Source organism: Cervus canadensis, chromosome 32 (genome assembly GCF_019320065.1).
Source record: "Cervus canadensis isolate Bull #8, Minnesota chromosome 32, ASM1932006v1, whole genome shotgun sequence".
Classification (NCBI taxonomy): domain Eukaryota; kingdom Metazoa; phylum Chordata; class Mammalia; order Artiodactyla; family Cervidae; genus Cervus; species Cervus canadensis.
In genome coordinates, this window is record NC_057417.1 from 35,256,457 (window position 1) to 35,381,657 (window position 125,201).

The 125,201-nt window shown below is 58.4% G+C and overlaps 3 protein-coding genes and 1 long non-coding RNA gene across 4 annotated transcripts; 2 read left to right on the plus strand and 2 right to left on the minus strand.

Moving 5' to 3' along the window:
• The first annotated feature begins 9,040 nt into the window (after window positions 1-9,040).
• LOC122432755 lies at window positions 9,041-10,471 on the plus strand. Its single transcript, XR_006266953.1, has 2 exons — window positions 9,041-9,166; window positions 9,289-10,471. It is a non-coding gene; the product is annotated as an uncharacterized LOC122432755 (long non-coding RNA).
• A 3,492-nt stretch (window positions 10,472-13,963) lies between these two features.
• Window positions 13,964-37,481, minus strand: DNAAF5 (dynein axonemal assembly factor 5). Its single transcript, XM_043454855.1, has 13 exons — window positions 36,828-37,481; window positions 36,015-36,199; window positions 31,814-31,938; window positions 31,344-31,462; window positions 28,263-28,495; window positions 27,506-27,718; window positions 25,772-25,915; window positions 24,377-24,545; window positions 23,192-23,339; window positions 20,563-20,713; window positions 19,565-19,721; window positions 17,993-18,184; window positions 13,964-15,017 (listed from the first exon to the last, which is right to left on the minus strand). The coding sequence occupies exons 1-13, from the start codon at window positions 37,444-37,446 to the stop codon at window positions 14,881-14,883; spliced, it is 2,592 nt and encodes an 863-aa protein (XP_043310790.1). The 5' UTR covers window positions 37,447-37,481; the 3' UTR covers window positions 13,964-14,880.
• Window positions 37,482-42,177: 4,696 nt separating this feature from the next.
• On the minus strand, window positions 42,178-45,969 carry LOC122432905 (wiskott-Aldrich syndrome protein homolog 1-like). The gene is made up of 5 exons (XM_043455204.1): window positions 45,545-45,969; window positions 45,303-45,421; window positions 45,091-45,158; window positions 44,225-44,347; window positions 42,178-42,318 (listed from the first exon to the last, which is right to left on the minus strand). Exons 1-5 carry the CDS (start codon window positions 45,967-45,969, stop codon window positions 42,178-42,180), a joined length of 876 nt encoding a protein of 291 aa, XP_043311139.1.
• On the plus strand, window positions 45,571-114,283 carry PRKAR1B (protein kinase cAMP-dependent type I regulatory subunit beta). The gene is made up of 11 exons (XM_043455605.1): window positions 45,571-45,722; window positions 46,370-46,564; window positions 58,055-58,225; window positions 60,648-60,739; window positions 83,315-83,376; window positions 84,062-84,108; window positions 92,018-92,176; window positions 96,714-96,774; window positions 101,793-101,914; window positions 112,862-112,943; window positions 113,126-114,283. The coding sequence occupies exons 2-11, from the start codon at window positions 46,388-46,390 to the stop codon at window positions 113,296-113,298; spliced, it is 1,146 nt and encodes a 381-aa protein (XP_043311540.1). The 5' UTR covers window positions 45,571-45,722; window positions 46,370-46,387; the 3' UTR covers window positions 113,299-114,283.
• The last annotated feature ends 10,918 nt before the right edge of the window (window positions 114,284-125,201 follow it).

Below are 125,201 nucleotides of genomic sequence, written 5' to 3' on the forward strand. Positions count from 1 at the left end.
TCAAATTGCCAACATCCATTGGATCATCAAAAAAGCAAGAGAATTCCAGAAAAACACCTGCTTTATTGATTACACCAAAGCCTTTGACTGTGTGGATCACAACAAAATCTGGAAAATTGTTCAAGAGATGGGGCTACCAGGCCACCTTACCTGCCTCCTGAGAAATCTGTCTGCAGGTTAGGAAGCAACAGTTAGAATTGTACATGGAACAACAGACTGGTTCCAAATCGGGAAAGGAGTACGTCAAGGCTGTGTATTGTCACCCTGCTTATTTAACTTATATGCAGAGTACATCATGTGAAATGCCAGGCTGGATGAAGCACAAGCTGGAATCAAGATTGCCGGGAGAAATATCAATAACCTCAGATATGCAGATGACACCAGCCTTATGGCAGAAAGTGAAGAACTACTAAAGAGCCTCTTGATGAAAGTGAAAGAGGAAACTGAAAAAGTTGGCTTAAAACTTAACATTCAGAAAACTAAGATCATGGCATCTGGTCCCATCACTTCATGGCAAATAGATGGGGAAACAATAGAAACAGTGACAGACTTTATTTTTTTGAGCTCCAAAATCATTGTAGATGTTGACTGTAGCCATGAAATTAAAAGACGCTTGCTCCTCAGAAGAAAAGCTATGACCAACCTAGACAGCATATTAAAAAGCAGAGACATTACTTTGCTGACAAAGGTCCATCTAGTCAAAGCTATGGTTTTTCCAGAAGTCACATATGGATGTGAGAGTTGGACCATAAAGAAAGCTGAGCACCAAAGAATTGACACTTTTGAACTGTGGTGTTGGAGAAGACACTTGAGAGTCCCTTGGACTGCGAGGAGATCCAACCAGTCCATCCTAAAGGAAATCTGTCCTGAATATTCATTGGAAGGACTGATGCTGAAGCTGAAACTCCAATACTTTGGCCAACTGATGCGAAGAACTGACTCCTTTGATGCTGGGAAAGATTGAAGGCAGGAGGAGAAAGTGACGACAGAGGATGAGATGGTTGGATGGCATCACCAACTCGATGGACATGAGTTCGAACAAGCTCTGGGAGTTGGTGATGGACAGGGAAACCTGGCATGCTTCAGTCCATGGGGTCGCAGGTTTGGACACAACTGAGTGACTGAACTGAACTGAACTGAACTGAACTGAAAAAAGCAAAACGGGTGGAAACACTGGTTTCTAGATGGGGGGGGGGGCCTTCATTTCTGTGAGGGCTTTTCTCTAGTTGCGGTGTGAGGGCTTCTTATTGTGGCTTCCCTCGTTGCAGAGCACGGGCTCTAAGGAGCACGGGCTTCAGTAGTTGCAGCTTCTGCTCCAGAGCAGAGGCTCACTGGTTGTGGTGCTTGGGCTCAGTTGCATGTGGGAGCTTCCTGGATCAGGGGTTGAACTCGTGTTTCCTGCACTGTCAGGCAGATTCTTTACCACTAAGCCACCAAGGAAGGCCCTGACGTCTTACAGTTAAATTAAGGGAGGGAAGAGACAGCTCCAAGAACAAAGCCAGTTCTCCTTGAAAAAGAAAACAGTGCTCACACTGTCATATCTGTGCAGAGACCAGGGTGTGAAATGTGCTCAGGAAATTATAAGCTGTTAACTGAAAAAGGTAGCTTCTCTGATTCCATGTGTGTGTAGACACACACACACACACACACACACACACACACAGGGCACAGAAAAATGTTGCCAGTGATTCTATCCAAGTAGGGGCATCGTAGATTGTTTTCCTTTTCTTACTTGAGTTTACCTGTATTTTGCACAAAATACTGAGAAATTTTTAGAAGTTTTAAAAGTTTCTAAATGTTAACATTTCTAAATGTTAAACTATGGAAAAAGTACAGACTTGTACTGTACTTTAGGATAACGACTTGTACTTTAATGACTCCATTATTCTAAATTAACAACTATGAATATTTTGCCATCCTTCCTCATTGAAATTTTATTTTTAAAGAAAAAATTTTAAAAGAAATAAAACTAGATTCCAGATGAGTGACAACCTGAGAAGGAACACGACTGACATTGAAAGAGACTGAAGGAAGCTGTTTCCCGGTGGGGGGTGGGGGGCAGCATTTCTTAAACCTCCAAAGCACAAAGCTTATGGCGAAACATTGATGGATCTGACTCCATCAAAGTGAAAGACGTCTGTTCAGCAAAAGATACCGTGAACAAGTAATCAGACAGATAACAGGTCAGAAGATATCTGCTGTCTTTAAAACAGACCAGGATGACTGGTTAGAATATACAAGAACCTCCTGCAACTCAACAAAGAAAAGAGAAAGGCAACAGGAAAATGGGCAGAAACAGAAACGTCAGTGCATGACAAGAACATGAAGAGTCGCTTTAGCAACCAGCGAAATGCAGATTCAGGGAACTGCACGCCACTCTACCCCATCACATGGCAACAGTCAGAATGGACAACGTGAGTACCGGCGGGCATGCTCAGGGGAGGGGCCCCGGAGCAGTCAGGGTCCCAGAGACAGGAAGGAGGAGGCTGGGCACCTGGGACTGAGGGAGGGGGGTGGGGTTAGTATTTAATGGAGACGGGGTCTCAGTTTGGGAAGGCGAGAAAGTTCTGTCCATCACCACAGACAGTGGTGATGGTTGCACAACAGCGTGAATATTCTAGACACCTCTGAACTGGACACTGAGAAGTGGTTGAGATGGCAAATGTTATGTGAACTTTAGTACAATTTTGTGGCATCTGGAAAGCAGCCCTGTCGAGGTACTTCCCATGGAAGAAATCCTCCCACTGACTATAAAATTCATCTGCTTGGGGGCTTCGACCTTCCTGAGGGGGAAGGGCAGCTTGAAAGTAGTGCCCCGGGAAGCCGGAGGGGCAAGAATGAAGGCCGCTCCAAGCGTGCGCACAGTCGTCAGGCGTCCAGGTGTCCAGGCATCCAGGCTTGGGTGCCCAGGCATAAAGGTGCTGGGAGGCTTCAGCTTCCCAAGGGTCTCTCCTGTGCCTTCTGCAGCCCCCGCCCCCCTTTCTGCCCCTTGTACCTGGCCCCTGGAAGCCACTAGCATGCCCTCTTTTTCCAAAATTCCATCATTTGAAAAATGTTGTTTAAATGGTATCCTATGGTGTGTCACCTTTTCAGGTTGGCTCTTTAAGCCCGGCAAAATTCCCTGGAGATTCACCCAAGTTGGTGCGTTTATCAGTATTTGTATCCTTTTTAATGTAAAGGAGGCTGCACACACAGCAGGACTAATCGAGGCGAAAACGCGAGTCCCCCTGTCCTGGTGAGCAGGAGGCCTTCCCTCCTCCTGTCCCTCCCTAACAACACTTGTCTGGACTCTGAGGACGCCCTTCTTTCTTGCAGCAGGAAACCGGATACAGATGAACATACACTTCACGCTGAGCAGCAGTTCTGTTCTTCTGAAGCCGTGACACTGCGACTCCCAGCCTCACTCGCGTGATGACGACATCCCTGTGGCACCAGGGTTAGGACTTGTGGAGGGCTGTTCCCAGTCTCAGAAAGCACCCACCTGCCTGGTAGCTGCAGGCATGTGCCGGTGACTGGCTGTTTAGCGTCAGGCCCTTTGCATATGTGAGTTTATCACACATGCTCCCATGTCCAAATGTCCATTCTTCAACACCCGAAGCGTACTGGAAGTCATTGTGAGGGGACCCGCTCCTTCTCGGGGGCGTGGTTGTAGAGCACAGAGGGGACTGGGATGGGAAGCCACGGCGGGCTCTTCTGAGCGCCGCAGCGGTTCTGTCGTACAGCGTCTGTTCCTGAGTCACTGTCAGCAGCTACAAGGAACACCGCTCAGCCAGGTGCAGCCAGCTCATCCACTTGTGGTCTCTCCAAAGAGCCTTCAGAGGCTGGAGAAAAGCACATAAAGCTCTGTCTTTGGGCAGGCTGTCTCTCCGTTCTCATCCCTGATGAATTTCCAGACCAGAGGCATTCCTCCGTCTGCGCTGAGAGAGAAGCTTCGACGGCAGACCAGGATGCGAACGTCTTTTCTCTGAATGCAACAAGGACACATTTCTTTTTTTTTTTTATACCTTTTTTTTTTTAAATTTAAAACATTTTTTTTATTAGTTGGAGGCTAATTACTTCGCAACATTTCAGTGGGTTTTGTCATACATTGATATGAATCAGCCATAGATTTACACGTAAGGACACGTTTCTTGAGGGGAGTATCTAAGAGGCTTCCACTTTCATTTCTGTAAAGTCAGAAATCTCCTTGTTACTGCACATTCTGAGGAAAGTGAAAGGTGACCCAACCTTCACTATGAAAAGCCCAGTATCAGGTCAGCAGGGCTCACCTTTATCCGCAGGGTTGTGTACGAGGGCTTAAAGGGCATTTAGCAGCTATGATCTGTTCGTTTCCTTGGTAGGAGGATCACTGACTGATGGAGTTTGCCAGAAGCTACCTTTGCACTGGCAACAAGCACGTAGATGGAAAGCACAGTTGAGTCTGTCTGCGGACAAGATATCAACAGTCTTTGTTCTGTGTATTCTGCAGTCTCGTCAAACTCTTCCCAGACATCAAGAGGGTGATCTGGGACCTCCCTGGTGGTCCAGTGGTTAAGAATCTGCCTTCCAATGCTGGGGATGCCGGGGATGCCAGCTTGACCCCTGGCGAGGGAACTAAGACCCCATGTCCCGCAGGGGAACTAGAGAGATGCCTGTGCACCACAATGAAGAGCCTGCACAGCACTTCTAAGACCCGATGCACACAAAAAGAAACAGATTTAGAAAATAAAGAATAATTTTAAATAAAATAGGACTTCCCTGGTGACCTAGTGGTTAAGAATCTGCCTTACAATGCAAGGGACACTGGTTCGATCCCTGGCCTGGGAAGATCCCACATGCCACGGAGCAACTAAGCCCCTGTACCATGACGGAGCCCACGTGCCTAGAGCCTGTCTCCACCACAAGAGAAGCCCCCGCAAAGAGAAATCCACGCACCGCGACAGCCTCCACTTGCCAGAACCAGAGAAAAGCCAGTGCAGCAATGAAGACCTAGCACAGGCTAAAATAATAAAATAAATCTTGAAAAAGATGATTTGAAATTCCTTACTTCCAATCAAAGTAGCCAAGAGCTGAAAGAACAGTGTTTTGGTGCCAAATTGTGCGGGTCTTAGGGAGCCCGTGGAAAGTCTCCTTGGGGTGAGAGGTGAAGGGTCAGCTCTCCTCTGTCAGGGCAGGAGGCACATTTCTTAGCACAGTCTTACTTCTGATCTCAGAATGTGGAAATGTCACTTTACTCAGCTCCATAGAGCATGAAGGGACAACGTGTCCCTGAGCTCACACAGTGGCCCCAGACTGTCTGTGGTCTTGGGGAGACAATGAAGTTGTGGCTGGTTTACAAGAACTTTCCTGTCACACCCGGGACTTGAGGTCAGTCCCCACCTGTGCCCTCCTTCCTGTCCATCTGAAAATCCAGATCAGATCCATGTGACCCTCCCCTTCAGACACTACACAAACTGCCACACTCACGACCACAGTTTAGAAAACGTGTGTTTAAAAAATTTTAAAAACCCATAGATCACTTTAACCCCATCACCCAGAGATAACTCTTACAAACATTTTTATGTCTATCCTGTCACTTTCTGTGAACATATGCGTATATTTGGAGAAGGCAATGGCAACCCACTCCAGTACTCTTGCCTGGAAAATCCCATGGACAGAGGAGCCTGGTAGGCTGCAGTCCATGGGGTCATTAGGAGTCGGACACGACTGAGCGACTTCACTTTCACTTTTCACTTTCAGGCATTGGAGAAGGAAATGACAACCCACTCCAGTGTTCCTGCCTGAAGAATCCCAGGGACGGGGGAGCCTGCCGTCTATGGGGTCGCACAGAGTCGGACACGACTGAAGTGACTTAGCAGTAGCGTGCGTATATTTTTATTAACATAAAATACATGCCCCATATATGCCATTTTGCAGTCTGCTTCTCCACCTCAGCATGCCCTCATCTCTGCCCACAGAGGTCTCAGTGCAGAGAACTGAGTACAACCTGTCTCTCTTCTCCCTGAAGGCTTCTTCACGGAAAGGCTTGGCAGCGACGCACAGAAAGGCAGTGGGTGGGCACGGGAGGTGTCTGCAGACGGGGGCATCCAACAAATTTGGGGAAGTGTGGGCAGAGGGAGCAGCATCCCAGAATAGGAGCGCTGCGCGGAGGCAGGGGCTTGTCTGTCCTGGTCTCAGAGGCTCAGGGTAGGTGGGGCTGGCACTGGGGATTAACCAGAGGTCTGGGGATGAACAACTGCTCCCTCACAAACCCAGGCCACAGAGCAGCTGGCAGCTGGCCTGGTGCCCTGGTCCCAAGGCCAGGCTTCTCTTCTCCAGAGAAACCAAGCAAACTGCTTTTAGAGTGGGGTGGGGCTCCCCAAGGAATTCCTCCCTTGGCCTGGCATACCTGATAGCACTGACCCTTGGAAAGGACACTCCCCTCAACCTTTCTATTTAGGAGACAGGCCTGTCAAGGACACTAAGTTACCTGGAGTGACTAAGTAAGTTCTGACCCCACTTAGTGATGAGAAAGATTCGGAGGCAATGGAACGCTTGTGCATTTCTGGTGGGCCCGTCAAGTGGTACAACTACTTTGGGAATGAGATCAGCAGTTTATTATAGAGTTAAACATACACTTAACATGCCATCCAGCGATTCCACCCTTTAGTATTTGCTCAGGCAATATACAGATGTATGTTCACACAGAGACTTGTAAATGAATGTCTTTAGCTATTATTCAAAACTGAACTGGATAAACTGAAATGTCCTTCCGCTGATGAACAGATAAAAAGCTATGATACAATGGAATATGACTCAGCAATAAAAATGGAATGAACAACTGATACATGTAAAAACGTGGGTAAGTCTCAAAAACACATGCTGAGCATGACAATAAAGAAATGATACTGTAATCTGCAATGACAGAAATCTGATCAGTGACTACCCAGGACCTGGATGTGGAGTGGGGTTTGACTGGGAAGGGGACCAAGAAAACTTGGGGGAAATGTTCTATACCTTGATTGTGATGTGATTACACAGTTGTATATATTTGTCAAAACTCATCAAAATATACACTTAAAAATGGGACCATTTCATTGTATATAAATTAAGCCTCAATAAAGTTCATTTATAGAAAAAGACTTAAAAGGTAAATGGTAAAAAATAAAAAGATCAATAAAATACTTAGAAAATAAAGTAAAAAAAAAATGATCTTAGGACATAGAAGAAATGACCCAAAAAGAAAAAGAAGAGGAAGAGGAGAAAAAATAGTTAAGAAATGATGGAGTCGTGGAGGATGTGTCCAGGTTATTTAACTTCACGTACACAGACGTTCCAGAAGAAGAGAATAGAGTAAACGGAAAGAAAGTTCTTAAATACAAACAAAAAATTGTAGAAAATGGAAGGTCCCCTCGAGAACAGAGAAGGGTGAATGAATAAAAAGATCCCCATTTAGACCTGTTCTTGTGAAATGTCAGAGTATTAGGGATAGAGGTTTCAGAAGCATCTGAAGATAAAACTCGTGACTCCTCCAAAGGGATGACTATCAAATTGTCAACTGTGAGATAATGACAGAGCTGGGCCTTCAAAATGCTGAGGAGAAATTTGGGATCTAGAAACCGATGCCAAGTTATGAGTGCAAATTAAAAGCCTTTTTAGATACATAAAGACATCCCCTTCTGAGGACATGCTTAAAATGTACTTCAGCATATGAAGCTGGAACCAAGTACAGAGAAAGCGAGGGTCTGGTGGGCCACGTGTGACGTCCGCAGTGACAGCCAGGCAGCAGGTCTGGACAGAGACCGGGGCTCGGAGACAGACAACTCCAGGGGAAAAGACAGGCTTTGGGAGCTTCTACAATCTATAAGCAAAGCATGAAAAAGCATTTTCAACCCATTCAAACTGTAAAGACTAATCTTGACAATACTCAAGCAAAAGTTTGGGTGATGGAAGGTGGGTGGAAGTGGGAGAGGCAGAGGAAAGGACAGGACCCCTTTCTTCCGTTGGGGGGAAAGAACACCATGCCATCCAAAGCTTGTGGGACAAGATACAGAGGTCTAAGGATTGGTTATGTTTAATGCCACACAGGTACTCAGGGAAAACATACAAGAATAACAGAATTATAATAAAAAGGACGTGGGAGGAGACATGAAGGGGTAGGGGAGAATATGTTCTCTACCCTCACCTGCTGTGGTCCTGATGGTCTGACCCATGCTGTATGTCTGATCTCACCTCTTACTGTCCTCCTCTCACTCATCTGTAAGCTCCTGTCCTGCCTCCTTGCTGTTCCTCCAAATTGCCAAGTTTGTCCCTGTTCACGGCATCCATAACTGCCAATACAGTAGAGACAGGCTGGGCAGCAGAGATTCCACAGAAGCCCATCCACCCGAGCCGCTCTGAGACACAAGGGTTAGCCCCAGTTCTGAAGGTTCCTTGCTCACCTTGCCCATGAGAGCAGTGAATTCATCTTCACTCCCTTGTATTTTGTAAAAATGGTATGGAGTTCCCATGTACTCTGTCTCATTTCTCAGTGTCAACAATGTTATCTCTTATACCTTCATCACTTGGTTAAGGTGTTTTGGTCAAGTTTCTCCACCATGAAGTTACTATTAATCCCTTAGTAATTAAAAAATATCTTGGGGGACATATTTGAGTAATAAGCTGTCTCAAAACTTTTGGCCACTAATCTTAGAAATCATCAGTAGATCTTGTTTGGGACAAGTATTATTGAGGTGTTTGCCTAATGTTGATTTTCTATTTCTCTCATTCCTACTATATCTATTGGAATATTTTTGTACGCAAGGCCTATCCTTCCTGCCTCACTTATTCTTTTTTCTTTTTGGCCGCACCGCATGGCTTGTGGGATCTTAGTTCCCCAACCAGGGATTGAGACCAGGCCCTCTGCAGTGAGAGTGTGGAGTTCTAGCCACTGGCCCACCAGGGAATTCTCGACTTATTTTTTTTTATATCACTAGGGACTCGTGGATATTTATTTTACATTATTCTGTAACTCACAACCCAACAGTTTTGTTACTAATTTTGCCAGGCACATAGTTCCAGTTTTGGCCACTAGGAGAACCTTCAGGTTGGCTCCTGAGTCCCCATCCTTTTTGCAGCCATTCCTTTCTGGCAATGCAGGACTTCCCAGGCTCACCTTGGACTTTCCCTGACCTAGCCCTGGAATCAGTCACTTCTTCAAGAAGCCCAGGTATGTGTGTGGGTGGACTTGCAGCGCTCTCTACCCTAGGCCCGAAGGAAGGAAAGAGGGTGTGGTGAGAAGGAAGGGCACTCCTGCCTCGCCCACTTCTCCCGCCCTATTCTTCCCTTCAGGAAGGATGTTGCTAACAGGTGCGGTGGGCTCCTCACGGACTGCGCCCCGCTGGGCCCGTCAGGACCCCCAGTTCTGTTTGAGGTATAGAGTTTGTACTCGGAAGGGCAATGGCTGGGTCTCAGAGCGTCACCAGAAAGGGATACCTGCCAACTGACAAAGGTATCTGTGAGCAGCACCCCCGCCCCTGTCCCTTCCAAATCTCTGGGGGCTGGAGGATGGTGGGGGGGAGCCCAGTCGGAGGAATGGGAGTACAGTCCCGGTCGGCTCGAAGACGTTCTTAGTGAGTCACAAAACTAGGACATGAAAAATGAATTTTTTTCCAGGTCGTTCTGGTAGTATTTGTTTAAATTCTGACGTTTTATCGAGCAAGTATCAAAACGTGCAGCTCAAACTGGCTTAAGCTAAACAGGTTTCAGCGACTCAACCGAAAAGACGTGGTTGGACCGCAATGCAGTTTGCCGACGTTTCTGGCTCCATTTCTCCACAAGAAAGCAACAGCAACATCAACCCGCCCTGACTGGAAAACCGGCCACTCAACACTGTAGACGTCAGCGCGGTGCGCCGCTAATCTGCAGGGTCCGGGCGGGAGGGGGCGCGGCCGGGGTCGCCGGAACGCAATGCCGTAGGCGCCTCTGCGCCGCCGGCGCCCCCGATTGGCCGAGTCCGGGTCACGTGGCCGCGCCCTCGCCGCAAGGGCCGCTGGGAGAACCGCTGTCTGGGCTGGGGGTGTCTGAGTCGCGCGGTCGCGGGGGCGTTCGGTGCTGCAGGGCCGGGTGCAGACGTAGAGGTCGCGCGAGTCCGGGGGAGTGCGGCCGCCAGCCGGCGCGGATGCGGCGCCCGTCAGCGGCCGCGGTGTTGGTCGCACTTCTTTTTCAGGCGGCGGCGCGCACTTGCCTGACGCGGAGCTGCGGCCGGGAGGGGTGGCCGCGCAACCCTCGTGGGGACCGGGATCGCGGGTCCGAAGCTCGTCAGCTCCCGCAGCTGCTGGGCCCTGCGCACAGCTGCTGCGCGCCCCGGAGCCGGAGGCCGGCCGCCGGGACCTCTGGGCTAAGACGGAGCGGGCTGGAGAAACCTTGTCGCTGAGTTGTTGGGCGATACGGTTGTCCTGTAGGGATTGTATACGTCAAAGCGAAATTCCTAATTTTGGTTTCGCCATTAAATGTCATCAAGGATTTCAAGCCATGTGAAAAATTCACAGTAGTTTCTGAAAGGTTAATTCCATCTCGTTAATCACGGGAAGAGGTACAGGCTAAAGCACTTCCATGAGAGGCCATGAGAAGCGTTAGTTGCTAAAGGTGTTATCACACACGAAGACCAACGCCACCAGGAGGGTCGTTTCCATTGGGTTTGCCCGCAGCAGCCTTGGCCAACTGGAGCCAGGCGAGCAGCGAGACCGATGTGTGTGCGCTTGTGAAACCCCAGGTACACAGGGCCTCAGACAGTTGATCCGGAGGATGAAGACCCCAACTCAAACGCCTGTCACTGGGAGGCTGGAAAAGGGCCAGTGTTCTGCCCCAAACCCAGTCCCCCTACAGTAGTTGAAAAGGCCACTGTTGTCCCCATTTTTACATTTGCCAGTTTCACCACTTTTGTTCACTCTCAATCTTAGCCAAAACTGTCAACTCAGTTTTTCAAGAATAGAAATACAAAGGAACTAATGTAATCCTAGAAGATAGAAGCGCCATCAGTTAGGCAGGAAGAGAGCACCTAGACTTCTAAATGGACTCTCTTGTCTGTAGTTACCATGTGTTGTCAGCCAACCAGGGCACTGGTTGCCTCTTGAAATTATACTAAGACATTGAGAAAACTCCTAAGAACAACGGAGCTGGTGCTTTTGCGTTTGGGACCGGTTCCAGACCTGTATCCCAGCCAGCTTCTGAAGCCATCATTTGCTTATAGGAAGAGTCACAGAAAAGCAACTTACACCATTGAGGGTTCAGGGCCAAAGGAGAGGGCTGAGAGGGTAATGCTTGAATGGAGGCTACAGCCCCTGGCTGAGATACCAATTGTCATGTACTACAACCCTGCCATTAACATTATAAATGACTCAAGTCTGGAAAACAAAGAAAAAAAGTGTATCCAAAGCCGGTCACCCTAAGTATCACCCAGTAATTGTTCCTCTTGTCTGCATCACACAGGCAGTGCCTGGGTGTCTAGACATCATCGACTGTTTAGAGTCCTGGAAAATGGGGAAAAATCAGGAAGAAAGATTTATCTTTAGAGGGGATTTAATTTTCCAGGCTGGTTGTAAGGTAACTGGTAGTGGAGAGGCAAGCCTTTGGTAACGCAACACCATACTTGCTGTTCCTGCCTGGAGGAGGCAGCCTCTGAGACCACTTAATCTTAGCTTTTGACTTCCAAACTCAACCAATGATTGTTTCTAAAGTTTTGATACTTTCAGTTATGAAAAAATTCACACAAGATACACACACACACCAGTAGAGCAGACAGGAACAGGTACCTAAACATCCATCACTGATTCAGTGGTTAAGAGAGAACCGTTGAACGGCTTTGCCTGTTCTAGAAGTCCAGCAAAAGAGGCACTCTTCACACCTGGCTGGCTGCAGACTAGGGTCTGAGTGCACCACCGCCTGAGAGTGCTCGGTGCCCTGTGATTGCTGTCTTCTGTTGTGTGGACATACCACAGTTCATCCATTCACAACGTCAATGGACATTTGGGTGATTTCCAGTTGGGCTGGAATAAAGCAGCTATGAACACTTGGGTACAAGTCTTTGCGTTTTCGTTTCTCAACGAGACAAGTTATTGGTAAACATTTTGCTTCATCCTGAACGTCCTTCCCTGGACGTGTGCTGACAGGAGCCAAGATCATCACCCACAGTCAGTTTGGATTTCTGATTTGGCAGTTAAGTCTCAGTTGAGATGTGCTTACAACTAATGAACACGTGCATAAGAAAAGTAAATGAAAAGGTATCAAAAGGCACAGACCCAACTTCCACTCCAGTCCCTCAGCCCTACAGGTGCCCTCCTCAGATGACACCAATTTGATGTCATCAAATGGTAAGATGACACCTTACCAATTTCTTTGTAACCTAGAAATGTCTTCTGCACATAAAGCACATATAGGCAGTTCCTTCTCTCCTTTCATGTATGGTGCATTTGTTTTTTTAAAAAAATACTTATCTGGCTGGCCCAGATCTTAGCTGTGGCTCCGAGATCTCTGATATTCATTGCAGCACATGGGACCTTTAGGTGTGGCATGTGATCTCTTGGTTGCAGCATGTGGGATCTAGTTCCCTGACCAGAGATTGAACCTGGGCTCTCTGCATTGGGAGTGCGGAGTCTTGGCCACTGGACCACCAGGGAAATCCCTACATGAGGTGCATTGCATACACAGTGAAGTGTTCCTTGCTTGTTACAATTTATTTTAGAAGTTTAATTCCATACTGGCACATATCCGGCTATCTCTGGCTACTAAAAGGTAAGTATTTCATCTTCAGCCAACCAACTCAGCCCTAGAAGGATGTCTTATTTTCATGTAGGTCCTGGAAAGGAGACTTTAAAAGGAAGTAAAACTTGTTTTTGAACCACAGCATGGGTTGAGGCAAATAGATAAATTGCCTTTAAGAAAATAACCTTTTGAGCTTCTTAAATTTAGGAAGTAAAACCTTGGGTTGAGCAAAAATTTCCCAGATAAAGCATCATGGCAAAATCCATAAAAAAACAAATTGAAAAATTAGACTTCTGGGAATTTCCTGGTGCTCTAGTAGTTAAGATGCGGCATGGTCACTGCAGAGGGCCCAGGTTCAATCCCTGGTTAGGGAACTAAGGTCCCACAAGCCATGGGGTGTGGTAAAAAAAAAAAAAAGATTACTACCCCTTTATAGGCTAAGATTGTGTTGGGTGTCCTGATTCACTGCCATGTTGCCTCTGCATAGTTCCCCGAATGATGCAGAGAAGCAAACGCACACTGCTAATGCCGCGATGGCAGCCAGGCCAGACAGCAGTGGGGGGCACCCAGCCCCGGCCATGTGGGAGGTGAGGGGTCAGGCATGTGTTGTCCTCCTAGCCAAGCTCTCTGCTGTTTATTTTTGGCTCCCATGACACCGGCTGACCAGAGGCAGAAGATGGGGCTTCTTGCTGGATGTGAAAACGCATGCTCTCGGGGCAGGAGTCCCCGGCCCATTGTCTCTGATTCGGTAGGTCTGGACCGAGGCCAGATAACATGCATCTCTGACAGGTTCCAGGTGGTGCTAAGGAAGGACACCCAGAGGCACCAGAGGGCAGCCGCAGAGCTGGGGGAAGACCATCTGAGGGCACCTGCCATCCCTGCAGCCATCAACCCTAATGGGGTTTGGAGAGGAGCTGCGCCCTCAGATCCTGGGAGGGCACAGAAGGGGGTGTCACCACGGCCAGGAATCGCACTGCCTGGGTGCAGCGACCCGGGTCTGTGCTACAGGCTCGGTTCTCAGTCCTTCTGCAGGCGGACCCCACTGGAGCGTATGCCCTTGGAAGTCTTGCTGACGCCCTTGTCTTAACTTGTTTGGAGCGCCTGCCACCTGGTGTCCACAGAGGGTACCTCAATGAGCTGTGAGAACCTCTCAGTCCAAAGGCCCAGGATTCTTAAGGCTGGGATCACCGTGAGGTTAACTGTGAGGAAGAAATGAATCTCAATTTCAGTTACCAAAACACACAAAGACAGGCGTGGAGAATAATTATAATAAATATTTTAAGTTATATTTTCAAATACCAAAGCATAAATGTTAATATTTGATTTTTGGAAAAAATAGAGCATTTTCTTGTGTTAACATAAATATTTGGCTTATGGAAATAATGCTTAAAATGAAATCTTTTAGGCACTTGGGGCTAGAAAGTGCAAGAAAATATAACACAGTTTTACTGTACTGCTACGTACAAGAGCAACCAAAATTATATTTGATTAAATATCCTATTTTCAACACTGTAAGCATTACTGATCTAAGAGAAAATACTGTGACCAAATACAACCCGCGTAACATTTTAAAAGGGGAAGATTTTGTTGATAATAGTTCTTAAAATTTCAAATCCTTTTCAGTTTCTTCACTGAGATATAAAGTTTCACTAGACAGAACCCAAAGAAGAAACATTTCTTCTTTTTTTATTTTAACAACACTTCTTTTTAATCACTTTGGCTTTTTTCTTTATATACACTCAAGAACTTTCTTGGTGGGCATTTAAGCAAGAAAGAACCAATAACCCATGAACCTAGTAGTGCATGTAGCCTAAAAACACACAGTGCGTGGATTAGGCTGCCAGTATGAGGAGCTGACATTTAATTTGAAGTTAGCTGTCGATTTCTGGCAGACCTCTTAATGAATGGTATGAGTAAAACATAAAAATACAGAAGCCACTCAGAGAAAGTTATTTCAAAAGCTGCTGGATGTGAAAAACTGTCCCAGGAGGCACTGGGCAGGGAGCTCAGGGAATACATTCTTCTTGCTGTCAAGGCTTGCTTGGGAGGGTCCTCCGCTGCTGGCTGACAGGTGCCCTGTGACGAGACTCGGAGGCCACGAGGTCCAGCCCGGCGAGGACGAGGGCTGCGTGTCTGCTCCCCACCAGCCGCTGTGCCGAGGCTCTGCCCCCAGGACTCCGGTCACGGGGCGGGCGGCAGGGCCCGCAGGTGCTGCAGCAGCTGCTCGCAGTGGGTGGGCGAGCGGTGCTTGTGGAGGGCGGCCTCCGTCTCTTTCACCAGGAGGTCGGGGAAGAGGACACTGCCTGCTTTGAGGGCCTCTGCAGAACAGGAAAACACTTTTATTATGCCAGAAATAAATACTAAGTCCACCTTAGCTTCATATTAAAGTTACAACAACAACAAAAAAATAAAGTTACAACAGCCATAAAGAGCAGGCTGCTGGGCAAGGGAAGTGATAGACGGTAAGAAGGGCGGCGCATAATGATTATGTCAGTTCTCAAGAAGACGTAACGATCTTTATGTATGAGCCCCGTAACAGAGTGTCACACTAGGCGAGGCAAAATGACAGCTGTGAGGAGAAGTAGATGAACCCACTATTGTGCGGGAGACTCCCACACACTCCTCTCAGAAATGGGAAGATCCAGCAGGCAGTCGGGTAAAGCAGAATCCAAGAGCACCAGCAATCAATTGAGTCTCTATAGACCGTCTCATCCAACCCCAGCAGAATATACATAACTCTCAGCTCCTATGGAACATGTACGAAAACAGACCACAGTCAGGGCTGTTAAGACACACCTTCACTATAATCTCTGCTCTCAGACCACAGTGGAATTACTGAAGTAAAAACTGAAGTCACTAACAAAGGGATAGCTGAAAAACTCCCAAATAGCTGGAGCTCACACAACACATCTCTGAACACCACAACGGTCAAAGAAGAAGTCTCGAGAGAAAACACATTTTTAACTAAATGAAAATGAAAATACAACTTATTTACAAATGATGCAGCCAACAAGGGACTAATTTCCAAAAGGTATATATAAACAACTCATACAACTCAACTGCAAAACAATGAAATAACCCAATCAAATGTGGGCAGACGTTCTAAATAGACATTTCTTACCAAGAAGCACATGAAAAAATGCTCAACATCACTGATTATCAGAGAAACACAAATCAAAACTACAATGAGGTACCACATCACACTGGTCAAAGAGCCATCATTAGAAAGTCTGCAAACAATAAGTGCTGGAGAGGGCGTGGAAAAAAGGGAGCCTTCCTATCCTGTTGTGTGTGTATGTGCTCAGTCATCTCCGACTCTCTGTGACCCCATGGACTATAGCCCGCCAGGCTCCTCTGTCCATGGGATTCTCCAGGCAAGAATACTGGAGTGGGTTGCCATTTCCTCCTCGAGGGGATCTTCCCGACCCAGGGACGGAACCCGCATCTTCTGCATTGGCAGGCGGATTCTTTATCACTTGCGCTACCTGGGAAGCCCACTATCCTGTTGGTGGGAATGTAAACTGTGCACCCATTACGGAGACCAATATGGAGATTCCTGAGAAACCTGAAAGCAGAACTACAATTTCATCCAGCAATGCCACTACTGGGTGTGTATCAGGAAAAAACTAATTTGAAAAGGTACATGCAACCCAATGTTCACAGCAGGACTGTGAACAATAGCCAAGACACAGAAACAATCTAAATGTCCATGGGGAGATGAGCGGATAAAGAAAATGTGATATAGACACACACGTGTGCATGCACACACAACGGAATATTATTCAGCCGTAAAAAGAATGAAATAGTGCCATATGCAGTGACATGGATGGACCTAGGGACTGTAATATTAAGTAAGTCAGACAGAGAAAGATATATGATATTGCTTACATGTGAAATCTAAAAAAAATTATACAAATGAACTTATTTACGAAACAGAAAGAGAGTATGGTCACTAGAAGGGAAGTGGGGGAGGGATAAATCGGGAGATTGGGATTGACGTGTACACAGTATAATAAAGTCTTAAAAAACAACCCAATTAAAAAATGCGACAAAGACCTTAACAGACACTTCACCAAAGAAGAGATATAGATGTAAGCATGTGAGAAGATGCTCCACATGGTGTCACCAGGGAGACGCAAATTAAAATAAGGAGCAATCTGTAGACACCTGTCAGAATGGCCAGAGCCAGTACGCCACCTGCTGGCAGAGTGTGGAACAACGGGGACTCTCACCTTGCTGGTGGCACTGCAAAATGGTGCAGCCACTTTGGCGATTTCTTAAAAATTAAACACATTCTCGGGCATCCCGGGAGGCTCAGCTGGTAAAGAATCTGCCTGCAGTGCAGGAGGCCTCGGTTTGATTCCTGAGTTGGGAAGATCCGCTGGAGAAGGGATAGGCTACCCACTCCAGTATTCTGGCCTGGAAAGGTCCACTGACTATACAGTCCATGGTGTCGCAGAGTCGGACAAAACTGAATGACTTTCACTTTTCACTTTCAAACCATACTCTAACCATATGAGCCAGCAATCACAATCTTTGATATTTATCCAAAGGAGCTGAAAACTTACATTTGCAAAAATCCTGCACACAGATGTTTAGAGCTTTGTACATTATCATCACAATCTGGAAACAATGAAGATGCCTGTGTAAAGTGATCAGTGAAGGTATAAATACACTGGTTCACTCAGACGAGGTATTAGAGCTAAAAAATGAGCCCTTACACCATGAAAAGGAGCCTAAAGTGCCTATTACCATGTGAAAGAAGTCAACATGGAAAGGCTTCATGCCACATGATTTCAAGAATATGATGTTCTGGAAAATGCAAACTACAGAGGCAGCGAAGCTGAGTGGCTGCTGAAGTCTAGGAGGGACAGGGAGACAGACGAATGGGGAAGCGCCAGGGCTTTCAGGGACTACGAGCGACACTGGACGTGGCAGGCACGTCCAGACCGACAGACCACAGCGCCCAGAGACCCCAAAGTAAACCAAAGACAGGGCGGCCGACGTGTCCCTGCAGGTTCGCTGACTGGAACACGTGCACTGCCAGGCGGGGGTGTTGGCCATGGCTGAGCGCATGTGTGCGAGGCGGTCTCTGCACCCCTGCCCATGGTGTGGGGTCTGCAGGAACCCCCTTGAGCACATGTGCTGGCTCCTGGTACAAAGCGAGACCACCCGTCCGTTCACAACTGCTGCTACTGTAAGCAGTTTCCAAGTCGCCTCCTGTTACCTTGAGAGCCGCAGTGCCAGCCAGTGGCCCCCGTGTGGCCAGCCCACACAGGGACAAGGCTCTTACCGAGAACCGCGTCCTGGACGGTGCGCTCCGGGTCATCGAGGTACACGAGGAGCTCGCGGTACAGGTGCTGGATGCTGCTCTCATAGCAGCACTTCGAGGCCTCCCGCTGGACGCGCTGCAGCCAGGTGACCAGGGCAGAGGTGGCTGCCAGCCTCACGTCGTTGGAAACGTCGTCCAGCCGCTTTAAGAGTTCTGGGGGCAGGGGTGGGGCAGGAGTGTGAGCAGAGGTTTCGGGGCAGGCTAAGCTCCCAGCACCCGTCCCGGGAAACCAACACGCGGGTGCTGGGGAAGGGGTGTCCTGGGACCCTTGGCTGCTCTGGCCCAGGGGTGGACTCCATGGACACCTAGTGGAGGCATGATTGGCCTGCCTGGGAGTCTGCGCTCTCTGACCAGTAGGGTGGCCTTGGGGTTCCCCCATCTCCGAGATGCTCAGGCTCAGTCATTCACAGGCGTTATGCCCTAGCCACCCCATTTTCCCCACCATGTAGACGGCAGGAAGGGCGTGTGCTGACTCTACTCTCTGCCCACAGTGGCTCTGAGGATGGAGGGGAGGGCTGGTGACATGACGGCCACCAGCCACGTCGGCTGTTTCTATTGAGCCTCCAGGACCGAACGTCCTGGGGGAGCAGTCCTTCCTGAGGGGCAGGAACACCTCCCATGAATGGGAGAGACTCTTATCAACAGGTGCTTTTCCCTCAGAGCCCACACGAGATGCCGGCCCCACCACTGGTGTCTTCTAGAGACTTAGCACCGTCCCCCCAGGTTCTCCCAGGGTTTCTGTGCTCCCATTTGCATTTTTCTCAACTTGTTTTTTTCACTTTCTATGAAAGTTCATTCTGAAATGTGCAGCAGGTTCCAAGACAACACTGGTTCTGAGTTGTCGGCAGGGAATCAGATGGTCACACGGCAGTGGATTCAGGGTTATCATGGCCCTGGGCACAGGGACAGTGGACTCCTCTTTCTGCGGGAACGCCTGTCCTCCTCGCCTGCCTCCTGGCACCTGCAGGCCAGACATGGTGGCGTCCAACACCCTTTCCACAGAGCCTGCAGCCAGAAGCGCTCAACTTGTTTTGAAGGCTGTTATCCTTGCAGCCTTCTGTGGCTCATGACCTCACTCAGAGAAGACGGCACACAGGGCCTGTAACTCCCTCCAGTGAGGGCGCACCCACGAGCCCCGAGGTCCTCAGCGGCAGGCCCGCCCCCAGCAAAGTGCTCTGCTTGGGCCGCACTGCACTTGTGCGTCTGGGACTCGCTGGTGCTCAGGCTCCAGGAGGCATTGACACAGGGTACGTGAGGCAGGGGCCCTCACTCCCAGGGTGCAGACCCTGCCCGTGGCAGGATGGCCCCTGGCTCCTGTGGGCATCTGAGCACCCACCCCTCAATTCTGGTCCACAAGGTGCCTGTCCTGTTTCTCCTGTTACGTTCCTTACTCAGTGATGTCAAACCCACCACAGCCATGTTTAGACTCAGCCAACCTGACCAGAAGTCAAAAGTAGCATTTCCTGTTCTTCCTCTGACAGAAACAACTGTCAAACACACACACACATGACCAGGGAAAGAAGCATGTCCTACCAGGATAAATCTTGATGAATTTGTCTGGATCAATCACACCATTAGAGGTCTTTAAAAACAAGTTAATGATCCGGCATGAAATCAATCGAGTCATCTGAGAATCTTCTTCCAGGGTGGTCAGAATTTGAGGCATCAATGTTTCCTGCACGTCCTGTATCTACAATAAGAAACCACATGAGCTGTGGGTCATGGCTGGACAGAGACCGCTATGCAGACACCGTGTGCATCACCTGTAATGGGAAAGACTTGGTTTTAATGCAACCATCACAGAGTCTGGAACGCTGTTCTGAAATTTTTACGTGAGAAGCAGACTTGAGTCTTGATTTTAAATCCAGATAATTTGAACACTGGTCAGCTGATCCTTAAAAAATCTGTTATTCAGAAAGTCTTAGGCATGGATCCTACACAGCCCACTACTTGCTAGCAGAACCGGGTGTCCTGTCCAGTCAAGTTTAGGGGACGTTTTTGTAAATGTTGTTACGAATTAATTTGGCTGTGCTAGCTGCAGCATGCAGGGTCTTCAGCTGTGGGATGCGATTCTTAGTTGCGGCAAGTGGGATCTAGTTCTCCCACCAGTGATCGAACCCGGGCCCCTGCATTGGGAGCGTGGAGTCTTAGCCACTGGACCACCAGGGAAGTCCCCAGGGGGACATTTTAACTTAAGTAACAGCCGTTCAGGCATCACACTGTTTCCCCTACTTCTACTATTTCCACAATTCCCCCTCTAAATGAGATGCAAATACAAATAACACTCAAGTTAGACTCCTTGATGAAGTTCTTTTCTCATAAAGGGTAACAATCACCAGAGAAAACCCCCAGGTGACCCAGGGAAACCCAGACTCTCCCCCAGACCTCTGCTTGCCCTTGAGCCCCACGGTCCAGACCTCGGTCTGCCTGGGACCACCTGCTGCGGCTGTCAGGACAGGAGACTCAGGCGAGCGAGCACTCTTCCAGGGCACATACCCCTCCCTCTTGGGCCTGGGACGCATGAGCCCTACCTGCCCGTCCGACAGGACCCCGCTGCTGACAAGCGCCCAGAGGCAGGACACGGCTGCCGTGCGGATGGCTGCGGCCGTCCTCCCGGCATGCCACTGCAGGTTGGGGACCAAGATGTCCTGGACCAGGGTGTCCAGGTAGCCGTGGAGCTGCCTGGAGTAGAAGAAGGAGAGAGCGGGTGAGGGGCATTCAGACTCCCTGAAGGCAGCGCTTCTGTCTGGGAAACGGACGGCGCTGAGGGAAAAGGCCAGAGGAAACAGCAGAAACCCTGGACGCTGAGCAAGAGCCCTGCCTCTCAGGGCCAGGGATTCAGAGGGGCGTGGGCTCTCCCATGGCTGCGCGGGGGCTCCGGCCACCTCTCCTGGGACTGGACCCCAGGGCTGCTGTATATTCCGGCCTCCCTCCCACTTTGCGACCGAGGGGCTGCCTTGTCCACCACCCCTCCTGGAGTATCACTGGGATGACAAGTCACTCCAAGGGCAGTGACCTCACAGAGACAGGCCTCACGGTCCCTGAGACGATGTGAAGTCCCTCTGACCACACCCACCACCTCAACAGGAGGGCAGGTTGGGGCTGTGCCCACGGCTCCACGTGCCAGGACAACAGGAGATGTGGACATTCCCGCCAACGCGGTAGGGGCCCTTCCTCTCAACACTCCGTCAGGACAAACCCAAAGCAAAATGAAACCAGGATCCCAGCCCAGAGCCCCACTGCCGGGCCTGGCCACCCTACACCGTGGAGCCACAGCTGAGGCCCCATCCAAAGCCCAGGGGAAAGCCTTGGCTCTTCTTACAACTCCACTACCCCACAGGCCTCTGCTGGTGGCGCAAAACCTATCCTGCTGAGCCCATGACCCATCGGTTGTGTCCCGAGGTCGTTCCGGAACAGGCTGCACAGGTGGCCCTGCCTCCAGGAGCCCCGTCAGTCTGACCAGCGCCAGGGCCCCAGGACCTCCAGCAGGGGGCGCTCCAGAGCCACCGCAGCCGCTGACCTCGAACCTGGAGCAGAGGGACTCACAGGCCTCCCAGGTTTTCAACCTGCTTGATTTTTAGCAAAGAGACGCTGTTTCCTGAAAAGTGATCCACCGGGGGTCTCTGGAGAGGTCAGTCTCGCGTCCCAGCTGAGGTGGCCCACACGGCGTGGCAACAAGGGCCTGGGGGCTGAGTGCTGGCCACGAGGGAGGCAGCGGCCCCCTGAGCTGCTTCTGGCTTCAGTGAGGTGCTGCGGGCAGAAAACGCAGCAGATTCCCAAAGGGTGAGTCCCACTGCACGCGGAGAACGCACACGCATCCGAAGCTGGGTCCCGAGACAAGGAAGCCCAGCCGGGGGGGCCCACAGTCTCCCCCAGAACCACCAGCACCCAGTCTCGCTCCGCGGGAGAGGAGTTACATAACATCCGCGTGAGGACATAGCTCGACGCGAGAGGACGACGTGAGCGGATCGCTCCGCGTGAGGGAATCGCTCCGTGTCGGGATGACGTGACGGGATCGCTCCGCGCGAGGGGACGGCTCCGTTGACGTCTTGGGCGCCCAGAGCAGGGAGCAACCCTCTAGCATCCGGGGATTCCTGCCCCAACCCTGGCGCCCCCGCCCGCTGTCCTCCGGCTGTGGGGTCCTTACAGGGTGGGGTGGGCAGTGGTGGGGACAGGGGTCCCTTGCTGTCTTAGGCTCCGTGATTTTAGAATCCCAAAGTTCAAAACCAAGCAGGTGTTGTTTCCCAAAGTCTTTCCTGCCTGTAAAAACAGCTAATACTTTCACTAAATAGTTGAAACTGAGCGACTTTCTTTTCACAAGAAGCCTCCGGGTGCAGTTTCTTGAGGGAGTTCAGTCCGGCACGGAGGCTTCTTTCCTGGGGATTCATTGTCCTCGCGGAGCAGGGGCCTGAGGGGCAGCAACTAGCCTGTGGGTTCTCTACTCACAGGATGGTGCCAGGGCCGGCTCTGTACCTTCTATGGTCTCTCCTAACCTCTGAAGCCTTTGCAGACAAGTAGGAAATAAAACTTCCTGCAATATGATGGGCTGGCTAGAGGCCCGACAGCAGATCAGAGTAACTTCCAGAGACTCGAGCTCTGAATGATGACCTGCTATTTCCCTGGGAAACTCCAGGACAGGCCGACGGCGGAGATCTGCTCTCTCAGATCCCAAACAACTCACTGCATCTCGCCGCCTGCTGCCATCCTGCCAAGGGCTCCGCTCCCCTCCCCTCCAAAGCCTCGAGTTGGAGGCCCGGTGTTTACTGCCTCCAGTCCCTCTGAAGAACATGCGTTTCCTGATCTCTGAACTCTGCGGTCATTCAACCAACTCTCTGAGGCTTGACAGGCACCAGAAGCCGTGCAGAGCTGAGCACAGTCATGTAAACCATCAGGAGTTACTGTTCCCTGAGACTTTTCATTCAGTGGAGTTTTAATGACCACGGACACAGCTTTGCTTCAGCGTCCGTGTGGTGCACTTGCGGCTGGCACTGCGCTGTTTCCCTGGGGCGCTGAGTCGGGGTGGGGCGAGGGAGCCGCAGGACAGCAGGGCCGAGAGCCTGGGGTCACCCCAGTTCCCACGAGACCTCAGTGTCGGGGCAGGTGGGGGATGGCCCAGCCCTAACTCAGTGTGGGGGCAGCGTGGCGGCAGAGCCGACCTACCCCTGTGAATCCACCGTCTCTGGGGCTCCCAGCAGCACGCCCGTCAGGGTGGAGAAGAGCTTCAGGCGCATGGCTGGGTCCCGGGCTGGCTGAAGGCAGCTCCTGAGGATGGGGACCAGCTGGGGCAGGGCTTCTCCGAGGGCAGGGCCTAGAAGACAGGCATGGCAGGAAGATGGGAAGGAGGAGCCCTGAGCCGCTCTGGCCGCGAGAGGAGGCATGCGGGGCGTGGCGGGCGGGACGCTCTCGGCATAGGACACCATGGGCCACCCCCCCCCCCCCCACCTCCGCCATGGCTCTGTTCACCATGTGAACTTTTTCTTCATACATCTCACCAAATTCGTAAACACACTGAAGTCAAGCAGTCTTTTAAAGACCAACCGAAATCAACTACTCAGAGTATAAAAACTGCTGGATGTGTGCCCCGAACCTGGCAGTCAATGACCTTCCTATGCCTGTCACCAGACGGAGCGGCGGTGCCCTGGCCCTGAGCCTGGCAGGATCCCAAATGCAGCGACGCTGCTCAGGGCCTGGGCCCGCCCGTGACGGGCTGACAGGGTCTCCGGGTCTGGATGCGAGTCACAAGCTGCCTTCCCCACCAGGCCCTGCGCTGACCTGGGTCGTGTGTGTCAGAAGAGACAACGGCCACCCTCAGGCCCTCTGGTTTACGCCCGGTCTGCTGATTCCGCACTCAGTCAGGACTTCAATCTATTCAGAGGCATCGCCTCAGAGCCCAGGGTCAGAGTGGAAAAAGTGTGGCCGGAGAAAGACTGCCCGCCCCTCCCGCCTCCCTGTCTCCCTTCCCCGAGCCCCGAACCCGCAGGGCAGGAAGCCAGCTGGGCAGAGAGAACAGCATGCAGACACCACGGCCTGAAGAGCACGGCCACACACACGGCACCACGCTGAGCCACGCGTTCAAGGTTCAGCATCAAAACGTGTGCCTGGGCAGGCCTTTAAGACCACGTTACATCGATTCTTCACTGTGACATTCTCAGCACTTTTTAAAATAAGGTTTTAAAATGGCCGATCTCCACAGGCGACAGTGATCATGACTGAATGAAGAACCAGGCCCCAGCGCACGGCCGACTGGGTGGTGCTGAGCAGCTCTGCCCATCTGCACTGGGGCTGCCCGAGCTGCCACGGCACCAGTGCCCTGACCCCAGCCCGGGGCACCTGTCCAGAGCTCACCTGAGTGGGTGAGCACCACGTCCAGCTGCAGAAGCTCCACGGAGTGGCCGGTCCAGTCCTGGTGCGAGGCAGCCAGCCACTCCAGGAGGGGGCTCACATGTGCTCGGAAGAGGTCCTGGCTGCTGTCCACGCCCTCCACTGCAGCCAGCTCAGCCAACGTCTCCTGAACCTGGGGGAGCAAGTCACCGGCTGGGACAGTCAACCTGAACGTGGGACTCACACACCCACTGGAGACCCTTACTACCTGAGGGACAGAGAGCCACTCGGGCACACGCCATGTGACCTGGGGTTCCCACATCCCTGGCCCTCCCGCCTGTACAACAAATGAAACGGACAAAGGTGCACTTACAGGAGGCTCAACATCCCCCACAGCCCCCATTTTGCACCACCCAGGGCAGGGCAGTCCTTGCAGGGCAGAGGGCTGGGGCAGCTGGACTCTGTCTGCAGAGAAGGGGACCAGGCAGCTTCAGGGACTGAGCTCAACAGACTTAAGCCGCGGTCAGCGAAGGTGGGTCCAAGGCCCCCTCTCTGAGCTCTGTACCTGACCAGATCAGCGGCAACAGTACGTCTGCTGCTTTGGGGGCAAAATGGGGAGGGCTGGCTGGACGGTGGAGCCAGGGCTGCCTGCCAGCCCCACACCCCGCCACCCCTGCCTCAGGCTTGAGGAACAGGATGCACCCGGCACTCTGCACGATGCCCGGGGCCCGAGTCTGGCCTGCAGACCCTCCGTGAGGACCCACTCAACTTTTCTAACATAATGTTTACGGCTCTGTGGTGACAAACCGCCAGCTCAGACACGGGCCCTCCAGAGAGGGGGATTTTAAAGAGACAAAAGAAAGTTTAGAAAGGCACTGAGGAAAGGGAGGGCAGTGTGTGGGTGCCTCCTGGACATGACGTGGGCAGAGAGGAGAAAAAACCAGGGGCAGAAGCCGAGCTCTCAGCTCAGGGAGAAGCGGCCAGAGACCTGTCTCCGCTTGGTCCTTACAGGGGTGGGGAGCTAGATGGCAGGAGGTTTAAAGTTAAATACAGAGCCAGGGGAGCGGAAGTGACTGGAAAGCTGGACTGTAACTAAATAGGGAAAATATGATAATATTTCCTCTCCTATATCTTTCAACCTCACTTAAACGCAGGTTTATTAATGACCAGAGAGGCCGCCTTTCTTTTGTTTCTCCAAGATTAAGCAGCATCTTTACTCTGAGACACTGAAGTCAACTTCAGTGGGAAGGAATCTAAAATCCTGAGTCCCCCTGAGGCCACACTGAAGATGACACACCCAAATGTTCCAGATTCCTTCGTCTTTGGTTGGGCAAGCTCAACACTTGGGAGTTTGAGAGCAGAGACTACGCAGAGAGTCACAGTCCAGGGGCTGCAGCGAAGCGGGAGGCTCCCCCTCACCTTGTCGCTGAGGCCCGTGGGCCCCCACAGCGCCAGGATGGTCACCAGCACCTCTAGGAGTGGCTCGCCGGCCCCTCGGCAGTCCTCCTGGCCCACGGACACCACGGCCTGCACACACTGCAGCAGGCGCTCACCATACAGGAGCTGAGGAGAGAGCGGCACCGTGAGCCACCCTGCGCCCGCCCGGCACTCAGACGAGGCCCCGCTGGCCAGGCCGCAGAACCACGGCGGACTGGGCCCGGGCTTCCGCACATGGAGAGGGCGTCCCTCTTCACAGCAGGGAAAGCGAACCCCTGCTGAGCCTGAGGATCATGGGTTCCGTGTGCAGTTCAGTGACACACACTGGAAGGGCAGGGGACCCTGGATGTGCTTCAAACGCCCCAGGCCTCCCCCCAAAGTCAAGCTGCAGCGGGAGGCCTCCCCCCAAAGTCAAGCTGCAGCGGGAGGCCTCCCCCCAAAGTCAAGCTGCAGCGGGAGGCCTCCCCCCAAAGTCAAGCTGCAGCGGGATGAGGCCGGGAAGGCATGGCAGGCACGAGGGGTGCACGCTTCTCCCCTCTGCTCTGTGTACTTCGGGGTTCCTGTAACACCCGGTGAACAAAAACAAATAAAATTCTATGACTCAGAAGATGCTTCCTGACTGACGGGAACATGGGGCCGCTCCTTGGGAGGGCCGAGCCCATCACCCACCTCCCAGGCTCCAGCCTCAGCAAGCAGGCAACGGGGCCAGGAGTGGGCGTGGGATGGCCCCCAGGGGAAGGACCTCAACACCCCTCCCACGCGTCTGCTTTGCTGTGTTTCACAGAGGACAGAAGATCAGGACGGGGGTCCTGTGTGTAGGTCATGTGTATGTGCCCAGCACGGTAGCTGGGACCTGCTCTGGTCCACCTCTGTGGGCATGGCCGCCCCTGTTGAGCGTTAGCTGATGCGGGGCCAGCTTCCCGTGGGCCTGCAGAGTGAGGGCAGATGCCCAGTGAGGCAAAGCCTTGTTGTTCCAGAGATAGACAGAAGCGCCACATCCCAATGCAAAGAGTCAAGGTTTAAGATCATCACAACCAAACAAAAACAAGGTCGTTATTTTTCCATCAATAGCAAATAATTACAAATTATTCCGAATGACTAAGTCTAACTACCTAGATTGTTTCAGCTTCAGATGTAATGGATTTACTGCTCAATTTAAGACAATAAATTTGTAACCAGCAAGCATAGCTCCCAGTAATGAGTGCCAAACCAGGCTGCCTGCTGGAAGCCCCGCTAGAAGCCAAATGACACGGTAAGGACAAGCTTGTCATGGAGACACGGTGTCCGAGAGGTGTGTGGGCCGACAGAGAGTGGGCAGACTTGCAGCTTCTGGGTGGAGGGCCCTCTGCCCAGGATCACCCACAGCAGTGCCATCCAAGGAACAGAACTGCCCTCGGTGATATAAGTGCTCCACCCTATGCTGTCCAGGGAGGCCGCCACAGGCTGTGAATACGTGAGCACAAATACTGGGCAGTTGAGTTGTGGCCAGTGTGACCTGTGCACCATGGTGGATGGAGCAGAACAGGCCAGGAAGTGCAGGGGTCCAAACAGAACATCGGTGACTGCACCCCAGCTAACTTGTCGGTTGGCTGTCCCCGAGGGGCCTGAGGGACGGGTGACTGTCACTGCCTATGCGTGGATGGCCCCAGCAGAGGACTGCGTCACCATGGAGACGGGCTGACTCTACGAACCCCACTCTCTCCCCAGCATGCTTACGTTTTCAGACCCTTGGCAGATGTGAGCCTGGGCCAGCTCCATGGCGATGAATTTCACGTGTGGCTGCAGAGCCTCCCTGGGGCAGCCTCGGATGAGGGAGGCGAGGACCAGGAGGCCGGAGGGCGAGGGTGACTTCCTCAGCGTCGACAAGATCAGCTTCAGAAACACCTCCGGGCTGACGAAGGTGCCGACCAGCTCTGCAGACCTCGCGCACTGGGGGGTGGGGGAGTGGGAGGGGGGCTGAGGCTGCTGGCCCTCTTCCTGTCACCCCAACACTGCTCGGCATCTGCCTCGCATGCTTTCACCCCCAGAAACAGCCCTGCGGGCACGTTTCCTCCTGGCAACTGCTCAAACGCTCACAAAAACAAGTGAGTCCTCCCGTGAGCTCAGAACTGCCAGGGAAAGGAAGTCACGCGTCTGGCTCGTGGGAGGGCTATCAGAGCGTCCTGAGGCCCGGTCACCTGAGCTGGACACTGGGGGCTGCTCTGTGCGTCTGCCTGCCCATGGTCCTTGCAAGCTGACCACCGCAGGGCCTGTGGGTGGACGCTGTTTTTTCACACGGACGTGGGGCCAGTCGCCCGCATGCACTCAAGGAGAGCCTTCATACGCCACTCCTCACAGGCCCAGGGCTGCGGGGGGCCATGGCACATCTACACCTTCACGCAGAGGTGACCGTGTGCCTGCTGAGGTCCGAGTTCACGGCCGGCAGAGCTGAGAAGGAAGGCCGGGGCCCCTCAGTCCCGCAGACGCCACTCACGCTGCAGACCACGGCCGCCTCCTCGTCGGCGCAGGCGCGGAGCAGGGCGCGCAGCACGGGCTCCAGGTGCTGCGTGACGTGGTCCTCCGCGTGCAGCAGAAGCACGGCCAGCAGCTGTGCCGACTTCACCCTGGTGCCCACCACCCAGTCAGCGATGTCGTGCCAGACGGCGGGGAGGATCCTGGAGAGGTTTCTGAAGACGAGCTCTCGGCAGCCCAGCCCCGGGCGGCTCCCTGCAGGTCGTGAAGGTGAAGGGAGATGGTGACATTCACACACACACACCTCACCGACGTGTGTGGGAAGGTCGCTTATGACACGTCCCTCATTTAAGGCAGACCTACAGGTTTATATTCTGAGGCCTTAAAGAACACAGCCCGACTCTGAAGACAGAAGGAAATGAGGCCACAGAGTGTCATTACTTACTTGGAAGTTTTCAGTAATGGTGAGGCGCGATACACGTTAAGCTACATGTTCAAAGTGCTAACAAATGGGTACACGGCTCTCCAGACAACACACGCATCGCCCAGAAGCGCCCTGTGCTCCCGACAGCCCCCACCGCCCACGCCTCCCTCAGGCAGCTCGGCCGGCTTCTGGTCACCGCGGAGGAGCTGCCTCTCCTACCTCCTGTGAGCACAGCGCACGGCCCCCTCCACGCGGAAAGGCATGCTGAGCCCCATCGCGTGGTGGGGCACATGAGGCCTTCTCACTGCTGAGCGTGCCACTGCACAGACAGACCACAGTTTGTCTGTCCATCCGTCCACTTGCTGATGGTTGCCTGAGCTGCTCTGGTGCAGACTGTCGCTAACAGGAGTTCTCTTGGGTGGGCACACCCAGGAGTGCCCGCGGGAGCACCCAGCAGGAAGGCACTTAACGGTTTAAGAAACAGGGATGGATTTTCAAAGCGGCCGTGCTGCCCTCCCTCTGCTCCGCGCCCACCCCTGCCGCTCCCTCCGCCACGCCCAGGACCTGTGGCTCCGCTGCCTCTACACCAGCAGCAGGGCAGGCTCAGGCCCAGCGGGCCGGTGTCTCCTTGCTGCTCCACTGTGCACTCCCCTTGGGACCCATGCATGACCTGGGACATCTTCTCAGGTGCTTACTTGACATCTGTGTGTCTTCAGGCAAGTGTCTTCTCAATCTTTTTTTACCCACTAAAGCTGGATTATTTCCGATGCTGAGTTTGCGCATTCTCTTTGTGCTCTGGAAACAAGCCCTATGCACACAATCTGCGAACATCTCCTCGGTCTGCACCTTCAGCTTCATTTTCTCAGCATGTTCCAAAGAGCAGACGTTTTCGTTTTGATGAGAACCAGTCCACCAGTCGTTCCTTTGTGGAGTGTGTGGGTCCTATCCTCAAGCGCACAGGCCACTGGGGCTCAGCCTCGTGCGACAGGAGGACGGGATCCAGGTCCAGGGGCGCCGTCTCCACTGCAGACGCCCTTTCTCCTGAGCTGTCTCTGCAGGTCATCCGAATCTAGAGGCCACCCGTGTATCTATCTGACTCTGCTCTGCCCACAGGCCTGTCTGTCTGATGCCGACCCCTCCACGCCCACTCACTCTGGCTTTACGTCTCTCTGTCTTTACGTCTTGAAGCCAGACGAGCTAGTCTTTCAACCTGGGTGTTCGTCTTCAAAGTTTTGGCTGCACTAGGTCCCTTGCGTTTCCTTGTGAATTTTAGGATAAATTTCTCAATTTCTATTAAAAAGCCTTCTAGGATTTTGATTACAAGATTTTCATCTTAAAGGTTCAAAACAACTCTAGAAATAGAAATGAGACTGTGACAAGTGAGAGTTTAAAGGGTGTTTTGGTAAGAAGAACAGCTTGACCCACGAAGCCCCACTTTGAATTTTTGCTCCTATTACTTTTCTGTCTCTATGGTCTACGAGAGACTTAGCTCCAGAGATTCAGATTCTGTCAGCTGTTTAAGTGAGCTTGTTATAATTCTGCAAAAGACAAAAAGCCTGATGACGCTGGTCCCTTGGGGCAAGTCTGGGGGATGAGGGGCCACATTAGGACAGTCTGGGCAGGGGTCCGCTGGCAGGCAGGCACGTGGCCTCACTCCGACAACCCCTCTGACCTCCGTTCCTGTATATGATATGGTGGACGTGGTAATTCAGAAGATGGTGCGTCCTCAAACTTCAGTAAGTCAGAAAAAGTCCCTGCTAGCAACTAATTTTTTGTACCTTTTCCAAAACGTGTGATTTCCCCTTATAGCAGCTGCGTGGTGTGGGAGGTGACGCTGCCTGAGTTGACAGGTAGACCAAAAAAAAGATGCAGGCCTCCCAGGTGCAGGGAGGGGCCTCCCCGTGGGCCTCACACTGAACAGCGCCAGGTGCCAACACCTGTCCTCAAGCTCATCACGCCCGCAGTCCCTCGAGGGGCCTGACTTCACTCGACAGGGGCCTGCAGGCCCCAGGCTCGGTGCCTCCCACGGCATCGCCCGTCTGACCTGGCGCACATTTACCAGGCTCTGTCCTGCCAGCGTCACCCCGTCACGGCTCCACTGTAAGAAAACACCTGCAGACAGCCTGCAGTGATGAAGGTGCCCCATCACGTTCACAGGGGACATCAGCCCCCGACAGAGTTTCCTCAACACAGGAAACTAGATGCATGCAAGGCCCTGGAGCAAGAAGGGGGGCTGGGGCCCGGTAGGCAGGGGCCTCCTTGGAAACGCAGCTTGGATCTGACTCAGGAGCTGAGGGGAAACATGGGTGCCCATGTGCGCACGGGTGTGCACACACACACACGCGTGTGAGCGGGCGCTCCCAGTCTGGCAGGAACCACAGCAAGGAGCAGGACGGGGATCCACCAATGGAAGCCTCTGTTCTGAGGAGGCATCACCCGAAATGCTAGGGCTGCGTCCCACTGTGGCCCGTGTCTCTCCTGCAGGTGAGGCTCACAGAAGAACTCTATGAGTTGACAAAGCACCCCGCTTTCAGAACTCCCCCAGCAGCCTCGCACTCCTCGGCCGGGTGTGCCCATGTACCCAGGGAGGCTGGCCTGGGACCACGAGGGCTTCTTCCAGTTGCCGGGCCACACCTCCAGGACACGCCCGCCTCATCAGCCCGAGCTGGCTGCACTCACCTGGCGAGGGGTGGTGGGCCGGGGGAGGGCTGGCAAAGTCCAGCTTGTCCTTGAGGTCTTCCTCATTCTCCGTCTGCCACTGCAGGCCGACCTGCTCCCAGAGGCTGGTCGCCTCGCACCTGCCACACACGACACAGTTGCAGGTCAGAGCGTGCCCAAGGGGACGGGGGGCTCTGGGGGGCTGGCCACGGGGGCCCCTGCCTAAGAGAACGTGCCAGTGGGTCTGCCAGCCCCCATCTCTGCCTGACAAATTCCTGTCTGTGAGCCAGGCAAGGGGCTGAAGGTGCAAAACTGCCCGGTCAAAACCCTGGGGCCGCTCAGTAGGCAAGAGGGGGCTGGTGCAGGGGGCTCTGGCCCAGAGAAGAAGCTGCCGCCACAGGAAATGACAACAGAGGAGAGGCCGCGCCTGGGAGGAGAGCGGGCAGGCCTGGGGCACCGGAGCCCGGCCACGGCCCCACATCGTCACTTACGCAATCTCAGGGATCTCGTCATGGAAGCCGCTCAGCAGGAGTGGGATGAGCTTGTGGAAGAAGGAGTAGCGGTCCCGCAGGCTCAGCAGCCAGCCCCCCACCACGCGCGTCACCGCCTGGCGCACCTACGGGCGGGAGACAGTCAGCAGCACCCCCAGGCGGGGACCTGGGCAGCCGGGCCCACCCCGCAGGCGCCGCAGGGCCCAGGGCCAGCTCGCTGCTCCAGCAGCTGTGCTGTCCGCATCTTGGGTCTGGGAGATCGCCAGGATGCCCAGTCTCGCTGGTTTGAGCCCATGTCCTCAGGCTCAGGCCGGACCCTCACTGACCACAGCAGGCTCCGTGGCCCAGTCTCAGCCCTGTGGAGCGTTCGCAGCCGTCTGCACGGGAACCTCCCGGGCATCCGCTGCCTGCGTCTGAGAAGGTGGTGTGCGTGCCTGTACACACCACGCCCACTGCAGCAAGGAAGCGAGCTTAACAACACATTTCTTTACACTAAAATGAAACATCAGAGAGAGAACGTAAAAAAAGAAAATCCTTTTTAAAAATTGCAACCAAAAAAGTTAAAATACTTAGGCATAAACCTGACCAAGGAGGTGAAAGACTTACATAGTGAGAATGAGAAAAATTAATAAAGGAGACCGAGGATGACGCAAAGCAGTGGAAAGACACCCACCTTGCTCCTGGGTTGACGAATACTGTTAAAACAGCTGCACCACCCAAAGTAAGCTACAGATTTCATTTAAGGCCTATCAAATTACCCATGACACTTTTCATAAAGTGAGAACAAACAATCCTAAAATTTATATGGAACCATAAAAGATCCAGAATTGCCAAAACAAACCTGAGGGAAAAGAACAAAGCTGAAAGCATAACTCTCCCAGACTTCAGACAATACTACAAAGCTGCAGTCATCAAAAGAGCATGGTGCTGGCAAAAAAAAACAGACACATGGGTCAGCGGAACAGACCAGAAAGCCCAGAAGTCATCCACACAGCTGCAGTCAATTAATCTCCAACAAAGGAGGCGAGAATATACAACAGGGGAAAGGGCAAGCGGTGCTGGGAAAGCTGGACAGCTGCATGGAAATCAATGAGGTTAGAACACACCCTCACACCAGACACACTAACAGACTCAAAGCGTCTTAAAGACCTAAACGTAAGACACGACACCATAAAACTCCTAGGAGACGGCATAGGCAGAACATTCTCTGACACAATCCGTACCAATGTTTTCTTAGGTCAGTCTCCCAACATAATAGAGATAAACCAATGGGATCTAATCAAACTCACAAGCTTTTGCCCCGCAAAGGAAACCATAAGCAAAACAAAAAGACAATCTGCAGACTGGGAGGAAATATTTACATGATGTGTGATTGACAGGGATTAATTCCCCAAATATACAAACAACTCATACAACTCAAGAACAATAAACCAAAAAACCCAATCAAAAAATGGGCAGAAGACCTTGATAGACATTTCTCCAAAGAAGACATACAGATGGCCAACAGGCACATGAAAAGACATTCCACATCAATAATTACTGAAGAAATGAAAATCAAAACAGCAATGAGATATTCACCTCACACCGGTCAGAATGGCTATCACTAAAAAGTCTCCAAATGGACTTCCCTGGTCTTCCAGTGGTTAAGAATTGCCTGCCAATGCAGGGGACACAGGTTTGACCCCTGGTCTGGGAAGATTCCACAGGCCGCCAGACAACTAAGCCCGCACGGGCTCGAGCGTGTGTCCACGCCAGGCGAGGGCACTGCAGCGGGAAGCCCAGTCACTGCAGTGAAGAGCAGCCTCCGCTCACCACAGCGGAGAAAATGAAGACCCAGTGCAGCAAAAAATTTTAAAATAAAATAAACAATAAAAAAAAATTCTTTTTGGAAAAGTCTACAAATAACAAATGCTGGAGAGGGTGTGGAGAGAAGGGAACCCTCCTACACTGTTGGTTGGAATATAAACTGATGCAGCCACTAAGGAGAACAGTATGGAGGTTCCTTAAAAAAACTAAAACTAGAGCTAACATATGATCCAGCAATCCAGCTCCTGGGCATATGTTTAAACATAATTCAAAAAGATACATGCACGCCAATGTTCACTGCAGCACTGTTTACAATAGCCAAGACATGGTAACAATCTAAACATCCATGGACAGATGAATGGATCAAGAAAATGTGGTACATTATATACAGTGGAATACTACTTACCCATAAAAAACCAAAATAATGCCATTTGCTGCAACATGGATGGACCTAAACATTATCATACTAAGTGAAGTAAATCAGAGAAAGGCAAATACCATATGATATCACTTATATTTGAAATCTAAAATATGACACAGCTGAACCTTCCTATGAAAGAGACAGACTCACAGACACAAAGAACAGACTTTGGGTTGCCGTTGTCAAGGGGGAGGGGAGTGGAGAGGGAAGGATTGGGAGTTTGGAGTTAGCAGATACAAATTAGTATACACGCATGAGTAAACAACAAGGTCCTCTTGCACAACACGAGGAACTATATTCAATATCCTGTGAGAAACCACAATGGAAAGGACTCTAGAAGACAGCACGCATGCATGTGTAACTGAATCCCTTTGTACAGCCAAAATTAACACAACATTGCAAATCAAGTACACACTTCAATTATAAAGAAGAAGAAAACAAACGACATGACCCAGTGTGGCTGTGGCTGGAGGCCAGCTGGGGTGCTGGGGAGCAGGCTTTGGGTCGACAGGCCCAGGCCTGGAGGCGGCCAGCTGGGGTGCTGGGGAGCAGGCTTTGGGGTCGACAGGCCCAGGCCTGGAGGAGGCCAGCTGGGGTGCTGGAGAGCAGGCTTTGGGGTCGACAGGCCCAGGCCTGGAGGAGGCCAGCTGGGGTGCTGGGGAGCAGGCTTTGGCGTCGACAGACCCAGGCCTGGAGGAGGCCAGCTGGGGTGCTGGGGAGCAGGCTTTGGGGTCGACAGACCCAGGCCTGGAGGAGGCCAGCTGGGGTGCTGGAGAGCAGGCTTTGGGGTCGAGCAGGCCAGGCTGGAAGGAGGCCAGCTTGGGGTGCTGGGGAGCAGGCTTTGGGTGAGGCCCAGGCCTGGAGGAGGCCAGCTGGGGTGCTGGGATGCAGGCTTTGGGGTCGACAGGCCCAGGCCTGGAGGAGGCCAGCTGGGGTGCTGGGGAGCAGGCTTTGGGGTCGACAGGCCCAGGCCTGGAGGAGGCCAGCTGGGGTGCTGGGGAGCAGGCTTTGGCGTCGACAGGCCCAGGCCTGGAGGAGGCCAGCTGGGGTGCTGGGGAGCAGGCTTTGGGGTCGACAGGCCCAGGCCTGGAGGAGGCCAGCTGGGGTGCTGGAGAGCAGGCTTTGGGTCGACAGGCCTGGAGGCGGCCAGCTGAGGTGCTGGGGAGCAGGCTTTGGGGTCGACAGGCCCAGGCCTGGAGGCGGCCAGCTCCAGCCGGGGCCCTGGCACTCATACCGGCCCCAGCCTCAGACGTGTAGGATCTCCGTGGGAAGGAACACGATGGCGTGTAAGTACTGACGGACAGGGCACGAGAAGGCTGGCGTTCCCTCTGCCAGGGGCACAGGGGCCACGTGTCCCCCACCCTGCAGGTGCCCCCCCAGCAACCACTGCTCCTCCTGCCCCAGGGACGGGAGCCCTTCCCCCACTCTCCCTTTGGGAGAGAGCCTGCCCTCATGGCCTTCACTCTGCCCCTCACAGCCTTAGATCCACGACTCTGAGCTGGCTTCTGCCGACAAAAGAGCTGCTTCTCTCACCTCCACCTGCCTGCCTGTCTTGTCTGTCTGTCTCCGCAGGCCCCAAAGCCAAGGGGAAGGAATTACCCAAATACACCAACCCTGGCTCCAATCCTCCTAGTTTGCCAATCTCTGTGGTTTTTCAATTAAATCACCTTGATGGATGGCATGTTACACATATTTCTACAAACCGTGGAAACACTCAGTTTAGAGTTTCTTCCTAAAAGCAAACAGTCCTCTTCCCCATTCTTTAGAATTAAGAATAACAAACATACCAAGACAAGTCAGTTCTCCTTCAGCTTCTCAAAAATGTGAAATAGGAACACCCTGTGACTGGGAATGATGGAAGGACATTTTGGGGTCACATATATCTTTAAAAAAGGACAAAAGTGAGTGACAAATAGCACACTGGCACGCTTCTGGTGGAGAAAAAGGACCGCCCGGAGGAGAAACTCCCCTTACCTGGGGAACGTCGTCAAAGAGCCGCTGAGCAAAGTGAGGAAGGACATCATCCACTGACTTGCCGCTGCCGAACTGGATCACCGTGCCCGTGGCCTCGATGACGGCCACCCGCACCTTCCAGTGCTGGTGGGAGATGGACTGCATCAGGGGGCCGATCAGGGACTCCGACTGCATGTGGAAGTGGTCTGTGGGGCGGGGAGGTGACCAGTCACCAGGGGAGCCTGGGGGCCTCCACTCTGGCCTGGTTCCGCTGGGAGCTTTGTACCCTCAGCACTGGAGAGGCGCAGGGACAGGACGAGCACCTCTCTCAGAGGCCTGGGGCTGGACCCCATGTCAGCTGAACAGGGCAGCTGGGAGGGGAGAGCCTGAAGCTGCCAATGGCTGCGACAGGTGCCCGGAGTGGGGAGAGACCGCATGTCCCCAGGTCCTGCCGAGCCAGACATGCAGCACTGCACAGGAAACCGCACCAGCACCGCCTCAGGCAAAGCCACCCCGCTTCTACGGGCCTCACAGAAAGTCAGGACCAGGGGGTCTTCGTGGGACCCAGGTGGACCCTCCGCTGCTTCAGACCTGTGTGAGGTCGCTATTTCAGTGGTACTTCCAGCGAGTTCTCTCAGCGCTCAGGTCCTCAGATCAAGGCAGGCTCTGGTTCACTGCTGCCCAGGGTGCGAGGGCCCAGAGGAGAGGCCCGGAGCGCAGGAGAGGCGCTGAGACCGGGAGATGTGGCAGACGTTGCGCTCGGGGTTGGGGTTGCCGCTGCAGCTGCAGCAGGGCGCGGGGAGGGGCCGCCGGGAGGGGACGGGGGGCTGGCACCTGGAGTGGCGCGTGCCAGGCCGACGGCGCACTCGCAGCTCTCGCGGCGCACGGCGGCGAAGGGGTCGAGCAGCGTGCAGCGCAGCGCGCGCACCGCGTCGTCCAGGTGGGGCGCAAACGCGGCGCCGGCAAGGCGCACGGCCAGGCCGAGCAGTTGCACGAGCGCCAGCCGCAGCTCCTCACAGGCCTCTGGCGGCGGGCGGCGCGCGGGCTCGGGGCTGGCCAACCGCGCGGCGAGCGCGGGCAGCAGGCGCGGGAGGGCGTCGCGGGGCCGCGCGGCGCGCCGCAGGCCCAGCCCCAGCAGGTGCACGGCCAGCGTGCGGCAGCCCTCGGCCGGGTCAGCCAGGCGGCGCAACAGGCGCGGCAGCAGCAGGTGCACCCACGGGCCCTGGAAGGCCGCAGCCGCGGCGTCGGGGTCAGCGTCGGGCGCCTCGGGCTGCGCCGCCTCCAGCGCCCGCTGCAGCGCCTCCAGAGCGCGCCGCCGGCCCAGCTTGCTGTCGGCCTCCAGCCCGGGCAGCAGGCGGCTCAGAGAGCGGCTCAGCTCCGCCTCCTCGGTCGTCTCCCCTGCTTCTGTCGGGCCCCGGGGGGCCGCGGCCTCAGGCGCTACCAGCGCCGCCATCTTCCCCGCGTTGCTAGTCACCAGGGGAGACCGGCGCTTTTACGACGGCCGCGGTGCGGATTACGGCACGTTTTCCGGTCAGCTCCGAGAGCAACTTTATTGGCAGCTCGGGCGCGGACAGGACACGGCCGGGGGCGTGGCGGGGCCTTGGATAACTGAAGGGACGCTGGCCAGGGCCGGGGGCCGGGGGCCGGCTGGGTCCCGATCTGTTGGCTCCTGCGAACCTGTGTTCGGTGAGGCGTGTGGTCGTGCCCTTTCGTGTCCTCGAGTGGCTTCTGTGACCCTAACGTCTCCTGCAGGCCCGGGTCGGGCCAGTCTGGTCTTGCCGGCTTGGGTCTTGGTCTACTGGGTGGCAGGTTAATCAGCATGAGGGATGAAGGCCAAGGAACTTGGTGTAGACTGGGAAGGCTTCCTGGTGTGACGGCTGTGGTGGTATATAAAGGGTGAGTAATAGTTAACTCTCATAAAAGTTAACTTCCCTGGTGGCTCAGATGGTAAAGAATCCACCTGCTGTGGCAGAAACCTGGGTTCCATCCCTGGGTGGGGAAGATCCCCTGGAGAAGGGCATGGCGATTCTCTCCAGTGTTCTTGCCTGGGGAGTCCCATGGACAGAGGAGCCTGGCGGACCACAGTCCACGGGGAGAAAGTTGGACACGACTGGGCGGCTGAGCACACAGCACAGGGCAGTTAACTGGGGGGCGGACAGCACGCACAGAGGCCTGCGATGGCAGTGTGGCCGCTCACTTGTGCTGTGCCCCCCAGAGTTCACGTGGTGGAGTCCTGACCCTCCCTCCCCGCCCTGGGCCTCAAAAGGGGATGTTACTTAGCGATAGGGCCATAGAGACTCATCAAGTTAGGGTATCTTTAGGGTGGGCCCTAATCCGTTTGACTGTGTCCTCATGAAAAGGGGAGACTGGAGACAGACAAGCACACAGGGAGAAGCACGTGAAGGTGGGGTGTCTGCAGGCTCAGGAGAGTGGCCTGGGACAGACTTCCTCACAGCTCGCAGGGGAACCAGGCTCCGACACTGTGATCTCGGACTTCTGGCTTCCAGAACGTCCAGAATTTCTCTTGTTTAAGCTGCCAGGCTTATAGCACTGTCTTTCCGCAGCCACAGGAACAGATACAGGGAGGGGGCCTGACACCGTTCCACCCCTCGGCTGAAGCCAGGGCATCCAGGGGGAGCAGGGTCCTCTGGGTCCCGGTGGGGGACACAAGGGAGGGTTTGAGGTGGGAGGGTTTCACTAGGAGGTTTGTGTTTGTAGGAGACTACTCTGGCTGTCAGAGAATGGGTTGGAAGGGAGCCAGGCAGACGCCACGTGAGGCTGCTGGGAAGGCCTTGGCTGTGGTCGAGATGAGAGCATCAGCACTGAAGTGAGGGTGCTGGGATCCTCTGCTTCAGAGGTGGGGCAGACTCACTTTCCCGGCTACCCCCCCGCCCAGTTACAACTGAACACCTTGCAGCTAGTTCAGCGGACAACGGGGGAGGATCTGAGCTGGAGAGAAGGGGGCAAACTGACTGGGGACTCCACACTGGAGGAGCAGCTGTGGGGCGACCCAGGGGTTTCTCTTCTGGCCTCTAGTTTCCTGGAACAGGCGCTAGAGGGGGCTGTAACCCAGACCTGCCGGCAGGCCATGGGGGCTGTAGCTTGGCCACTGCCAGAGGACAGATGGCTGCCTCAGCATCTGTTCTCAGTGGCCGGGTGCCTGCGGGGCCTTGAACTGGCAGGAGCCTTTGCAATGCGTGCCCTAGATGACAGCCCACAGAGTCACCAGCAAACTGAAGTTCCCAGTGTGACCCCCCCCACCCAGCGCCAAATGAAGATTACAGAACTGGAAGATACAGTAGCCATAATAGTGTAATAGACACGGTGACCACTGCCCACTATGGATGGACGTGATAACAAAGTGGGGATGAAGGAGAGAATCAGGAGATTCACAGATAAAGCAGTAGAGTCTGCTCGATCTAAGCAGCAGAGAATAGACTGAAAAAGAAGAGACACACAGCCTCAGTCACCAGAGACCCGGAGCAAGAGGAGGGAGCATGTGGGCTGCAAAGCGCTGCAAGGAATAACGGCCAGAAACTTCCTGAATTTGGCGAAAGACAAACCCATAGACACAACAGACTGACTGAGGCCTATGTAGGCCGGCGTGTAGTGTTCGTCGCTCAGTCGTGTCCGACTCTGTGTCACCGTGGCTGTAGCCCCCAGGCTCCTCTGTCCATGGACTTCTCCAGGCAGGAATACTGGAGTGGGTAGCTCTTCCCTTCTCCAGGGGATCTTGCCCACCCAGGGATGGAACCCGAGTCTCCTGCATTGGAGGAGGATTCTTTACCATCTGAGCCACCAGGGAAGAGCTAAGCCCTCTAAAAACCCTTATCAAGACACATCGTAATTAAATCTCTGAAAACAAATGACAGAAAAAAAATGTGAAAACAGAGAGAGATGCTGTTTTGCCTCCAGAGGGACGTGAGTATGAACGAGAGATTTCTTGCTGGAAATCACAGTGGCCAGAAGGAAGTGGCACGTTTTTTAACATCTGATGGTCGCAGCAAACCAGGGTACTCTGTGTGAGAGAAGTGAGAGCAGTGGAGGGAGGATTCTGCACCACACGACGTGGAGGAACGTCAGTGCCCCTGGACTGATGACTGCATGCGCACACGGGAGTGTGTAGAGCGCCGCTCACAGACGTCGACAGCGATGCACTCAGCACGCCATCCAGTGGAATTCTGACGGATACCCAGGTACCCCACACTGGCACGAGAGAGGACAAGCGCCACTTGAGCACTGATTATCAGCAGTTACTGCAGATGTGAATGGCGTGTACACACCAGTGAGAAGACACACAGATTCGCAGGAGGAATAAAACCTGTGACCCAACTTGACGTTGTCTGTCACACGCTGAAACTCTCTTCAACTGTGATAACATGGGGAGGCGGAAAGAAAAAGAATGGGAAAAGATCTATCATGTAAACATTCTTTTTGAAAAAGTAGAATGATGACCGTCAGCCAAGGTAGACATCAGAGCAAGGGGAATTTCCAGGGGAAAAACTGGTCGATTGTATAACAATAAAAGGATCAGCCCAGCAGGCAGGTACATAGCAATCGCAATGTTTACGACCCAAGCAGATCTTTAACATACACAGAGCAAACACTGGTGGAGCTGCAGTGAGAGAGACAAACCCCCCAGTTTCAGGTGGGGCCTCGGCTCCCACTCCTCACCGCTGCTGGGACGACTGGGCATTCGGAAAGGACACAGAACACTGTCGATCGGAGGGATCAGTGGACACTCATGGAGCCCTCCAGCCAATAGGCACGTAGTGCACGCTGTTCACAGTGCCCGGAGACGTGCCGGAGTAGACCGTGTGGATCCTGGGCCATAAAACAGACCTTGACAAACGTGAAGGAAGTGAAGTCAGAGCATAAAAATCAGTAACAGACTCTACATGTGGACGTTAACTCAGTTCTACTCAGAAACAAAGAGGAAGGACTGTTGATACAGGCAGAGACGCGGGTGCACCTCTGAGTGCACTCAGCGGGTGTGATGAGTAAAAGACAGTCACGACGAGACACTGACTGCCTGAGTCCCTGTAAACAGTCCTGAGATGACAGTTGCGGGAGTGGAGGCCCCGGGAGTGGTCTCCGGGGCTGGGGCATGGGCTGGGTGTGACCGCACCAGTGTGGCGAGGGAGCTTCTTATAGTGATGGTGCCTGAGCCTCCTGACTGAGGTGGTGGCTCTGTGAGCGCTCAGGGGAGTCCAGCCTCCTGTCCCGTCCCCAGATGTCCTTCCAGACTGAATAAACAGGGGCAGTAGGACAGAGGGGCCAGTACTTAGACAGACCGTGCCTAGAAAGGCGAGAAAACATGAAACAGGAACAGGAAGCTACATAAGAGAGAGACGTGGATGGCAGAAGCAGAAATGCTCAAATCAGGTGAGTAGACATTTGGAAGAATGTGGAGAAATTAGGACCCTGAGCCTCAGTGGTGGGAATGTAAGCTAGTGCAGCCACCGAGGAACCCTGTGGTTCCTAAAAAAATTAAACAGGATTAGCAAGTGACCTGCCAATTCTACACGCGGGTGCAGAAGGGAAATCGGGGCGGGGGGGCAGGGGACGGAGGGGAGGGGCGGGCTCTCGGGTCTGCCCCCGTTGTTCACAGCGGCCAGAGGGTGAGCCTGGGACGGGTGGGTACACACCACCCGAGGCGTGTGCGTGCGCATCCATGTGGTGAGAGCCGCCTCCACACGGGGCCGTGAATCTGCGTCCCGCTTCCCTGAGGCAGTGAGGCTGGTGCGGTGGCTGGGGTCTGGGCATCCTAGCTGCCAGAGGCTGTCCCGATGCAATAGGCGGCGAAGCCCAGTTGGCAAGTTTGTGGTGGGGTGGCCGCTCAAGGGAGAGGAAGAACGCAAACTTCTCCTTTTTCCCAGTCTGGTCCCTGGCCTTGGCCCGGCTGGATGAGGGAAAACACTTTAAATCAGGTTGCAGTTTTGACCATTTCATAGCACTGGACACTTGAAGTGACTGAGTTGACACTGGGTATGTACCTTGACATGATGGTAGAACTTTGAAATTCTCTACGTTTGAGCCGAAATGTGATGGAACTGCCCCAACTGTATAGGCAGGAGTCGGGAGGGAACCTTCTCCTCCGAATGGATTTTAAAGACCCGGTCAGGGCAGGAAGGAGTGACTTCAGGTCTGTTCCAGGAGCCCCCGTTCAGTGTCCTGGACTGTGTCATTTCACCAGCACAATAAACCGCTGCGAGCCAGCGTGCTTGGTCGGTCTGTTCATTAGCTCCTCCGGCCGGTTCTTGTGGGACGCTCGGGGTCCCGGCGTCCACAGCAGACCCTCCTCACAAAGCTGAGGGCAGGAAACCTGTGGACGGCGGGGATGAAGAGGAAGGACCTCACCAGGCACAGATGAGGGGGCCAGGGCCTGGGGCACTGGGGACAGGAGACCTTTGCCGCCCGCGGGTGTCCCTGCTTTTGTCCTCTGCAGATGTTGTGGAAGTCACCACAAACGTAGGGCCTCACACTCCTGATCATCTTGCGTCAGTGGGTCAGGAGTCCAGCAGGGCTCGGGTGTGTCCCCTGAAAGCAACCCTGGAGGCCTGGGCTTGTCCTTCCCTGGGGGCCCGCGCCTTGGGTGGCCTGCGCCTCTCGGACCCCTACCCCGAGCTCCAGGACGGGTCCCTCCCCTCAGGCTCCTGCTTGGGCTCCTCTTCTGCACCCGCACAGGCCTGACGGCTCTGCTCTGTGCAGGGGGCTGAGCTTGCCACCATCCCCCCAGCCCCACCAGGAGGGACGTGGCTGGACGAGCTGTAACTGGTAGCCTTGCGGTCACTGGACTGATCACCTGCTTCTTGCTCATCCCAGTGGGTCCCTTTGGTTCCCCGTCAGCAGGTGCTGGCAGCCACGCCCACCTCCACGCCCACAGGCGGGAGACTGGAGGGTCTTCCAGGTGAAGCCCCCGACGGCCCCCACGCTGTTGCTGGTGAGGAAGCAGGACCCACCTAGAAGTCTGCCTGCCAAGCCCAGCTCAGCACCCCCGGGCCGGGGACGTACTGAGACCTCCCTCGCCTGGGCAGGTACCCACGTCTGTCTCCTTGCCCCTTAGGGCCTAAAGGACAAGATGCGCAGCGTCCACACTCCCTGGGGTGCTCGGCACAGCAGGGGCCAGAGAAGGGGGCAGGTTCAGCAATCAGCCTCCGGCTCGCTTGGCACAGAGCCAGGGCTGCAGGGAGACCCCGGCGGCACCCCCAAGGGCTCAAGCTGGCCTGCAGGTGTGAGGGCCCCAGGCAGGGAGAGTTCCTCACAGAAGCAATGTCCCTGTTGAATCTTGGCAGGTGAACTGGACTTGTCACCACCAGGAGTCTGGGGCGGGGGAGCAGGTGGTTGGAAAATAAGGTGGTTTTGAAGCTGGACCTTTGCAAGACGTGGAGACTCAGGCTCCAGGGCGGGGTGAGGACCCCGAGCTGCGGCACGAGCAGCCCTTCTGTGGGGAAAGCAGGAGGGCTGGAGGGGACACACAGGCCAGCACAGCTTGTGGGGACGTTTGCCGACGACATGATCCCCGCCTCACGTCTTCAGGACGCCCAGTCAACCAGGGCTTGTCACTGTCCAGCCCAGCGAGGTAAGGACCTTGACCCAGCTGTGCGTGGCGACACTGGTCCACTCAGCTCCCTGACCCTGCTCCAGGCGGGGCATCCCTGCTGTCCCCACGCGAGGGCACTGGCCACCCGCGGTCTAGTCGGCTTCCCTAATGGGCCCTGTGCTCACCCCCCATCTCACGGGAAGGGGCGTGGGTCGTGTAGTTCAGGGTGGAGGCACCTGGATCAGCTGCGAGGAACCACTGTGCCATCACTGGGAACATGAGCTGGGCTGCCTTGGCGGCTCAGCAGTAGTGCAGGAGACGTGGGCTCTGTGCCCGGGTCAGGAAGATCCCCTGAGGGGCAAGTGGCAGCCCACTCCGTATTCTTGCCTGGAGAATCCCACGGACAGAGGGGCCTGGGGCTACAGCTCATGTGGTCGCAAGAGTCGGACACGATTCAGCCTCTCAACAGCAGCAACAACCAGTCAGTGCCACCCGGTTCTGGACATGGGGAGGCCGGGCCTGGTTTGAGGGCCCCTGGCTCCCTGCCTCAAAGCGGTGAGTGCCTGGATGAATGGGAAGTGTTTCCCTTCCACCCAAGTGACCGGTGAAGGGGGTTGGGGCCCCAGGAGAAATGAGGGGGCTTTCCAGCAGGTTGGACTGCTGGGGCAGGGCTCTTAGGGCGGCCCACCTGCAGGCCCTGGATGTGGGGGCCCCTGAGATAGGCCCCCAAGGGGCCTGGAAGGGTCTGAGGGGAGAGGCTGGTGGGGGCTGCCCCCGTGGTGGCGGGAGCATGGGGCTCATTCAGTCCCAGCTGAGAGGGGCCGGGGAGCAAGGTTCTGGGGGGCCGGGCACCCAGCTGCCTGCCAGCCACTGCACCTGGTCTGCCAGCCGCGGTCCGGGGGCTCTCTGCCCGGGCAAAGCATCCAGCTAAGGGTGTGTGTGTGTGGTGGGGGGGGTGCTGGGGTCCAAAGGCCATCCTCAGAGAGGGTCCCCCTCCCGCGGACCATGCGGGGGAGGGCCCCACACAGATCTCGGGAGCACCCAGGAGGCCCTGAGAACAGAAGCCTGCCCTGGAGCGTACGCCTCCCACAGAAGTCTGTCATGTGAAACCTGGCCCCCGGTTTTGTCACCCTCCCCACCAGGCCACCTTCCTCCATCCGTGGGATTCTCCAGGCAAGAATACTGAAGTGGACTGCGTGCCCTCCTCCAGGGGATCTTGCTGACCCAGGGATTGGACCAGCATCTGTTAGATCTCCTGCATTGACAGGAGGGTTCTTTACCACTAGCACCGTCTGGGAAGCCTCCAGGCAAAGGGTGGGGACCCCCAACTGCCTGAAATGACATTTCTGCCACTACCCAGGCAGAACGGGGGCAAAACGTGATGGTGGTGGTGGTGGTTTAGTTGCTAAGTCACGTCCGACTTTTGCGACCCTCTGGCAGGACTCACCCCAGGCCCCTCCACCATGGGATTCTCCAGGCAAGAACACTGGAGTGGGTCGCTATTTCCTTCTCCAAAACGAGCTGTTAGGCAACTGGAAAACACAGGCGACTGACTCCCATTGCTGCCAGCCTGGCTGGAGGCTTAGGGGCTGTGCTGGCCTCTGACTTCTGGGACCCCTGGGCTGGGGGAAGAATTTAGAGTGACCCTGTGATGACCCCCCCCCCCAATCTGGGTGAAGCTGGTGCCCCTAATCAGGGGCCACCAGTGCAGGCCCTGTGACCCAGAGGTGACACCCAGGTGTGAAGGTTGGGGGGGGGGTGCTCACCATCACCCCCAAGGCCCCAGGGGGCTGCCACCAGCCAGATGGGCAAGCTGGGTAATCGAGCCTCCATTGGGGGGGTGAAGGTGTGAGGCAGGCGCGTGGGGGCGGTCGTGGTGGTCCTCCTGGCAGCGCAGCAGCACACTGATATGTGTCGGTCTGTCAAATGTGGGGCTTGTCAGCCTGCATGTCTGGGGTGAGGGTGAGGAGGCGGGACGGGAGGGGGAGCGGGGGCAGGGGTAGTTTGCCCAGGCGGGAGATCTGGGCGGCAGGGAGAGGGGGTTGGGGGTGGGCCGGTAGGAGGGTGGACCGCGCGGCGCGGCGCGGGGGCGGGCGGAAGGCGGCGCCGCTGCAGTGCGGGACCGCTCGCCCGCCGTGCCCGCGTCCCCGCGCAGCCACCTCCGGCCTTGGGCGCCGCGCATCCAGGTACGCGGGGCTGGGGAGGGTCAGCGCTGGAGCCCTCGGCCGTCCGGAGGCACCGGGAAGCGTGGGCCCTGGGGGAGCCCCCGCCTCTTAGCCCGACCCGGGCCATGGTGCCGCGGTGGTCTGAGCGCGGGGACAGGGGGCGCGGGGGCCGGGGTCGCCGAGTTGCGTGCAGCGCGGGCCGGCAGGCCGGGTTCCGAGCTGTCATTGTGACCTGGCCGAGCGCGGGCCGGACGCGCGGCCCTGCCATTGTTCTCCGGGTTCGTCTTCCCGGGAGGCCCGGCTCCTGGCTTCGTTCCTTTCCCGTTTCCCTTCCTTTTGCTGCGGACCGTGTAACCGCGCCCCCCGCCCCCATCATCTCCCCGGGAGCTCGCGGGAGGCCCTCTAGCCAGGAAGGTCCGGGGAGGGGAGGGATGGTCGCACGTGAGACCCCTTACTGGCCGGCTGCGCGCACAGGCCGGCCGCCCCGCTTCCCCGCTTCCCCACCGGCCCTGGCGGGCCCCCACGCGCCCCCGCGAGCATCTGCCTAGAGGTGAGCTTTGCCTCGAGGACGAGGGGCCTCTGGCAGGGCAAACGCCCCGGTCGCCAGGCCGGGTCAGGCCCGGGCGCTTGCTGGAGGCGCGCGGCCTGCGGACTCGCCTCTCCCGCAGGACGCGCCGCGCGTCGCCATGGCCGCGCCGGGGGCGCAGCAGCTGGACGAAGACGACGGCCTGCGGGCCTGTGAGCTCTACGTGCAGAGGCGCGGCATCCAGCAGGTGCTCAAGGACTGCATCGTGCAGCTTTGCTTGGCCAAGCCCGAGCGCCCCATGCGGTTCCTGCGCGAGCACTTCGAGAGGCTGGAGAAGGTCAGTGGCTGCGGGCCTGGTCCCCGCGGGCGGGGTGTCGGGCGGCGGGCTCCCCCGGCCTCCCTCCCACCCCTACGTGCTCAGCACGCGCCGGAGCCGCGCTCTGCAGCCCCTAGGAGGCCCGGCGGCTTCACGCCCCCACAGGACCCCATCTTCTCTCGCGGCTCAGGCTCTCAGGGGGGCCCCCGGAAGGCTTGGGATCGTTTGGGAAGTGGTGGTTGTGACTGTTGCTTGTGGGGTCACCAGCAGTTCTCAACTCAGGGGCCGTCAGAGATGCGCTCTGCGCTCAGGGTGAAAGCTAACGGGCCACCGAGGAACGCGGTGGAGCTGCAGAGGTCAGCCTGACGAGGGTCCTCAGTCCTGAGACCAGGCGTGCGGGCCCCTCAGACCCGCGGCTGCCCACCCCGCTCCCTCCTGCCTGGATGACCCCCTTCACTCCTCCTGGTTCCTGGTGTGGGCGGGGGCTGGGAGCAGGAGATGGGCAGGAGCCCCAGAGGACCCTCGAGCAGCTTCCCTCACCCCTCATCCCCCCCACCTTCCCCCTCATCCCCTGTCTCTTCCCCCTCATCCCCCACCCCAGGCACTCTCTCTGGGGTCACCCCAGGCTCCTCCCAGGTCCTTGTGTCAGGACCTGTCTGACACTGCCCGCCCCTCCTGGGGACTGAACGGGATCCCAGTTGGGGCCCAGCTCTGTTTTAATCACGTCTGTGTCCCCGAGCCCCGCAGTGTTTTACTTCTGATGGGGGCCCCTGTAGACAGAGAGCCTTAACCCAGAGGAATGGATTTATTTCTTCCCTTTGAAACAACTCGTTAAAGCACATTTTTATGTAATACATGCCTTTTAAAGAAAATTTGGAAAGTTCAGAAGTGGAAAGAAGTAGAAATCACCTGGAGTTCTTCCCACCTGTCCATACCCCCTGCTCATCGTGGTTTTGAAACAAAGTTGGAATCATGTTATGGATGCAGTTTTATGTTGTGCATTTATTACACATTCCTCATAGTCCTCACTATAAATGATTGTGTAGTTTGTGTGGAGAAGATTCACCAAAGTTTTCTCAACATTTTCCTCACGATTGGACAGTTGTTTCCAATTAAAAAAAATTTTTTTTCATTTTGGAAAGTAATGTCATATGAACATATTCATACATAGATTTTTTTCTCTTTCTGCATGTAGCATTGTTTAGAGGTGGAATTACTGAAATTCAAGATGGACTTACTGGGTTTCAGAGATCTTGTTGGTGTGGTCAGGGTCTCTCCAAAGGGAGCATCAATTTAAGACCCACCAACAGATGGTGTGGCTGTGGCCACCCACCCTAGCCAGCTTTAGCTGTGCTTGCCTGTGGGCGCAGCGCGCGAGCAGAGTTGCTTAGTTGTGTCTGACTCTTTTTGACCCCACAGACTCTAGCCTGCCAGGCTTCTCTGTCCAAGGGATTCGCCAGGCAAGAATACTGGAGTTGGGTTGCCATGCCCTTCTCCATGGCTTTGGCTGATTTAGTGTGAAAAGCTGTTTTTCAGTTGGTGGCTGAACATGGTCATGTGGCTTTCATCTGTTTTTCTTCGGTTCCTCGCTGTGTAGGAGAGGTGTGGGCGCCCAGAGGGCAGGGGCGGGGGCGTGCTATTTTCCGGCACGTGTGAGGGGGAGAGTCAGGCGCTGACAGTGCCTCTTGACTCGACTTGTTCACTACGACCCCAGCCAGGTGACGTGTCCCATGGGATGTGAGCTCTCAGCAGGATGGAGGCAGGCAGCCTGCTTGGAGGCCAGAGGCAGGGTCCGGCCAGACCTGAGGCCTCAGAATGAGACCTGAGCAGAGGGTCCCAGTGGGAGGGATCCTCTTGCCCCCAGGGGCATCTGCAGTGGCCAGAGACGCTTGGTGTTGTTACACCTGGCGGGAGAGGGGGTGCTTCTGTCCCCTGGGGGGAGTGGATGTGGAATGAGAGGCTCGGGGGGCCTTCCTGGTCCTGCTGGGGGATGGGGGTAGGGTGAGGAGCAAGGCCTGGACCGTGACTCCTAGGACTGGCCTGAGTCCCGAGTGAAGGGGTGCCTCTTGCCAAGAAGGGGGCCGTGGGGAGAGGCAGGGTTGGACAGAAAGATAAGAGAAATGCCTTGGAGGGTCTGAGTCATCAAAGAGGCTGTGGGTCTGGAGCCTGCGGGGGAGAGGCCTGGCGGGCACAGAGGTTTAGGAGGATTGACTGACAGTTCTCGCCTGGAGGGGCAGTTTCCAGCCTGCATTCAACAGGTGAGGACTGAGGTTTGGAGAAGGGTGACCTGAAGGCCTGAAGGTTCCAGGCTCCAGGCTGACTGGGTGGAGTCTCTGAAATTGCCTGCGAGTTTTTACAAGCGGGTACATTTTACTGGGGAGAGTCCCTGGGATTTGCAGTGGGTGCTCAGATGGACCCGAGATCCCCAAACGCGAAGTGCCCTGAGGTGTCCTCAAACCCACGGGCGTCTCACTGCCTGCTGCACCTGTGGACCAGGGTGACCACGGTCGGAGAGGCTCTTGCTGTGGGGCCTGGTCCCGGGCCCCTCTCCGCAGGAGGCCGGCAGGCCAGAAGCCTGGGAAGGGACGAGTTTCTCCCCTTGTGTGGCGAGGGGGAAGCATATGTCCGTGGCCTTGATAAGCGCGGAGGCTGCAGCTGCCCACACAGGCCGGCGGGGATGGCCTGGCTCCTGGGGTGCTGCCCTGGCTGGGGTGCGGTGCCCGGCGCCCAGGCCTCAGTGAGGGAGCCGGCGAGGAGGCGGGTTTGTTCTCAGGTGGAAGCTTGAGGGGGCAGAATAGTCTATATCCCCTTGCAAAGCACAGCCTTGGAGCCGCTCTGGGATTTGGTGGGTTTAAATGGAGCAGGAGCGATGGTGGAGTCGCACCCGTGTGCCACCCCTACGTTTCCCCCAGGAGTTTCCTTGCTTGCAGGACGCGCTTACACACAGATGTGGATAATCGTGTATGTGTGCATTTTTTGTTAGATATTTCTTTTTTATTCAAACTTATCATTTATTTATTTCCGGCTGTGCCGAGTCTTTGTTTTGTGTGTAGGCTTCCTGCGGGGGCGGCGGGCAGGCTGCCCTCTAGCGCGGTGCGCTGGGTCCGGGGCGTCTCTGGCAGCGTGGCTGTGCAGGCCTCAGTGGCTGGCGCGCTGGCGTCGTCACCCCGCAGCACATAGACTCTTTCCGGGTCAGGGATCGAACTCACATCCCCCGCACCGGCAGGAGGACCCCTCAGCACCGGCCACCACGGAAGCCCTGATGTTTTTCTTCCTAATAGCATTTTTTATGGTAAAACATACATGACATAGAATTCAGCATTCTGGCCGCTTTTCAGCGTGCATCTCAGTGGCCTTAGGGGCACTCCTGTGGCCCTGTGTCCACATGAGCAGCGTTTCCGTGGCTTCTCGTGGCTGTTCCGTTTTTCCATCCTGTGGATGTGTCATAGTTCTACTTTCTTTCCATCATTTTGTGTTTGATGGCTTTCAGTTTTTTTTTTTTTCCTCCAGAAAGCACCTTTATGCCGAGGAGATGATTTCAGAGAAATAAGCGGGTTTGTAGCAGGCTTATCAGGAAGGACTCGGGGCTGAGCGTCTGCATGTGTCCCTGCTGCCCGTCTGCTCCCGGAGGGCCGGGTCAGCCCGTGGTCTGCTCCCAGAGGGCCGGGTCAGCCCGTGGTCAGGCTGCACCCTCTCCCGCGCCCTCGCTGATGCTGCTCTGCGCTGCCTTGTGGCCCTGCGCCTCGTCCGGCGGCCCTGTCTCCTGATCCTGGGGCGGTGGTGGCTTCCCTCTGGTCCGTTGGTCAAACGCCTGCTGACCCAGGCTCGCTCTGTGCCTTTGATGAGACCGCAGTCACGCTGGGTCTCCCTTGTGATGGGCGGGCAGGGCTTCGGGAGAGCCGGCGGTGGCTTCCATGGAGGTGCACCCTGTCGGGGCACAGAAGGCTGCTCCTGAGACGAGGGCCGTGGTCTGTGCTGGGCGTCCAAGGCGTCTGGTGACTCTGTGTGGAGGGTCACCCTGTGTTTGCTGGTGGCCGGTGCTGCCTGTGGCGGACAGAGGTGTCCATCCGCTGGTCTGGCGTTGACCTCCTCTTGGAAGGGCCATCCACCCCCTGGCACATCGATAGTCTAGGCCCTCCCTTGCAGGGGGCCACCGGGGAAGCCAAGGTGGGGGGTGCGTCCACGTGCAGCCCGGGGGCCGACAGTGGGCTGCATCCGGTTGGGGGCGGCCGGGGCTGTTGTGGGGCAGCACGCTCTCCGTTCTGCAGGGCGGGGGCGGGGGCTGTGTGTGCATGGGGACCAGAGGCAGCTGGGAGTCTCTGTGCCTCCCTGCGATGTTTGATGTGAACCTGTGACTGCTTAAAAAAGACAAACTCTCTGAAATTAAAAAGAAAAAGTGGGGCCCTCATATCTTTGGCCCTAATGATTTCTCCCCTGCTCTGCTGAGACGTCCACTTAGCTGCGTGGAGGGGTTCGGGAGAGGCAGACGTCAGCGGGCTGAGAAGATGGAATAAAGAGGGTGTGGAGACCAGTTAGAGGTGGGGGAGAGGGGCTGGGCCGGGTCTCCAGGCTTATGGGTGGGCGTGGGAGGGTCCTGGGCCCTGTTAGCACTGGACAGCTGGCCCCAAGGTCTGGGGGAAGGCGGTGGAGACAGTGGGCTTTGGGGGAAGCTGAGGTTGGGGTGTAGGTGTGTCTGGCAGCACAGTGGGTAGCCATGTGCCCGGGCTGAGACGGGCCTCAGAGCACCAGTGGATCAAGGGAGTGACCAGCAGCCCTGCTCCATTATTACTGACCAGCGCCCACAGTTCACCTGAAGCTTCCCTCATGGTGCACATTCTCTGGGTTTAGACAAGCACGTGGAGTGTCTCCATCATCACAGCGTCATGCAGAGTCGCCGCGGCCCTAAAAACCCCTGTGCTCCACCTGTTCACCACTCCCTCCCCCAAGCCTGGCGGCCGGTCCTTTCCCGGCCTCCGCGGTTTCCGGAAGGTCACAGCACGTAGTTGTTTCAGACTGGCTTCTTTCCCTTAGTGATTCGCACCGAAGCGTTCTCTGGGTCTTCTCATGACTTAATAGCTCATTTCTTTTTATTATCTAATGATATTCTGTTGTCGGGATGAACCCCAGTTTATTTATTCATCACCGGCTGAATGACTGGCTGTTTCCAAGTTTTAGCAATTGGGACGAAAGCTGCTATAAACGTCTCTGTGTGGGATTTTATGTGATGTAGGTTTATCTCGTTTGATAAACACCAGGAGTGCAGTTGCCGTGTTGCATGGAGACAGACACCAGAGTGTCTTCCAGAGCGGCTGCCCCGTTTTGCATCCAGGCATTTTGCGGCCATGGGTGAGGGTTCCTGTCGTCTGTGTCCTGGATTCTGGTCATCCCCGCAGGCCTGCAGGTAGCTCATTGTTGCTTTAGTTTGTGTTTCTCAGATGACACGTGAGGAGAAGCAGCTTTCCCATGCTTGGTTGCCATCTGCAGATCTTCCTTACGAGGAAAATCTGTTCAGATCTTTGGCCTGTTTTCCATTCAGGTTTGTTTTCTTACTGTTGAGTTTTAAGAGCTTCCTAGGTGGCGCTAGTGGTAAAGAACTGGCCAGCCAATGCCAGAGTCTTCCCTGGGTCGGGAGGATCCCCTGGGGGAGGAAATGGCAACCCACTCCAGTCTTCTTGCCTGGAGAATCCCACGGACAGAGGAGCCTGGTGGGCTGCAGTCCATGGGGTCACAAAGAGTTGGACACGACTGAAGCGACTTGGCACGCACACACAGAGCTTTTTGTACATTTTGCACACGAATCCTGTCTTAGATATATCTGTTTTGCAGATATTTTCTCCTAGTCCATGTCTTGTCTTTTCATTCTCTTGATTATATACAATTTTTTTTCTTTGGCCTCGCATGTGACTTGCAGGATCTTAGCCCCCCGACCAGGGGCAGAGTCCAGGCTCCGCTGTGAAAGCACACAGCCCTAACCTCTGCACCACCATGGAATTCCCTGGCTGTGCGTAATTCTGAATCCTGCTTTTCGGTGTCTTAAACCAAACTTTACACAGTTACTAAATTTATTAAAAGTATGATTTAAAGGTGCAGTGTATTTTATTATATAGATATCTCTAACTTGATTTAAGCAATCTCTTATTGTTGTTGGTTGAAGTAAAAAATTTTTAAGCCCTGCAAGGACATTCTGCTACAGATACCTTGTTGACGCCTCTCACTGTTTCCTTAGGATGTGTTTTAAGACAGAATTACGAAGCTCAGAAGTACCCACTGATAATAAAGCCACTTCTCCTAAAAGGTTTCACTCGTTCATTCATTCATCCCGCCAGTTTTTATTGAACACCTCCACGTGCCGGCACTGTCCCAGGTGCCGAGGACGTGCTGGTGAGCCCCCGGGGAAGCCCCCTGGGAAGCAATGACTCCACGCGGGCCATGACTCAGGGAGCACACGGTGCCTGCCTCATTGTCACTGAGCTGGTTTCCTTTTCCCGTCTCTGTCTCCTGAGATCACGATCGGGTTACATCAGAGACCCTACCCTAGCAAGATGTGTGTGAATCAGAACTTTAGAGTTTGAGAATGAAGTACCCAGTGTGACTTGTTATCTCAAGGGACGCCAGGACGGGTTTGTCTTTTTCTCACTCAGAAACCAAATTCTTTTACTGCAATCCAATCAAGTTACAAATTATTAATAAAAAGCCAGAAAAAAGAGAAGGAGCCAGAAGCCTCTACGTATGTTTGGAAATCAGTAACGAGCTTTTGTCTGTGCATCAGCAGAAGAAGACTGTCGTGGTAAAAAGTTATGAGATATTTAGGTTGAGCACCAGTAGCAGCATTACGTATCAAAGCTGTGAGACTAGCAACATTGGTGCCTAGAGGGGAATGTGTGGCCTCATTAGGAAACAAGATAAATAAAAATAAGATGAGAAATTAACGAGCTGTGTGTTTTAGTTTCCTCGGGTGCCATAGCAAATTGACAAGAAAGTGGGCAGCTTAGAACAGGTATTTATTACCTCAGTTGTGCAACCCAGAAACCCCAAATCAAGGCTTTGGCAAAGGTAGTTACTTCTGGGGGCTCTGATGGGGGTCCATCCCAGGTCTCCCCTGCTTCTCGGGGGTCTGACGGGGGTCCACCCTTGGCCCCCCAGTTTCCGGGGGCTGCCCTTGACTGGCAGACCCTTCACCAGACAGTCCCATGTTCATCCCTGTGTGTCTGTGTCAAGACTGCCTCCTAAAAGGACGTGTGTCGCTAGATTAGGGTCACTCCGATGCAGCATGACCTCATCTTAACTTGATTGTTCCTGCAAAGAGTTATTTCCCAGTTAAGCCACACTCGGAAGTTCTTCATGGATATGAAGTTTTGAGGGACCATTTTCAACCCATTGCCAGATGCCACCTGAGAAAATAGGAGGAGAGAAAGCAAGCAAGACAGAAACATGGAAAATAAGGATAAAAGCTGAAGCTAATCTAGCAGAAATCGAAGAAATAGCAGCAGACAATAAAATCAGAGTCTGACTCTGAAGAGACGGGCGAAGCAAACATCCCAGAGGGCTGCCACATTGTGAGATGTACACTAATTTGCCACACGTGGGGGAGGAGGGGGGTCGAGGAGGAGAGTGGGGAGGGTGGGGAGGGGTGGACTCAGATCTGCCCACGTTCCCTGGTTCAGCCCTGCTCATCTGGGTGGACTCAGAAGACACCTCCTCCAGGAAGCCCTCCTTGACTCCTTGCTGAGGATGGTCTAACAGCCTGCTATTGCTGGCACAGCCCCTTGTACATGGCTTTACAAGCCACGTGGTGGCTTTAGTGGTGCTCACCTGTCATCTTGCTGAGCCCTCTCACTGCCTCTGTCCTGTTCGAGCTCTGACAGTAACCTCCTTCATGACAGAACCACACCCTTTTCCCCTGTTGCATTTTGTGTATGAAGCCTTGTATACAGAAGGTGCCCAATAAATGATCGAAGCCCTGTGTTTCTCTTCTTGCCCTGCGGCTGGGTGACCAGGTGCCCTGGACACGCCCCTTACCCTGGGACTCTCCTGCAAGTGAGGGGGCAGGCGGTGTTCCCGCCCAGTGAGTGGGGGGCGGGGTGAGGGGTTCCGCGGTCCCAGGGTCCCAGGCGTGCAGGGTGTTGGGGGGTGAGCTCAGTCATGTAGCGTCTCCCTAGACCCCCCGTCATTGTCTCCCCTCGGGCTGGAAGCCTGCACTTCACCCCCTCGTGTGGGAAAAACCCGGTCAGAAGATGAGCTGCCCACACTGCGGCCCAGGCAGACCCTGGCCCCGGGGGCAGAACACGGTCCCTGGAGCTGCCTCTGCGTTAGGGGCAGATTCCGCAGCTTTCTGGGAAGGCCGTTCCCACACTCTGGTTATGAAGATGCCTTTGGCCTGGATTGCCTGTCCTGACCCTGAGTCCTCCACCATCCTGCAGCCCAGACAGCTCATCAGCCCGGATATGGGAGACAGGAAGGGGAGCTCCGAGAGCCAGACGGTTTCCTGGAATCTCCCGGGTCGGGGGGCGGGGGGTGTCATCCAGGAATAATGGTCTGGTGTGGAGGAGCCCTGGGGGGCCATGGCTCCTGGGAACCCCCGGGTCCTTTTAACCCCCCCGAAGGGGCTCCATGCTTTGAACCACCAGTGTCCTGCTTCATCTGACCCTTTGCTGCCAAAGATGGAAAATCATCTCTGTGCCCGGCCGGAGCTGCTCATGGGTCCAGGAAAGCAAGGGCTGGACCTCAGCTTCCTGGAAGAAAAGCGGCTTCTGGCGGCTTCCCTGGGGAGCCCCGGGTCCTCGCCATGACCGCGGGCCTGGGTCAGCCTCTGTCCACAGTGCTGTGGGCCACTCCCAAGGCCAGGTCTCTCCATTATCGTGAAGTCAGTGTGTCCCAAACCCACTCAGGTCAACCAGATCGAAACCAAACCAAAACACAGAAAGTGGCAAGGGTGCCTGGGGATTGCACTGCAGCTGGGAGCGTGGAACGGGGCGGCCAGTGGAGACAGCTCAGAGGTTCTTCACTGAGCTGAGCGTGATGCCCCGGGGTGTCCCCAGGAACGGCACACAGTGCTGAGACACGCGCCCGCACACTCAACACCCATGGCAGTCGAGGGGTGAACCCAGTCCCTGTCGACCAGCCATGAACGGGCCATTGAGATGTGATAGGATGGAGTTGGACTCAGCTATGGAAAGGAGGGGCGAGCTGGCACCTCAGCAACATGTGTACCTTGGAGACCATCAGAGAGGGAGGGCCCGGCATGGATGGACACGCACCGTGGGACTGCTCCCGTGAAACGTCCAGAAGGGGCATGTGCACAGACATGGCAGGTGGGCTAGTGAGTGCCAGGCCTGGGTGGAGGGTGCAGGGGTCTGGCAGGTGTTTGGTGGTGATGAGATACCTGGATCTCGGTGCTAGTGATGTTTGTATAACGTTAAGAATGCCCTGAAGGCCACAGAACTGCACACTTTTAAGACGATGGGCTGTTAATTTTATGTTGTGTGAGTTTCACTTCAATCGAAGCAAAGCCCCCTCATTTGCTCAATCACCTCTCGGGCCCCTCGCTTCTGCAGGAAGCCTGGGGTCATTTCCTCCTGACCTGCTCCCACCTCTCTGCCCCGGGTCACCACCACCATGGAGCCTGATCACTTCTGCATGGCGGGACTCTGTGGACGTCCTGCGGTGGCCGGGCACCTCTGCTGACTCCTCTCTTCTGGGTGCCGGCAGAGCCGGGAGTCACTCTAGGCAGTCCACACTGCACCCTGGGGGCCTTTACATGGTGTCGCTTCAGGGTCCCACCGACTCACTTCTGCCTGACTACTGTTTTTTCTTTTCGGCCACGTGGCTTGTGGGATCTTAGTTCCCCCGAACAGGGATCAAACCTGGGCCCTCAGCAGTGGTAGCGTGGGGTCCTAACCACTGGACCCCAGGGAATTCCCTTGTTCTGGTCTTTAATAATTTTTCTAAGAGCAAAGGCCCAGGGTGTCTCACTTGAGATGCAGCTGACATTTCTAGTCAAAATTCATGGTTTACAGGAGCAGTCGGTGACATTTGTGATGACTTCTGTAAACGCGGGACGGTCTTACCAACAGTTTCTAGTTCATTTCTGGCCGCTGCAGGTGGGCTTGCCCTGGTCGTGGCGTCAGGGGCTGCTCTCCAGCTGCAGCTTCTCGTTGCAGAGTGCGACCTCAGTAGTCGCGGTGCCCGGGTTTAGTTGCCCCAAGGCACGTGGGGTCATCCCGGACCAGGGATTGAACCCACGGCCCCTGCTTTGGCAGGTGGGTTCTTCACCACTGGACCACCAGGGAAGCCCTTACCCACAATCTTAATGTTGAGTAGAGCTAATGAAAATGATATTTCCCTGGTGGCTCCGTGGTAAAGAATCTGCCTGCCAATGCAGGAAACTTGGGTTTGATCCCTGGGTTGGAAAGATCCCCTGGAGAAGGAAATGGCAACCCACTCCAGTTTTCTTGCCTGGGACATCCTGTGGACAGAGGAGCCTGGCGGGTTGTGAGCGAGTTGCACATGACTTAGCGACGGAACAGCAGCGCATTGCTCGTGTGTTGGCATTCATCTCTCGCCCAGTAAACTGCAGTGGTGGCACATAACCCAGGGACTCCTGGCTCCGGGGAAATACTGATGCCAGTCTCAGGGAGGATGGGAAGGCTGTCGTCATGGTAACAGGAGAGCAGCAAGGCGTGACCTTGGAAGGCAGTTCTGGAGCAGTCGGTGGTGCTGGTGTGTCCAGGGCTGCCCTTCGGGGAAGCCCTCTCACCCACAAGGCACTGGGGCTGCTGCCCAGCCTTGCGGATGCTGGGTTTTGGATGAACACCATGTTCGGTGGCGTGAGTAAAGCATCTGTCCTCGGGGTCTCTGTAGATGCAGAGTTGTGTGGAGTCAGCCGTGCTGCTCAGCCTGTGCTGCTCTGACCGCCCCGGGCCATGTGCTGGGAAGCCCCGTCTCCATCTGGGGACCAGCTGGTCACCAGGTTGCTCTGGGGCTGTGGGGCTGTGGGGTCAGCCATGGGAGACCTCCACGTCCCTTTGCACGTTTTGGATTTGGGGGCCTCTGTGTGTAAACCTGGCTTTTAAAAAGCAGTAGCTTTTGGGTCTGTCTCCCTGTTATGCACCCAACTCCTGTCTCCTGCGCCTCAGCGGGCACCGCTGCCCTCAGGGTGAAGCCTGGGGCCTGGGGGCACCCCACGTGCTTGCTGGGGGCTTGGGTTGACTCGAATTTGGTTCCAGGACACGTTGCTCAAAGTGTGAATGAGCAGAAAGCCTCCTGGAGCCAGGGTGCTATGGCCAGCAGAGCTGTGGGCTGGGAGTCCTGGGGGGGGGGGGCGGGGGTCAGCACGGGGCACCCCTAGGGCGCTGGAGAGCGGGGGGTGGGGGTGGGGTCCGGGACAGGAGCCCGGCCAGGGTGCTCAGGGTCCCCTGCCTTCCCGGGACCCCACGGCCTCCTGGACGACTCTGGGGTTCTGCCACGACGGCCTCTCCTCTCACCCCTCCCTGTTGCCCCCCTGCTCCCCAGGAAGAAAACAGACAGATCCTGGCTCAGCAGAAGTCGGCCTCGCAGTCGGACTTGCAGGACGAGGATGTGTCTCCGTTGCCGCCCAATCCCGTGGTGAAGGCCCGGCACCGGCGCGGCGGCGTGAGCGCCGAGGTGTACACGGAGGAGGACGCGGTGTCCTACGTGCGGAAGGTGGGCCTGGACTGGCCCCCTGCGTGCTCCGCCCCGCCCACGCCCCGCCCACAGCCCGGAGCTGCGCCGATCTCCCTGGGTGGGGGGCGGAGGGGGCGGTCCTGTGGTCCCCGCTGAGCCTGAGCCTCGCCCCCGCACTTACCTGAGCTCCCGTGGGGCCCCTGCCGCCCATGGTTCTTGACGCCGATAGGCTGGGGATAGGGTGGGTCCACCCAGGTTGTGGGGTGTGGGGGAGGAGCCCCAGGTCTGTGGCCACGCTTTCCTGTCCTCCTGGCTTCATCCTGCAGGCTGGACCCCGACCTCGGAGCTGTCTGGAGGGAGCCCGCCACACCCTGGCCATCAAGCTCCCTTCCTCTCCCGCTGAGCAGGGCTCCCCTCTACCTTGTCAGGGGCCTGGCTGGTGAGACAGCGCTGGTGGCCACGTGGCCCCCAAGGCCCCCTTGGACCTGTCAGTCCCTCTTATGCATTTCTACAGCTAGCTTTGCTTTTTAAAATTTTTTAAAAAATAGTTTATGGCCATTAAAAATTTTGAAAAATTAGGAAAATGTGAGTAACATAAGGTTTACCACCTGTGTTTGTTCCTGCCGCCATGACAAGAGGCTGGGGGCTTACACAGAAGACATATACTGTCACAACTTGGGGGCTCAGGGTCCCAGACCAAGGTGCCGGCAGGGTGGGTTCCTGGTGAGGACCCTCTTCCCGGGTCCCCAGACAGTCGTCACCTTTGCACGTGTTTTCAGGTCGAGTTGGGGGGCCGTGTGTGGAGCAAGCTCTCAGGGTCTCGACTTACAAGGGCACCGATCACATCCTGGGGACACCGCCCCCACAACCTCCCCCGATGCCATCCCCCTCCCGAAGCCCCATCACCGAACCCTGTAACCTGGGGACCCTCCCTAGGCCGTGGTCCTTGGGCTTCGACATAGGGATCTGGGGACAGAGTGGCCACGGCACTTCAGCCACTGTCATGCCACGGTCATCACTGTCATCTCCAGGATGCTTTCATCTCACAAAACTGAACCTCTGTCTGCATGTGACCACACCTACCCCCAGCCCTCCCAATTATCAGGGAATAAAACCAGCGAAAGTACAGTTGAGAAGCCCACCAGGACACTTCACTCCTGTGGCCTTTCTCCTGAAACCCAGGACTCATGTCTAACGCGGAGTTCCCCAGACACACCCAGAGGGAGGGACGCTCTGCAGAGTAACTGGCCGGCCCTCCTCCGAGGACCTGTCCCCGACCAGAGGGGCTGAGGAGTGGTCGCCTGTGTGTGGCCCGGGTGGGGGCTGAGGAGGGGGGACGGATGTGTGGGTTTAGTCCCTGGGAAGCTGGTGGGGGTGCTCCGGGGCAACCCTGGGTGTGGCAGGAGGGCGGGGTGCCTTCAGTATTGCAGGTCTGACCTGCTATACAGTGGTTGGACCTGAGGCGGCTTTTCAGGAGGCTCCGTCCTGGCCCCCAGGGGTCTCCTTTTACAAGGGTTCCGTGGTTTCAGACATAGTGCGCCCACCTGGGGGGTCCTGACGTCCCCCCTACCCCAGCCTGGAAGAGAGTGAGGGGCAGCTGAGCATGAGGCGGGGCCGTGTCACGGCACAGTCAGCCTCCCCCTTGGTGTCCTTTTTTAAGACAACGTTTCTTTATTGAGCTGCCTCAGGTCTTAGCTGCCACGCACGGACAGCAGCTGCTCCAGGATTCAGCTGCTCCTTGGCATGTGGGACGTTAATCTCCTGACCAGGGATCAAACCCACGTCCCCCGCATTGTGAGGCGGGTTCTTAAGCTTTGGGCCACGGGGGAAGTTCCTCTTGGTGTCTTTTAAGGGAAGAACCTTGGAGTTGGAGATGCTGGTGCTGGTCACCAACGGAGCACATCGTGAGTGCCGCGGGCTGGTCCCGGTGGGCATGGGGATGGCTTTTTACCCACATTTTGGCCAACTGGGTCCAGACCCCTACCCGCCCCCTCCATCACCAGCTAGGAGTGTGGAGCCAGCCTTGGGTCACGTTATCTTTTGTTCCCCCAGTTTTCAAGTACTTCAGTAAGTACTTACTACCTGAAGAAAAGCCAAAGAAAGAAAGAAGATTTTAAAAGGCATGGTAATCCAGGGGCCAAGAGGTCCGTAGTGTCTTTTAGAAGCTCTGGCGGCCCCCAGCGCCTGTCCACCAAGACCCTGAGTTCACGGTGACACTTAGGCCAGCTCTGGGTCACTCTCAGCTCCTTCTCTATTCTTTACTTTTTAAATTTAAAAAAGTTGTGACGCTCAGCTAGCATTTCAAGTTTTCTGTCTACCATCACTGGTAGACACATCTTGCAGGCTGGGCAGCAACATTTCTTGGGGTCTAGCAGGTACCCAGAGAGGCTGGTACCCGGAGAGGCTGGCAGGTTCAGGCCCTGGGATGTCGCAGGTCTGACTTCGCCTGGCCTCCCCGCAGGTCATCCCCAAGGACTACAAGACCATGACGGCGCTGGCCAAGGCCATCTCCAAGAACGTGCTCTTCTCTCACCTGGACGACAATGAGCGGAGGTAGGAGTTGGGGGCTGGCGGGACGCCCGCTCCACGGCACGTGGGTCGGCTTTGGGAGCACAGGCTCGGGGTGGGGGTGGCCTCCGGAAATGAAGCGCTGTGTGCACCTGGGCTGCCTCCCAAATCTGGGTCAGGATCGGAAGTGCCTGTAGGCCGGCCTTGTCACAGAAAGACACCTCGTCTGCTTGCAGAGGGCCGAACGCGCTGCCTTCTGGGGGCGCGCGTGGAAGCACGTCTGTGCACTCAGCACGGGGTCCTGAAGGAGGGTGACTGAGCTGGGTGATGGGCAGCACTGGCTGGAAGGGGCGGACGTGGGGCGAGGGTGCGGGTTACCGCAGGGGGTGGACATGGGGCGAGGGTGTGGGTTACCCCGGGGGTGGACGTGGGGCGAGGGTGTGGGTTACCCCGGGGGTGGACGTGGGGTGAGGGTGCGGGTTACCCCGGGGGTGGACGTGGGGCGAGGGTGCGGGTTACCCTGGGGGTGGACGTGGGGCGAGGGTGTGGGTTACCCTAGGGGGTGGACGTGGGGTGTAGGTTACCCCAGAGGGTGGACGTGGGGCAAGGGTGCAGGTTACCACAGGGGGTGGACGTGGGGAGGGGGGTGCAGGTTACCTCAGAGGGTGGACGTGGGGTGTAGGTTACCCCAGAGGGTGGACGTGGGGTGTAGGTTTCCCCAGGGGGTGGATGGAGGGTGGGGGTGTGGGTTACCCCAGGAGGTGCATGTGGGGTGGGGATGCAGGTTACTTCAGGGAGTGGTCCAGGTCTGAAGGCGCTGGGGTGCTTTGCCTGAGAATTGAGACCATGTGAGTAATAGGGAAAGCTGGAATGTTTTGTGCCCCGCCGCCCAGGTGAGAGGGCCCTTGGGGCACTGGGTGCAGTCCTTCAGGGCTGACTCTGTGCCACAGCTGAACCTGGGCGGAGCGGGAGGACGCCCCGGTGGAGCCTCACGCCCATGAGGAGCACAGCATCTGCCCTGCATGCTCCGGGCCGTGTCACGAGGCTGCTTTCCTTCCCTGGCTCCTGCGTTTTTCAGGACACGCAGCGTTTGGATGACATGCCTGTCCTCAGAGGCTCGTTGAAAGTATTTGCCTGTTTAAGATAAACTTCTCAATGTGGATCAAAGAGTAAATGATGTCTAGAAATTTGGTTTTTCTAAAAAAATTCATTTTCCCCCCATTCTCAGCAAACTGATTCATTAGCCTCATTGAGCACATTTTGAGAACAGTCCATGTAGGATGTACACATGGCGAACAGAATGAAGGGAGAAGAACTCTTTGTTTTTTCACAATGGCAGCTTTTTTGAAAAGCTGATTTTATTTATTCATCTGTGGTTGCACTGGGTCTTTGTGCTGCGTACAGGTTTTCCCCTAGTTGCACCGAGAGGGGTCTTCGTGGCTGAGCATTCGGGCTTCTCACTGCTGTGGCTTCGCCCTGGTGCGGAGCTCAGGATCTTGGTCCACGGGTCAGTTGTCCGTGGAACGTGGACTCTTCCCGGACCAAGCATCGGCAGGCAGAAGCTTACCCACTGTGGCACCAGGAAAATCCTGAGAAGGCCTCTTTGCGACCCCCTCCCCACAGTGACCACCTGCTGCAGTCTGGGGTGGTCCCTGCAGGCTGCTGTCTGTGAGCGTGTTGTGTGGAGCCGGATGGGACACACGCATCTTCTGAGGCCTGGGGGCCTCCCCTGTGACCCCTGTCTGGTGGTTGTGGGCCTGTCGCTCTACTGAGGGGTGGTCGGTTTGTCCACCAGTGCCCTTACCAAGGCCGCTGGGACGTCTCTCCTGTGTTAGGGGCCTCGGAGGAGACCGAGGTCGCTGGGACGTCTCTCCTGCGTTAGGGGTGGAGACTGAGGAGTGGTCTTCTGCAGGGCCGGCTCCCGGAGCAGTGTGGCGGCACTGGGCAGGTGCCAGGTTGGGTTTTCAGGTTTGTGGTACATTGTGCTGGCCAGTCACCCAGGAAGGCCGTAGGCATGTCCAGGAGACCTGAGGTTGGGGTTGGCCCCTCCTGGCCCCCAGCATGGGGACGAGGCTGCTTCCTGGGGCGGGCGGGAGGTTGGCGTTGGAGAGGCTTCGTCTGCAGAAGCCCGTGGGGTGGGCGGGGCTGGAGGGCCAGTGCTCCTCTCCAGGACCGCCCGCGCTCAGTCCTCCCTGGTGTCCTGGACTGCCCTCTCACTCTGCTCTGCAGTTCCTCGCAGACCCATGGAAGGTGGACGTGGGGGACACCTCACAGTCACCCCCCGACCCCCTCTCCCTCCGCTGAGTAGCCTTCCTGGTGCTGGGCACCCCAGTTGCGATGGCCTGATACCACATTTGAGATGAGAGGGCGTCATTTCTCTGAAAACTGCTGACACCTGGGCGCAGCTCACTGGCTTCCCTGGAAGCTGCTGAGCAGGTCTGCGGCCTGGACTCTTATGCCCAGAACAGAAGGGTTTGGGCTCAGAATTGCAAGGCTTCTCAGCAGGTCCTGCCCTTTCACGGCCCTGCCAGCCCCAGGCAGTGGCTGATGGAGCGAGGTCTTAGCTTAGGGCCAAGGCAGCTGAGCAGGACTCCCTCTCCGGGCAGTTTCTGGCAGCATGTGTCCAGGAAGCATCTGGGGGGGTCCTTTGCCCTTGACCCTAAGTTTCCAGAGCCACGAGGCTCCCTCTGCCTCTGACTCTTCTGCATCCGAGAGCAGGTGGACAAGAAGTGGAGGAAGCAGATGGTTGGATTAAAATTCCTCTTTGCGAGGCTGGCGTGGAAAGAAAGCTTTCCACAGGGCGTGTCTGCTTCAGATCTTTTGTTTTGCTCAGAGGAAAACTCACTTTACAGATCGGAGCCCGCATGCCCCCGTTTCTGGCCACAGCGGCCTCGAGGAGACCAGTCGACAGCTCAGGAAGCAGGTCCAGGGGGTGCAGGTGGAGAGGGCTGTCTCCTGACCTTCCTCATGCTGGCTCCTCGTGTGGCGCCCAGCATCTTTGCTGTTCCCAGCTTGGTGGACGTGGGGCTTTGCGGCTCCGTCTGTGCTCGCCGCGGCCTGGTGCGTGCCGCCTGTACCCCCAAGCGTGTGGAGCGTCTGGCGAGCCCTGCTGCTCCCTCCGCCTCCTTGGGTGGAGAGCCCCCGCACGTCCCCGCAGACAGACCCCGGGGGAGCAGTGTGCTGCCCTGCAGCCCTCCTGCTGACCTCAGAGGTGACACAGGCCACCCCACGGTCGCGGGCCGGGCATCGTGGCTCCGCCAGCCAGTCTAGCTGGTCTGCAGGTCCACCGGCTGGGAGAGCGGGGGGCCGTGAGCAGTGTTCCCTCTAAGAGAAGGAGCGTGTCGTTTGGTCAAACCGCAGCACCCACCAGAGCTGGTCCCGGCCCCTTGGGGGCTCTGCAGCCTGCGTCCTGCCCCCTCCTGGGTGACAGTTCGCATGGTCACATGCCTGTGACGGGAGGAAGGTGGCGGCCCAGGTGCTGCCCCGCGATCAGGGGGCCCGCTGTCCTGGGGCCGTGGGGGTGCAGGGAGCTGGCCCTGCCCTGCTGGGTCTTGGGAGCACCAGAGGGGACCAGGGAGCCCCGTGTCCTCGCGCTGGGGGCAGGGGTCTGGCCGCGGCTCTGTGTCAGGCCCCAGGTGGGGGCCCCATAGTCCCCGGAGCCCCCAGACGGCCGGACGAGCCTCTGACCGGGGGGTGGCCGCACTCTCTGTAGCTCTCATCAAGGCCGGCCTCCGTCTGCGCTCCCGGCCACGCAGCTGTCTGTCTCCCGCCCACCTGCGTATCTCGCAGCCTGTTTGTCCGCAGACCGGCCCGGCCCCCAGGTGATGGGAAAAACACGCAGGCAGCTGCGTTGCCAGGCGGCGCAGCTCAGGGCAGGCTCTGCTTCTCTGCCCCCCGCCCCCTCCAGCCTGGCTCCAGCTCCGGCTTCGCGGCCTCCCAGTCAGGCGACGCTAAAAACCAAAACTGAGAAACAAGGCTGGTGTCTCGGAGGGGGCCGGACCTCGTCTGAGCAGCTGCTTGATGGCTTTAACACGTGAGGCCACTCTGGGCTGAGGACGCCTCCAGGCTAGTATGTCCGGGCCGCGTGGCCCAGCGCATGGGGGCCGCACTCCATGGGGGCTTTGGCCCGGGGCTCTGGCGCCCGCGTCCTGGAGTGCTCTGAGCCAGACTGCGGGTGGCAGGCCTCATGGGCGCGTCTTGTTAGGGCCGCGCCAGCAGCAAGATGGGCCCCGGGTAGGGTGAGCAGGCTGCCCACAGCCCCTGCGGCCTGGGAGAGGCGGGGATTCGGGCCACGGGTGCAGCAAGGCCACCTGGCTGACCTGCTTCCCGCCGTGACTGCACCGCTGGCCCCAGAACCTTCCGTTGGCCTCACCCGTGGTCTCCCCCATCCGGCGCCGTCGTGACTTAAAGCTGCTGCAGTCTGGCAGCGAGAGGTCCCCAGGACGCGGCGGAAAGGCCTTCGCACACCTGCTGGGTCACTGTTGACGTCTCCTGATGGTCGCCCCTAACGTGATTTGAGGTGCCTGCCGGCCACGGGTCACTAAGGTCCAGAGAGGTGGAGAGTGCGGTCTTCTGTCTGGAAAGGAGGGGCCCTGCGGAGTGCCCCTGCTGGGGAGCTGGCCCCGGCACCCCCACAGTGGCGACACGGGCCCTGGACCGAGGGACCCCAGGGTGCTGGCCCCACTCCTGAGCCCTGCTCACTGCAGAGGGAGGACCTGAGCCGAGTGTGGGATCACCGCCTGCCTGGGGCCTGTCCCGCCTCTGCAGACGCAGGCCGCCTGCCCCATTTGTCAGGTGGGGAGGCGGCTGCCTGGCCCCGTCCACGTGCCTAAGATGAGGGTCCCTGATCACATGAGGCCCTCTGAGGCCACGTCTGCCTGCCCCTGGAGGGGAGGGCAGCTCCCGTCCCCCCGGGCCCGGCTGACCCCCTGACCCCTGCTCCCCAGCCCTGCTGGCTCAGCCTTGCCACGTGCACGGACCCGGGTCCACAGTCGAGCCACAAGGAACCCAGGATGTTACCAGGGCAGAGAGACCCCAGGGCGCCAAAGAGTTAAAGCGCTCCATTTCCGACGGCATGAAAATCAGGGGCGAGCAGCTGATGGACACAGTGTGTCCTCCCCACAGCTGTTCCCGGAGTCAAAGCGCGTCTTTGTTTGCCCGACTCTTAGCAACTGTTGCTTTTTCTGAAGGACACGCGTGAACCAGCTGTCCCCTCCCAAGATGCAACCAGGCGAGGTAGCCTAGATCCTCAGCAGAGCAAGAGGAAAGCGCGGCTTGTGTGTGGGAGGGGGTGTCCCGGCTGTTCCCAGCCTCGCCCTTGAGCACCGTGAAGGGGTCCCACCCCTAAGGCGGCTGTTTGAGCACCGACTGCACACGGCCGGGCTTGTGGGCGGGACCCACGTCAGAACCAGAGCTGCACACGATGGCCGGAGAGCAGGCTTAGGGGTGACCCTGGGAGCACCCCCAGGGGACCGGCTGGGCCCCCAGCCCAGCCTCTCGAGGTGGGTGGGGAGCTGGGGCTGCGAGCCCCACGCCGGCACCTTCGTGTGGTGGGGCACCTCCTGCGAGGGCTCTCGAGGGGTCTCCTATGGGGGCGTTTGCGGGACCCCTGAGGGGCCCCCGGAGCCAAGGGCCGTTTTCTTCCAAAGGGTTTGGTGTTTCCGGTCCTCCTGCGGGGGATGCGGCTGGTGTTGACCCTGCGTCCGCCAGGGCTTCATCCCTGCCATCCTCTGGCACCTGACCCCCTGTCCGGGTCTCACGGTGACCCTGTGCGTGTTGGTTTCTGTACATTTTATAGGTGGGGAGGCCCAGGGCTCAGGGTGAAGCAGCCGGCACGTGGTCCTCACTTGGCCGGCCCACAGGGCTGTTCCCCGCTCCCCACTGGGGACCCCCAATGTGGCCGCATGCAAGTCCGGGGGGCGCTGGGGGAGGAGCCTAGGGAGGCAGCAGGGCCTGTGTGGGCTGTGAGCCTCGGCCTCTGAGCTTCTGGCCCAGACACGTGGTGACGTTCCGGGCTGTTTTGCCATCAGGAGGCGGCTAAGACCTCTGGTAGCGGGGGCGGGGAAAACGGCTGGGGCTCGGTGACCTTGGATTTCTCCTGGCCTTGCTGTTTGCTGGGTGCGTGACCTTGGCAAGTGACGTAACCTCTGGAGCTTCAGGAATGTTCTGCCTGCCCTTGAAGGCAGGAAAGCCTTGGTCCTGAGGCAGGAGCTCACTCCCACGCACCTGTCCGTCCAGCAGGTGTCCGGCGCTGCCCCAGGGCAGTGAGCAGGCGGCAGGGGAGAAGGGCGCTTGGGAGATGTGCCTGAGTGGGGTGGGAGAGGTCTCTGTGGGACGCAGAACCGGGGGCGGGGGCTCTTGGAGGAGGGAGGTGCTTTAACCCAGACCTGGAAAGTGCCAGGGGCAGAGGGACAGTCAGGGCCGTGGTCCCGGGTCTGCTGGCCCTCGTGCGAGCCTCCTGGGGCTGCCCAGACACGGTCTTGTCTCTGGCTTCGAGCTCTGGGACCGACCTGCCGGGGGGGCCAGCCTCTCCCCGTCCTCCTCAAGATCAACCTCTGTCATTGAGGGGCGGGGGACGCCTAGCTCTCACCCCGGCTTTCCCTTGACTGCACTGCCTCCCGGGGCCTTGGGCCACCGAACATCGGGACAAGTAGATTGCTTTTAATGAGGCACTGTGAACGAGCATCGTCCCAATATTCTAAATGCTGTGTTTCCGAAAGAGTTTTACCTTTTCAATGTAATATTTATCAGAATCTAATGTATTTATTTTTAACCAGCTCCGTGCCAATAATTTTTTAAAAACCTCAATCTTGAAGGAGGATTTTAATACTTCAGGTCTTCTAGTCACATGTTTCTCACAGAGCAGCACGTCAGGGAAGTCGATGAAACATATTTAAATGTAGATGTTTTTACACTAAGGTGAGTTCTAGAGAAAAGAGTAGAAATGTCCATTCAAGGAGAGCAGTAACAGTGCCACATTCCCAGCCAAGAGGCTTTTGACGCCCGTGTTTCTTGTTTAAAGAGCTGGGGGGTGTGCAGTCTTGTGGAGCACCAGGCTCCCCAGAGACGCAGGACCCGGAGGACACAGACACGTCTGAGGACGTTTAACGCGGGGGCCTCTTGGGGTCGGGGAGACTGGGGCACCCCGCATGCCGTTGTCTACCAGTGGACGTGCAGGGAGCCGGTCCAAAGGCTCAAGAGCTGGAGGCAGAGGTCCGAGGGCGGGAGGGTGGACGTTTAGCTCAGGTGGAGTGTGCGGGTGTCTCATCACCTGCGTTTCTCCCCGACTGGGCCCTCGAGGGGTGGTGCCGCCCTCCCTGGGCAGGGCTGTCCTCACGCCCTCTGAACTCAAACACTGGTCTCTTCCCAGATGCAGCTAGAAATTGGCTCTCACAGCGGAGTGGGCGTCCCTGGGCCCAGACAAGATGGCACACTTGAAGCTGTGGATTTTTATTCCATGGTCTGTGCTTAAAAGAATGACACAGCAGTTCCAGCCATTACAGTAGGCCAGAAATTCTTCCCCGTGTAGACATTTAATGAAATGTTTCAGATGTTTAAGGACAGCATGTGTGGCCGCATTAAAGGACCTTATCGTTAGGGGGCGAGGTCGGGGCCACCGGGGAGGCCAGTCAGGTAGGCTGCCGGGGAGGACGGTGGACGGCTGCTGGAGGGCACGGTGGGCACGTTGGTGCCAGCCCCGGGTGGACCAGCTGGGCTGATGGGCTGGGTGGGGCGGGAGACGGAGCAGGAGACGGAGCGGGAGACGGAGCGGGAGGCTGCAGGCTCCGGGCTGGTGTGGCCTCAAGGGCACAGGTGCTGGTGGGCAGGTGGGATCCGGCCTCTCGGGCTTGACTGGCCCGGCCTGCTGGGTGTCCGGGGGGAGCTGTCAGGAGGCCAGGGCGACCCTTCACCCCAAGGTCATTTTCTCCCTCATCAGTCCGGAAGCACTAGAACTGTTCCTTTCACATCCCTGTGGGCTGGGCTCATGATGAAGGTTCCTTGGCCAGGCCTCTGGCCCCAGCCTTGTCTGTCCGGCGTGAACCTGAGCTCTGCTGGCCCTTCTGCCCTTCCCCAGACGTGTGTCTGCTCGCAGGGGGCCTGGTGCATACCTGGGGCGGGCGAGTCCAGAGCCTGGACTGGCGGCGGGAGCAGGACGTTGAGCTTCCTTGTCAGATCAGGGCTGTCCTAGACTCCAGAGCAGTCATCTCAGTCCAGTTGAGCATCTCTGCGCCCTGGTCCACCCCCTGCCTGCCCCTCCAGTCGGCCCACCCAAGGCCAGTTGTGCTGCGTGACGGCCGCCCGGGGCTGCTGGAGTCAGGCAGGGGCTCCCGGGCCTGTGAACACGCGAATGCACATCTGTGTGCACACAGGTGTCCACCGCTCTTGGGTAGATTCCTGCACAGGCCCCTCTCCAGCTGCGGAGAGCGGGGCCCTCTCTGCTTCTGTCGTTCGGGCTTCTCACTGTGGTGGTTCTTCCCTTTGTGGAGCACGAGCTGTCGGGTTCTGAGGCTTCAGTAGTCGCGGCCGGTGGCCTCAGCACCGGTGCTTCTCGGGCTCCAGAGCACAGGCTCACGGGCTTGGTTGCTCCGAACTTTGTGGGATCTTCCTGGATCAGGGATGGAACCACGTCCCCTGCGTTGGCAGGCAGAGTCTTTACCCCTGAGCCACCAGGGAAGCCCAACAAGTCTTTTAAAGTCCAGCTTATCTATTTTTTCTTTCAAGAATCATGCTGTTGTTTTCAATCTAAGAACTTTGCCTAATGCTTATTTACAAAGACATGTTTTTTTCTAAAGGTTTTGTCTTTTTAGCTCTCGTTCAGGTCTGTGGACCACTCTGAGTTAGCGTGTGTGCCGTGAGGTCAGGTTCTGAGGCTGGGTGGTTATGTGGATGTCTAACTGTCCAGCTCCACTCGCCGAAGAGGCTGTTACTTCCTCACGGACGCGTCTTGGCGCCTTGTTGATAATCAGCTGGCCGTCAGGGTGAGGCTCGTTTCTGGGCCCTGGGTTCTGTCCCACAGATCTGTTGCCGTGTCATCACACCAGCCCCACAGTCTTGATGGGTGTGGCTCCACAGTGAGCTTGGAAATCAGGTCATGTAAATCCTCTCACTTCATTCTTTTGCAGAATCGTCTGGGCTATTTTCGGGCCTTTGCGCTTCTGTATGAATTTTAGATAACTTTCTATTTTGAAAGCCCACGTTGGATTTGTAGATGGGTTTGACACAGAACTGGCATCTTGTCAGCATCGAGGCTTCTCAGTGACGGACAGGAGCGTGTCTCTGTCTCTCCGGATCTGCACCTTCTCAGCAAGCCCTACAGTTCTCAGTGGACGAGTCTCACGCTTCTCTCGGCAAACGGATCCTGCAGTGTTCATCCTTTCCCCCATGCTCTCACCAAGAAGACCTGGTTCCCAGCGGTGTGGACTGGCTGTTGAGGCCCGGGGGGCTCCGGTGGGCAGCGGGGGCAGGCGGCAGGGCGAGGCCAGCCAGGAGGGGCTGGGGGTCCTGCCCCTGGACACAGCCCTGCGGCGGAGGGGCACGGACGACTCTGGGCTTCAGGCCGGGGCTTGCTGGTCCTCAGCCCCAGGGTACAGCCTGTCTGTCATAGCTCGGCGTGCCCCCCCCCCCCCGGGAGCAGGAAGAGAGCTCCAGATGGTCTTTGTTATGTGAGCGGTGTTCTCCGACCTCTGCTGGTGCCTCTGGGACTAGTTACGGGAAGAGTTCCTTCATGGCTAAGCACATGGGGCTCTTTATCTGGCGTAGGAGTGAAGTTTAAGTGAAAGTGGGCCATGCCACCTCAGGGCTTTCTGGAGATAGTCGCCCCAAGGCTTTTATCCTGTGTCTGCTCGGGGCCCGTGTGCACTCGGGAGCTGCCCGCGATGCAGGGTCAACGGGTACACTGTCTCCAGGGACCTTCTCCTCCGGTGGGGCCAGCATGAGGCACGTGGGATGAAGGACAAGCTGCCAACTCACGTCTGAACGAGGACTGGCATCTAGAACACGTGAAGATCTCTGTCAATTCAACAACACGAAAACCAGGAGTCCAGTTAGAAACTGGACAGAGTGTTGAAGAGACGCTCGACCACAGAGGACCCTGGGATGGAGAATGAACCCTGGGAGGTGCCCGGCCCCTCGGGCAGCGGGGAAATGCAGAGCAAACCCCGGGGGCTGTCACTCCACACCCTTCGGGATGGCCAGAGTAAAACCCGCCTGTGCGGAGGTGGAGGAGCCGGGCCCTCGTCCATTGCCACTGGGAATGGCAGCCGTAATGGCCTGGAAAACATTTGAGTAGGTTCTTAGAAAACTAAACATGTAACTGCCGTGTGACCCGGCAATTGCACTCTTGGGCATTTATCCCAGAGAAATGGAAAATTACGTTCACGTGAAAACCCGTACATTAACTTGTCATAGCAGCTTTCTTTGTAAAAGCCCGAAACTGGAAATAACCCAGGTATCCCTCAGCGGGCGAGTGGATAAATAAGCTTGGGCGCCGTGCCGTGGGATAGCGGCCGGCCAAAAAAGGGGACAAGCTGCTCACACACACAGCGGGTGGGGTGAGCCTCCAGGGAGCTTGCTGAGAGGCGAAGCTGGCCCTTGAGCTTCCATCCCACGGGACATCATTTAAGTGACATTCTCACAGTGGCAGAATTACGGAAGTGGAGGGCCGATTGGTGGCCCCCAGGGCTTAGGGGCTGGGTGGGGTCCTGGGGGGTCTGCATGGCATCACCACCGGCACCCTGGCTGGCTTCTGAGATGCCCCCTATGGGGAGGTGCTGACCGCCGCACGGCCGTCTCCGTGGGCAGGCCGGCCACTTGGGGTCACTGTGCTCCAGCCGTCTGCGAGGGCAGGCGTCAGCTGGGCTGAGGGCCCGCTGCAGGTGGGGCGAGGGTGCCCTGGGACAGGCCACCTGGGTTGGGCTGGCCGCAGACCCCCAGCCCCCTGGAGGAGCCCGGGCCTTGGTGAGCGTGGCGCCGCCCGCGGCTGGACGCGGCGCTCAGGGCCGGCGGGGCTGTGCCGCCTGCTGGGTGTGGTGCTGGCACGTCCACGTCTGTCTGTCGCCCCTTTCGCAGGTGATGGGATGAGGCCCAGCAGTTGGCCGGCCAGGCCCTCAGCTGGTCAGAGCCGTGAGGTGGACCCTCTGCCTGGCACCCAGGCCCATCCGCCTTCCGCCTCGCTGCACTGTGCCCCAGAAGACTGAGGATCCCATGTCTCTGCTCTTCCCTCTGTCCACCTGCTCCCAGGGCCCCCTGTGGCCATCACGGGGTGGGAGGAGAGGCTGTTTCTCTGAAGCTGTTCATAGGACAGGGTCCCGGGGGGGTCCCAGCGCCCCAGGGAGCAGCCCATAGGGTTGGGGCTCTAGGGGGCAGCTGGTCTGTGTCCGCCACTAGTCAGGTCCTCGGTGTGGTGGCCCCTCTTGGGTCCCTGTTCTCAGACGGAATCGGGGTCCCTGGTTTGTCTGCACACATCTGGCCCAGTGCCTCTGTGGACCGTGGCCTCTGTGGTCCGTTGCCTCTGTGGACCGTGGCCCCCATGGACAGTGGCCTCCGTGGACCGTCACATCCATGGACTGCAGCCTCCATGGACTGTTGCCTCTGTGGTCCGTTGCCTCTATGGACCGTGGCCTCCATGGACAGTGGCCTCTGTGGACCGTCACATCCATGGACTGCGGCATCCGTGGACTGTTGCCTCTGTGGTCTATCGCCTCCGTGGACTGTGGCCTCCGTGGACCGTGGCCTCCGTGGACAGTGGCCCCCGTGGACTGTGGCCTCTGTGGTCTGTTGCCTCTGCGGACTGAAGCCTCAGTGGACCGTGGCCTCAGTGGACCGCCGCCTCCGTGGACTGTCACGTCCGTGGACCACCGCCTCTGTGGACTGCCGCCTCTGTGGACTGTGACCTCTGTGGACTGTGACCTCTGTGGCGGGCGTGAGAATGTCAGGGAGGAGGAGGCCTTTGAAGTGGGAGGTGGAGGCCAGAGGCCAGCCGCTCTGCATGCCCTGTGCTGGTGGCCTTGGAGGGTGGCCAGGGCAGGGGTGGGAATGGTGGGGCTTTGAGTGGGGGGACTCTGGTGTGGCCACCTTCTGCAGAGAGGGAGAGGAGAGCCTGGGGCCTGGGAGGGGCTGGGGTGTCCTGTCCCTGCCCCAAGGTGCCTGCCTCGGGCTCCCTCTTTGCGTGCAGCCAGCCGGAGGCCACAGGGACTTGTGAACAAAGCCCACGTAGGAGGACGGGCCCCACAGTGCCCAGGCCCAGCCCGCCATTTGGCATCTGTCCGATCAGGAAAGACAGCACATTTGGGTCTCAGCGCAGCTTAGGAAGAACCACGGGCTGTGGAACCCAGCACACGATCTCTGACCATGAACCATGGGGAATACAGAACATGGAACCCAGCACATCTGCAGGTCCGTGGCTGTGATGGGGTGGGGGTGTGGAGGGCCAGACCCCGGGCTGGGTCAGCGGCATGCCTTGAGCCCTGCCCCTTATGGACCCTCATTACTTGTGGTCTCCCTGAGCCCACGTCTGTCCTGCTCATCATCCCTCCCCCAGGCCCCCGACTTGAGTCCACGTAGATGTTTCGTCCACTGCAGTTTTTATCCAACCGGCACCCAAACGGCCACTCTGTGGCCGCTGGACCCTCTTCATGAAGCTCCTGTGTCCTCTGGCGTGACCGCGTCACTTTTGTCATTTTCCTTGCTTTCTGGTACTTCAACAGGTGGCCGGCTCGTCTCGTATGTTTTCTTCCTCTTGGTGGGAGGCTGTGTTTAGAGACCGCGTTCTGGGGGGGAGTCACTGCTTTGCTCTGTCCTTGTTGCTGGGCTTTTTCTGCAGACAGAATCAGGACTGTTTTTAAAATAAAATATTTCATGTGTTCATATTGATTCTTCCAGTTTCAATTCAGGGCTAAAGATTGGCTTCCTTCCTTCCTTCCTTTTAAAGTAATGTGATTAATTTTGTCTTTATCTCTTTTCCCACATGCTGAATATCTCAGCTGTCCATGACACCAGCGAAAGAATTCTTTGCTTCATTTCACCACAGGGGCGCACACACATGCACACACCTGACCTTCGAATAACAACCAGTATGGTCAGCAGAAGCATTGAAGATTTAATTCTGGTTCATTTTGCCCTGAGGTGTCTGCAGTTGGGGAGCTGATGCTGTCTGTTTGGGAGCTGATGGGTACACATTTCAGTTCCTTTTTTTGCTTTTCCCTTGGATTTGTAAGTATTATTTTTCAAATCTCAGGCTTGTTTTTAGAACTGTGTGAAATATTAACATAGTTTATGGTTTCAAGGTCGCCGCCACCAGCACGGTGTGTCCCGGAGCCTCACTTACCCTGTGTCCCCACCGGACACTCGGCGTCCTTCCTGTGGCCGTGGGGGCTCTCTGCTAGCAGATTTGCCCGTGGCTGGAGCAGCAGACGAGTGAGCGAGTCAGCCCACGTGCAGGTTCACGCCCTCCCCCCTCCTTACACACACACCTTTTCCATCTGATGTGTGTCCTGGAGCTCATGCCGCGGTACTTTTCAGAGGGTCTTGACAGCTCTGGGTCTCTGGGGCCATCCCAGAGCTGGGTCAGTAGGTGGGGGTGGGGTGGATAAATCTCCTTACGTCGTCTCCTTGGTTGCAACTTGGCACATTTTGCAGAGGAGGAAGCCGCTGGCCAGGCCTGAGGCAGGTGGGCATCTCGGCGGGACTGAACGTGGTGCCAAGCCCAGTCCCATGCCCGGGGCAGCCCACGGGGTCTAGGCTGAGATCTGCCCAGGGCTGAGGCCTGTGGCTCCCAGGCCTGACGGGGTGGCTGTGGCCCCCTGACGGCCCCGGTCCTCATGGCACCATGAGCGTGTTGAGGCATGGCTGCTCTGCCGGGAGTCAGGCGAGCCCAGCCCCGGCACTTTCACAGGAGAGCCGGCGTGATGTGGCTGTGCCCCGGGCCTCATCACCTCGTGGGAGAAAAGCAGATACAGGCGGACACAGTGAGATCTGGCAGGGAACGGGCTGGTGTGTCCTGAGCCTGACCTCGCGTGGACCGAGGTGGCCTCACTTTGGCCGCCCAGCCCTTGGGTCCCAGGGCCACCAGGGACCTGGGGCTGTTGGTGAGGGTGGACTCAGGTGGCCACGATGGACTTGAGCCGGGGCATGGAAACAGCCTTTCCCGGGGGCTGGGTGCAGGATGGGGGGCAGCCGTTGGGCCGGGCTTCCGCGAGAGGCCTCATTTGCTGCCTGTGTGTGTGTGGGGCTGATGCTGCCCACGCGGGGACGGGGTCTCGAGCGGCACCCGGAAGGAGAGCAGAGGGGGATATTTGCAAAGGCAGGGCTCCAGGCGCATCTGCTGCGCTCACCTGTTCACTCAGTGGTTTGTGATGACGTCCTGGGCGGCAGCGTGCGTGCTGGCCGGGTCTCCGGCGGGGGCGGGCTGCTGCCTGATGAGGCCGCTCTGGGGCTCCACCCTCTGCCTGGCACGTGGGTCCCACGTGCTCTGTCCCACGAGTGACTTTCTCTCTGCAGTTGTCCGAGGGATCGTCCCCGTTGGTGACAGAGCCTCCCCGCCCTTTCGGTTTCTGTGCTGGGCCCCAGGGCGTGTGTGGAGGGCACCTGGACGAAGCACAGGCCCGTGCTTTTGTGGCTGTTGGGCGTGGTGCAGTCTTGGGTATCCACTGGCGCCGTGGCCGGCTGGGTTCTCTGCCCTCCAGCCCTCCAGCCCCCAGCCCTGCTCACCTGTGGTTGCCAGCTTTACCCGCCCTGTTCCTGCCCCACTGCCCCGAGCCCAGCCTGGTTGGCGGCGTCCGTGGTGCCTGCTGCAGGCCTGCGTCTGGCCCTTTGAAGCCGCCCCTGACCGGTTCAGCAGCCGTGGAAAGGACACACGTCCCCTGACCCCGAGGCCTGGGGGTGGGGGTTGTCCTGGAGCCAGCAGGCCGCCGTGGCCTCCCCCGCACACACGCTTGGAGCTGATCTGCAGGCTGTGATCGCACGGGCCGCCTGGGTCTTGTGATTGATCCCCAGGCCTGCTGTGTGTAAATAAGCAAGATGCCGCTTATCCTGGAAAACATTTCCTGTCTTGGGAGGTGAGGAGGAAGGAGGAGGGAGCCAGGACCCCGTGTTCCATGCCCGACCTTGGACGAGGCCTGTGCGGGGCGGGGTCACTGGGACGGGGCTTCACTGTGGTCAGCATTCACACGGGGTCTCATTGGGGACCAGGCTTCATTGCGGTCAGTGTTCCCTTTATGCATGTCTTGATATGATTTTTCATCTTTACTCCTGGGATGTGATGCGTTATGTTTGATTTTTGAATACTGAGCCCGCCTTGCATGCCTGGAGTGAAACCCGCTTATCTGTGTGTGTGAATCTTTTAATACAGGGTTGGGTTTGGTTTGCCTGTGTTTTGCTGAGCATTTTTACATCCGTGTTCATGAGTCAATGGCCTGTAATTTTCCTTTCTTGTAGCACCTTTGTCTGGTTTTGGTATGAGAGTAATTCGGGCCTCACAGAATGAGTTAGAAAGTGTTCCCTCTGCTTCTGTGTCTGGAAGAGATTGTAGAGAATTGGTGTATTTTCTAACTTGAAGCTTTGGTGGAATTCACTAGTGAATCCGTCTGGGCCTATGGATAGTTGAGTATTTCCTGATTCAATTTCTTTCATAGGTTATGTTGTCTGTTTCTTTGGGTGTGTGTTGGCAGGTTGTGTCTTTCAAAGAACTGGTCTCTTTCCTCTAAATTGTGAGATTTGTGGACACACCGTTGTTCGTAGTCTCCCTTCATGATCCTTTTCAGTCCATGGGGTCTGTAGGGGTGATGCCTTCCCTCTGGTTTGTGACGTTGGCTATCTGTGTATTCTCTCTCTCAATCTCTCCTCCCCGCCCCAACCCCACCTGTTTTGCTTACCATGGCTAGGGGTTTATAGGTCTTTATTAATCTTTCTAAAGAACCGGCTTTGGTTTCATTGATTTTCTCTGTTAATTTCCTGTTTTAAATTTTCCTCCAATTTTTATTATTTCTTTTCTTTTGCCTGCTTTGGGGTTAACTCACTCTTCTTTTTCTATTAATAGTTTCCTTAAGTCTTTCCCCCTTTAAGACGTGCACTTTCAACGCTGCACGTTCCCCTCCAAGCGCTACTCTTGCTGCCTCCCACAAATTTTGTTAAGTTGCCTTTTCATTTAAACACATTTTCAATTGCTCTGAAACCTTCTTCTTTTAACCATGTGTTATTTAGAAGTGTGTTGTTTAGTCTCCGGTACTTAGGGATTTGAAGTTACTTTTCTGTTATTGATTTCTAGCTTAATTCCACTGTGGTCTGAGGGCAGGTTGGGTGTGGTTCACATGCGTTAATTTGTGCAGGTGTGCCCAGGTGCAGCAGGACTCACCTCGTCCTCCCGGGGCTCTGAACGTGCTCCCCGTGGAGTCACGCGTTCGTGTGCGTCTCTGAAGTGCCTGGCATCGTGGCTGAGGAGGCAGCCACAGACGCGGTGGCTCGGGTCCCCCGAGGCGGAGGCTCCCGGGGTTTCATAAACAGCGTGCTCTCGGTGCTCCAGCAGGGAGCAGGAGCCCTGCACCCACGCCATGAACAGCTACGCCTGAGTTATTGCTGCTTAGAGAGAATTATTTGGAAACTCGCAGTCAGTTTCGCCCAAACAGTGGAAAAGCCTAAACACAAGCCAGGCACCCTGTCAGGGTGCTGGCTCCAGCGGACGAGAGCCCCCCTGTCCCCAGGGCCTCGGCGGGCGGCAGAAAGCAGGGCGTCCTGTGGTGCCGGTCCCCAGGGCTCTGCCTGCGGCCCCGGCCGGCTTCTGGAACGTGAGTAACGCTGACCGTGGGCCCAGGGCAGCCGCCCGGCGGCTTCCAGGTCAGGTGTGCTCCTCCCCTTTCTGGCATCATTTCGACGTCGGAAAAAACACTCTATGCCTCGAATGCGCTTTCTGCATCCGTGAGGACTTTTTAAATTCGAGTCGCCCTGGTCCTTGTCCCCGCATGTGTGCGCCCTGTGCATGCCCGTGGCAGGAGCGTCTGTGCCCTGTTCTGTGCTGCTCTTGTGACCTCACCAGCGGGGGGCAGAAACACACATCCTGGCTCTGACACCCCCCACCCCCGTGCTTCGGAAAGTTGGACATTTTTCAGAATAAAGAATTTAAAGAAATAAAGACACAGAAATGTTGGAACTGCTAATGCAGGTTTCTCCCCCTTAGGACTGGAGGTGGTCCCGTGGTCCCTGTCACAGCACTTTTGCTCAAAGTCACAAGAATTGCCCCTCCCCCTCCCCATGTTTACAGAATGCTGGAGGAAAGGCAGATTGTTGGGGTTCGGGGGTGGGGTGCAGGGGTTCTCGCCACCCCACCCGCCGTGTCCTCCTCGGAAGGGGGCAGGCGTGGCTCCCATTGGCTGTGGGCGCCTCCCTCGGTCTGGGTGCACTCCTGTGGCCTCGCTCCGGAGAACTGGTCCAACCTGTTTGGACCAGTTTATGCTTCCGCAGGTTTCTTTGCAGGGGTGGGGGTGGGGGGTGTTTACCTGTCAGGCCACCTGCAGCAGCAGTTCAGCAGTATATCAGAAATGTCAGCCAATAAAAGGGAGTAAGAAAGTCATAACCGGATCACGAGACTGCCTGAGCTCCGGGGCGCAGAGTGTGCTGCTGGCGTCCTTCCTGGGGCTGGGTGAAGGAGCCCCTGTGTGCACAGAGTTTGGAGCCAGCAGGAACGGCCGTGGTGGCTCCCGGTCGGGGCGGACAGGGCTGTCGCCATCTTGGGTGCTCTCCTGCATTGCCCGGGGCGGTGCCCGATGCCCGCGGGCTGGCTCCTTGGACGCTCAGCCCCAGGGTCCCTTCAGGCGCGTTTAGGGCGGCCGCAGGTTCCTTGGTTGCCATCGAGGGAGCACTCGTCACAGGGACGACCCCCCCCTCCGCCGCCGTGAAGGCCACACGCATAGCTGTCACCCCCTCTGTACAAGGAACCCTCGGGCGGGGCTGCAAACGGAGACGGGGGGGGGCGGGGGGGGGTCGTGCAGACACAGAGGCTGGGCCCCTGCCAGCTGGGGAGTTCTTGCTTCGTGAGAACAAAGGCCCCGTGTTGCTAGATATTCCTGGTTTTTTTTTCCATCCAAATTTCTGGCGAGTGTATGCTCCACGGTTCTGTCTCGTCACAACAAAGACTTGGAGTGACGGACATTAAAGCCCCCTCGGCGGGTCACAGCTCTCGGGTCTTGGACAGGCCTTGTTATAGCTCTCAGGTCTCGAACAGACCGTGTTATAGCTCTTAGACAGATCAGTGTTACAGCTCCGTGTTACAGTTCTATTTTATTTAGAAGATGGCAGGCCTATCCATCTTTGAGGCGTGAAGGCACGTCGATCCAAAGATGCGAAGAGAAGAGCGCCCCAGCGCGTGGGAGAGAGGGAGAGAGAGGGGGAGAGAGGGAGAGAGGGAGGGAGAGGGAGGGAGAGGGAGAGACTTTTGGCTTCTCTTTTTATGTTTTTTTCTTCCCCTGGGGCCTGCCCTATGCAAATTGCGCTTAGTCTGGAGTGCTGTTCTGCCTGAAGTCCTCACTGCGGGCCTTGGACCTTCCTTTGACCTTCTTTTGTTCTATTTTTGCGGGCTTTTCCCTTTCTTGTCTTTTAGCCACTGCCATTTTGGACTCCTTTTCCCTATTGTAACTACCTAACACAAAGAAAAACCAAAATTTATGATATTTATAGATCTCTCAATTTTTAAATATTAGGGAACTAACTTTGAAAATAGGGCCACCATTGACCCATGAACAATCAATAGAACACTCAGAAATTTCAGTGGTGACCTCCCTTTGCAAAGAGGCACAGGTCCCGGAGGTTTTCTGGATGAATTTTGTCAAAACTTTAGCAAACCATCCATCCTTTTTACAAGTGACTTCAGAAGATAGAGAATGAGAAAGCTGCCCTGCGCATTGTATGAATTTCAAATGAGTTTGGAGGGACACGCCAATCAGGCCGTAACAGACACACAGCATGTGTGCCGTGTAAGTGTAAACCCCGGATGAAGCGATCAGTGGATGTTGGGCACATAGGCTGACCCTCAGGGAAAACAAACCGGACCCCCTTCCTGTGGACAGAAGGTCTGAATGTCTTCATGGTAGTATTTGGCAGAGGATGCTCTGGACCCAACTGTGTGCCCCCGAGTCATCTGCTGAAGCCCTAACCACCTCCGTGGAGGCGTTTGGGAGGGGGTGGGGCTTAGGTGAGGTGGGACCCCAATGATGGGATTAATGCCCTTATAAGAAGAACTGAGGGGCTCCCCTGTGGTCCAGAGACTGAGACTCTGCCCTCTCAATTCAGGGGCTTGGGTTCAGTCCTGGTCAGGAAACTAAACACCATGTCCTGCAACTAAAGATCCAAATAAGACCCGGCGCAGCGAGTAAGTAAATATATATATTCTTTAAAGAAGACACCAGAGAGCCTCTCTCTCTGCCGTGTGAGGGTACAGTGAGAAGCAGCCAGACATGGTCCTGAAAAACACGGACGAAACAGGATGGGCTCTGTGGCGTGACGCTGCCTGGGGTGTAAGGTGCACACACCTCAGGACTCCATGTTGTGAGAGAAAATGTGCAATGGGAGGTGGGGGTGGTCTAGTCGCTCAGTCGTGTCTGACCCTGCGACCCCACGGACTGTAGCCCACCAGGGTCCTCTGTCCATCGTATTTTCCAGGCAAGAATACTGGGGTGGGCTGCCATTCCTTTCTCCAGGGGATCTTCCCAACCCAGGGATCGGACCCACATCTCCTGCATTGCAGGCGGTTTCTTTACCAACTGAGCCATCAGGGAAGCCCCCTCTCAAATCTCAGTACAATCACCAGACCTCAGGGAAGAAGGGAGAAGGGGAAGACTCTTTAATGAGAGCGATCCCCACTGCTGTGAACTCAGGGCCACAAATCTGCATCTGGGGTTTAAGACGCGGGTGGCTCCCAGCGGTGCTGGCATGACCGTTGGAAGTAGCGGGGGCCACGGCGCCACCCAGGCTTGTCCGAGCCACAGCAGCTCCCTTCTGCTGGGCCTTGGGGTTTGGGGCCACGCCAGGCCCCCAGCTCCATGTGGTCCAATCTGGGAGGCCAGCCGTCCTGAGAGCAGGTTTGAAGTCGGATCACAGAGGCTGGAAGGACTTGGCTGATATTTCACCCCAGGAGTGGGGGGTTCTCTGACCCTCAAAGAGAACGTTCCTTATCTGCAGAGGTGGCCCTCCAGAGAAGGCCTGGTTTCCATGGCAACCTGCCCACGCCCCCAGGGCCGCAGGGTTAGGGTCTGGCTTCCGCCAGGATGGGGACAGCAGGTGGCAGGGAGCCCTTCATGGCCCCAGAGGTGGCAGCGTGGTACGGCCCTCCTGGGGTGGACGCTCCAGGCGCCGGGACCAGGCATGCCCAGCGCCCACCCCAGGGCCGGGGGCATCTCAGGGCCGAGGCCCACCCCCGCCCTGGCTGGCTCCTTCCCTCCTAACCTCGGGATTGTTTTCCCAGGCACCTCGCTCAGCGGCCTTGGCCACTGGCTTGACTGTGGTGGCTTCGGACGTCTGGTTTCCAAGGTCAAAACAAGTAACTTACCGGCAGGATGTGCTGTAAACATTTACTTGCAAGTCAAGAATTAGCCTTGTTTTAAAATGGCACTTGGGCAGTGGGGTTTAGATTTAAAATAAACAAAAACCAAAATGTCTGTGCTGTTGGAATTAGCTGTGATGAACATTTAAACTACTTTTGGGCTGAGAATAACAAGCCCAAGATGGAACAGCTCCATTTGCGTGATTTTTTCCCCCAGAAATGTACTGAGTTGGGATTCACCAGTGCTGTTTTTTCATTGAGGTCTAGTTGATTTATAATATTATGTGTTCCAGGTGTGCAGCATAGTGATTGTGATTTTTAAAGGTGATATTCCTCTTATAATCACTACAAAATACTGGCGGTGTTCCCGGTGTTGTGCAGTGCGTCCTTGTAGCTTATTTATTTTTTGCATAGTAGTTTGTACCTCTTACTTCTCTCCCCCTACATTGTCCCCCTTCCCATTGGTAACCACTAGCTCTCTATATCTTTGAGTCTGCTGTTTTCTCGTTATATTCACTAGTGTGTTGTATTTTCTAGGTTCCATATATAAGTAAGATTATATGGTATTTTTTTACCTGACTTAGCCTAAAGCTCTCCAAATACATCCATGTTGCCGCACATGGCATTCTTGCATTCTTTTTTATGGCTGAGTAATATTCCAGGGTAGAAAAGACCCTGATGCTGGGAAAGATTGAAGGCAGCAGGAGAAGGGGACGACAGAGGACGAGATGGTTGGATGGCATCATTGACTCAGTGGACATGAGTTTGAGCAAGATCTGGGAGATGGTGAAGGACAGGGAGGCCTGGCGTGCTGCAGTCCGTGGGGTCACAAAGAGTGGGACACGACTGAGCAACGGAACAACAAAAGCAACAGCAGCATTGCATCGCACACACACACCGCGTCGTCCTCGTCCGTTGCTCTGTTGGTGGGCACTTAGGTCGCTTCCACGTCTTGGCTGTTGTAACTAGTGCTTCTGTGAGTGTTGGGGCGCACGTGTCGTTCTGAATCAGAATTCTCTCTGGTCCCGCTCCCAGGAGTAAGATGGCAGGATCATATGGCAGCTCTATTTTTATTCTTTTTCGGGAACCTCCATACTGCTCTCCTAGTGCCTGCACCAATCTGCACTCCCACCGACAGTGTCGGGGACGGTGGGGCTCGGGGAGCTGAGGTGTGCCTGCAGGCAGAAGTGGGACTCAGCCAAGCAGAGGAAGGCGTCCGCGGGTCGGTCTAGGGGCTCCCGCGCCCCACCCTCCTTCACCTGCTCCTCCCTCCTCCTCTTCCAGGGAGACAAGCGTTTAAATAGACGAAAGCAACGGCTTTCAGATGTGTTTGTGTTTCCTGGGCTCGGGGACTGGGCGGGCACGGGCAGGTTGGGTCCCTGGCTCTGTGTGTGTTTCCTGGGGGCTCCTCCACTGACCCATTTCCCAGACCCTTGAGACCCCCCTGCCCAGGGGGCCCAGCGTCATGCTTCTCTTCTGGGGGACATGTGCCCGGGGTGGGCGAGCTCCCCAGGGATGGTGGTTGGTGGTTGGATCTCAGTTTCTGGACCCTGGCCTGAGCATCTGGTCGCCGTCCGGAGGAAGTAAAGGCTCCTGGGCGGACGTGGCTGCTCCTCCGGTCGACAGGGCGTCCCCACCTCCCCGCACCCCAGTCCTGCTTGAGGGTCCGTCTCACGTCAGACTCGGGAGACAGACAGCCCGGCTGCCCGATGGGCACACCCCGCGCCAGCCTCGAGCCTCTGTGCCCGTCGAGTGAGCAGTTGAGAGAGTCCAGTTTCCTCCCATTTCTGTGTCCAGCATCTCGACTCCCTTAGATGGAAAGTGTTTCCCTGGAAAAAGGTAGAAAAGGGATCAGGACTGGTTGCCGTGTCCTCATGGGAACTGTCCCCATCTGCTTTGTCTTCTGTGAGTGGAGTCTGTCCCGAATGATCCTGTCTTCATAAATCCTCAGGCCGTGCAGAGCAGGGGGTCTTGAGTCCAGGGCCAGCAGGTCCCCGGGGTCTTCAACCCCTCAGAGCCGGGGAGCAGGAACTGTGGGAGGGCAGGGCGGCCCCCAGCGCCCCCATGGCCCCCACACGCCATGGTTTCTTTTGCAGCGACATATTTGACGCCATGTTCCCTGTCACACACATCGCCGGGGAGACTGTCATACAGCAAGGTACGCCGCCCGCTTCTCCTCCTTGGGGCCGGAACCCCTGCGAAGGGTTGGTTCTTCACTTACGAATATATTTGTCACGAAACTCTCGTTGTCTGTCCTTGAGACGGGTCACTAGGACCCTGCATAACAGCCCATATCACAAGTCAGTGTGTGTTAACACGTGCTGACAACCTCGGCACTCAGTCCTTCCTGATTCTTTACGGCCTCACGGACTGCAGCCCGCCAGGCTCCTCCGTCCATGGCATTATCCAGGCAAATACTGGAGTGGTCTGCCATCTGCTCCTCCAGGGGATCTTCCCGACCCAGGGATCGAGCTCGTGTCTCTCCTAGATTGGCAGGCAGATTCTTTTTACCGCTGAGCCACGGGGGACCTTCTTGTCATTAAAAAAATTGAGGCGCTGTGTTGAGTCCTGGTGACTTGACGGCCATGGACTTCAGACGGCAGCGGCGTCAGGAGAGGACGCTCTGCCAGCCTGACTGTGGTAACGGTTTCCCGACGAGTGTGAAGTAGGTCACTGTGTTCACCACCTTCGTACACACAGCTTCCACTTAAAGATTTTTAAAGATGGATGAGGCCCGGCCTTGCTTGGCAGAGGTGTAGGAAGTAGCGTCGTAAGATGGTCTGTTAGCAGAAGGACGAAAGTCCGCCTCCTCACGTCATGTCTCTGTTTTCCCTCCCTCGCAGGGGACGAAGGGGACAACTTCTACGTGATTGACCAGGGAGAGGTGGACGTGAGTATCCCCAGCGTCCTCTGGACAGCAGCACCCATCTGTGCCCACGCTCAGGTCTAGAGAACGTCGTTCTGGGTGATGTGTTTCCAGTTTTTCAGTCCTGAAGCAATAGAGTTCACGTATACGATACTCTAGGCACATCCGAGCAGACAGTGGGGTAAGGGCGGCTGGTGTCAGCCCGGCCACGGCCCCTGCCGTCAGTTCCCACAGAGCTGACCGTGGTCCCGGGGCCCCGAGAGGCAGCTCTGCTGCAGCCAGGAGCCCACGACCTGGCAGGCTTCCACGGCTTCCCCGGGCGCTCCCACGCTTCAGACGCCCAGGGGCCCTGTGGCTCTGCCTTTGTGGTGGAACCAGGCTGCGTTCCTCCTGGGATGTCACGCCCTCTGATTCTGTTCTATGTCCCCTCTTTACTGCCCAGTCTCTGGTGGGGGGGGCCCAGGCTCTGTTTGGAGAAGCACCTCCTCCATTACCTGGCCCAGGGCTGAGCCCTGACCTCCCTGGGTCCCCCGCGGGCTCCTCCGAGTGCGGCTCAGCCTGAGCTGCCGTCCGCCCTCCCGCGCCCTCTCCCGCCTCCCCGTTGGCCTGGTAAGCCTGTCCCCCACGCGGGCTTCCAGCCGTCCGCCTCCCCTGAGGTTCTGCCTGTGGCCCTGATTCAGTCCAGCTTGCGCACTTGATCCTGGGGCGTCTGTTTAAGGCTGGCTCCATGCGGACTGGAGCTCCCTGCCCCCCAAACACAGGCTGAGTCTGTCCCGGGGTCCCGCAGTCAGGATGTCCTCGAGGCCCCTGCGTCAGACTTGGGCCCAGGACACCAGTGCTGGGGTGGCAGCCCCCACACCCCTGTGCAAGCCTCCGAGAGACGGAGCCCGCTGGCTCCCACCGCCTGCCCATCCTTGGGGTGGCGGCCAGCTGGGTGTCCGGGTGGGGGGCACTTGCCCTCCACGTCCCCCAGCAGCGAGTCTGTGTCCACGTGGCTGCGGCCCTCAGCTGCTGGGGCCAGTGGCAGCAGAGGTGGCAGTGTCGGTACCTCTGGGCAAGCCTCACGGGCTCGGGGTTTCTCTTGTCCCGGGCTCGGGCCTCGGGTGGGGGCTGTCCTGTCTCCCCCGACAGAGGAAACTGAGGCAGGAGCCGGAGGCCAGGGCCCTGGGGGAGGTGGTGGGGGAGGCCGCAGGCTGGGCTCCGACCCCAGTCACAGAGCCAGCCGCAGAGAGACAGGCTGCAGCACCTCAGACCTGGCCGCCTGGGGCCCCCGCATGGTTGTGGACGCGCTGCCCGGGCCCAGGTCGCTCGGGGCCTGAGCTCTGCAGGCTCCTCCCGCTCCTCGGCCTCTGCGTCTCCTCTCCTCTCCTCCTCCCTGTCTCTCCCTCGTTTTCTGGCACAGACGTCCAGCGAGCGCTTGTCCCATGCTGGTCGCTTGCGGAGCCCTGAGGATGCACTCCTGGGGACACGGCCCTGCCCTCGGGGTGCGTGGAGGTGGGGGCGACGGCCAAGAAGGCAGCTCCCAGTGAGCCTCTGGCCATCCTGTCCCGTTCTTACTCCTGCTCTGCCTTGCAAACTCCTGTCCATCCTTTAAGACCCTGCTGGGCTCCCCCAGAGCCGCTGGGCTCCCCCAGAGCATGGGGCTCCCTGAGAGTTGAGACGACCAAGCTTGGGTTCTCCCCAGCCAGCAGACGCGGGCACAGACGCCCCGTGGCCCAGAGTCCCATCCTTGTCTTTCTAGGAACCTGAAGGGTGTTGGGGTCCCATGAGACGTGCCTCCCGGCCCGCGTCCTCCACGCAGACCTGGGCCCGCACGCCTGAGCTGCGTGTTACTCTCTGTCCCCCCAGGAGATTAGCATGGAGCCCTCACCCCTGGCTCCCAGAGCCCAGACGCTCGGGCCCCGTGGGCGGATGCTGCCTCCTGGCTGCGGCCTCCAGCTTGGGCCATCGGCCCAGACGGGGCAAGGTGGTGACTGCAGGGCCGTCCCTGCATCAGCCTCAGAGGCTCCTCTAGCAGCTGGTGGGCTCGGGGCGGGCTGGGAGCCTGTGGTGTGGGCCTTGGGGGCGGCCGCGTGTGGAGGACCAGAGGTGCTCCGTCAGGAACCCGGGGGAGAGAGTGGCCAGACGCATCATGACCCTGGCAGTCATCTCTGCTCCGGGTCTGAATCGCAGCTTTTCTCGGCCTGGAGCTGTGCTTCTGGCCCTGCCTTCAGGGGTGGGGAAGTGACCCCGGACCAGGGACTGGCTGTGTGTGAGGGTTCTGGGGGCCTCTGTAAGGGCGTGGGGAGCAGAGGCCGGGTCCACTGCATTGTGACCCTGAAGCCCCCAAGACCCGGGCCCCCCTCGGAGGCCCCACCCTGGCCTTTAACAGGAGGGCCTGGGGTGGCCTTCCAGAGCCCCCCGCCCAGCAGTGTGCTGGGGGAGCGGCTGGGGGAGCGGATGCCAGAAGCACCAGCTCGGTTTAAATTACGGTTTTCCAGGGAGATGCGGACAGTGCCAGCCGCAGCGTGTGTACCGCCGAGAGCTATAATCCGTCCTCCTAAGTATAAAAATATCTCCCAATTTGTTTTATTCATGGAACATAGCATTTCCACTTGGAAGGGCACTCCACGGCCAGCTTCGTGGCTCAGGAGCGCTGTTCCTCCCCGCCCGGCCCTCCAGGCACCTGGGGCTTTGGGGCCTCCTGGGGGGCGCCTGCTGCACCCGGCTCTGCCCCCGCCCAGGGCCCCTCCCGCCTTACCAGACGTCTGTGGGCACGGCCGCGTCCAGCCTCCAGAGGTGGGGGCGCCTCGGGGGACGGGGCACCCCAGGCCGTCTGGTTCCATGGGTCACTGTCAGTCAGTCTGCTTGCCTGGTGTTCTGGTTTTTATTTTTTAGTCGGTAAAGTACACACACCGTAAAGGTTGCCGTCTTAACCTTTAGGTGTCCAGTTTGGGTCCATGAGCACATTCACACTGTTACATGGCCCTCCCACCACCATCTCCAGAATGTTCTCATCTTCCCAAACTGAGACTCTGTCCCCATTAAAGTCTAACCCAGGGCCCTCCCCCAGCCCCTGCCCCCATTAAAGTCTAACCCAGGGCCCTCCCCCAGCCCCTGCCCCCATCCCCCACATTCCATCATCTCTGTGGACCTGACGCCTCCCGGGGTCTTGTAGAAGCAGAATCACACAGTGTCTGCCCTGCGCTGGGCTTATCCCACTGAGCGTCGCCTCCACAGGTTGGTCCACGCTGCAGCAGGCGGCAGAGCCCTGAGCCTGTCCGCCGAGTCACGGGGAGGACCCCTGTCTTGTTCATCAGTGATCATGCCCGCCTGTGTGGTTGCCGCCGTGACCGGCACTGCTGTGGACGATGGGCCATGGGGGACCTGGGTGTCCTGCTCTGGGTGCCGTCTGCTGACTGGTCACTTTCCTGGGTGCAGGGCAGCTGTGGCCCCAAACCAGCTGTGAAGCTTTCCTGTAGCATCTCACCCACAGGGGGCGACTAGGGGCCCTTCACCCTTTTGGGTCTCTGCGGGGGGCCTGGAGACCCCATTGTGGTCAGAGGCTGCTCTGGATTTGGGGGACAGGTGACCCAGAGCCCCCCGTGGTGCTGGTGCCATGACAACAGCTTGGGGAGGGCACCGCCCTCAGGCACACCCCATGCTGGGCCCCTGACGGGCTGCATGGTCACCCTGGAGCATGCGGCCCTGCAGACGGGGTGGGGGCCCGATGGGGTCCTGCCTGTGGACCCCCGGGGAGTGTAAGTTCTGCGGGGGAGGGCGGGGGAGGCCCGGGAGTGTGGCGGGTCCTCGGAGGGAACCGAGCTGGTGGCCGGTCACTTGGGGAGAGGATGCTGACCCCACGTCATCACCCATGTGGCTCGGGCTCTGCAGACGGGGTCCAGCAGGGAGACTCGGGGAGCTGCTCTCAAGCGAAATGGATCAGTCAGCCCCCTACCCCACCAGGCTCTTGGGTCAAAGAGGCCTGAGGCTCGTGACCCGGTTTATCCTGGAAGAGCAGCCGCGGACCTGGACTCACCCGCCCAGATGCCCCCACTCTTTGTGGCCGGAGCCTGGGACGCGGAGGAGCTGGGCCATTAACTTTTCCTCATCACCTGTGGAACCAAAAACAACAGCGGCTGGCATGCCTGGCTTGCTTCCTCGCCCCGGCGGCTCCGGGTTACGTGGGAAATACCTGCGGGAGGGGTGGGTCTGAGGTTGCAGGACACCACCCCCTCCAGTGAGTGGATCTCTCAGTGACTGTCTCCACTTACCCAACAGTTGCTTCAATGGATTTTCTATTTTCTGTGGCATTGCATGTTGAACTGAAGTGTCCTTGTGGGTGGGAGCAGGCGGTCAGGCAGCCCTGTGTGTCCTGGCTGTCTAGATTGGTGGGGCTGGGACCTTCTGAAGCCCCCCTGCTGACGGTGGTTCTGCTTTGGGGCTGTCATTAAGCAGATTCCTGTGTCTTCAGCCACCACCTCCACCTCTGTCCAAAGTTGGGACGAGAGCTGGTCTGTGGTGGGCGGGCGTCAGCGTCACCTGCCGACATCCTGGGCCGCACCCCTGGGGCTCTGAGTCAGAAGGTCGTTGTTGGGGAGCAGGTTTCCAGGTAACGCTGTGCATCTGGTCTGCTCACCACCTGTTGAGTGACCTGGTCAAAGTCTGGGGCACCCCTCACTGACCCTTGCTGCCCTCTGGTTGCCCCGAGCTGGGCTCCAGCTGTCGCAGGAGGTGTGTCCAGGTTCAGCCCTGCCAGAACCTTCAGTGGTCCCAAGACACACCTCTCCCCACATGGCCTCCCCCTTGTGCCCCCTCCCTGTGCCGGCCTCCCTGTGTGGCCTCCCCTCGTGGCCCCCTCGTGGCCTCCCCATGTGGTCTCCCCTCGTGGCCCCCCATGTGGTCTTGATGCATACGGATCCGAGTCCAGTCCTGCCTCGGGCTCTTTGCACGTCTTGTCCCGTCTGCCTCCAGCTCTCCTCACCCCTGGTCTTTGCACGGGACCCCTCAGGCTGGACACGAGTTTGCGTCCGTGAAAGCCCCGAACGGTGACTCTTCCCTGAATCCTCTCCCTCCTTTCTCTGGCGCCTGCGGCTTGTTTTAAGGACAATTGAAAGTGAAAGTGAAAGTCGCTCAGTCGTGTCTAACTCTTTGGGACCCCATGGACTATAGAGTCCATGGAATTCTCTAGCTGAAATACTGGAGTGGGTAGCCTTTCCCTTCTCCAGGGGATCTTCCCAATCCAGGGATGGAACCCAGGTCTCCTGCATTGCAGGTGGATTCTTTGCCAGCTGAGCCACCAGGGAAGCCCTTGAGAACGATCGCATCTGGATAATCATTGCCCACTGGTGGTCAGTAAGCCCCTGCGAACCGGAATCCGTGTGCTTTCCGCTGCTGAAGCCAGTGGTGAGAACATGTGGGCCACCCCTGGTGCTGGGGTGACCTGGGGTGACAGCGACTGAATGGACCAACGGGAACAGCAGCTGGGGGCGCCAGGTGAGGCTGGAGACCCTGCAGCGGCGGTGGGAGCGTGGGTGCAGCCAGTGCAGCCTCCCACCACTCCCCTCTCACAAGAAGGAACAGCAAAATGAAACGAAGCCCGAAGGAGCCCCTTTGCGTGCCAGCCGGGGTGGGGCCGGGCGCTGCGCGGCTGTGCTGACAGCAGCCAGTGTCTTGAGAAGGATGGCCCTTTGTGCTCCGGGGGGCAGCCCGGCCCCTCCTCGGCTCCACACAATGCTTTTCTCTGATGCCTCTGAGGATGTGGCTGGGGCTTGGTGAGGAAGGGGGTCCTCATGGCCTCCAGGGACGCGCTCTGGCCCAGGTGCCCTTGCTGGGGTGCGTGGCAGCCGCCTGCCCGCTCTTTGGGGTGCACCCTGGGGAAGCGGGGCTGTTGAGTGCCTGCCCTGCTCCTGGGGGACCCTGTCTCTTCAGGGGGTAATGGGGTGGCTGGCCTGCCCCACAGGCACCCGAGGCAGTGGCTCCTTCTTCCCCCGAGGCTGAGGGGATCCGCACACCCCCCCGGGACCCACGGTCCCCCAAGGCCGTGGCACTTTGCTGACCCAGTGCCAAGGGGCGGGCGCAGCAGCACCGAGGGAGGGCAAGCTGGTGCAGACTGGGGGTGCTGCCTCACGCGTGAGAGAGGAGGCGCTGGGTCACCCGCGGGGAGGTTCGTGGCCACGTCAGAGCTGAGACTGGGCGGCGTCCATCGGCCATGGGTAGTGGTAGTGCAGCTGTGAGAACCGCGGACCAAACCAGCACTCAGCTCAGCCGCACAGAAGGCCGCGCGGGGCCCAGGCCAGCTGCCCTGCAGGCTCCCTCGGGCATGGAGTGCGGGAGGGCCCTGGGAGATCCTGGTGCCGGAGACGTTCAGCGCCTGACCTGGGTGGCGGGAGAGCTCAGCGCTGCACACGTGGGGTTGTATCCAGGCAGAGAGGGCTCTGTAGACACGCGAGCCCCGCGTGCGCTCTATGGACCCGTGAGCCCTGTGTGGTCTACGGACACGCGAGCCCCACATGGGCTCTGTGGACACGCGAGCCCCGCGTGCGCTCTACGGACCTGCGAGCCCCGTGTGGTCTACGGACACACGAGCTCTGTGTGCGCTCTACGGACCCGCGAGCCCCGTGTGGTCTATGCACATGCGAGCCCCATGTGCGGAGGGCCAGCCATGGGCCCCAGTCGCCATGACTGCCCCTTCATGGACTTTGGTCCCTTTGGGAAAACCGGAGCCTCCGGGACGCTGGGTCGAGAGCCCGGAGGACACAAACCCTGCCTCACGGGAGGAGGTCCCCGCCTGGGGGGCCTCCCGGAGGGTTGCATGTCATCTTGCCCCCTGACACCCTGTACTCAGCGGGCCAGCCCTTCTCCCCACCCCTGCTCACACCGCACGCAGTATCACCGGCGTGGCGCCCACAGACTGGCGATTCTGAGCCTCAGTCATGGTCGAGATAATGCGTCATTGAGTCCATAAGAATTGCTTCCATGATTCGCCGTAATCCATTCTTCCCCGACACGCACGCTTTTTGCCAATGGGAGCCATTCTTTAAGCTCATTGACACCGAGGAGATGAACAGAGGTTGTGTTAGTTGATAGTAAGCGAATCCACATAATGAACAATCCGGGCCATTCTGGCAGGACGCGGACCTGCGGTCAATGCATAGTCGCCACACTGTGCAGGGCCACCGCCCTCGCTGCCTGAAAGGGAGCCTTGTCCGCCTCTGGGCTCAGCCCTGGGCGCTGGCCTCCGCTCCCATTGACCGCAGGCGTGGGCGCTTGGGCGCTACCCGAGGGGTGGGGGGTCCCAGGGACTCTGGGGGCCTGGCTCCTCCCAGGCTGCGGGGCCCGCGGGTGGAGGCGAGCAAGGGCCTGGCTGCTGCGTGGAGCCTGGGATGGACGGGAGGGCAGCTTGTAATCAAGGCCGCCGGGTTGGAGGGGGCCGCCTGGGTGGGGCACGTGCGTCCCAGCAGGATAATGCCTGGAGGGGTGGCCCCCGCCCTGGGGCCCGGCAGGCGGCTGTTTCTGGCTGGTGAGGAGCAGAGTGTGACCTGGCCCGGGAGGTGGGGGTCCTAAGCGGTGCGTCCGCTGGGGCCTGGCCGGCGTCGGCACTGACGGCTGAGGGTCTCCACCTTTGTGCCTGTCCAGCCTTGATCCGGGCGGGGCTGGGCATGAGGTGGGCACCTTGGCTGGTCCGGGGCAGGGCAGAGCACAGCTGCGTCCCACCGCCTGCGAGGCGTGTGGGGGTGCAGGGACCTCCTGCCCCCCCGGGGGGTGTTGTGGAGGGCTCCCCATGCAGCAAGTGGCAGTGTGACCCCAGGCCCCATCCCCATCCCTTGCAGGTGTGTGTGGACAGAGGGTGGGGGACCCCCGAGAGGTCCCCACAGAGGTGGGGGACCCCCGAGAGGTCCCCACAGAGGTGGGGGACCCCCAGGCCCCCGACACTGTCCCCTGTCCCTTGCAGGTGTACGTGAACGGAGAGTGGGTGACCAGCATCAGTGAAGGTGGGAGCTTCGGGGAGCTGGCCCTCATCTATGGCACCCCCAGGGCAGCGACCGTGAAGGCCAAGACGGACCTCAAGCTCTGGGGCATCGACCGGGACAGCTACCGGCGTATCCTCATGGTGAGCCAGCGAGTGGTGCCTCAGGGCAGGCTCCACCAGGGCTGGGAGGGCACCAGTTGAGTCTGACACCCGCCAAGCATCTCATAGGAACCTTGGTCGTGTCCAGCTGGGGTGAGTAGGGATGAGATGGGGGGTGAGTGTTGAGGGGGTTCTGGAAATTTACCCAAAGGCAGGCAGACAGCTGGGCAAGCCCATTTGCTTTCCTTCCCATTCTCCTTACAATGGTCTGGAATGTGGTTGTGATGATTGGCGCCCCAGCTGCCATTCTGTACCATAAGGTAACTTTGCTCAAGGTGGTGGAGTGAGTTCCCAAGAGGAACAGTAGGACCACAGTCCTGGGCAGGCTGCGGGCTGCTAGGCCTCCTTACTGGGCGACAGTCATTTTATATTTCCTTACGTGCAGCCCCCTCTTCTCTTCACGTTTTGGGTGTAGGCGCGCGCATCTGTGCAGGCCACGGTGGGGCTGTCGGGAGCAATGGGGCCAGTGTTCACAGAAGGCTCTGGAGATGAGTTCCTGGGCGGAGGGGGCCCTTCCCAGGCAGAAGTGGCTGCACCTTCCCATGCCCACTCAGTCTCGTGCTGGGACCCACCAGGGGACGGGGAGGCTGACGTGCTGGTGGAGGAGATGACAGGGCAAACCTGGCTCCTGGTGACAGTTTCCAGAGAGGGTGATAAAGCAGAAAGGGCAGGCGGGGGCAGGCCCGCTGTTTTATGGAAAGCCCTGGAGAACCCTCCCCAAGGTCCCCTGTGACAAGGTGGTATTGAGCAGAGGCCTGCAGTGGGGAGCCCTTGGCCGTCCAGGAGGAGAGTGTCTGGGCAGTGGGAGCAGCTGCTGCAGAAGTCCTGGGGTGCAGGCCTGGCTGGTGTGTGTGGACCAGCAGGGAGATGGCCAGGATGCCAGATCTCAGGGCGGGGGTGGTGCTGGGAGGGCTGTGTCCTCCGGCCCTCTGCCCCCGGGGTTCCTGGACTGACTCCCACTGCACCAGGCGCCCCTGCAGGAGCGTGGGCAGAGGAGTGGCAAGGGCCGCCGGGGCTTCCAGGTGAGGGTGGAGAGCCTTTTGGATTGGGCAGGGTGAGGGGAGCCGGGAGGCCCTGGCCGGCCGTGCTGGTCTGGGAGAGTCCCTTCATGGCCCAGGTCCCTGGCCCGAGGCCCCTGGGAGCTGAGTGCTGGTTCGTCGAGGGAGTCATGCTCCTTGGCTGTTGTCTGCACCCGGGGTGACTGCTGGCCCAGCTGCTTTTCCGAGCTGGTCAGGGGGTTGCTGGAGGGCCTGGGCTGAGGGCAGCCCCCAGCGGGTGGTGACGGTGTCTGACTCCTGTGGTCCTGCGATCCAGGGGTCCTGCCAGCCTCGAGGGAGGTCACCGAGGGGACACATTGCCGGGAGACCTGGGGGCTGCATGTGCCCCTGCCACGGGCCCTCAGGCCTCAGTCGCCGCCCAAAGACCAGCTGGGCCCTGCAGCTTCGGGGGGCTGTGGTTGGGGGCGCTCCGGGACATTTAGGACAGGCCCTGTGCACTCAGTCCCGTCTGAGCCTGCAGAGCGGTCTCGTCCCGGGGGCCCCGCTCGAGGATCCTTTGTGGTTGGGGAGGGGGGTCAGTTCAGTCCTGGGGGCTCCTCGTCCGCACGCTCTGGGGTCGTCCGCTGGGCGCCTGCCATGTGCAGGGGCTGCTTTAGTGCCTGGAGGCCCTGCCCTGCCCTGCCCAGCGAGGTGCGTCCTCGTGGAATGCAGCCCCCTCTCTTTGGTCTCAAACCTGCCCGGTCCTGCCTCCCCTGGAGGGCACCCTCCCCCGTGCTGGCTGCTCCGGTGCACCTGGCCCCGTTGCATAAGCCATTGTTCCCTTACCGCCATCTGCACCGAGTCGTTCTTGGCTGTGGGATTTCTGTGGCTGGAACCTTATATTCAGGGAAGTTCCCAAACCACCGAGGCAGCCGGCGCTTCCTCTGTTTTAATTCTGGATCCCTGGGCACTAAGAATAGCAGCGGCCGTGCCCAGAGCTGGCGGAGCCCTGCGTTTCAGGAGGAAAATGACAGTGCGGCCCACTCGGAAGGGAGTGTCTGTGACAGCGTCCGTTTCTGCATCAGACCGCGGCCTGGGCGGACGCGGGTGTGCCTGCCGAGCGATGAATGGACCCTGAGCTGGACATGCGTGGGGGGCGCCGGGTGGGGGCTGGTGTCTCCAGGGAGAGGACCACCCCCCTCTGAACCCCAGCACGCCCGTCTGGGAGGTGGCCTTGCTCTGCGCGGTACAGACAGATGGATGGAGCTCGGTGAGACCAGCCACACCCGCCGCTTCCGAGCAGAGTGGGGCCTTCACCCTGGGGCCCCAGACAGGGGCCAGCACCCCCAGACTTCTCTCCTCCAAGTCAGGACCGTTTCTCCCTGACGCTTACGTGAGGCCCCAGCTGGAGCTGATGAGTATAGAATCCTGGTGCAGAGGCTGGGCTCGGGGCTCCAGAGCCCCACGTGCCTGGGGTGACCCGAGACCCTTGGAACCGTGTCCTGACCCCCACCCCACATGCTTGGGCCCCTGCTCCCATCTGTGACGTGGGGCAGCGGGGCCTGGGGCCCACTCCTCGTGGGAGCTGGGCCCGGTGATGGGGAGCTTCATTTCACGCTGCAGGGCCGGCTGGGCCTTCGTGTGTAGGGGAAAGGGCGCTCGGAGCAGTCGGTCCAGCTTGGAGAGTCACCTTGCCCGCCGTAGATGCCTCCTCAGCCTGGCGGGTCTGCACCCTCCCCCGAGCCGCGCCCTGATTGCCCGGCAGGCAGGAGCGCTGTGAACGCTCTGGACTCAGGGGTCAGGGGTCAGGGGTCGGGAGCCTCCAGGGGCCTCGGGCAGTGCTGTCCGGGGTGTGTGCACTTTGGCCGGATCCCTGCTGTCCTCTGGGACCCGGGTCCCCTGCCTGTCCTCAAGGTCGGCTCAGACCGTGCGGGGGGGGGGGGGGGGGGGGCAGGGCAGGGGAACCTGTACTTTACAGACGTTTTAGGTTTCCGTCTTAGGACAGACGCTGCCCCTGGGCCCGCGGGGTGCAGCAGCAGGAGCCTCTTGCTGGGCAGTGGGTTCGGGGTGGCCTCGGGCCTGTGCCAGGCGGTCGGGGCTGGGGGAGGGCATGCCCCTTGCTGGGGTGGGGTGCCCCGTCAGGAAGCGTGGTCTGCCCCCATCCATCTGTCGGGGTCAGTGGGGGTCCAGCTCTGCTGTGCTGGGGGGCCGGGGTGTGATGGAGGGCGGCTGGAGGAGTCACAGGGGCCTCGAGGTGTAGGTGGCGGGTGGGGGATGTAGGTGGTCTTGGCCCGACGGGACCCCAGCACAGAGACGTGGAAGCTGAGGCCGCAGGCACCAGGGAGGCAGAGCTGAGAGGGGCCAGGGCCTGCTCCTCCCGGCGGCCTGGGTCCCTGTAAGCAGCACTCGGGACGCGGGTCTGGGCGCCTGGCATCTTCCCCCCGTGGCCTCGGGCAGACCCTGTCCTGGCGCCGAGGGTCCACGTAGTGCCATCTCACCAGGCATGAAGCCCTCCGTGACTGCCGGCAGACAAGCCCCCAGGTGGGGGTCCTGGCCGGCCCCCGGCCTTACCCTGGAGGAGAGCTCTGATAGGAGGCGCCTTGGTCGGCCTGGGAGGCGGGTCTCACCGCCCGAGGGTCCCAGGCAGCCGCCTCCAGCTGTCGTCCTGCGGCAGGAGACGGATGGGCCGGTTGTGGCGGCTTTAATGTCTGGGGTTGCCGGGCAAACACGCCTGCATTCCAGCGGGAGGGCGTAGCTGCTGGGAGGTCATCGGGAACATAAATTATCCTTCAAAGAAACGCCTTTCTCCGGGCCGGTGGTGTCTGAGGTGGCTCAGCTCCGGCTGGGGGCTGTGCTGAGCTGAGCAAGCTGCCCCTGTGAGTGTCCAGACCTGCCGCCTGCGGACACACAGGGCCCCACGAGCCCTGGGTGCTGCCACTGACCACCTGGATGCTGTGTCCCCTGCACGGCCACCACTGCATCCCTGCCTACTTAGTCAGCTATGAGGGGGTCTTGGATCCCAGCCCTGTGGGGGCTCTGCTGGATGAAGGGGCCCTGGGGAGTCTCTGGGCTTCTTGGAGGCAGGCTGGGAACCTCCAGAATTCTGGAATCGAGACGCTGCCTTTACAATGTTGATCTGGCCCCGAACCACGGAGTCATAGGGGCTGACAGGGAGGCGGAGCCCCGGGGCTAGGGGCCTGGGGTCCCCCCACCAGGCCAGTTGACTGATGTTTGCTCACCTAGCCTTCATGGAATCCTGTGGGGACAGGAATTAGGATACCCCGTTGTCCAGATGAGGAAACCAAGGTGCCCCTTCCCTTGAGTCTGGGCAAGGCCGTGCGTTGTGTGAAACCCTGGGGGAGCGGGCGGCCTGGGCCCCGTGGCGGCAGCCCCTCAGACCCACCTTGCTTGAGGGGCTTGCTGGACACGGAATGCCCCGAGGGCCTCCTCTCAGGGGTTCAGGGTCACATGGGGATTTGGAGGACGTGGGAGGGCTTGGGGTGTGAAGCCCTCTGAACACCTTCTATGTCTCCTCCCCGCAGGGCAGCACGCTGAGGAAGCGCAGGATGTACGAGGAATTTCTCAGCAAGGTCTCCATCCTGGGTGTGTGCCCACCCACACGCCGTGCGCACCTGGGACGCACACACATGTGCACACACATGCTCGTGCACACACGTGCTCACACACATGCTCGCGCACACATGTGCACACACATGCGCACACACATGTGCGCACATGCGTGCAGTGCCCCCCCCCCACCATACACACACTCATTGTGCATGCAGGCATGTGGGTTCCCGTGAACACACACACACACTGTCTTGTGTCTGCCTCCATCCCTCCATGCTGTGCGTGTCCGTCTGTCCGTCATCGGAGCCGCTCTCCCCACGCTGGTCTGTCTGGAGGTCTCACATGTGCCCCTGTATTGAGTGTCTTTCCTGACCTGTCTGGGGGTTCCCTCTGTGGGTTTTCCCCCTGCTCTTCTCGTCCTGGGGTCTGACAGACACGTCGATCGCGTCCCCACTGGCAGTGGGGAGTGTCAGAAAGTGCCCCCAGCAGCATCTTTTTGCTGTCTGGACCTTGCTCTGAGGTTCAGGACGGAGCGCTGTCATCCTGGCCCAGTCGCCCAGCAGTGCGAAGTCTCCATGCCTGTGTGGGGCACTTGGGAATTCCGCATCGTTTTAACCAGCTGGGGTGTGAGTAAGTGTGTGTTGAGCAACTCCCATCAAGGGCCAGGAGGGCGACCTCCTGGGGAAAGTGTCGGCTCAGAGCTGAGGCCCCAGGAAACCACAGGGAATAATGGTCCAGAAACAGTTCGGGGGGGAAGGTCTCAGCCTTAAACCCCAGGCTGGATGCAGGTTTGTGGGTGTAGGTGGCAAGTGAGGTTCAGCCTCCTTGTCTCAGAACCTGTGGGCTGAGGAGGGGAAGAAAGGAGCAGATTCTGCGGCACTAGGATGGCGAGGAGGCAAGAACATGTGATGAAGAAAAGGCAGTAAGTGGTGCTTGGAAAAGTGGATAGCTGCACGTAAAAGAATGAAGTTAGGGCTTCCCTGGCGGCTCAGTGGTAAAGAATCTGCCTGCCAATGCTGAAGACACAGGTTCGATCCCTGGTCCAGGAGGATCCCACATGTCACAGGGCAGCCAAGTCCGTGCACCCCAGCTACAGAGCCTGTGTCCAGAGCCACAGCTGCGGAGCCTGTGTCCAGAGTCGGGAGCCGTGAGGACTGAAGCCCAAGAGCCGTGGAGCCGGAGCCTGCTGTCCGCAATGAGAGGAGTTACAGCGAGAAGCCCGCTCATCGCAGCCGGAGAAAAGCCAAGCAAAAGCAGCAGAGACCCGGCCAGCCAAATATGCATAAACAGACAAGTCCTAAAAAAAGAATGACATCAAAACATTCCCTAACACCACCTACCAAAACGCCTCTAAATGGATTAAAGACCCACATGTCAGACTAGATACAATAGAACTCCTAGAGGAAAACATAGGCAGAACACTCTTTGACATAAATCTGAGCAATATCTTTTTGGCTTCATCTGCTAGAGTAATGGAAACAAAAACAAAAATGAACAAATGGGACCTAATTAAACTTAAAAGCTTTTGCATAGCAAAGGAGATCATAAACAAAATAAAAAGACAACCTACAGACTGGGAGAAAATATTTGTAAATGATGCAATAGACTAGGGATGAATTTCCAAAATATGCAGACAGCTCATAGAGCTCAATATAAAAAAAAACAAACAACCCAATCAAAAATGGGCAGAAGATCTAAATAGGCGTTTCTTCAAAGAAGATACAGAGATGGCCAACAGGCACATGAAAAAGATGCTTCCAGCTTTGCTAATTATCAGAGAAACACAAACAAAAACTACAGTGAGGTACCACCTCACACTGGTCAGAACTGCTATCATCAAATGAATTTAGCAGAGGGTGTGAGAAGGGAGCCCTCCTGCGCTTTTAGTGGTACTGTAAGTTGGTGCAGCCACTATGGAAAACAGTACGAGATTCCTCAGTAAACTAAAAACAGAGCTCCCACATGATCCAGCAACCTCACTCCTGGGTATATATCCAGACAAAACTATAATAAAGATGGGTGTGCCCCATGTTCATAGCAGCACTATTCACGATAGCAAAGACATGAAAGCAACCTAAATGTCCATCGACGGATGAATGGATAAAGAAGATAAGGTACGTGTATATACATAATGGAATATTACTCAGCCATAAAAAAGAATGAAATAATGCCATTTGCAGCAACGTTCATGGACATGGAGATTATCATACTAAGTGAAGTAAGTCAGGAAGACAAAAAAAAACCACCATGTGATATCACTTATATGTGGAATCTAAAAAAATGAACTTATTTGCAAAATAGAAAGATGCTCACAGACATCGAAAATGAGCTTATGGTTACCAGAGGGGATAGCGGGGGTGGGGTGGGAGGGGAAATCAGGAGTTTGGGATTAGCAGATACACGTCACTATATATAAACTAGATGACCAGCAGGTCCTACTGGAGGGCGCAGGGAACTGTGTTCAGTGTCTTGTAATGACCTGTAGGGGAAAAGCTCTGAAACAGAACAGAAGGGTGTAACTGAGTCACTTTGCCGTGCGCCTGACGCTCACAGCGTTGTCAGCCAAGCACCAGGGAAAGTGTTAGTTGCTCAGTCATCTCCGACTGTTTGCACCCCCGTGAACTCTACAGTCCATGGAATTCTCCAGGCAAGGATACTGGAGGGGGTAGCCTTTCCCTTTTCCAGGGGATCTTCCCCACCCGGGTCTCCTGCATTGCAGGCAGATTCTTTGCCATCTGAGCTCCCAGGGATGATGGATAAAAATCGACTATACTTCAGTTTTTAAAATGGTTAGTAAAAAAACAGGGACATGGCTGAGGATGGTCCTCTCAGCAATTCCCACAATGACAAGAAGATGGAAAGAACCTGCAATCTGTCATCACAGGAAGGGATGCGCCCGGGTGTCTGTGGCACAGGTTTGCCTCCAGTGAGGCACGTGGACGAGGCCGCCGCACGTCAGCACGTGTCAGGACGGGTCAGAGACACGTGCGTGTCTGCACAGTTTTGGCAGGCTGCGTCGAGTTTACAAAGCGGGGCTACAGTGAAGGTGTGAGACCCGCTGGGAAGAAGCTAACCAAACCCTTTAAGATTAAAAAACAGTTCCCCCAAATCCTGAACAGCCGTGGCCTCTGGGGAAGGAGAGAGCTCAGGCTGAGACAGAGGGACTGGGTCTTGTCAGTGCATGGTGTGCCTGTGAGGAGCGGCTCCGAAGCGGTCGTGGCCAAGTGGTTCTGCGATTCCATTCAGGACAGATGCTGCCTGTGTCGTCCGTTCCAATGTTCTGATTATTTTTTCCACATCACAACGGGAAGGGCATGACTGTGGAGTCAGGGCCCCGGGCGCTGTGAGCGGTGGGGGCAGGTGGGTCCCTGTGGGGCGGCGGTGGCAGGCCCGCCCCGGGCAGCCCTGCATCTCCTCGGGCTTCACGGGGGGAGCAGAGACGACCCAACCCCATTTCCCCGGGAAGAAGCAGACTGCAGGCTGGGGCAGGAACGCGAGGTCTCCTGGGAGAGGAGTGGGTTGGGCTCAGAGCTGGTGGGCTGTGGCTGGGAGCAGCGCCCGAGGGCCGTGTCCTCCTGAAGCATCGCCCCCGGCGGGTCCCTTCCCGGCAGCTGTGCCTGCCGCTTGCTCGGCTGCGCCTGGGGGTGCCTTGGGGTGCCTCCGACATCTCCTGTGGGGCTTCCAACAAGTTCCTCAGCAGCATTGAGACTCCCCCAGAAGGGTGGCATTGGGGTGACCCCACGTGGGCTGACCGAACACACCTGGAGCCCAGGGAGCTGAGTGCAGCAAAAGTGCCCTGAAGCTTCCACCTCGGAGGTCAGGGCCAAGGAGTCGCCCACCAGCTTCTCCCGACACTTCTCTCCCGGGATTTGCATCGTCAGGGAGGAAGCCCCTATTCTCCGACCTTGGGACGTTCAAGGTCTCAAGTGTAATAGAAAAACCTGCTGATCAAACAGCAGGAAGTGAGCTTCCTGAGCCCGAGGCTGTAAAGTCAGAGGCTCCCTTGCCCTGGAAGGAGACCAAGCGCCAGTCACGCGTTTGCCGGCACTGGTGTCCTCGCAGGGACAAACCGTGATCCCTGCCAGAGACGCCTGCGGTCACGCGGTGGCCCTGCCGCCTCCTGCGGGTGCCGGGCCTGGATCGCGGGGCAGGTCCCGCCCGGGGTGGCGGCTGGCGGGGAGCCTGCTGCCAGGCCCCCCCGCCACCCGAAGCCGCTCCAGCCCGGGCTCAGTCAGAAGCCTGTCCTTTGTGACGTGGGGCCCTGGCAGGATTTTTCAAGCCGAGAAATCCCCCTCCTAGGCGAGACCTGAAATAGATGGTCTGCTCTCTGTTTTTAGCGGCTGACCTACATAAGTACATCTGATGAGTGCAGGCCAGAAAAGTTTCTTTGACCAAGAAAGAAGCAATCAGGCGATCATTAATTCTTTATAAAAGGGGCTTGTTATTATGCTTTTCCTTCCAGAGGGTTGAGAGTGGATAATGATGGGGAGGGAAGGTGTGAGGGAGCGGGGAAAGGTACAGAACCTGCAAGCGTTAAACGTGCCATTGGAATGAAGTATCTTGACCTAAAATAATGGAAGGCAGTCCGTGACTCTGTCACAATGTACATTCAGCCCTGTGCTCTCTGGGGCTGCTGAATGGCGTCTTATAAACAGCAAATCGCTTCAGCCTCTGAATTATTTAAACCCCTGAGCAGCCTGAGTGCTGAGCTGCAATTACATTGTTTGCAAAAATCCAGGCAGCTCTGTTCTCTCGAAGATGAAAGCGTTTCACCACACGTTAGGCTGGACTCTTGCCCACTGCCCCGCGTTCACGGTGTTTACGTTGAACCTGTGATTGACGGGGTTACGGTCAGCCCGGGCTCTGCACCCTCGTCCGCCTCCTGGCCCCGGCTCACTTGTGGAGACGCCTGTGCCTCCTGCACAGAAATTTGCTGTGTTGCTCATCCTCGTGATTTAGCAAAGCCTCATCACCCTGAGGTTGTCTGGGGAGGGGCGCTGGCCTTGGGACCGCCCCAGCCTCCCATGACCCCCCGTGTCCCCCACCCCCAGCATCCTTGGAGAAGTGGGAGCGTCTGACGGTGGCTGACGCCCTGGAGCCCGTGCAGTTTGAAGATGGAGAGAAGATTGTGGTGCAGGGGGAGCCTGGGGACGACTTCTTCATCATCACGGAGGTGAGTCCAGCTAGGGCGGGCAGGGGGCTCTGTGTGAGGACCTCAGCCGAGTGGTGCTACACGGTCGGGGGTGAGGTCTGGTCTGCACCGGCCCCTCTGGGGCCCACCACCCCCTGGCCCAGTGCTCCATGCCCACCGTCTCCATCAGCCGTGTGGACTGTGGCCTTGGGGAACTGCGGGGTCTCCCCTAGCCCCCGGGCCCACCCCATGCAGATGTTGCAGAGACCAGACACGCCAGGCACACGTACAAAGCTGGGGGGCCAGGCTTGGTTGAGGGAGGGGAGGGGCTGCCCCGAATGGGACCTGGGGGGGCGTGTGCGTCCTGGCGGGGGAGCGTGTGAGCTGGGGGCCCGGGGGGTCTCCCCTCATGGCCTCTCATAGCCATGTGAACTGGCCATGGTCCCCGGTTGAGGTTGGTGTGAGAGGTGGGCGCCAGCTTCCCCAACCTGGGCCTGTGTGAGTCACCGTCCGGCCTGCTGTCCCCCTGCGGCGACAGCTGGCTCCACCGTAATCCGTGGCGGCCACGCTTGGCCTGCCGCTGACGGGCACGGGCAGCTGCGGGGCTGTGCGTCCCCCCACCTGGGGCCAGGCTCGGCTGTGGTCCGCGGAGAGGAGCCACAGCCGCCCCGGGGTGGACGGGGGGTAGGGGGGGCGCCTGGCCGCGGGGCCCACCCCGTGATGCAGGCCCGAAACTATGTGAGTCTGGCTCCCTTCCTGCTGCGCCCGCCCACCCGCCGGGAAAGCAGGTGCTCCAGCCCCGCACACTGCCCTCAGAGATCAGGTGCCCACAGCGCCGCGGAGGCGGCAGAGAGGGTCCCTGAGCTGTCCAGGGAAGGCCGGGCCCGCCTGGGGGCAGTGCAGAGAAGGCGCAACCCCGGGGACAGGCGGCCCGCACCCCTGGACTTGGAGCCACCATATCAGTTTGGAACAGCGGAAGGGGGCTCCCCAGCTCTGCTGTGGGTGAGAGCGCGCGTCCTCCCATGGGCAGTCCCCTTCTGTGCCTCGGGCCACACGCTCGCCCGGTGACCAGAGGTCCTGGGGGGCTTGCTCTGGACTCCTGCAGAAGCCCCTCCCAGGAGAGTGCCTGCGGTTCTTCCTGCTGCCTGTCCGGCTGCTCCCACGGGTGCTGTCGGAAGGCTGAGGGGTCAGGAGAACCACCCTGGGTGGGTCTCGACGGGGCCCATGCAAGCTTCACAGTGTGCTTTCGGGAACTGGGGCCCTGGCCGCCTTCCGGTCCACGTGCCGGGCACACCGGAGCCCCCGGGCTGGGGAGCCGTCCACCGGCAGCCTTCCTGTGCGGGTGACTCATTCGACAATCATGTTTCTTGAAAGAAAGGGAAAGAACCCCAGACAGAACAAATTACGATTCCTGCCAGCGAGGTCTCCACTCCATAGACTGAAAGATGGCAAACCCCGCGTGTCGGCTGCGGCCCTGGCTGTGACCTCAGAGAAGGCCCCCGCCTGCTGGTGCCAGAAGTGAGCCTGCGGGTGGAAACCTCAGCTTCACTCGGAGCATTTGCAGGCCTTTCCTCGCAGGACTCAGGCTGTGTGCCTCTGGGTCCCTGTTTTACTCTCAGATCCTCCTGCGAGTCCTCAGACACACTGGGGTCTGGCTCATGTTTTCTGGAGGACGTGCTAGCAGAAAGTTACTCACATTCTCTGAACACAGCCAAGGAGGTATGTGGTGTGCACTGGCCTGCACTGTGTGTTTTCTTTTTTAAACATTTGAATTGTCAATATTTAAAAATCAGGCTGAGTGCCAACGAATTGATGCTTTTGAACTGTGGTGTTGGAGAAGACTCTTGAGAGTCCCTTGGACTGCAAGGAGATCCAACCAGTCAATTCTAAAGGAAATCAGTCCTGAATATTTCTTGGAAGGACTGATGCTGAAGCTGAAGCTCCAATACTTTGGCCACCTGATGCGAAGAACTGACTCACTGGAGAAGACCCTGATGCTGGGAAAAACTGAGGGTAGGAGGAGAAGGGGACGACAGAGGATGAGATGGTTGGATGGCATCACCGACTGGATGGCCATGAGTTTGAGTAAACTCCGGAGTTGGTGATGGACAGGGAGGCCTGGCGTGCCGCAGTCATGGGGTCGCAGAGTCAGACACGACTGAGCGGCTGAAGAGCAACCGCAATCGGTGTCACGTGAGAACCTGGATCAGCCTCTGGACCGGCGCCTGCCCGCCGCAGCTCGCTGCCCAGGTGCCGTGCTGCGCGCCTCGCCCCTGTCCCCACCCCGCCATCTTGCCTCGCTATGGGCTCTGCACTCACTTGCAGGCCATTGAGTTTGCAGCCTCGGTTCTTAAGGTCTAGAGGCTGAGGGGATGAGAGCTATTCTCTGGGGCCAAGGGCTCCCAGCGGGCCTAGGGCCGCGGGCAGAGAAACCACAGAGCTGTGGCAGGTGGCGCTGAGGGAGTCCTCACGGGGCCGCGGGGACCATGTGTGCCCCTGACCTAGCCCGCGAGGGGGCCGTCCCTCGCCAAGGACTCTCGGAGAGCAGGTGACGGGCCCCAGAGGCTCCACGCGCCTGGGGCCCTCACTGTGGGGTGTGGTTGTGTGTGTGCACACGTGTGTGTGAAGGAGTAGTGTGAGTGGTGTGAGCGCTGCTTCTGTTTCCCGGGGTCCCTTGGGTTGACGCCCTTCAGGCGGAGGGTGGGGGTTGCTGACCGCCTGTCTCCGCTGCCCGGGGCTGGGTGTTTCTTGGCACTTCCATTAGAGGCCGTCAGAGCCGGGTTCCGTGCTCATCTTCGGGGGCACAGCTGGAGCCGCAGTGTGGTCTGTGTTCCGTGGAGCGGGCTCCCAGCAGAGGTGGGGCAGGGCCCTCCCCGGGGGCCCTGACGCCTGCTGCACAAAAGCTGTCCCAGGGGGCCTTGGGAAAGCGACTCCAGGCTCTGTGGGAGCTCGGCTGAGTGACTGAGGGCCCCCTCCCCCCCACTGACTGGGGTGGTGGGGGTCGGGGAAGTGTGTGGGGGTGACTCCCAGGAACCGCGGTGGTGCTGGCCCCAGAGGGTAACCCAACCCCCTCAGAAGGTACGGCTTTCACAGCATTGTGAGACATATTTGAAGTGGTCTCCTTGGCAACTTGGATATTTTTTGCTTTTCCTCTGATCCACCAAACTGGGGGAGTCACGGTGGGGCCTCAGGGTTCACAGGCGTCACGGGCTCAGAACTGAAAGGCAGGCTCGGAGCGTCCGCGGCCTCACGCCGTGTTTCCTGCCCGTGGTCCCGGCCACTTCTGAGTGGGCACGGTGTCCCCCCAAGCGAGCCCCACCCTCCCCTGAGCCCTCCGTGGCCCTGATTCCTCTGGAGGATGTGCTGGCGCATCTGAGTAATTTCTTATGCGTGCTGCTTGCATGTTTGTACGATTTGGTACAGTGTTGGCCCACGAAGCAGACAGCCGGAAAGGCAAGGATGTTTGCCCTGTGGATGTGCTGGGAGGGACCCAGGCTGCCAGACCCAGGTGCCTGGTGCAATGTGGGTCTCCAGGTGTTTCTGCAAAGGTGTTTCTCTGATGCAGTTGACACCGACATCCGCTGACCTTGAGGCCGGGCCCCCAGCTCCCCAAGGAACGGGGAGTGTGGACTGGCGGGCCCTGCCCCTTGGGGTGGACCTGAGCCTGTGCCGGGTGCAGGCCGCCCCTGGCTCCGCTGCCGCTCAACCCCGCCTTCCGCCAGGCCTCTGTCCACCCCCTGCTCTTCAGGTGGGGGTGGGCTGCTTTGGGGGCTGCGTCCCAGGTGTGAGGGGCTGACAGGGACCCCTACCTGCACAGACATGAGGACTGGCTCCTGCACACACTGGACGCGTCATTACCGATGCCTCCGGGTGCCAGCCGGGGCTCGGCGGGCCCCGGGGCCTCTGCCAGGCCTGCGGCGGGCACTCCTTGTCTCTGGGCTTTGCGTCACACCAGCCGTCTCTGAGGCCGTGGGGGTCTGCCAGCCCCTTGGACAGCGGACCCCAGTGCCCCGGGAGCGTGTTCTCCGGTGGCCAGAGCAGGCCTGCGGTCATCAACCTGGGGTTGCTCTGACATGAGGACAGAAGGCACAGTGGTCTTCGCAGTGCCTGGCCCTTGGCCTGCAGCTGTCCATGGCATCCGAGGCAACCCCACCGCTCTGGGACCCCTACTACTCACCGAAGGCCTGAAGCGCCTGGTGGCCCGAGGGGTCTTGGCTGCAGACAGCAGGAGCCGCGGGGCTCCTGGCAGCATCTGCAGGACACAGCCCGGGGCCTCCCCAGGGAGGGGCTGGCAGGCAGGGCCCCAAGAGGCACACGGGCTGCCTGTAGCCCTGGAGACTCAGTTCACCCCCGGAAGGCTCTGGGCGTAGGCGGAGCCTGGCCCGGGTCTCAGCCCTCATTGACGCGGCCCACTCTGTGGGTGACTCCACGCAGCAGAGCCTTAGGGGCCTGCGGGCAGCTGGGCAGAGCCGGTTCCCTCCAGCCCGCTCCCGCAGCCAGGAGGTGTTGCCATGGAAACCCGAGGTGGGACGGTCTCCTCTCTTTGCAAATCACTTTTGTGAACGTCCCTGACTTTGAGCGGCCGCTTTGAAGCCGCCTCTGGAGGGGGCTCTGCATTCACTGTCATCTCGGGAACTTTTAGGGAGACCCCCAAAAGCCACCACATGCCGAGCTGAGGTCACGGCTGCCTGTGACTCCGCCTGCCTGCGCCCCCACTGTGCACCGGGCCGAGGCTCAGTGGACTTGCGGGGGCGATGGCCACCGCTGGGCACTGTGCGGGGTGTTCGCCGAGGCGGGAGAACCCCTTGCTGCAGACCCGACCTGGTCCCACGCGAAGACGGGGAGGCCAGGGTGGAGCCGTGCCCTGGGTTTCGGTGGGCTGCGTGCGGACGTGGCAGTGCAAGTCCTCCAAGTGGGGAGGGTGGGCGGGATGTCCTGAGGAAGGTCGGGCCCAAGGCCAGGGGGGCCGTGGGGTGGGCGGGCAGGCGCCGGGGGCAGACTGGACCAGACCCCTGCCCTACAGACAAGGGCTTTGGACCCCACCCTGAGCTCCCCTGCAAGGGCAGGGATGTTGTGTCCAGCTGCCCAGGCTTCTTATGAGCCAGACGACGGCAGCGGTCCTGCCGGGGACTCCCAGCTCCTGAGGTGCCTCCTGAGGGCCTGGGGGTCTGCCTGTCCTGGACCCCCCACCATGGGCCTCCCCCTGCCGGCTGATGTCCTTCGCGGCTCAGTCACAGGGCCCACGTGGGGAGGTGCCTGAGGGCGTCCCGCATCTGCACTGTGACGGCATGGTCCTGCCGTGGTCGGTGCCAGACTCTCGTGTCCGGGGCAAGAGCGGTGCCCGAGATCGGTGTCGGAGCACGGCCGTCTCGGTCCAGAAGGCAGCAGGAAGACACTCTCCCCTTCCAGGATGAACCAGATGAGTGCTTCTCCAGAAGCCCATCTGGGCCGAGCACCGTCGGCCCACATCCGCCCGCCCCGCCCACTCAGCTGTCTGGCCTCACTGCCGGCTCAGTCACCAGCACTCAGCGGTCTCCGATCTCGGCCGCATCCTTTCTGTTTAGAGCCTGTCTCTCTGAAGGGCGGCTTCGGTTCACAGCAAAGTGGAGGGAACATATGAGGTCCGCCCCTCACGGCCTCTCCACCAGGCAGCCCTGCCCGGCGGCGGGCCTCCCTGTATGCGTTCCCGAGGCCCAGCTCGGGCGCTCAGGCCCGCATCAGCTGCCACCGCATCACATGAGCGGCCTCCCTGCCCACCTGGCGCTCCCACACTGGTCCCAGCTCTTCAGCGTCCCCCGGCTCCCTTTTCCTGGTGGTCCTGTAGCTGGAATCACGGAGTCTGAGGCCTTCCCTCGCCGGTGCCTTTCACCCGGTGACCTGCGTGTTCGTCTCCTCGGTAGCTCTTCAGGGCTGGATGGCTCCCTTGTGTCTCGTGCTGAATACAATCTACCGTCTGGATGTTGGTGGTGTTCACTCACTCAGCTGTGTGTCTGACTCTCTGGACCCCACGGATGGCAGCATGCCGGGCTCCCCTGTCCTTCGCCAGTTTATGTATCTGTCACCTACAGAAGGGCACCTTGGTTGCTTCCAAGTCTTGACACTTAAGGAAGCTGCTGCAAGCATCTCGGTGCAGGTTTTTGTGGGCTGGTGACTACAACCTCACCCTCAGGGTAGATACCGAGGAGCTCCATCCACTGCCGTATCTCAGAGGGGTGGGGACCCCCCGATCTGGTGTCTGCTTGGTGCTTGTGCATGCCTCTGCTGACCGTCTGCAGGTTCTCACGCCTCTGCTGGACCTGTGCGGGGCCCTCACGCCCAGATGGCACAGCCCCTGTCTTGGGCGTCTCTGATGTCCCCTGCAAGAGTCAGAGGAGCCGAGGGGGCTCTTGGGTCCTAATTCATTGCCCAGGGGCCCTGTCCTCTGAGGGCCAGGGCTGGGGGCCTGTCTTCTGGGAGCCCCCCCTTTTATAGCCTGTACACCTCAGTCGCCCTTTCCCTGGGGAGGACAGCTCCCAGAGCCAGCCACGTGGGCACCCCTGGCCTCCAAATGACCTGACCACATCCCCTTGTGAGCCGTCGGGCTCTGCTTTCCCTGGTCCCCGAAGCAGCGACGTTCGCAGACCACAGACATGGATCCCGAGGTCCCGTTTTCTCCCTAGCACCAGGGGGGCAGAGATAAGCACCGTGCGTAGACCGTGGCCATACAGACGCCTGTTTTGGCCAAGGAAAATCCCGCAGACATGCCGTCCTGGACGAATCAGCCTGTGGGAATGTCAGCCCCCACCCCCGCCGCTGCTGGCTGGCTGGGAGGGGGCGGCCCAAGAGCGGCTCCCTGCACGCTCTAAGCCAGGCTGCCCCGGGCCTGCACTCCTGGCTCCCTGCGTCTGGCAGTGGCTGGCAGCCTGCCCATTCTGCAGATGAGGAAACTGAGGCTTGGAGGGGTGCCTGGGTCTCCCCAGACAGTGGCCAGCATGTGGAGGAGCCAGGCCTGGGCCGTGGGAGCCGTGCAGAGCGCAGGCCACGTCGGGCGCTGCGGGTGGGGCAGGTGCGTCTGCACGCCTTCGTGTACCCGCCCCCGTGTTCCTTCTCTCAGTTACCCTTTAGTTTATAGGAAGTGATGCCGGTTCCCATTTATGGCCATGATGTTTCTTTTAGAATATGTATTTGTTTAAATAACTGCATTTCCCTGGTGGCTCAGAGGGTAAAGAATCTGCCTGCAATGCAAGAGACCATGATTCAATCCCTGGGTCAGGAAGATCCCTTGGAGAAGGGAATGGCCATGCATGCCAGTGTTCTAGCCTGGAGAATCCCATGGACAGAGGAGCCTGACAGGCTGCAGTCCATGGGGTCATAAAGAATCAGACACGACTGAGCGACTGACACTTCACACTTTTTGTTTAAATAAAATAGTGTTTCCTCTCCCTGAAGTTGGTGTCAGTGGGCCCTGAGCCCGAGTGCTCACTGCAAGGCAGGCCGGGGCTCAGGTTCAGCCCTGTGCACGGACACGCGTGTGTGTCCCTTCCCTCGCCGGGCTGGACGCGCACGAGGGTTGTGACAGACTCTGTCTGTGCCCAGCAGCTGGGAGCCTGGATGGGGGCATCTCTCTCCCTGGACCCTATCTGCCCAGCCCCGAACCCCGACCCCCCTTGGGCTGCACCTCGGGTGCAGAGCTGGCAGCCTCCAGCCCTGACCCGTCTGCTCTGTCCCCCCAGGATGCGGGTTCTGGGGGTGCCTGCGTCTGCCGGTCCTCGCTGGTCAGTTTTCTTAGTCCTCAAGCGGCATCTGGCTCACAAGTCAGAGGCCTGGGTGATGGCCTGCAGGATGGGGGGCGGTCCCTGGGGGGGCAAGGCTGCCCTCCCTGCCTTGCTGGGTGCAGCCCCCACGGCCGGAACCGTGACTCCTGACAGCCGTCACCTGCACTGTCGGGGGCTCTGGGCCGGGCTGGGGGGCAGTTTCGGGGAGTGGGAAGCCTGAGGCACTGCTTCAACGAGCGCGTCCCCCTTGACCTTGGCTGCTTCCTATCTCATAAACGTCACGCGTGCCCGTTGTCGAAACCAGAGTTGATTTGGGTTTCAACTCTGTAGAAAAATTTTAAAAATGAAAAATGTTTCAAGGAAAACGGGTCTCTTGTAATAACCCCGTCTCCCCCAGGCTCTGGCAGGGACATTTTTCTCGTGCGTCCTCCTGGGCCGACTCCTTTGTGACCCAGTTTATTTTTAGAGCTGGGCTAGAATCAATGAGTGAGAAGTTTGGGGAATATGATCTGGATCCTGGCAAGTATGTTTTTCCAGCCCCCAGAGTTCCGGTGCTCAGTCCCCGGAGGACGTCTGTGCTGCCTTCTCTGCCGTCTGGGAAAGGAGCTCGGACAGGCCGGCTGCTCCGGGCCCGTGATGGTCTCTCTGGGGTGGTAAGAGCCGGGCGTGTGCTAGGCACGCCCAGGGCCCGTGTCGTGGGAACGCCCGGCCCTGCTGGCTGAGGCCCCACCCTGCCGAGTCCATCTGCCCGTTTCCCTTGCTCCCGCCCGGCTTGCTGATTGTGCCTTGCCAGGACAGGGACCGCCTGCCTTTGCATCAGGGCCCGGGGGTGGCGGCTGGCTGGCCTCGGCTGCTGTAATGGAGACGCCCGGGGCCGCTGCGGGGCTTCCCTGCCTCATGAGGCGGCCCCCCACGGTCGTTGCGGGCACCCCGGGGCGTGTGGCCCTGTCCCGTAGCCCAGTCGCCCCGGGCGCCCTTGGCAGATGTACCCCGGTGGAGGTGGGGCTGCGGCAGCGGGGAGAGAGTTGGTGCAGCGCACGCCCCGCCGGGGACACGTGGTCTGTGGCCATGTGCCTGCAGCCCGGACATGCGAGGACCTGGCAGGGGGCTGGCCTGTTCCCTGTCGGTTCTGCTTGTTTGGGGCTCCTCTGAGTACCTTTCTGTGCGTCCATGCTCACAACGTCCAGCATGGAGGGTCTGTCATGACCTCGGTCTTCTGAGCCTCCATGTCAAGGCCCTGGTGGGAAAGCTCTGTCCATCTGTCCCAGTGGAAACTGATGTCATCTCATCAGCCTGCGTGGCTCGTAAGACGGACTGGCCTGTGCGTGACCAGGAGAGATGCTGTAGTGACCGTGGGGGACTCGTGGGTTCCAGAGAAGACGAGGCCTGGGAGGGGTCCGCATGAGGTTGGGGGCAGCATGGGGGGAGACAAGTGAGAAGCAGAACGGTGGCCAAGCCGAGCCCGTCCCTGTTTTCTGTGCCCCAGGCCTCACCTCTGTCCCGAGTGGGCAGGGCAGAACTTGGGGAGGGGAGCCAATCACATTGGCTGCAGGTGAGCTTGTGACCTGCTCTGGCTGGTGAGGTGTGAGGGGAGGGTGCCCGGACCTTCCAGAAGGTTTTCCTGTGGATGGCATTGGGGAGGCGTTTGGCAACTCCCGGAACCGTAGTTGCCACGGTCCCACCATGAGGATCCAACCGAGACCACCAAACAGGAGGCAAGGACAAGCCTAGGTTCACACATGTCTGTGGGCCTCTGAGTTGGCCAGCCCCGAAGCCCTCCTGCATCTTCTGGTTTTGGGGATAGCGGTTACCCTTAGTAGCCTTCAGACACCTTAAATCAGGTTTTCTGTTGTTTGGAGCTTGAAGTCTCTCAGGTGCTCTAAGCCTTGAGTAAACCAGAAAGCTTCACTTCCATCACTGGGGTCCCGATGAGGAAAATGATCCAGCTGTAAAGTGGAAAATTGTCTAAAATGGGAATGTAAGTTGTATAAGTGAAAAGGCATGAGTGTAAATGATAATTAGGTAAATGTGGCATCGTCTCCAGAGAGTCGCTGCGGTCCTCGTGGAGCCTTCAGCCCGGCACTGACTGCCCTCCTCTCCAGGGGAGAAGGGCTCTGCTCCTCTCTGTGACGTCAGCGCGAGACCATGTGTCCTGCAGGCCCCGCGCCTCGGCCCGGGTCTGTGGGCATCTGGCCCAGGGAGCACTCCTGGGTGGGTGGAGAAGTCTGTTGCTTCCAGGCCCCTCTGTCTGTCCACTGGCATCGTAAGCGCCCCAGATGCCTGGGAGCCGAGTGGCCCCGTGGCTGGAGGGGGCCAGCATGGGGCTGCCCAGGGGCAGAGGTCCCAGGCCCGGCGGGCGCAGGCAGGGTCTTCTGACTGCGTCTCTCGCTGCCCAGGCAGAGGGGTTTACTGTTAACCTGGGTGTGGCCCGGCCGGCGCTCATGATCTGGGTCCTGGTGAGCTGAGTCCACAGGGAGACACACTGTGCTCGTCTGTATGGCCGGGGTGTTGGCACCAGCTGTCCAGGCTGGGGGCACGCGTGAGCAGTGGATAGCTGAGGGCCCAGCGGGCGCGAGGGGACCCCGATGACGCAGGAACCCTGTCCCGGGGCCCCGGCTGCTCAGCCACGGTGTGGACGTGCCCCACTGGGGCCAGGGTGATACAGCAGGCGCTGTGCCTGTCTGTGAGGCTCAGAGCCGCTGGAGGCTGTGTGGGCCGGCGGGGCGGCTGGGGAGGCTTCGCCCTGACTCCTCAGGTGCATGGGGAGGATCCCAGTTTGGACGAGGTTCCAGCCCCCGACCCCAGGCGTCAGGTCAGGGGCTCTATGTTTGGAAGGCCCTGGGGCTGGCTTGCGGCTGCCAAAGCTGTGTCTCAGGTGTGGACTGTGGTCTTGTTCATCACTGAGCCCTGGGGTCTGCAGGCGCCCCATCACTTAGCGGGGGAAGCGCAACCCCCAGCCACACTGCTCCTGTCCTTGACATGTAGGCCAAGGTAGGCTTGGAGGAGTGCTGCCCAAGAGGTGGCTCCAGATTCTGCCAGCGCCCGGCCCGGGGGTATCCAGGGGGTGCCCTGCGCCGAGCACAGCTCCCGGAGCCCACACCTCACTCCAGGCAGGGGCGCGTGGAACTGGCGGGAGAGGGTGCAGACAGTGCCCTCACGGGTGAGCCCAGGAACCCCCACCCTGGCCTGCTGGACCCCCGCTGGCCGACCCTCACATGCGCCTTGGCCTCCGCAGGGCACGGCTTCGGTCCTGCAGCGCCGGTCCCCCAACGAGGAGTACGTGGAGGTGGGGCGCCTCGGGCCCTCCGACTACTTCGGTGAGTGTGGGGCTCTGTCCTCGGAGGGGTGGCCGGCTTGCGGGGCCCCAGAAGGGCCTGGGCCGGGCTCCACGGGGGCGCAGGAGTCCCGGGAGGCCTGGGCGCCTCGATGCCCGTCCTGGGTGCCGCCCCCCCGGGGAAGGTACCCTGATGCCCACAGCCCTGACGCCCCTCGCCCCCAGGGGAGATCGCACTGCTGCTGAATCGGCCTCGGGCGGCCACGGTGGTGGCACGGGGGCCCCTCAAGTGCGTGAAGCTGGATCGGCCCCGCTTCGAGCGCGTGCTGGGGCCCTGCTCCGAGATCCTCAAGAGGAACATCCAGCGCTACAACAGCTTCATCTCGCTCACCGTCTGAGCGCCCTGCAGCCCTCTGGGAATAAACGCGGTGCCTCCCGGAAGGCAGCCCTCTCCCCGCCTCCCTGCCCTGTCCCCCTTCGCGGCCCCTCTCAGGGAGCCCACCCCCTCCCCCATCTCCTAGGGTGCAGGCAGCTTCCCAGACCCAGCCCAGGCCTGGTGATGTGAGGCCTCTGGGCTGCGGTTGGTTTGGGGCGATGTCGTCCCTGTTCTTGGAGCTGGAAGCTGAGGCTGCAAAGCTCAGGCCCCTCCCTCAGATGTGCGCCTCCCCCGAGCTCCCCAAGATGCCAGGGTTGGGGATGCTCTGGTGGCTTCAGCCAGGCTCGGCCTCAGGGCGGAGTGGGGGGCGGTGACCTTCCCCTTTCCTGGAAAGCCCTGCACATGGGCCAGTTTGCCTGACCGTCAGGGCGGGGGCCACCTTGCTGGGCCGGGACGCCCAGCAGAGAAGAACCCACTGTTTGAGTCTGGGGCTTCCTTGGGCATGGGAGCCCTGTCCCCCAGGTTGGGAGGAGCCCTGCTGCCCCCACTGCTCCACAAAGCAGCCTCTCAGAGACTTGGAGGGAGTGCAGGGACCTTCTGAGCATACTCTGGATGCAGCTGTGAGTCACCCTCCTGCAGAAAGGCCTCCGTTACCTGGAGCGTCGCCTTGGGAAGGCGGGTATCTGGGCCTCTCCCCGAGTAGGAGCGTGAGTCAGGCCCGCCTGTGGCCCGCACACCTATGTCATCCATCAATTGACTGTCCCTGGAAGTGCCACCAGGCCTGCTCTCAGTGGAGCTGGAGCGGCCGGGGCCTGTGCCCATCGGACTCCCAGTGACCTGAAGTACCAATGAAACAGCGCCGTTATCCCGATTGGCTCCCGCCCGTGTGTCCTGGTCTGAGGGGACCCCTGCTTTGCCTCTGAGTGTTTCTGTGATGTGTGAACCCCACCCTGTTTATCATGATGTTCTGAATGCTGCATGTGCTATTAAATGTGCAATGAAGTACATCTTCCTGACTCCAGGTTTTGGTCTAAAATTTTTAGAGAAGATTTTCTTCCTTTTGCCTGTCTCTATTGTGGTAAAATAGTCATAAAACTTAGCATCTTAACCATTTGTAAGTTCAGGGGCATTAAGCGCATTCACACTGTTGCTCAGCCACCACCCGTCTCCAGAACTTTCTCAACTTCCTAGACGGAGACCCTGTCCCCATGGATGCTGGCTGCCCGCCCCCAAGCCCAGCCCCTGGCCCCTCCCCCTACTCTCTGTCTCCGTGGCCCTGACTCCTCCGGGGATCTCGGAACTGGGGTCAGACAGTGTCTTTCCTTCCGTGTCTGGCTCATTTCATGGCTACGTCCTCGAGGTTCGTGCATGATGTAGCCGGGTCAGCATTTCCTTCCTTCTTAAGGTTGAATCATATCCCGTGTGAGCGTGGACCACATTTTGTCTCCATTCACCCACTGATGGCGATGGTCCCTGGGGCTTCAGCCGTCTGTCACAGTCATAGATGACGAAATGGCTGCGGCCCCCGGGGGGTGGCGGTGCTGGCAGCTTTCAGGGTGTGAAGCCATGGGGCAGGAAGCAGGCCCCGGGCCCACCCCAGGGGACCATGCTCTTGATGGCCTGGGGGCAAGTTTCTGAGCAGTGGCTCGGGAAGGGGGTGACGCTGGGGAGCACATGCATCCGACCCTCCTGTCCAGACTTTGGGGAGCAGCGGGCCTGTGCCTCCCTTAGGACGGCCGGCTTGAGACCACCGTCCACCCCCCCACCACACGGGGGTGCATGTCGGCTGTGCCATTCCCAGAGAGCCCTCGGGCCAGGTTTCAGGCTCCTGCTGTGAGGGTGCGAAGGGCCCACTGCCCAGGGCCGCCCAGACAGGCTCCCTGGGAGAGCTGGGCATGGCTCCAGGATGAAGTCTGAGCCGGGGAAGGGTCTTGACCCACAGAGAGTTGTTGCTGCTGGACTAGGCAGCAGCTTCTGGGTTGAGGACAGGCGTGCACCTGCCCTGGGCCTTGTCTCGAGGGCTGTGAGTGGCAGTCCCTGGAGCCAGGATGGAAGCTTTGGCTCAACAAGCCCTGCAGGGAGCTGTCATGAGCCCTGTCTGTCCAGTGGGCAGGCAGCCCGCTGTGCACGGCGCGGAGACGGCCCTGTTCGCCGAGGGCTAGCCCGGGTCCTACTCTACACGCTCCCAGAAGCTCTCCCAGACCCCAGGCCTGGGGGGCTGTCCTGCTCTGGGGTCCCACTAACCCCACGTGCTTCCCAAGGACAGAGAGCAGCCACCTAAGACCCCCGCTCCTCCTGAGGGCCGGGGCCGCGCTGTCCAGGACGCAGGGAGGGCAGAGGCCGTGGGCTTCTCTGCAGCAGGAGTGAGGAGGCCAATGCGCACACCCTTCAGTTTCCTTTGAAGAACGTCTACTGAGTAATCAAAACCACCACTCACCGCAAAGCGCCGCAACGATAACACGTGAGCCATGTGTGTAAAACAAGCGGGGTTCTCTTGTGTCCCCCAGTTCTAAGCTGCCTGTGCCTGTGGGGCCCGATGTTATCACAAAGGACCCTCCGGGAGGGAGGTGGGGGCCCCAGGTCAGAGAGAGGACAGGGCAGGAGGGAGCCGGGGAGGGAAAAGCCACTGCTCAGGATGAGGACGGGCCACAGCGCGGCACCTCCAGGAGCTGGGAGAGCAGGACGTGGACCCTGCCCAGCGCCTCCAGGGGGAAGGCCTCGACCTCTGGGTTGTCAGGTTAAGTAGAGGTTGAGCTGCTGAGTTTGGGGCACTTTGTTACAGCAGCTGCAGGACGCTCATTCGAGGCTCCGCTGGGGCTGGACTGGAGCTCCGCCACCACGAGGGCAGGTTCCTCCCCAGCCTTGGGGCGTGCTCCTGAGGCCCAGGGTCTCCCTGGACTGGGGTGTGGAGGGGTGTGGCCTGCTCGGCTGGGCGCGGGCACCCAGGCTGGCGGCTGCAGGAAGCCTCTGCCCGCCGCCCGCTGGGGGCGTGGCCGGAGCAGCATCTTCCCCAGCTGGGCACTGGGCCTGCTCCCTCTGGCGCCAGGCGGCACAGACCCGGGGCTGTGGGCTCGTGAAAGCGGGCTTGTGTCTGCCTGAGACTACAAGCTGGGCGATTGTTCCTGCCCCATCGCGTTCCCCAAGGTGGTGCCAGGGGCGCGGGGCAGAAGGGGCCAGCAGGACGCGGCCCGTGGGGATGGCCCCCAGGTGGCTCGCTCCCCTTGGCCGCTCTGGGGCCTGACGTGGACACCCCCATGCTGTCCCAAGGCCGCATCCGCGAGGGTCAGGGTGTGGCCAGCCGAGGCCTGACAGTGGGCTCCGGAGGGCACCTGGGGGTCTCCCACCCTCACCTGCGGGCCCCAGGACCCCATGGCGCTGGGCACCCACTGGACAGCAGCAAATATTTGAATAGAGTAGAAGTGGATAAAGTAGGTATCATCGGAGGGGAGGTTGGGGAAATTCAGGCTCTGGCTTCTACAGGCCAAAAAATAAGAACCTTAGTTTGAAGTATCATATTTTCTACAAAAATGAACTCAGAATGGCTCACCGATTCATACATAAACATAAAACCATAAAACTTGCAAGAGAAAGAAGAAGAGAAAGGAGACATCCTGGGGCTCGTGGGCCAGGCAGCCTGTTCCACACAAGCCCCAAAAGGGGAGCTGGACCAGCTGGAAGTCCTGACTGTCGAGAGCACTGCCGGAGAAGGACCCGAGAGGAGGTGGAGGGGACAGTGTGCTGCCGGTCCCCCTGAGGGGCCCGCACTGGGACGATGAAGCTCAGCAGCGAACACGCACGGGGAGGACACGCTCACGGCAGAGGAGGAGATGAGAACCGTGACCACACCCAGTGCTGGCGAGGAGGCGGGGGGCGGGCCGCTCACATGCGGCTTGGTTTCTATGAGAAAACAACACGGGGCTCGGACCTCCCTGCTGGTACAGTGGACAGGAATCCGCCTGCCAGTGCAGGGGACATGGGTTCGATCCCTGGTCTGGGAAGTTCCCACGTGCCTCGGAGCAGCTAAGCCTGTGCACCACAACTACTGAGGCCCGCGTGCCCAGAGCCTCGCTCTGCAGCAAGAGAAGCCCCCGCAGTGAGAAGCCCGCGCTCACCACGACTAGAGGAACCCACGTGGCAATGAAGACCCAGCACTGCCTAAAATAAATTAGTTACTTTAAAAAAAGGCAAGCTACAAAATCACATAAAACCCCCACAAACCTAAAGCAAACAGCTCCGCAGGTCGCAGCCAGGACCGCTTGGGCACTTAGCCTGGAGAAACGCGGCCCTGCTCAGCCGGACACCCACACGGAGCCTCACGAGGCCCCATCCGCAGAGCTGGAGATGCCTGGACCTGCTCGCGGGCGAGTGGCTGAGCACGGGGCCCCTGCACCGCGCAGCGACTCGGGTACCAGGAGCAGCCCGTGGATTGAGCGGCTGCCTGGGTGGGTCTCCAGGGAATGGAGCTGAGAGGAAATGCCGACCCCCAGGGGTGACCCAGTGTATGAGGCCAGGTACACAACAGCCTCGACAAACCCCCAGGACACAGGGCTCGGGTGGGGGCCGTAGGGCCTCGCGGCCTCGCCCTGGAGCCTCACGAGGCCTCACCATGGGGGCGGCCGGGTGCAGGGCCCCCACTCCTCTTAGGAGGGAAAGAGCCTGGGTGCCCGAGGGCGTGGGGAGGGCAGGGCGGGCAGCATGTGGGAAGGGGTCTGCTCCCCCAGGAGACTGGGAGGGGCCTCTGGAGAGCTTGGGGCTGGGGGTGAGTCTGATCTGTGGTGTTGGAGGACCTGGGACTGAGTGGCCAGGGCGACCCTCAGGCTTCCCTTCCCTGGTGGCGTTACCGGGACAAGAGAGGCTGTGGAGGGGGCACCCAGGCCTCAGCAAGCCCGCACCCCTCCCAGAACCCCTCCCTGCCTGGCCCTGGCCCCTGTCCCCACAGAGCAAGAGCTCTGCCACTCACTGTGTGGCCTTGGACCAGTCCCTTGACGTCTCTGGGCCCCACCCACCCACCCCCAAACACCCTAGGAATGCACTCCCGATGTTTCTGGAAGACACAGTGGTCCCGAAGCCCCTTCCTGACCTGGGCTCAGGTGGGGCTAGGGCTGGCGTGGGTGAGGTGGCCTGGGGGGCTGCCCTGGCCGGGAGGACAGCAGGCTCGCCCATCCACTTGGCATCAGTGTGTCGTGTACCCGGCGATCCCAGCGGTGGGTGGCAGCCTGTCTCCTGCAGAGCTGGGAATACTGGCAGGAGGACCTGAGCACAGGATGCTGTTGGGCCCCAGCCCCGAGGGCTGCCTGGGCTCCCTGTCCCACTCTGCCCATCAGGTCTCAGGACTATGCGCTGTCCCAGCCTCCCTGTCTGTCAGAGAGCGGTAGTTGCCCCCAAAGTGCCGAGAAACGAGGCCCCTGCTGTCAAGAGGGGCCCTGCAGGCCCTCTATGTGCAGGTTCAGCCCACACACCCTGCTGACTGAGCTGGGCCTGCAGTGATGGCTAGGCCGTGGCCAGGCCTGGCCTCACCCTGCTCCGAGGCTGAATCAGCCAGGCGGGTGATGACTCACTTTGGGGTCGGGTACTTCCCTCCCAGCCCACCGCTGCCAGGCTGGGGAGAGCCTGGTACCCCCCTCCACTGCTCGGGGCCTGGGGAGGGGTGGCCCCTGGGAGCAGCCTTCTGCAGGGGCCAGCCCGTCTGGGTGACTAGGGGGTCCTACAGGCCACCGGGACTCAGACCCAGAAGGGCCCCTGGGGTCTGCCTTTTCCCGTCCAAGTGTGGGAAGACATCCCACGTCCTGCCAGGAAGACTCCCGATGCCACCAACCGCAGCGACCTCTCACTCCCCTCTGGACCTCTCTCTCCTCCTGGGTTGTGACCGATCTGGGAAGCCGATGACTCACGACTCTGCTGCAGCCCCACCTCCTGTTGTGCCAAGCAGCTCCCCTCTTCCAGGGGTCATCTGGTCTGTTCAAACTGGACTCCACTGGCAGGAGGGCCTTCTTAGTGCCTTAACCTGGGCCTGGAGACCCAAGACCCGTGGTGCGCGTGGGGGCCACCCGGGGCCTCAGACCTTTTCACGGATGCTGGTTAACGAAGGCAGCTCTTACATGCGCACCGTGCATTTTTAAGCCCACGTGTGGGACTTGAATTCAGCCATGTGGAAGGCCGTTGGGTCATTCTGCTGCTCCTAGCAGGGCCCACTCCAGCGTGGTATCAGGTCTGCCTTGAGGACACAACCTCGTGGCGTTTCGCTGGAGACCTCCCTTCCAGTGCAGGCTGGAACTCCCTCACCAACCTCACTGGCCAAACATGCCTTTCTTTGGCAGCTGGAATAATAAATCAGGCTGGTGTGTTTCAGGAGCGCACCGGACACTGAGCCAGGCGATCCCAGACCCGCCCCCACAGTGTGACACTCGGGCTGGCGCTCGAGGCGCTGGTCCTGTTTCGTGGGAGCTCTGCGGCTTCAAGCAGTTCCTTCAGCTCCCAGGGCTCGGTCGTCTCGTCTGCAATGTGGGACTGGCGATAGGCACTTCCCGGGATTAGCTGTGTCCGAGAGACGGGATCGTGTGTGTGAAGGCCTCAGCACGGGGTCAGATTTGGGGCTGCTGTGACACAGGACATCTCACCGTGTCACCCACATTCTTGATGACGGCCAGGCCCCAGCTGTGCCCGGATGTGTGGGGCTCGAGTCCTGCCTTGGGGTCCTCGGGCTCCACCTGGGCCCCTCCTTGGCCATGCTTGGCCGGAGGCTCCTCCCCCACCCCCCTCACCCCGCCCCGTCTGCCCTCAGGCAGCTGCAGTGCCCCCTCCCTGATAAGCCAGCGGGTGGTGCGTCTTGCGGCTCCTGGGGCTGGGCTTCAGTTTTGTGAAGGCAACGAGCACGTCTTCTCCAGCACAGGCGGCTTGCCCTTGGCCCAGTTTGCAGTTGCTGTGAGCTGAGGTGACCGCTCCGGCCCCTGCTGGTGGGGAGGTGGGCTCCTCCCATCTCCCCAGAGCGCGGGCTCTGGCTGCAAGCATTGGGCACTGGGGATGGCTCAGTGCCGACACGCCACGTTCCCTGGAGCCTGAGGTCCCTCCGAGTGGCTGGGTTTCCGTGCCGCGGGGTGGCCTCAGCAGTAAGACCCTCTCCAGGGCCCTGAAGCCTCCGGGAGCAGCTCTTCCAACCAGGCAGGAGTGGGCCACTCCCTCCTGGGACCTGGCATCCCAAGTCGCCCAAGATCACCTCCACCAGCCCACCTGAGCTCAGGGAGGGGATGCAGACCCCACCACCCCACGAGAGAGTCATCAGAGACCCGTCAGCCTTGTTGTGAAATCACTGCCATCTCCCAGTTTCCAGAACTCGATCCCCACCCAAACAGGCTTTGGTGGGCACTGGTCGAGCATGTGATGCTGACCCTTGTCTCTGTGTCCTACTGACTGGGGTCCCTTCCAGTCCAGGCCAGCTCCTTCAGGAGGTGTGTCTCCCCTGTGGGCTCTGTTCCACGCTGTCCCCCAGCCCCAGACACACAGCAGGCACACAAACGTTTGTTGAATGAATGTGTGATTAACTAAACCTGCACAAAAGCCCTTGCAAAGAGCAGAATGAATTGGACTGCTCACTAGGGAGCACTGGGAACCTTGGACGGGGTAGCAATACTGAGACCCAGAGGCAGAGGTTGGGTGGGGAGGCCAGAGCCCAGATTGGAGGCCCCCTGTCCCCCTGCAACTTCTCCAAGCGGCCCCAGTCAGAAGAAAACTTGTTATTTTGCTTTTGGTAAGATTATCATCGTTTCCAAACACACCCCATTTGATTTTTCATGCTTCAGAAGGAAAAGCCCCTGAGTGTACATGGGAAATCCTAGGAACTCCTGCTTCATTTTTTCTGTAGACTAAATAAACCGTGACAGGAAAACTTCATGAATTTAGATAATCCCAGTGTAAATGCTCCAATTAGCCAGTGTCCATGGATTCCCATCCGAGTGCCGGTCGTCTGTAGCACCTGCCCGGAGGGGTCACTGCAGGCGGGGGCCGAGCCTGGTCCCCCCGCCCCAACCCAAGGCCGTGGCCGCTCCCTGGGGTCTGGGTTGGGGATGCCCTGGGCCAAGAGACTTGGCCTGAGGGCTGGTTGGAGGTGGGGCCAGGGGAGCGGTGGCCAGAGTCTGGCCACCCCCTCTGAGCTGGAGAGGGGTTTTCTAGAGGTCACGTCCTCTCTCACTGTGCGAAGCCCAGCCCTCTCTGCTCGCTGCCCCCACGTGTGCTGGTCCCAGACTGGCTGCCTCTGCCTCCCTTCTCTCCCCTCTGCGCCCACCCAAAGTCCAGGCCCCGTGCTCGTCGGTCACTGGCTTCCTGCTGTCTCCTGGCTCCCGCTTCCCTCCCTAGAGTCCCACCCCAGGGAGCCTGCAGACCTGCCCCCCTGCGCCTACTGCAGTCCCCCAGGTCCTGGACCCCCAGGCTGGGGAATCCCAGCTCCTCCCCCTCCCTGGATCCCTGCCCCCAAAGTAGGGGGTCTCAGGCTTTCCAGGTGGGGGTGAGTCCAGGACCACTGGTGGGAGTGGGGGGTGGGTTTCAAGCTTCTGTGGCCTCGGCAGGGGGCCTCCTGCATGATGTCCTAGTGGCTGAGGGTGCAGAGGGAGCTCCAGGGACTCAGAGCCCAGGATGGAACAGTGCAGCCAGCAGCCTTCCGGAAGGGGATGCCCCGCCCGTTGGTGTGGACGCCATCCCACGCAGAACCTTCACGGGCAGTCACGCTCAGGTTGTGAGGGGGGCCGTCCTGAGGACACCGAGAGTCTGCAGTGCTGGGAGGGTCCTGGATGTGCACTGTCTCCATGACCCAGGCTGCGGGTGCCAGGGCAGGGGACCCTGGGTCTGGACTCCTGGTCCGGCGAGGAGGGGGGTCTGATTACCCCCGACGGGGAGTCAGTGCCCTAGCGCTGGGGCCCCAGGCCCTTCTGGGACCCTCAGGCATCTGCCTCTGTGTCCTGGCACGGTCACCCTCGGACCAGGGCTGAGGGGCTCAGTGGACCCGTCAGAACCCAGCTCTCAGGAGGCCTCCGGGAGGGCAGGCTGGTGCCTTCACTGCTTCGCTCACTCACTGACCCCCTATCTCAGCCCTTAGTGAGCACCCGAGGGCCTGGCCGGGGTTGAGAGGGTCTCTGGAGTGGACCACTCCCCACTCCCACTGCCTGGCTTCCGCCCCACCGGCCCAGGGGCCACTCAGAAGTGTCCTTCCTCTCAGGGAGTCTGGTCTCAAGGGGCAGAATGTTGGCACAGAATGGCCATCTGAACACAGCAACCCGTGTGCCGAGCCGCTAAGGCCCTGTCTGCCGCCCTGAACCCCCCAGCTCCCCACATGAGGGAGCCGCTCCGAGCAGGAAGTAAGGGCGGCTGCCTAGTGGTGAGCACTGACCTAGGGACCAGCCGTTGGGCCAGGTGAGGCCTTAGGGAGTCACATGGCTCTGGGGGGAGCCTCCCAGGTGTGATCTTCCCTGCCAGGAGGCTGGGGTGGGATCCGGACCTGTGACCCCCGCAACTGCGCTGTCCCTGGTCACTGACCATCCTGTTCTGGGCCGGCTTCCACCTAGGACAGCCACCCCAGCCCCCTTGGGCAACCCCTTGCCACCATGCAGGTCACATGCTGAGCAGGGAGGCTGGGTGGGAGTGGGCAGCAGGCAATGACCTCCCAGGCCCGCAAGCCCTCCTCCCTGCAGACCTGGCTCCCCCAGGGAGGACCCCTGACAAGGTGTAGTCACCCATCCTCCATGAGGACCCCCCACAGGTACAGTCACCCCTCCTCCATGAGAAGCCCCCACAGGTGTAGTCACCCCTCCTCCATGAGGACCTCCCACAGTTGTAATCACCTCTCCTCCATGAGGACCCCCCACAGGTACAGTCACCCCCACCCAGGGAGGACCCCCCACAAGTACAATCACCCCTCCTCCATGAGGACCTCCCACAGGTGTAGTCACCTCTCCTCCATGAGGACCCCCCACAGGTACAGTCACCCCCACCCAGGGAGGACCCCCCACAAGTACAATCACCCCTCCTCCATGAGGACCCCCCACAGGTGTAGTCACCCCTCCTCCATGAGGACCTCCCACAGTTGTAATCACCCCTCCTCCATGAGAAGCCCCCACAGGTGTAGTCACCCCTCCTCCATGAGAAGCCCCCACAGGTGTAGTCACCCCTCCTCTATGAGGACCCCCCACAGTTGTAATCACCTCTCCTCCCCGAGGACCCCCCACAGGTACAGTCACCTCCTCCATGAGGACCCCCCACAGGTACAGTCACCCCTCCTCCACGAGGACTCCCCCCACAGGTACAGTCACCCCTCCTCCACGAGGACTCCCCCCACAGGTACAGTCACCCCCACCCAGGGAAGACCCCAGGAAAGCCCTCAGTCAGTCACTTCCTGGAGCCGGAATCCCATGAAGAAAGAGGACTGGAGGTGCAGGGGCCGTGGGGTCTTCTGCTTGGCTGGCTGAGCTGAGTGAGCGGCCTTGCGCTGGGCCCGGGCTAAGAGAGGGTGCTGACTCTGCCCTTTGACCGGAGGGAGGCCTGTGGGGAAACCCTCCCCTGACTGGGAAGGTGCCCCTCCCTCTGTCCCATACCTGGTTGGGGTGGGGCGGTGGTCTGCAGATCCCCAGACCCAGTCTCTGGGCCAGGTGGCCGCCCTGGTGCGGCTGGGTCAGGTGATGGGGGTGTGGAGGGGAGGTGGGGGGACAGGGGAGAGGAAGGGGGAGCCGGGGGAGAGCGGGAGCGGAGGAGAAGGCGAGGGGAGGCGGCACAGGGGGAGGGGGAGGCGGAGGAATGGAAAGCACATTCCAGACGGGTGACACACAGCTCTGCAGTGGGGGCAGAGGCGGCTCTGCTGCCCTTCACAGGAAGGTCCCTGGGATCCAGCTCCCCTGAGAGGAAGATAAGATGGGTGGAGCCAGGCTGGAAGGAGAATTCCTGGCAGAGGAGCCCTGCTACTGGCTGCCACCCTTCAAGGCTCCACTCAAATGCCACCTCCTTAAAGCCTTCTGGGATTCATCCTTGGCTCCCTGGATCAAGAGGTGCTCCTGGGGAGCCTGGCTTCATCCTCCTGCTAATAGACCTGGGCTGGCGGGAGCTGGGGGTCACGTGCAGGCTGCTCTTCTCTGGTCCTTACGGTGGCTGAGTGCCAGAAGCAGCCTGGCTGGGGTGTTCACTCTCAAGGATGGCCTTCGGGGCCCCTGGGGACACCCTGGGCTGGAAGTTGCTGCCCAGAGCTTGATGAGCACTGGCTATTTTAGTGCCTTCCAGCACCCAGCTCGTATCTCCCACACCCTTGGATGTTGGCATGTCACCCAGGCTCCTCCTGCAGGTGTCCTGTCACAGGCAGGTGGCAGGTAGGCCAGGTGTGTGGGCCACTCCCGCCTCAAGCCCATAGGTGGCTACAGGTAACCAGGGGATCAGAGGTGGGTGGGTGGGCATCTTGGAGGGACTTCAGGAGAGTATAAGCCAGCTCTCCCTCTGGGCATTAGCCTGCCCCAGCCAGACTGCTGGTCACTGCTTCCCTTGGTCTGGAAGAGGAGTTGACCACTTCTCAGGCCTGGTGTTTGTAACCCCCGTGCATCTCCTGAGAGGCTGAGGGGGGCCCAGCACTGGGGCTCCCCCATGTGCCAGAGCCGCTGGGCACCTCTGAGTTAAGGGGGACCCGATGATCCCCTTTGGGTGGAGTAGGGCTAGCCTGAGTCACCAGTGCCAATAGAGGCAGGGACTTCCCAGGACCAGCCATGAGGGCTGCCTCGGCTCTGCCCAGCTGCGGTCACTCGCTCTGGAGGAAGCGGAACTGAGGCCTCCAGCTCACAACCGCAGAGCCCCCACTTCCTGTCAGGCTGACAGATAGAAGGAGCCCTGACTTCCTGTCAGGCTGACAGACAGAAGGAGCCCCCACTTCCTGTCAGGCTGACGGATGAAGGAGCCCCCACTTCC

Bases quoted from the DNA above. Each gene is read 5' to 3' on its own strand.
- DNAAF5 (XM_043454855.1), bottom strand. From the start codon at position 37,446: ATGGCGGCGCTGGTAGCGCCTGAGGCCGCGGCCCCCCGGGGCCCGACA. The intron at 36,200-36,827 runs GTGCCAGCCCCC...CCCGCCCCACAG, and splicing joins CCTGGCACGCGCCACTCCAG to ACCACTTCCACATGCAGTCG. The intron at 20,714-23,191 runs GTAGGTCGGCTC...CTTCTACTCCAG, and splicing joins GAGACGGTGGATTCACAGGG to GCAGCTCCACGGCTACCTGG.
- PRKAR1B (XM_043455605.1), top strand. From the start codon at position 46,388: ATGGCCGCGCCGGGGGCGCAGCAGCTGGACGAAGACGACGGCCTGCGG. The intron at 60,740-83,314 runs GTAGGAGTTGGG...TTTCTTTTGCAG, and splicing joins CTGGACGACAATGAGCGGAG to CGACATATTTGACGCCATGT. The intron at 112,944-113,125 runs GTGAGTGTGGGG...CCTCGCCCCCAG, and splicing joins CGGGCCCTCCGACTACTTCG to GGGAGATCGCACTGCTGCTG.
- LOC122432905 (XM_043455204.1), bottom strand. From the start codon at position 45,969: ATGGCAGGGCCGCGCGTCCGGCCCGCGCTCGGCCAGGTCACAATGACA. The intron at 45,422-45,544 runs GCAAACTACCCC...CTGCGCTGCCAG, and splicing joins CGCCCAGATCTCCCGCCTGG to GAGGACCACCACGACCGCCC. The intron at 44,348-45,090 runs GTCAGTCGCCTG...GGCCCCTCTCAG, and splicing joins CCAGGCTGGCAGCAATGGGA to CTGGGACTGAATGAGCCCCA.